Here is a 122,748-nt window from a genome sequence, read left to right as displayed (position 1 = left end):
ATTACAATACATTGATATAATGGAATATTACTGAAGCGCAAAATACTGACGTAGAAGGATCTCCAAGACATATTGATCAGTGTAAAAATCAAGTTGCAACCCGGGTGCGGTGGTGCTCCCCTGTAGTTCAAGGCAAGAGGATGGCATCCTTGAGGCCAGCCTCAGCAATTCAATGAGGCCCTCAGCAACTTAGTGAGACCCTGTCTCAAAAAGTGCTGGGGATGTAGGGCAGTATGGTAAAGTGGCCCTGGGTTAAATCTCCAGTAGCCCCCTGCCAAAACAAATCAAGTTACAAACAGGTGTGGTGGTGTGTGCCTGCAGTTCCAGCTACTCAGGAGACTTGAGGTAGGAGGATTGCAGGTTTGAGATCAGCATGGGCAATTTAGGGAGAACCTGTCTCAAAAAATAAAAAGGATTGGGGGTGTAAGTCAGCAATAGAGCACCCCTGGGCTCAATCCCCAGTGTCAAATATAAAATAAGAATAAAGATGGAAAGCTTCATAGACTATTATGAAGGCACCTAGATTTCACATCATGTCTTGATTTGAATAAATAAGTCTATTTGACCCTTGTATGGGATTTTTAAATTCCTGCCCCAAAGAAGACAGATTTTCTTTGACATACACACCCAGCCTAACTTGGCTTCTTTTTATTCTTTCGTAGTGCTTATTGGCATCAGATCAACATTAGCACCAGATCGATATTAGATTTGCCATTTTATCAAGAGGCTCCCAAGTTTCGATTCTGAGGCAAAGCTGCTTAACTTCCCATAAGAACATTGGCCTGCTAAACGATCGATCGACCCTACCCCAGCTTATGGCACAACTCCTAAGTAGCTTACTTTTTTTTTTTAGTTTTCGTGAACACAACATCTTTATTTTATTTTTATGTGGTGCTGAGGATCGAACCCAGCGGCCCGTGCATGCCAGGCGAGCATGCTACTGCTTGAGCCACACCCCCAGCCCAGCAGCTTACTTTTTAATTTCTTTTTTTTTTTTTAGTTGGAGGTGGACACAATATTTCATTTTTATGTGTGGCTGAGGATCAAACCCCGTGCCTGAGTGCTGGGCGAGCACTCTACCTCTGAGCCATAACTCCAGCCTCTTATTTATATGAAATTCTTGCCTGGCTGAGGCCTTCCAGGAAACTGAGGCAGTGCAAAGATCCCCTTTCAAAACCATGATTCATGGGGCTGGGGTATAGCTCGGCTGGTAGAGTGCTTGCCTCGCATGCAAAAGGCCCTGGGTTCAATCTCCAGCACCTCTAAAACTAAACAAAATCAAACCCTGATTCTTGTGACCAAGTCAGAAAATTTTCAGACATGTTCCTCAGAAAGGGGACACTCTCAAAGGAGAGAATGGGTCCTGTCAGAGAGGAAAGGGACAATATGTCTCTCCTGTCCTCCAGCTTTATTGGTGGAGTCCAAGGAAGCTTCCAGAAAGAACTGCCCAGGCATCCTTTTGACTTTTTTTTTTTTTTTGGTAGATGGACACAATGCCTTTATTTTATTTATTTATTTTTATGTGGTGCTGAGGATTGAACCCAGGGCCTGGTGTGTGTGAGGCAAGCGCTCTGCCACGCCCCATCCCAGCCCCTCCTTTTGACTTTAATGGACCTCATAGGAACTGCAAGGACCCGCTCCAGGAGAGGAGGGTGGAGTGCTCACAGAGTTGGAATTTTTAAGGAATTTGAGTCCTGTTTTCCTCAATGTCCTGCCCCTTTAATCAGCTTATTACCCTGGAGTAGCCCTCCACAAGCTTTCTCTGTGGTGGTCCTGATATTTTGGTGGTTAGGGTGATTGAGGGTTCTGATGTTTCTGGGATGAGGTAGGGTCAGGGCCAGCTGGTGGGGTGCTGCACGACCTGGAAACAATGTTGTCTTACGGGAATGTAATTATGGTCAGGAGAGGTTGTCACATAAGGAGCCCCCTCTTCCCGGTGCTTATTTGTCAGGTACATCTCCCTGAGGTTTCAGTTGCCCTGTGTGGTCTTTTCCCTGCTAGCCCATTCCTGGCCGACTAGCTGCCTAACAGGGGAGAGTGAAAAGCTATACCCTCACCGTCTTTCCAGAATTGTCTCCACTGTTGGAAACTTGGAAGATATACTGTACTGTGCAACCAGTTGCGTTATCAACTCATCGCTGTCCTGTCACACTCTGCTTCAACTGCCAGACTCTTAATGCACTCATCATTTCATTCTGTAACCAAAAGCTTGGTCCCTGTCCCCAGTGTCAATCAATGCCAATTTAATGAGGACATGGTTTTGAGAAAAAGAAGATTTGTTCCTTTGCTAGCAAAGGAGAAACACAGGAGACTCCTGTCCCAAAGTCTGTGACTCTCCAGATCAGGAGGGACAGCGTGTTTTAAAGGAAATTCAAGGGTTACTTTCCAGGTGTGCTCTGGTAGGGGGCCCAGGGCATGCCCTGACCTCAGCGTGTTAGGATTCACTTGTTAATTTGGGAGTTGTTTACTTCCAAGATCCTCAGCAGTCACCTGCTTTCCGTAGTGGGTGTGTTCAAGGGCAATTAACTAGGGAAGAAAAGATAACACCTTCTAGCCAATTTTGTTAGGGAGGGGGAGAGGGGAGAAGAGAGGAAAAAAATTTAAAAAATAATAAAAAAAGCCTGGGGCTGGGGTTGCGACTCTACAGTGGAGCGCTCACCTAGCAAGTGTGAGGCCTTGGATTCGATCTGCAGCACCACAAATAAATAACATAAAGTTACTGTGTTTATCTACAACTAAAAAAAAAAAGATTTCTTAAAGTACTTAAAAAAAAAAAGTCTTAGGGCAATGAGAGCTACATTCAGAAGGTTGTCACTGTTACCACTGTTGAGGAGTCCTTGCTTCCCCTATGTTGAAGTATAACACCAGAGAAGCATGCAGAGGCAAGGCCGAGGCAAGGTCAGAGTGGAAAGTAGAAGTTTATTAAAGGACAGCAGGAAAGACTTCTCCCGGAGGAAGAGGGGACCCAAGAAGTGGAATCCGTGGAAGTTCGGTTGTCTCCCCATTTTATAGTTCCTTCAGTGATGGAATGTAGGTGGGAAGGAAGTATGGGGCACAGGTGGGCCAAAGAAGTAATCTGAGCAGGAAGGACTTTTGGGTTAGCATCTTCAAGTTTGCTGGGAGCTGTTTCATTAACACTTCTTTATGATGGGCTCTGGGCCTTGGGGACATTAACATTCCATGAGTTGTCCTTCCTTTCCGGACTTCATTAACATTCCAAGAGTTGTTCAGCTTTTCCTGGAATTCATTCTCAACATGGCCTCCATTTTCGATTTTACTCGATATTAGACCCGATTTACCTAACTACACTGACTACCTAACTTTAAATCTGGCTTCATTACCACTGTTACATTTCCCCACAGTCAATTTCTACCTTCCATTTCTATGGAAAAGTGGGCAATAGGGCTGGGGTTGTGGCTCAGAGGTGGAGCGCTCGCCCCATGCATGAGGCACTGGGTTCCCTCCTCAGCATCACATAAAAATAAAATGGGAATATTGCATCCACCTATAACTAAAAAATAAAAAGTGGGCAACAACATCTGCAGGTTATTTCCTGCTGAGAAGTTGAAGTTGGGGGGAGTAGCCCAAAGTCCTTGTTTTCTGTCAGGTGGGGCATGGAGAGTTAAGAGTATTAGGCATCACAGCAGTCCAAAGGTCCATGGTGGCAATTGGCAGGTGACTGCACAAGGTATCCATAGGGCAAGGTTTATGCTAGAACAACAATAAACAAGATAGCAAAAGCATTACTTTTTTGGTACACAATTACTATGAAAACAATTAGTATTTCAGCCAGTCTCTGGAATGCAAGACAAGCTTGTGTCTCTAGAGTCTTTTGTGATAATTAACTATTGGCCATTCTTATAAGAACCCTTCCTTTACAGCCTCCAGTTTTACTTACTTTTGTTAGGGCTGACACAAGTGTACATCTTAATTAAAAAAAAAAAAAAAAAAAAAGCATCGTTTTAAGTGTCCATATAGGACTGTGCTCAGGCTATTATACTCTCCTGCCAGGTGTTTAAGACCAAGCTGGTAAGAACTGACCTTGTTCTTATCTATTCTTAAGAGCCAGCTGAGATTCCTCTGAGATCACTCTTGGGGACCTGTGTGAAGCCTCCTGGCTCCTTTGGGTTTCATTTATCAGTGGTGTCATGTGCCAGGATGGGTCAAGTCAGGGTCTTGATGACCACATACGTGGCTTTGTTGTGGAGGACAGACAGGCAGGCCACTGAAGATAGCAAGAGACAGGGGCTGGAGATATGGCTCACTTGGTGGAGTGTCTGCATTGCATCTACCAAAGCTATGGGTTCAATTCCCAGCACCACTGAAAAAAGAAGATAGTAGGAAAGATTTTTATTTGGTTGCAGTCAGGTTCAGAGGGCACAGCTTCCTTTCATTGTAATCAATTAATCCCCTGAACCCTTTGTTCAGGTAGTTTCAGAACTTTATACCCAGCATGTAAGGGGAGGGGCTCAGAAGTTCACACAAAAGCAGCTTTTCCTTTCACTGTTCTGGCAAGTTAACCCTTCAAGGACTGCTCCTGAGAAGGGGAGAGCTTCTTCCCCCACCTTCTTCCCTCCTCCTGCCAGCTATTACCATGGAGTCAATTAATAACTTGTCTTATCTTAGAAATGTAGACATCTCTGAGAAGCCCAGCTCAAGGCCAGAGGCCTTGTTTGAAAAAAAAAAAAGACAATTCCTTTATACATTTTGCATTTGCAAACACACTTCTGCAAACTACTATACTGGATAAATATTTGTGAAAAACTAGTAAAGGGGCGTTCAGCACCTGGAGTGATCTCCTTTAGGCCTGTGGCCAAGTAAAATACAGCAACAGGAAAATAGGAAGTTTAACTACATTGAACTCTTTTGTAGAGACTCTTTTACTTATAGTCCTAAAAATCAATCATGGTGAAGATTTCTGGAGAAGCTTAATTAAGATCTTCTGTGAAGGAGGGGCTGCCACTACAGTTTCTCCAGGAAACTTCAGGCATTTCACTCTCCAGTGACCCTCCTCTTTGCAGAATGTGTATCACCAGTTGACTTTCTGTCCTCTCCATCTCCCTGACTGGCAGATCAGGTGACTCACCAGAGCATAGGAGCCCTCAGAGGGGTCCCATCCTTCTCTGTGTGCTGGCTGACGTTAGAGGGCAAAGGCCAAATATTGGCTGCTTTTTCCTTGACCCTTTTACTTCTTTGACTTTGGTCTCCCAGTTTTAACACTCAGCAAGCTAGTTTCACCAGTCTTAAAGAGGGAGTAACAGGTTACAACTTTAATTTTATAGTTATCCCTTTTATTTAATCTGGTTAATATTAGGGCTGGAAATCACCATTATATACTATTTGTCCTGTAGGTGATGGTTTATGCTCTCAAATTAACCAGAGAGTTTTGTTTTTAGAAGCAGAACCTTTGTAAAACACTAACAGGCAATAGTTATAAGTCTAAAAGGAATATATGAAGTGAAATGAACAGAGCAAAAACATTTAGCTTATATAATAGTTACGAATCAAGAAAAATGATTTTTATAATCTTGAACCTTTACTTACACATTATATCCCGTTTGAGATCACAGTAATCTTTAAAATAAAAATAATCTTTTGAACACAACTTATTTTGCTTTAAAAAGTTTTCTTTTGGAGTTGCAGATGGACAGAACGCCTTTATTTTATTTATTTTCATTTTCATGTGGTGCTGAGGATCAAACCCAGTGCCTCATGCATGGTAGGAAAGCGCTCTACCACTGAGCTACAACCCCAGCCCCTTGAACCCAACTTTAATTGAGCTGAAGTTTAGCCTATTTTGGAGCCATTCTAACATGGGGTAAGGTGGGAGGCAGAGCCTTATCTCAGAAATGGCAGGGCTTTTCACAAATAACATAATACATCTTTACATCTGAAATATGAATAAAAAAAATTGTTTAGAGAGCTTTTAACCTTTTTTGTGTGGGAAAATGGTAAAATGTTTTTATGTTTTATAATATTTAGCTTTAAACAGATCAGGCTCTCATTATCTTTTAAAAATACATTTAAATTTCTACCCCAGTGTAAAAAGTACCAAAATTTTACATACATCTCATTGATAATAGGTCCTGTTACAGAACATTAAATGACATAAATAAATCTCCAATTAAATTTGTTTTTTCTGGGCTGGGGATGTGGCTCAAGCGGTAGCGCGCTCGCCTGGCATGCGTGAGGCCCAGGTTCGATCCTCAGCACCACATACAAACAAAGATGTTGTGTCCGCCGAAAACTAAAAAACAAATATTAAAAATTCTCTCTAAATTTGTTTTTTCTTTAAGTTTAAAATTACCATTTCAGACAACTTTAGTTTGGAGAACATTAGTTTGGTAAAGTACTTTTTCAAGATTTGTATTTTAAAACTTGTACACTAGAAGAACATGAGTATACTTAATATGCAAAGAACTAATAGTTAGCATCACTATTACACAGATGTCCTTATATTAATTAGGTTTAATTTTTCACAGTAAAATTTAGAATCTGTTGATTATTATAGGCTTGCAGAGTTTAACGGTACTAGCAAAAATCAAAGGATAGACTTAAATCTCTTATACATTTAGGGAACTGTGTTAATGATCAGAACTAGACTTAAAGTAGACAGATATAAGTCAGTTTCTCAAATGGCAGTGTGGCCCTTTTATGCCAGATGCAAAATATAAAAGACAGCACTTATTGTTTAAACCTATATGAACTTTCATTTTATAAATTTTACAGAACATTGAGATAAGATTCAGACAAACATATTTAGTTTCAGATATATACATATCTCTAGACACATATATTTAGGTTATTTATGAAAAATCAAGCCTGGTTAAAATTGTAAGTTGGCTGTTTCCCTAACAACAATAACAACAAAAATCCTAAAAGTAATGGACACTAAACTTTAATATCTTATAGCTCTGAAGCTTTGCACCAATTGTTACTCATCCGTGTGAAGTTTTTTAAAATGGGAAGAATAGGCAGAGTAAGATATCTGGAAAGGCTGACTCAATTCACATTTTAAACAACTGTTCAGAAGAGAATGAATCCCCAGAATTCCCATTAATGTTTCTTAAGCAGTTATTCCCCCCACCCAGGGGGCAAGTTATTTCCTCCTAAAATAAAATCTTGGTTAAGATAACATTGATCATTTTCTTTTCTTTTTTTTTTTATACTTTTTTTAAGAGAGAGAGAGAGAGAGAGAGAATTTTGACATTTATTTTTTAGTTTTCGGCAGACACAACATATTTGTTTTTGTATGTGGTGCTGAGGACCGAACCCGGGCCGCACGCCGGGCCACACGCATGCCAGGCGAGTGCGCTACCGCTTGAGCCATATCCCCAGCCCAACATTGATCATTTTCTTAGAGTCCCTTTGGCCTAAGGCCTTATTCTCTTCTAGGAGACCTCCAGCAGAACAGGTTCTGTTTTGTTTTCCAGGAAGGCACTTGCAAATAAATTTGTTACTTTCTGGGAGAGCATGTTATTTGTACATTTAATTTACATAACAAATTTTATCCCAGGAGAGCTATCAGACAGTCTAGCATATTAAAAACAACTGTGCCTTAAATCTTTTTCCCTTCCAGTTTGCACTCATGGGGTTGGAACACAGGTTATTGTTGTTTGACTAGTCTGCCTATCATAATCATCACAATGCCATCAACTTTAAGTAAATTTCCCACTGTCAATTGTACCCAGAGATTCTCTTTTTAATATGTATGTATCTAGGGCCTTCATTTCCCTAGGGCAGGAAAACGAAGGTCCTAGATACATACATATATGAATACCTTCATTCTGTCCGATGAAGATCACATCAAGCATTACAAAGATTGTTAGGGACCCCTCTCTGTAGAAATCAGTGAAGCCAAGATATAGGTGCTTGAATTCATGGAGACTCAGGGAGGCCCTTGTATTTTAGCTTTGTGGACAACGGGAAGGGCTGCACTCGGAAGTTTCCTCTGGCCAAATAGGGCATCCTGTTAGATCTTGTCCCCAGGTTATAATTTTATTTAATAGTACTGGAACCTATTGCCCCATTTCTTGTGACTAGCAGCTTTTATTTTTTACCCCCCAGTAAGATAGGCAAATTAATCATCCTGATTAACACGATGTGATGGGCCATACATGAGTGTAATGCGCCCCAGATAAGGTTTTTTCAAATGTAAAGGCGACCCTGTGAGGCTAGCATTCTGGTCCACTCCTTTGTCTCCAGAGTCGGGGTGGGGGTGGGTGGAAATGGGGACTTCAGGACTAAAAGCATACAGCCAAAGAGACAGTCAGGGGCCAAGGCAATAGCTCAGCTTTAGTGAGTGGCCTTCTCCAATCTTCTAGGCTTTGCAGTTGCTCTGTCCTTGGAATTGCAGTCATATCTCCCTGAAATGCCTCCACAGGAGGCTGTGGAAACTCCTCTCCATTCCCATTTGCCTCATTAGGTCGGCCTTGCCCTTGTCACTGTGTCTAAAGTAGACCTCAAATTTGTAAGTGTTCATTTAACATTGATACAGTACTTTCTTTTCTTTCTCTCTCTCTCTTTTTTTTTTTTTTTTTGGTCACGGGGACTGAGCTCAGGGGCACTCTACCACTGAGACATATCCCCAGCCCTATTTTGTATTTTAGTTACAGACAGGGTCTTGTAAGTTCTTGTAAGTGACAGCACCATCTTAAGGAAAAAGTTTTGCTTTCTCACCCAAGAACCTTTCTGAGAAAGGACCATACCAACCCCATCCTTAACTGCCCACATTAGGACCTGCCCTGCTCTAATCCCTGAGCCTGCCCCATAAGAGTTGAGGAACTTAAGCCTGGATTGTCTATCTCCATCTATGGAGAGATGGCCTTTATTTGTTAGCTCTGACAAATAAACTTTCCTGTGCATCTCTGCTGGTCTCCGTTTTTCATTTTTCACTTGCCCGTCTTCTGGTTCCTCGCTTTTCTTTGAGTCTTACTGAGTTGCTTAGTAACTTGGTGTTGCTGAGGCTGGCTCTGAACTGGTGATCCTCCTGCCTCAGCCTCCCAAGCTGCTGGGATTACAGACATGCACCACCACCAAGCCTGATACAGCACTTTCCATGTGCCAGGTAAGCTTCAAAGTTCTTTTAAAAATATTAATTCATGGGGCTGGGGTGGTGGCTCAGTGGTAGAGCACCTGCCTAGCATGTGTGAGGCACTGGGTTCGATTCTCAGCACCACATATAAGTAAATTAAAAATAAGGGTCCATTGGCAACTAAAAAATAAAAAATATTAAAAAAAATTCACCTCAGCAATTTAGCGAGGCCCTAAGCAACTTAATGAGACCCTATCTCTAAATAAAATACAAAAAAGGCCTGGGGATGTGGCTCAGTGGTTAAGTGCCCCTAAGTTCAAAACCCCCGCCCCCTCCAAATAATTAAATTCTCATATAGCCCTACAAGGAAAGTACTATAATTTCCCCATTTTACAGATAAGGATACTGAGACAATGAGATAAAGTAACATGCTGAATGTCACACAGCTAGTAAGTACACAGGGAAGCAAAGGCCTTGCACTTTGCCATTATATTAAAATGCTTTTTCTTTTAACCAAGTGCAGCTAAGACTCACCATTGATTTCACAACTCACTGTCATTACTGCCACCTCTCATTTAAGAGTCTTGAAACTTTCTCTATTTTGCTTACCAGTGTACCCTTCAGCACTCTTACTTTGCCAGACACCAAGAAGGCTCTTAATACACAGTTGATGAAAGAGATTCACACCTAACAAAACAATCTGAAAGCCCCAGGAAACTGGAGACCTTGCCTGGTTCAGAGCTTCGCAAATGGTAATAACTAGCACTTCTAGGTGATTTACTTTATTCTTCAGTGACAAAGATGACAAGAGATCACACGGTTGTTTGGTTTTATATTTCCTTATTCTTTCATTGATTTAAAAATACTTAACATTTAGGAGTCTCAAGTTAAAATACATAATAAGATGCAAATTGCAGAAGAGTAGGAAAGGTAGTGATATCTTTGCTGAGTTACCTTTGCTGATTACCAATGCTGAGTTCTGTTTTCCCAGTCGCACTTGACTTGGTCCAGGAGATGCCTTGGGATGGCCAAAAGCTGAGAAGCAAATGTACAAAGAAGAATGGCCAAAGGTGGAGTGATCCGGGCAGGAAGGAGCAGCCCACAGGCATTCTTTAACAACTTTTACAATTCCCTTCAGGGAGGAACAATTCCTGCAACAGGTTACCTTAGCCACAGGTTGGAGCAGGAGAAAGTTATCTTGGTAAAGGTAGAGGAAGGACTCTGCAGGCATTAACATTTCAATGCCCCAGAGGCAGCCTTCAACTTCCCAGACCCAAACCATCCTCTGTCTGATTACCTATCTATATTGACTGCCTATCTTTAACCTTGCTTCAATGGAGTCCCATAATGCAAACAATATTTAGTAAGTAGTAAATCTGGAGTAAGCAACAGTGAATTGCTTTTTCTGTTGAAGAGGATAAAGGATGATAAGGGATAAGCTTTTTATTTCTATATTGCTTTTATTAATTTATTTTCCGTGCTGGAGATTGAACCTAGGCTTCAAGCATGCTAGGGTAGCACTTCCCCTGAACTACATCCCAGTCTTTCTAAAATTTTGAGACAGGTTCTTGCTACGTCGCCCAGGCTGGTCTGGAACTTTGGATCCTCCTGCCAAAGCCTCAGAGTCGCTGGGATTACAGACATGCACCAGGGCGTTCAGCTAAAAGCGTTTATCGGGTTGAAGGCTGATAATCTTCTGGTAACTTCCCAAAGAATGAACTATGTTCTGTCTTAATTTCTTTTCTTTGGTGGTGTGGGGGGGAATACCGGGATACTGGGGACTGAACTCAGGGCACTCAACCACTGAGTCACATCCCCTGTTTTGTATTTTATTTAGAGACAGAGGCTCACTGAGTTGCTTAGCGCCTCGCGGTTGCTGAGGCTGGCTCTGAACTCGCGATCCTCCTGCCTCAGCCTCCCAAATTGCTGGGATTACAGACGTGCGCCACCGGGCCGGGCCTGTCTTCATCTCGTCGCTGAGGTTCCTAAAATATCGACAGCAGTGAGCACTGGAAGCTTTTCTCCAGCGCAATTCACAACATGCCAGGTCAAGCACCCGGACCCAGGAATTTCGGGCTGGCGCACATGCGCCCGACGCCCGGCCTGACTCCTACCACAGCCCGCGGTAACAAGCCCAGCAAGTCCAAGCGCCGGGACTGCGAGTTCGGCTTTGCCTGGAGGCGGAAGTGAGGGCGGGGCTTGCTTGGGACCCGCCCCGGAAGTGGGTGGAACGTCGCACACCCGAGTCGGGTCGCGGCCGAGGCCGGTCCTGGCTTTGTAGCTCGCTCAAGATGGCGGCGCAGCCACCCAGCGGGATCCGCCTCAGCGCGGTGAGCAGCCGCGAGGGGTGGAGCGGGCCGTGTCCCAGGAGGGCGGGCAGGCGGGCAAGCGAGGGGGGGCCGGCAGTGGGCGGTGGCGACTCGAGGGCCCGGCGCGGCGGCCGGGGCCGCGGCGGGGCCGGGGAAGGGGTCGCCATCTCGCTTTGCGCGGAGCGGCTCGGAGGCGGGCTGGGCTGCGTTCCTGGCCTCCGCGCGGGCTTTCGTTTTGCCCTCGCGGCCCCTCCTCTTATCCAGTCTCCGCCGCCTAGCAGCTGTCGTCGGAGGGCGAGGCCCCTTCTCAGTGGCGGGCGGCGGGGCGGGAACGCAGTCCGCAGCAGGGACACCGGGCCCCGGCGGGCCGCGGGACTCCGCGGGCAGAACCGGGGCCAGCCTTGGGCCCTTTGCGGGTCCTGCGCCTCCCTGGCACCGAGGCCCCGGCTCTGGGTCACCGGGCTCTCCTCTTGCCCTTCGGACGCTCTGTTTCGGGTCCCTGGGAGCTCTTGGAAATCCTTCTAGCATTTCTAGTGTCTGGAACCTTAGGGAGTGGTCCCACGGACTTAGAATGTCACGATCTGAAAATGTGGGTGTGGCTTCCTCACCTGATTATCCAGGAAAAGTTTATTTGACCCTATTGGCATTCTTAGGCAAAAATGTATCTGCTGGCACTGAAGTGCTGCGTGTTTGACACTTGTTTCATTCATTTAGCCTGACACGGACCAACACCTGGTAGAGTTCCAATTTAACATTTCCCCAATCCTGTGTGTTAAAAATCTGGTTTCATTCCCTTGATTATTTGTGAAGTTGATAATTTTTTTCGCATTATTCTTGTTTTGAACTCCCTGTTTAAATCGTTTGCCCATTTTTCTAAATTCCTTTTTCTTGGGTTTGAGTGCGGGATCTTTATTGATTTATGAGAGTTGTTTACACATTCCGGAAAAAGGTCCTTTGGTTACATAACTGGCTTATTGAAAGAGGTAGTCTTTAGTAGTTGGGAGTATAGAGAGCAGCTTTATTCTTATTACTGCCTTTAAATTTTATTAATTTCTTCCTCTCATCTGTGTGCATCTGGGCACTCTAACGTTTTCCTTGGCTTCAGATATGAGTCTGATCGTGTCCATTTTAAAATACCTATTCAGAGCTGTGGGGGGTGTGAGGCCCTAGATTCAGTCACTAGCACCAGAAATACTAAATAAAAATGAAATTTCTAATTTTAGCTTGGTGTGGTGGCGCAGGCCTGTAATCCCAGCAATTCTGGAGGCTGAGACAGGAGGATCACAAATTTGAGGCCAGCCACAGCAATTTAGTGAGGTCCTCAGCAATTTTAGGAGACCCTGTATCAAAAGATGACTTTTTTAAATTTTTGCAGAACATGACCAGTTTGAGTCATTTTCAGTCAAGCCCAGAAACCTGTAGTGGACAATAGGAGTGACTTGGTTTTTTAACTGGTTCTGCAATTTGGTTGTTTTATCTTCCTGGCTCCTTGCACTTGCTGTCTCTGCCTCTTTAAGATTGAGGTGGGAAGCCTGATGTGGCACTGGCCACATCGGCTATTCTGGAAATTGAAGCAGGAGGATTGTACATTTGAGGCCAGTTTGGGCAATTTATCAAGATTCTGTTTCAAAATAGAAGGATTGGGGATGTAACCCAAGTGGTAAAATGCCCCAGAGTTCAAGTGCCAGTTATACCCCAACCCCCAAATATTTAAGTGAGAAATCAAACAAAATCAAGGGTCAGAACTGTCTAAATTGTGCTTTGGCTAGCATGCTTGAGGCCTTGGGTTCCATGCTCATTACTGCAACACAAAACAAAAGAGTCTGCAAGAAGGCAGTTTTGGGCTGGAGTTGTGGCTCAATGGTAGAGCACTTGCCTAGCATGTGTGAGGCACTGGGTTCAATTCTCAGCACTGCATATAAATAAATAAAATGAATGTACATCAACAACTTAAAAAAAAAAAAAAAGAAAGCAGTTTTGTAAGCTGGCTGGCTCCATGCAGCAGCTGTCATTGTGCTAGGTCTTTCTTTTGTGGGTAATATGATCTGTTTGGAACCTAATTGACAAGAGATTTCCCATCTGCAGCTTCTGGACAGTATCTCTACCAGTCTCTGCTTTTGCTTCAGGATAGGAGTTGGCAAGCTTGTGGGCCAAATCGGCCTAGCACCTGTTTTTGTACAGCATGTGAGATCAGGACAATTTACACAGAAACCATAGATTTTGGACTGGGGTTGTGGCTCAGCAGTGGAGCACTTGCCTGACATGTGTGAGGCACTGGGTCCAGTTCTCAGCGCCATGTATAAATAAATAAAGGTCTATCAACAACTAAAAAAAAAATTTAAAAAAATTTTTAATAAAAACCATAGAATTCAAGTGTCAAAGGGAACCTCCTTAGTATGTACAAATTTTAATCAGGAAAAGATCTCTCTCTTTCTCTCTCTGCTGTGCTGGAGATGGGTGGAATGCAGGGCCCTGGATACCATGGGCAAATGCTGTTAACACTAAGCTACATCCACAGCCCACTATATATTAATTTAAAAAATTAATATTTTTTAAATTATTTAGGAAGTCCGAGATCCCAGGATGGGATGAAAGTGACAAGACTGTTTGTGCTTTTTTTTTTTTCTCTCTCTCTCCTTTTTTAAGTAAATGCTTATACCATTTCTTTGTTGTTGATTCCCCACACCCTTCAGAAATCCTCTCTGGGTTTAGCCCTACACAAGCACTCTTCACTGCCTCCTCTTCTCCCAATGCATATGTCACTTTGGGGGGTTGTGATTATTAATATGGTCTGTTCTTACTTTTAACTTTATGCTCATGTGCCAGTGTACTATAATTGCATTTTCTTTTCTATATGGCTTTTTATTTTCCCTGAAGTTAATAATTAACTTACATTTTGTTTGCTTTATTTCTTTGTGCTGATCACTCAGTAATCCAGATTTTCAGAGGAACTGGGAAATCTTTTCCAAATGTGTTCAGATACACCCAATATTTTATCAGTTTGTTACTGGAGTCTGGCCAGAGGCCCAGCTATAGGGACCCCAACAAAGCAGGTGGGGCAAATGGAAAAAGTAATTGCGAAACAGGAAACGGACTTAATTTCCTTCCATAGGGAAGGAAAGGGGTGCCAAATCTCCTTAGCTTTGGTTTCAGAGGTTCTGAGATGAGCTTTAGGTTTAAGTAGAGGAGGAATTGGGGCAGACAAGAGTTATGCATAATTAAGTAGATTTGGTCAAAATGTGATCTGATTGATCCTTATCTCAGTTTTGGTCACACAATTTATCTTTGTAAAGGAAATTGCCCTTGTTCAGGGGATAATCTCTATTTGCTTTGTAGGATTTTTATCTGTCAGACCTGTGATCCTGGAGAGGGGTCATTTGGTTCCTATAAGATGATTGCTTCTGCTTATGGGGCAGTCATTCGGTGATCTGCCTGCAAGGCTCCCAAGTACTAGACATTTCTAGGCATTCTGTAGGGGATCTGGAACAGGGTGTTGTAAAAGCTGGCAGATGAATGTTCCTGCAAGCATTGCAGATACCTTAGTTATTCCCATCTTGGCAGCCTTGGTCTTGAAACAGGATGAGACTGGTTAGGTAAATTTAGTGCTAATAAACTTTGAATTACCAGTTTGGGGATCTACTTCTTAAGTGATTACGTGTGTAGGTGCAGAGTTGAGTGGGAATCTGTCTCCCCAAAATTTAAGATAATAAAGGAGACAGATAAAAATTGAAGTCAGAGGGCTGGGGATATAGCTCAGTTGGTAAAGTGCTTCCCTCACAAGTACAGAGTTCTGGGTTCAATCCCCAGTACCACACATACACACAAAAAAATGCAGTCAGAGATGCCAAATTTTATTCTGCTTTTAATTACCAATTGTGAAGGTAACTGCAGGCCCAAGTGAAGAGTCTGTTTTTTTGTTTTTTTTTTTGAAAGAGGTGAGAGAGAGAGAGAGAGAGACAGAGAGAATTTTTAATATTTATTTTTTAGTTTTTGGCGGACACAACAACTTTGTTTGTATGTGGTGCTGAGGATCGAACCCGGGCCGCATGCATGCCAGGCAAACGCGCTACCGCTTGAGCCACATCCCCAGCCTGAAGAGTCTATTTTTTTAAAAAACATTTTATTAGTTATTAATGGATCTTTATTTATTTATTTGTTTATATGTGGTGCTGAGAATCGAACCCAGTGTCTCATGCGTGCGAGGCAAGCGCTCTAACACTGAGCTTCAACCCCAGGCCCAAGAGTCTGCTTTTTAGGCAAAGGCGCCCTCTTTAAGTTCCTGTTACAAGTTGAGAGTCATTGTTGTTTGAGGACTTCCCTTTAATGTTTTTCTCCAAATTCCTTCTCCTTTTTCTGTCTCTCCATCCCAGATATTTTTCTTTTGGGATTTACTGTTTGCAAACATTATAGTTTAGTGACTGACAACACAGGCTCTGGAGCCTGCCCTCCTGGGTTCAGATTCTGATTGATAGGTAACTGGATGTCACCTTTAGTGTGGCTTAGGGCCACACTAAATTGCTGAGGATGGACTTGAACTTGCAGTCCTCCTCTTCAGCCTCCTGAGTTGCTGGGATTACAGGCATATACCACTGTGCCTGGCCTATTGCCGGATATATTAACTGTAACGTTTTAGAGATTTTCTTTTGCATACTGCATTGTCTTTATTTTTTGTTTCTTTTCCTGTGTATTTTTGTTTTCTAATTTTATGCATTTTCAGATGTGTGGAGATAATTAGCTTTCAGTTTACATTTTCAAATGAGATACTAAAAGCTGACTAGATGTTCCTGTGTGTGTAGGGCTAGTCCTACTGATGGGCTTCACTGTTGGGTTAATCAAGTAGGAAAGAGCCATTTTATTGAGATCACTGCACATAAGTATGTGGTAGACCCTAAAGAATGGGAAAGTCTGTTTAAAACAACCAAAAGCATTGAATTTTTTTAAAAAATGAGAACAACAACAAAAGGAGATGCTATCAGTAGTAATAGTTTTATAAGATGTTAATCATATTGGGTAAGATGGTAAAAGAAGGTAAATGGGATCTGTCTTATTTCTTACAATGTATGTGAATTTACAGTTATTTTCAAATAAAAATAGCTATCTAGAGAGCTAGGTAGAATTATAAAAGAACCAAATAGAACTTTTAGAAGTCAGTTTTTAGAGAGGAGTTCCACACCTAGTCATCTGCCATGACATGTAGAATCCTGGCTGCTAGCTATTCTGGTAGTTTGGCATGAGAGAGGGAGGTAGGAGTATCAAGTTGTTGCCTTTGCTCACATGTTTTTGAAACAATCAGGGACCTCCCCCCAAAACAGGAATCCTTAGGATTAAGACTTCTCAGGATGACCAAGCTAGCTCTCAGTCTTATGGGGTTAACAGCCGTACCAGAAAATTAGGAGTTAAAAAGTACACCAGTCTTCAAAGCTATGGGAGTATGATATCATGCCAGGAGATGGATGGCAGGCAAGAAGTTAGCTCAGCCTTCTGGGGTTTTGTGGTCAGCAGAAATGCCAAGAGCCAGACAAAGCAAAATCACCAAGACAAGGCCACTGGGACAGGACAATAGTTTGCAATGTTCTAAAAAATAACATTAGAGACTTTCCCACACGATAAGGGGCAAATTCCAGATTGTGAGGGGCAAATCCATGTGTGTAATAGTCACAGAAGTAACCCACAGTTATCTTTATCCTGTCAGCATAGTAAATGGGATCTGTAGAAGTACTTATAATGCAGAGCTTGCTGCCTACCTGTTCTTCCAGCTACTCGGGAGGCTGAGGCAGGAGGATTGAAAGTTTAAAACCAGTCTGGACAATTTAGATTTTGTCTCAAAATTTTAAAAGGGGGGTGGGGGGGACTTGCCTTGCACATGTGAGACCCTGGGTTTGATCCCCAGTCCTGAAAAAAAGAGGTAAAGAGGCCGGGCACAGTGGCCCATGCCTGTAATCCCAGGTGCTTGGGAAGCAGAGGCAGGAGGATCCTGAGTTCAAAGCCAGCCTCAGCAATTTAGCGAGGCGCTTAGCAACTTGGTGAGACTCTGCCTCTAAATAAAATACAAAATAGGGCTGGGTTGTGGCTCAGTGTTCAAGTGCCCCTGAGTTCAATCCCTAGTAACGTCCCCCTCCCCCCAGCAATAAAAAAAAGATCCTGATGGCTTGCATGTCCTTCCCCATACTTTGCCTAATGTGATTTTCATCTGGCTGTTCATCTCTTTTGTGTGTGTGTTATCCTTTACAATGAACCAATAAACATAATTAATTCTTTCTTTGAGTTTTGTTAGCTATTTTAACAAATTATCTAATACGTAGGGATTGTGTGAACCCCCAACCTGTGAAGTATAGGAGATCTGAACTTAAAATTGGCATCTGAAGTGGGGTCTGTCTTGTGTCTGCATTAACTCCAGGTATTTAGTGTTGGAATTAAGAGTTGGAGAATTTTTATGCTGGTGTGGGAAAAATCCACACATTTTTTTTTTTTATCAGAACTGTTATGAGAGTATAGAAAAACGTTTCCCCCTAAAACCTCACATTTTGTTTGTTCATTAATCCATTAATGGGCATTTGGGTTGTTTCTCCCATTTGGCTTTTGTGAATAATGCTCTTTGAATTTGGACATACAGATATCTCTTTCAGTTCCTTTGGGTCTAAACCTAGAAGTAGAATTACTAGACTATATGGTGATTCCCTTTTAAAAACAAACAAACAAACTTACTTATTTATTTTTGAGATGGAGTCTTATTATGTTGCCCAGGCTGAAACAGTCCTTGCTCAGCCTCAGGCAGTCACAGACACAGGTGCCACCACACCTGGTTTATATTTAAATTTTTGAGGAGCCACCATTCTGTTTTTTCATAGCAGCTGCACCATACATTCCTAGCAACTGTTAACCTAAATAATAACATAGAGAATAGCTCTTCAAAATGAAGAGTTAATTGGGAAAAGCAAGCTGTTGGCAATGCAGAATATGGTGGCAGAGTAAGTATGGACATAGGAAACACGTGCTGTTAGGCAGATATTTGTGAGGACCCTTCCTATATGGCCTTCCTGGGTTCTATTTTTTTAGGGTTTGACACAAGTTGACTCTATTTTGGTAGTGACAACTTTCACACAACAGAAAAAAAAATCGCAGTTTCTGTATATCCTTGACAACACTTGTTATTTTCTGTTTTTTTTGTTTTTGTTTTTGTTTTCTAAATAGTAGCCAATCTAATGAGTGAGATAGCATCTAAGTGTGGTTTTGATTTGTATTTTCCTAATTGTTAATGATGTTGAACATCTTTTCATGTGTTTTGTTTCGTGGCCATTTATATACCTTGGAGTCCTTTGCTCATATTGTTAAATTGTAGGATATATATATATATATTCTGGATATTAATCCCTTGTCAGATATTTGATTTGCAGATATTTTTCCCATTCTGTAAATTGTCTTTTCACTATATGTGTCTTTTGATGCATAATTTAAATTTATGACATAGTTATATTTGAGAAATCATTCTCAAATCCAGAGTCATGAAGCTTTTCTCCTGTGCTTTCTCCTAAATTTTTTTAATAGTTTTAGCTCTTTGATTCATTTGGATCTAATTTTTGTATGCGTTAAGATAATGTGCATATTCATTTTTCCCAGGATCTTATGTCAAAGACTGGCCTTTTTCCCCATTAAATGATCTTGGCACCATATACATGAAGGTTTATATGTATGTGGACTCTTCACTGTCTTGATCTTAGTCCACTAGTTTTTCATTGTCACAGGAATCTAGAGTTTACCACCATCAGTTTCTCCAGAGAACAGACCTTCATTCTTGTATAGGATTACCTAAGGCAATTTCAAGGCTACTCAGGGTGAGGAAGGATCTGGTATATCTTTTTTTCTTTTTTGATATTGGGGATTGAACTCAGGCACTCAATCATTGAGCCACATTCCCAGCCCTATTTTGTATATATATTTTTAAGAGACAGGGTCTCACTGAATTGCTTAGTGCCTCACAGTTGCTGAGGCTGGCTTTGAACTCACAATTCTCCTGTCTCAGGGTCTAGCTGAGTTGTTAAGTGCCTCCCCAGCTGCTGGGATTACAGGCATCTGTGCCCCCTCCCCTGGCTCTGAATACCTTTTTTAACTCTAGACCTCACTTCTTATGAATATATGAAATGGAGCAAAAATAGAAAGACTGATCTCATGGTGGATATGGTGGTTGAACTAGTCTTTGTCTCCTTGTTTGGTATCCAGAAGTTTTATACCCCAAGGCCATGCCTCAGGGTAAAATTTAGAATGGGTGAAGGTGGTTTCATTCTTATATAAATGGTAGAATTGGTACTGAAAGATCTAAGCACTGGCATGTTCTCATGTAGATTAATTTGAGAAAAAGCTTCTTGTACATGATGTAATTCTGGAAATTGATTTTCTTTAGAAATTTATGGTATTGTTCTTAAGAAAGTCTTAATTATATATATTCCATATTTTATAAACATATGCCGTAGAAAGTCCGAAATGCATATTTTCTAATTTGAAGAGCAGTCTTTACAGGATATGATTTCTCAAATGTGTAGTATTTCACCCAATGAATGGTACTGAGGACTATCTGAAAGCAATTGTGGACAAAGGAAAAATTGACTTTTTTCTGACACCTGGTGGCAGCAACTGAGCATTGTAAATGTCCTTGGCTTGCTTTAGATTTAATCTAGTTTGGGGAACTCTTAACACTTACCATAGAGCTCCCTATTCTTTTTGTTTTTCTTCTTTAAATATGAACACAAAAAAGATTGTATGGAAATTCTCTGCATAGTAAAATTTTCAACCCTCAGCCTTTTATTATTTATTTATTTAAAAAAATTTAAAATATTTATTCTTAAGTTTTAGGTAGACACAATATCTTTATTTTACATTTATGTGGTGCTGAGGCTCAAACCCAGTGTCTCGTGCATGCTAGGTGAGCACTGTACCACTGAGCCACAACCCTAGCCCCTCAATCTTTTATTTTTTAAAGAAAGATTTAAAAAATTTTTTTGTTGTTGTAGATGGACACAATACCTTTACTTAATTTATTTATTTTATGTGGTGCTGCGGATCAAATCCTGTGCCTCATACATGCGAGGCAAGCTCTCTGCCACTGAACCACAATCCCAGCCCCTTAACCCTCAACCTTTTAAAACCATATGTACATTTTTATACATTTGCTGTCTACATCATTCAGGAAATTAAGAGAGTTCCCTATAGTATGAGGTTAATCGACATATTCTTTAATAAAATAGTACCTTGAAGGGGTTGGGAGTTGTGAATAAAATCAGACTTAAAAGCCTTGGAATAAGAATGGTCTGTTGCATTGGAACTAATATTTGATATTGTTTGAAGGATTTCTAGATGCATACTCTGCCAATGTCACACAATTGTAATGAACTTAAGAGTTATAAACCAAGTCAAAGGGTCCAGTAGTGACTGTTCAAGAGACCATCAGAAAAACCTGTCATGAAGCAAGTTCATTAGATCCAGTACACTAAGGAGACCCTCTCTCACACAATTGTGTTTCAGAGTAGGAAGATTAGGATGTTTGTAGGATTTTAGGACCTTGGCTGAGTCATTTTAAGGTAGGTCTTGCAAGGCAGGTAGCTGTTGGGGATTGGGCCATTGTGGATGGATACAAGAAGGCAAGGGTTTTGAAACAAGTCTTGATATGTAAGTTGTTTAGTTGGTTTCCAAGAATCTTCTGTGTTGTATTTCCCAGATATATCCTGGAGTTAAGTCATTTTTGTTCAGCCTCAGTTTGTTTAACACTAGGACAAATAAATTATATTGGAATTTGTTCTCTTTTAAAAGTAAGATCTAAATTAATTTACATGAATCATTGGTTTGTTTCAGCTTTGTCCGAAGTTTTTACATACAAATTCTACTAGTCATACTTGGCCTTTCAGTGCAGTTGCTGAATTAATAGGTATGTAAATTGACATTTCATATATTATCTGTTGCTTGCACTTAACAGTTTTAAAACTTTATTGAATAATAATATACGAGTGTACTTCAAAAATTTTTATCTTTAATAATATTAGTAGTAAGGCTTACCTAGCATAACAATTATGCAAAAGGGAGTCAAAATCACTGTTTAACTTTCCTTATAATATTACCCAAGTATTTCATAACATTTAGGATTCAATTTGCTGTTTGTACAGTGTTTATATTGAAAACATTTTTATTCTGATTATCAAAGTTAAAAATGAGAATTATGCTTCTCAATATATACTGAGTATATAATAGAATGTATATAATATATAGAATGGATTCGTTTTTCTGGTGTTACAAAGATTAATATGTTAGATTTGCGATAATAAATTCTTGCTTCATCCAAAAGATGGGATGAGCAGGGTCAAGGATTTTTATATATGTATGTATGTATGTACGTATGTATGTTTTGCTGTATGGGGCTTGAACCAAGAACCTTGTACATGCCAAGCAAGCACTCTACCCCAAAGCTGCATTCTTGGCCCTCTGTTTTTGTTTTGAGAAAAGGTCTCACTAAATTGTTGAGACTGGCCTCGAACCTGCAGTCCTTCTGCCTCAGCCTTCCTAGTCACTGGATTATAGACGTGAACTACCACATCCAGCTAGGATTTTATTTTAATAGTGTTGTAATGAACATTAAAAGAGGCAGGGTTGCAGTTAGATTTGCATTATGGGGTCATGATTCATGCAGACAAATATTTTTTAGGATTTTAGTATATGTTTTAAAAATATAGTAAAAGGACACTTTATTCTTAGGTATAATTAAATTCCTTATCAAGGAAGGGTCCATGTGCAAGGAAAAGAAGGACTTTTCGAACAAGCACTTTTCTTTGTTAGGTTTTTCCAAGTATTCCAACTAACACATGTATTTGGGTGATCCCTCCCGCCCCCCCAGTCTTGGGGTGGGTTTGCTTTAACATTGTAGTTCTTATTTTTATGGCATCCTGCTTCCCATGACTTTCATGGCACTGTTTGGGGTATACTCCATTTTAAGGTGTTTTTTTTTTTTTTTTTTTTTAGAGAGAGAGAGAGAGAATTTTAATATTTATTTTTTAGTTTTCGACGGGCACAACATTTTTGTTTGTATGTGGTGCTCAGGATCGAACCTGGACCGCACGCATGCTAGGCGAGTGCACTACCGCTTGAGCCACATCCCCAGCCCAGCATTTTAAGTTTTTAATAAAATAGTATCTTGAAGGGGTTGGGAGTAAAAAGATTTTTAATTCTAGGCTGCTTTGTAGGCAGATAATTGAAAATATCTATAATACCTATAATAAGGTCTTCAAAATATATTTTGATTGGATAAGGAATATTCAGATGAATCACCAGTTGATTTACTTTCTGGTACCATTAAAAAATCTTGGGTTGGGGCTGTGGCTCAGAGGTAGCGTGCTTGCCTACTATACATGAGGCACTGGGTTCCTTCCCCAGCACCACATAAAAATAAAATAAAGATGTTGTGTCCACCTATAATTAAAAAATAAATATTAAAAAAAATCTTTTGTTTTTAAATGTATTCCTTTATACTTACATGGTCTAAGAGAAATGAGTTGAGCTAAACAAGGATGTTAAATATACAATAATAGAAATAAAAGCCAAAGAAACTTTTGTTAAACTGACAAGGGCTATGACTGTAGCTTATATATATATGTATATATGTAGCTTAACAGAAAATGAAATTGACGTTTCATTTATTTAATAAATGTTATGTACCTTCCATGTCAATTCATAGTGCTAGTTGACACTCAATTCTCAGTTTCCCTTATGATAGCCAGGCTGATCCTTCTCTTAATCATCTCTGGGTTCAGTGATGTTTTACACTAATTTAGTGTGACAGGTACCAGTCTTTGCTGTATACTTAATATGAAGAGCTGTAGAAAGGATTAATTCTGCAGTAGACAATGAATACAGTTTCCTGTTTCCAAACCTTATGAATTCCTAAAAATTGTAGCTTTTAAAGTAGTCCTAAATGTGGTAATCTGTTGCTTGTTAAAGGATTGTTCTAATTGTTCTTTAAAATGCAAACTCAATATTTCTCAAATCCTTTTGTGTCCCAGATAATGCTTATGATCCTGATGTGAATGCTAAACAGATATGGATTGACAAAACAGTGATAAATGACTGTATATGCTTGACATTCACTGATAATGGGAACGGTATGACATCAGATAAATTACACAAAATGCTAAGGTATGTAAAAATGTGCCACACATCTGAAGATCAAGGCTTTAAGTAGTTAAAAAATTCCATGTGTCATACTTTGTATCCTGTTTTGGTTTTTTTAAACATGAAATTTCATACACTCAGTGTGAGTGATTACCTCTGACCATATTTCTATTAAAACTTACCATGGGGGGCTAACTTTAAATAGATTTAGAGATTGAGAAAGCATAAAGTAGTCCTAAGGTCTTGGGCTATAGTATCAGAGAATAGGATGCCAGTGTGAATCAAATGTGTCTGAAATGGAAACAGGCTGTAGTATAGATACAGGGTAGAAGAAAAATTTAGAAGCATAGGCCTTTTGTTATCCCTTAAACATTATGCTGCCAAAAGGTTTAGTTGATCCCATCATTAATCATATCACAGTAGGCTTGCTGAGAACAAGAGAATCATGAACACTTAGAGGAAGAGGTTCATGGGGTAAAATCTCAAGTCCCAGGACCCCAGATTATAACTTGGCCAACTAATTGACAGGATGTGCCGGCAGCGAGCTCCTATATTAGTACCTGTAATTCTTACACCCCTGTGATATAGATTTGGTTTCCTTTGCTTCAGAGATGGGAAGATACATCAAGATAGATTAAAAGTAATTTGCCCAAGATGATATAGTCAGGAAGGGTGAGGCCAGCATTTGGACCCAGGCTTTTTTAACTTGGTATTATACTTGCTGAATTTGAAAAAATTGAAGATTATGAGTGTTTATTTTTTAAATCTTTTCTTTTTCTTTTAGCTTTGGCTTCAGTGACAAAGTCACCATGAATGGTCATGTCCCGGTTGGATTGTATGGGAATGGCTTCAAGTCAGGTTCTATGCGTTTGGGTAAAGATGCAATAGTTTTTACCAAAAATGGAGAAACCATGAGTGTGGGCTTCCTGTCTCAGACCTACTTGGAAGTCATAAAAGCAGAACATGTTGTTGTTCCAATAGTGGCATTCAACAAACACCATATCCTTTTGATTTTGAAATAGAAGCTGTGGCAAAACTGAAAAAAATATTGGGAAGCATTCTACCCTTTTGCCTTTCTCCAGATTCTTGTTTTTTAATCACACCTATTCCAGTTTTTGTCTGTGTCAGCTGCCTTTAACCCTACACCTGAAGCTCAGGGTTTGTTCTCTTTATTGGAATTGTGCTATGGAAATCCTGAATGTTAAGGTAGTTACATTTAACGTTAAATTATTTTCAAGGGCTGGGGGGATAGCTTAGTGGTTATTGTGAACCTAGCATGAGTGAGACCCTGGGTTTGATCCCTAGCACCATAAAGAGAAATAAACAACTTTTTCCATAGCTCTCCTTTTTATTTTAGGTTTATTATGGATTAGTAAAGACTTCTGTGGTATGACTTGAAAATTTTGCTAATGATTATGAAAAGCAAGATAACTTTAGGAAAATTTTCTGACACATTGAAATATTGGAAGGCATTAAATTATATTAATAATAATATTAATAAACTTGATTTTTATCCTTTCTGATATTCATTTGAAATCAAACTGTCATTTTAAAACTTTGAAAATACTTGAGAAAATATTTTTCTGCTATTTATTAAAGTTAGTTCACATACTATATTTGTGAAAAGCATGTTGGTGATCTGAGTCTTTAACCAAGGACATACGTCAGATGATTAATTTAGCAGAATCAAAAGCAAGCCTTGCTGCGATTCTGGAACATTCTCTGTTTTCTACGGAACAGAAATTACTGGCAGAACTTGATGCTATTATGGGTAAGAAGGGGACAAGGATCATCATTTGGAATCTTAGAAGGTAAATGTAGACCCCAGCTAGTTGGTGACCATTGGGAAGTAAAGTACATGTTTAGGGTTGGTTTCATTAAGTACATTCATTGTTACACAAAGAAGAAATACATGGAAAGGTAATTTTGTATAGTTAATGATTTATCTTTCTCAGGATATTTTATTGAAGTCACTTTGGCTTCAATTTGAAATACTAGAAAAGAATTCCTGTTTATGCCACTCAATCTCCATTAGCACTCTATTTTCAATCATTCTGCCTCTCTTCTCAAAAAAAAAAAAAAAAAAAAAAAGGAAGAAGAAGAAGAAGAAGACAAAAGTCCCAGGAACAAGTTCAGCTTATAGAAATCTTCCATTTTTGTCTATTAAAGCTAAGCATGATCTAGCATTGTGAGCAAAGGAATATAGATGAGATTTTTTTGTGTGTGTTGCTAAATTTTATGATTCTTTATCCATTCAAGGATAAAAATATTTGTAAATAGAAGCTTTAAAATTTAAGAACAATTTGTTTCATTGAGATATCTAAAGATATACTGAACCATAGGAATAAAACACAAATAGCAGTAAGTCTAAAGAACTTTAAAACTGCTCTGAGCCAGGCATGGTGGTGCACATCTGCACTACCAGTGACTTGGGAGGCTGAGGCAGTAGGATCACAGGTTCGGGCTAGCCTAAGCAAACTCAGCAAGACCCTGTCTCAAAATAAAAAAAAGGATGAGGGGTGTAGCTCAGTGGTAGAGCACCCCTGGGTTCAGTCCCCAGTACTGAAGGGAAAAAAACGTGTGCTTTTTGATGGTGTGGGGGGGATCATAAATAATAAAATTTCTGCTTTTCTAACTTATTGAATTTCCTTTTTCTTTTTTTTTCTTCTTGCTTTTACTTCCTTGTCCTTCCTCCTGGATTTTTTTTTCTTTTTTCAGTTAAGCTTTTTATTTTGAGATCATTGTAGATTTTCACGTGCAATTCTAAGAAATAATAGAGTTCATATACCCAGTTTTCCTATTGGTAACATCTCACAGTAGTGCTGTTGATCGTGGCAGGATATTGTCATTGATGCAGTCTAAGTAGAGGACACTTTCATCATCTATAATTTTTTTTCATTTCACATAGTGTTAAATAAATGAAATCATACAATGTGAAACCTTTTGGTTTTTTTCACTAACGTAATTCTCTTATCGTTTTACATTGCCACCAGCAATGTGTGAGTGGTAGAGTTTCCCTAATCTTTGGAATTCCTTTTCTTTTATACTTGTCCCTCTCATGAAGTCTACTGGGTGTGAGTTTATTTTTGTTTTTTTCCTAAGGATAGTATTTGATGCTTATCTTGTCTGAAGTTAAATTTTGCTGCTTTCTGAAAATTACTTTTACAGCTACAAAAATGCGACAGAGTTTGATTTTGAAAAGGATAAATATGACATCAGAATTCCTGAGGATTTAGATGAGGCATCGGGGAAGAAAGGGTACAAGAAGCAAGAAAGAATGGACCAAATTGCCCCTGAAAGTGACTATTCCTTGAGGGTATGTATGCAGCTCTCTTCATGGAAATGAGAAAGTCATGGAGTAAAGGAATTATTACCAGACTTACAGTACCCACTATTTTTCTAAAGGTTGGCAGTGATGTCTATAGGAAAGCATTGCAGAAAGAACTGATATATAAGTTTTCATTGGTCCACTGGTTGTTTCATTTGCTTAGAAAATCTTGTAATTGCAAAATCATCAGATCTAACAGTGCTTAATAGTTTTTACTATGTGCTTAGATTCTTTGAATTGACGTTGTTGGAATCAGCATATTTTATGATGGCTGTACTGATTTTATAATTTTTTTTTCGTGGTGCTGGGGATTGAACCCAGGGCCTTGTGCATGCTAGGCAAGCACTCTCTACCTACTGAGCTATATCCCCAGGCTTGTACTGATTATTTTATCATAAAACACCAAAATGTTTTAAACCATTTTTTTTAAATATTATTTTTTTTGTTGTAGTTGGACACAATACCTTTATTTTATTTATTTATTTTTATGTGGTGCTGAGGATCGAACCCAGGGCCTCGCATGTGCAAGACAAGTGCTCTACCACTGAGCCACAACCCCAACCCCTAAACCAATTTTTATAATACTCTAGAATACTCATTATACCTTAATTATCATCCTGAAGAGAGTATATATTAATATAGTTTTATGATAAATATCTCTTGAGATTTGACCTTAGAACTGGCTTTGATTTTTTTTGTTTTGTTTTGTTGCTGGGGATAAAATCCAGCACATGCAAGGCAAGCATCAGCCCACAAATGGGTATGTTTCTAGACTGAAGAAATGAAAATCTCAATTTAACAGTGTTGATATAAGAATATTAAATTTCTTAGTATAAGACATGATAATAATGTTTTTGGTACATTTTTATGTGCTAATTTTTTTTTTTTTAAAAGAGAGGGAGAGAAAGAGAGAATTTTAATATTTTATTTTTTAGTTTTTGGGGAACACAACATCTTTGTGGTGCTGAGGATCGAACCCGGGCTGCACGCATGCCAGGCGAGCGCGCTACCGCTTGAGCCACATCCCCAGCCCATGTGCTAAAATTTTATGTGTTAAAATTATGTAGTAACTAGAAGCTGAGAATCTGTTCGACATTTACATGTTTTACCATGTGGTTTCATAATTATAATTCTATCAATTACTGTAGTCTGAAATGTATTATTCCTGTTGCTGTGGGATGCCATAGCTGTGTAGAAAATCTTTCTCAAATATGAGCCAGATCCAGAGGCAGCCAGGGGATTTGATTTGAATACACTAGAAGTACAGTATTTTAAGATATTAATCGTGTGTGTGTGTGTGTGTGTGTGTGTGTGTATTGGGGATTGAACCCAGGGTCTTGTGTAAGAGGCAAGCATTCTACCAACTGAGCTATTAATGAATTTTTATAAATGACAAACACCACTTCTTTTAAACTTGGGAATTAGGGAAAAAAAGAAATGGTCAGTTAGGTTTGTATTGAAGCTTTCATCTTTTCTTTGTGAGTTACTCATGTATTTCCATCTGAGGTTTCTGTTAGAAGTTTCAGAAGATCATGTTGTAGGGGCTGGGGTTGTGGCTCAGTGGTAGAGTGCTTGCCTAGCATGCGCTAGGCACATGGGTTTGATCCTCAGCACCACATAAATGTAAAATAAAGATATTGTGTCTACCTAAAACTTAAGAATAAAAAAAATATAGATCATGTTGTAACATGTTTTAGGTCTGAAGTTTGGTCATATTTATTAAGTATCTCAATATTTATATATTAAGAACTGAAAACATACTTTGACCATAGCTCAGTTTTGAAAAAGCGCCGTATTTCTCTGTTCTGCTTACACATTGGTGCATTATTTAGAATTTTTTACTTGTCAAGCCTATATAATTTTCTCTGAATTATATTAGATCCTGCTCATTATTTTATTTTTGAATTTTAGGTCATTAGATTGTTATCTCTGTATCATTTTTTCTGACCACAGTTTAGTGAAAATAATCAAATTAGAATAACTGTACTGCTTTGAAATCTATGTTATTGCTGTTACTATTTTTTGACTCTGGGGACTTAATTCAGGGGCCTTGTATATGCTGATAAATACATGGTTTACCATTGAGTTATATACCTCCAGCTCTACAATATGTATTATTTTACTGAAATGGTGGTATTTCTGTTCTTAAAGCAAGGCGATAACTTTCTGTTTAAAGCTACATCAAAGTAATGTTGAATAAACCTGTAGATAATTATTTGGAAAGGACCAATATTGTTATGTTTCTTTTCAGGCTTACTGCAGTATATTATATTTAAAGCCAAGAATGCAGATAATCTTACGTGGACAGAAAGTGAAGACACAGCTAGTTTCGAAGAGTCTTGCCTATATTGAACGTGATGTTTATCGACCTAAATTTTTAGTATCCTTTATTGTTTGACGCTGTATAGGCATGTCAATCAAGCATGCACTCCTTTGCCCCTTTTTCCTTTTTTTTTTTCTTCCTCGATAGGGATTCTAATTCTCTTCAACTTTTCCCTTCTTTATGCACTTCAGAGTTCATTAAAATGAAACAGAGTGATTTGAGGAGAGTGAGGTATGTTTTTTTCCTTCTCAGAATTTTCCTTAACATTTTAAGACTAAAACAGTGAGAATTACTTTTGGATTCAACTGCAGAAATAAAGATCATTATGGCATAATGATGTATCACAGAAATAGACTCATCAAAGCTTATGAAAAAGTTGGATGTCAGCTAAGGGTAAGCTTTATATTTTAAAAGAATGGTCTATTTTTTTTTTTTTTTAAGTTTTTAGTTTTTTGGTGGATACAATATCTTTATTTTACCTTATGTGGTGCTGAGGATCGAACCCAGTGCCTCATGAATGCTAGACAAGTGCTCTACCACTGAGCCACAACCCCAGCCCCGAATGGTCTATTTTTAATAAAAATTAGAATAATGTTATTGGGATAAAGGCAAAATTATTTTATAGTGGTTTTGCTCATGATTTTTAGATGACAGTCTCTTAAAAATAATATTAGTATTACATTTTGATTTTGTATTAATTTCTCATTTGATCGTGAACAGTCCTGAAAGGGGAGTTAGGATATTTATTTTGCTCCTACTTTATAGATAAGAAAATTGGCGCTAATAAATAGGATATGCAGTTTGCCCAAGATCTAACAGTGAGTGTGGATCTCAGCCATAGATACCCTTCTTTTGCCTGCATTTGATATGGGATCAGTGATTTTTTTCTTACTGGAATGATACTGGTTAGATTTTATTAATGTTGACTGAAGTAGCCTGAAAAATAGTATCTGATAGGCTATTTGCTTTTTAGGAGATAATTCCTAAATATATTGGGACTGTCCTCTTAAAAAATTTCCTTTGTTGTAGAATTCACGTTAAGATGATGAGCATAGTTCACTATGTCTGTCTGTCCTGTACATATTTACATAGGCATTTTTTAGGGTGTGTGCATTTTCTACGAATTCAATAATTTGAGGTTTGTAGAAACTCAATAATGCAAATAATTCTAAAAATCAACTTTGTTAAAAAAATATTTGGGGGGTGGGGTACTGGGGATTGAACTCAGGGGCACTTGGCCATTGAGCCACATCCCCCCAGCCCGATTTTGTATTTTATTTAGAGACAGAGTCTCACTGGGTTGCTTAGTGCCTTGCTTTTGCTGATGCTGCCTTGCAAGCTGCTGGGATTACAGGCATGCACCTCCGCACCCAGGGAAAAAAGTTTTTCAGGCTAGTGTATATTTTGCCGGGGTGGTGCTGCACCCCTGTAATCCCAGCAACTCAAGAGGCTGAGACGGGAGGATCACAAGTTTTAGGCCAGCCTAAGCAAATTAGTGAGAGTCTGCCTTACACACAGTTCTCTGTTTTTTGTTTTCTGTTCATCTTTATTCTAAATTCTTTGTAGAATGTTGTAAGCTCTACACAGTATAGTCATGTGGATTTATCTTGAATGCTATTTGAATAGGTTGGAACTCTGCTTCACCTATTTTCAAGGCATGAGCCCAGAATAGTAGCATTTTTGCAGAAGTATGTGAACTTTGTTGGGCTTTTCTTTGTAATTGTTAATTTCATTTGAAAATTAATGCAAAAATCTGGCAATTGTGATATGAGATATAAATGACATTTACTTAAAATGCTAATTTTCATTTGCAATTAAAATACTAGTTGCTAGGAATATTCTATAATATGCTATTTAAGTTAATAAATTTCATTGGTAGTTAGAAATGCATTTTTGATAATATGCCTTATTTCTCTAGTGCTTTGGGATTCAAAAAAAATAATCTATCTGCTATAGAATATAAATTCTTTTTCTTTTGTCATTTATGAATTTTATTTCATAGGATACAGGGCCCATTTTGCAAACACAGTTAAATTTGCATCATGGAGGCTGGGGATATAGCTCAAGTTGGTACAGTGCTTGCCTGGCATGTACAAGGCCCTGGGTTCAGTCCCCAACACCACAAAAATAAATTTTTTTTGCATCACGTACAGTTTCTAGTTTCTAGTTCAGCGTTCAGTTTTACCTTGTAAAATTAGGCTTTTAGAACAAACATTTAATGTTTGTCTTCACCAGATGGTGGAGTGGGCCAAAATGCAGATGCTCAGACTTACCATGCTAGGTGTTCAGCAGAAAATTATGATGAGCCACAGAGCATGCCCTCAGCTCAGTTTGGTGAGAGTACTGTGGAATATCCTTAGACCATCAAAAAGTCTTTCTGAAGACTGATGATGAGATGTCTCCATTGACTTCACTGCCTTATAAAGTCTGGGAAGGGCTCTCCAGGCACAGCAAGCTTCTGCAAAGGAAGGGGAAGAAGTTTCTGAGAGTGTAACATCATGAAGAACAACTTGTGTGGCTGAACCATATTGTAATTGGGGAACAAAGTAATTGGAAAGACAGGAAGATGAAGCTGGAAAGAAGGATGACAAGAACTACAAATGAAAGGGGTCTTGTTATGACCGTGGTTTACTGGTAGTCTGAAATGAAGAACCATTGAAGTTTTTTGTTGTTGTTTGGATTTTTTGTGACACTAGGGATTGAACCCAGGGTTTTATACATGTTAGGCAAGTTCTCTACCACAGAACCCTTTCTCCAAACCCCCTTCCCTCACCACTTTTTAAAAAAAATTATTTTTGAGAAAGGGTCTCGCTAAGTTGCCTAGGCTGACCTTTGAAGTTGTGATCTTCCTGCTTTAATTCTCAAAGCTAGGATTACAGGCATGCAATACCTTGCCTGTCTCCACTATTGACTGTACTAGGGCTCAAATCCAGGGACTCATGCATGCTAGGCAAATCACTGAGCCACATCCTTAGACCCCACTGATGGCTCTGAACAGAGCAGAATTGTGATTAGATTTACATGGTTTAATTAATAACTTTACAAAAATTTTTATTTTATAAGTTACATATTTTTCCATTTCCATTTGTAAGTAGACTCAGAAATATGCTATAATTGTGAACAAAATATACTTGTTAATAGCATGTAAATAATCAGAATTCAACAGTTAATATGAATTGATTAATTTTAGCTAGTACAGTTTCAAAAAATAACTGATGCGCTGGGTGTGGTGGTGTACGCCTGTAATCCCAGCAGCTCGGGAGGCTGAGGCAGGAGGATTATGAGTTCAAAGCCAGCCTCAGCAAAAGCAAGGCATTAAGCAACTCAGACCCTGTCTCTAAAGAAAATACAAAATAGGGATGGAGATGTGGCTCAGTAGTTGAGTGCCCCTGAGTTCAGTCCCTGGTTACACCCCCATCTGCCCCAAATAACTGGTGCAAGTGACCTAGGTTTTTATTTCATCATATTGGCAACTGGTTACATTTTTATTTTTGTTTTTGTTTGACATGGGTTTCTCTGTTATCCTCCTGTCTCAGTCTCCCAAATGCTGGGACCGAGGACTTCACAGACTATATATGCCAGAATTTTTGCTAGGCATTGCAGATACTGAGATGAGATTCTTCTTCTTCTTCTTCTTCTTTTCTTCTTCTTCTTCTTCTTCCTCTTCCTCTTCCTCTTCCTCTTCCTCTTCCTCTTCTCCTCCTTCTTCTTCTCCTCCTCCTTCTTCTCCTCCTCCTCCTCCTCCTCCCCCTCCTCCTCCTCCCCCTCCCCCCTCCTCCTCCCCCTCCTCCCCCCCCTTTTTTTTTAATGAGTTACCTCTTATTTCTCCTGTCTTAAGAAATTGCATCCTGGGCTGGGGATGTGGTTCAGGCGGTAGCACGCTCGCCTGGCATGCATGCGGCCTGGGTTCGATCCTCAGCACCACGTACAAACAAAGATGTTGTGCCCGCCGAAAACTAAAAAAATAAATAAATAAATATTAAAGATTCTCTCTCTCTCTCTCTCTCTCTCTCTAAAAAAAAAAAAAAAGAAATTGCATCCTGGTTGTGGTAGTTCTTTTTTCCTTGTATAAATTTGGAGATGATAATACTTGTATAAACGTATAGTTGGAATGCTTTTAGAGAAAAGCTTTAATACATTTAGTAATTAACTCCCAGAAAAAATAAAATAAAAATGAAAATATTCAGTCTAAATTTCATGAGACTCATGTGAGTATAGATTAATGATTTTTTTAAAAACAAATTTTGAATCTTTAAGAGTACTTTGAGCACAATGTGTTATGCTTAAAATGCTGATTTTATTTTATTATTTTCAGGCAAACAACATGGGTGTTGGAGTAGTTGGAATTATAGAATGTAATTTCCTTAAGCCAACTCATAATAAGCAAGATTTTGACTATACTAATGAATACAGGTATGTTACATATTTAAATTATTGACTGAGATTTTTGGAAATGGATTACTAAGAAATCCGGGATTTTCTTTATTTTTTATGAATCACAGAAGTAGATCTCATCAGTAAAGATAGTAGAATACACTTGGAATGGATTAGAATTTATAGGATGGAAGAAAATAGCTAAATGCCTTTTCTGGGTAAGCACCTCACCCACCCATTTACTTGAAAGTTCTATAATGTAGTATTAATTTTGTAAAATGAAATGTAAAAATATCCATGTTATGGCAAGAAATTTAGATGAGGAGAAAGTTTTGAAAATATTTACAAAATAAGTGAGGGGCTGGGGATATAGCTCAGTTGGTAAGAGTATTTGCCTAGCATGCGTAAGGCCCTGGATTCAATCCCCAGAACCACCCCCCCAAAAAACCAAAAATCAAAAATTAACACCACCACCACAGTCAAAATAAGAAGTCAATAATTTTAAGTAGGTAGCAAGAAGGCCTGGTCATTCCTGATCTCTGCAAGGTACCTGGTGTTGCTGGAGTGGGCTGTTAGTGGGAGAAGCATGGCCTGAAGCCACAGCTCTAGCTCCTCTGTGAGTACAGTGCTCCACCCAAACAACAGCAGAGTACAGAACATGGATGGGATTTGGAGCTGAAAAACAATAAACAAATAATGTTATAATCAAAAAGTCAAATGATTGTTGTTTAGTAAGATTAACAGAATCTATAAGTATCTGGCAAGACTAAGGGAAAAAAATAAGAACATATGAATCATCAGTATGGGAAGTGAAAAGGAAGACACTGTAGGTCCTATAGGCATAAAAACATTGAAAGGATAGCTTGAACAAGTTTTCACTATTTTTATGGACATACTCCTTTGAAATTGAATCATTGCTTAGAAAACTTCCCATATATTAAATTCAAACATTTAAGGAAGAAGTAGTATCAGTCATATACAAACTCTTCTAAAGATATCCTGAGGTCACATAATCTGGACAATAAGCTCAAGACATTATAAGAAAGGAAATGTATATCAATCTCTCATCTTAATTAAAATTAGTCAATTATAATTAGTTATAAAATCTGAAAATAATAGCATACAATCCAGTGATATGTAAAAAAGATACCACTAAAACCAAGTGAGCTGTATCTGAAGATAGTATGTGTATTATTTTTTAATATTTATTTTTTGGTTGTAGGTGGACACAATATCTTTATTTTACATTTATTGGTGCTGAGGATTGAACCCAGTGCTCGTGCATGCTAGGAGAGCATTCTACCACTGAGCCACAACCCCAGCCCAGCATGTGCAGTTTTAATATTCAAGAATCAGTATAATTCATCATCTTGATTTTTTTTTTTTTTTTCGTACTGGGGATTGAATTTAGGGGTACTCGACCTCTGAGCCACATCCCCAGCCCTATTTTTTATTTTATTTAGAGACAGGGTCTCACTGAGTTGCTTAGTACCTCGGTAAGTTGAGGCTTTGAACTTATGATCCTCCTGCTTCAACCTCCCCAGCTGCTGGGATTACAGATGTGCACCCAGCAGCAAGCATTATTTCTAATGGTGAATTGTTATTGACGGCTTTCTTCTAAAAAATGGGAATGGGATGAGGATATCAGCTCTTCACCATTGTTTTTGAAATAGTAGTTAGTTCAAGGTAGGAAGAATAAATGAAAACTAAAACTGAAAGGATTGAAAAGGTAGAAGTAAATTCATTATCTAGTGTTGATTGTATCAAGTATATAAAAATTTCAAAACATGCAAAAACCTCTGACTTGCAAACTGTAAAATAATGTAGAAAGAAATTTAAGAAGTAAATAAGTATGTATACCAGAGTTAAAAATTGGAGGGCTGAAGGGCTGGAGTTGTGAAGCTCAGTGATAGAGCAATCGCCTAGCATGTGTGAGGCACTAGGTTCAATCCCCAGAACCACATAAAAATAAATAACTGAAGGTATTGTGATCATCTACAACTAAAAAATAATAATAATTAAAAAAAAGAATTGGAGGGCTGAAAATTACAAAATAAGTTTTTCTCTAAAATGATTAAATGAATTAAACCATTTAATTTTCCAGCTTTTTTTTTTTTTAATCTTGCCATATATGTGATGGTGTTGATATTAAAAGTCTTATTATAAATTCTTTGTGAGAATTTGGGAGGATTAAAGCTACCTAAGACAGTCATTTCAAGAACAGTAAAGCAGGGAGACTTACACGTGCTTAAATGCTACTAGATATTAATTTATTAAAGTTGTAGTAAGTAAGGAAGTCTGGTGTTAGTGATAGGATAGATAGTTTAGGGACTTATATTTTCTATGCATCTTGTGACCTGATTTATCTCAAAGATTACATCATTGTGTAATGGAAAAATGATCATCTTTCTAAAAACTGCTGGGTCACTTGGCTTCCATATGGACAAAAGGAACCTTAACTCAAATGAAAGTCAATTCTAGATGATTTTTTTCAACCTGAATGAGAAAAACAAAAATGTTATGTGGGTTTTTGGTTTTGTTTGGGTTTTGATGTTTTTTGGGGGGTGTAGGAGTAAGTGATGCTATGGATGGAACCCAGGGTCTCAATCATGCTAGATACATGCTTATATCTTATTTCATTTTAAAATGCAAATCTCAAGGCATGTTTTCAAATCAGAACCCCAAAAGTGTTGCTCCTCTTGGGCAAAATGAAACACTTGTTTAAAATGAAAAAGACATAACTAATGTTGGCAAAATATAGAGCAGTTAGAACTCTGTTAAATCACCGGTCCCACGTAGAAGGTGGCATACATCTGTAATCCCAGCAAATTCAAGGCCAATATGGCCAAAATAGGTCCTGTCTTACAATTAAAAGGACTGGGATATTGCTTAGTGGTAGGGCACCTCTGGGTTTAATACACAGCACTACCCAAAAAAAAAAAAAAAAAAAATCGTATCTGTGGAAATGGTTAATTGTTGTAATTTTAATTTTATTTTTTAATATTTATTTTTTAGTTTATTTTTGTAGTTGGACACAATACCTTTATTTTATTTATTTTTATGTGGTGCTGAGGAGCAAACCCAGGGCCTCGTACATGCTAGGTGAGTGCTCTGCCGCTGAACCACAACCCCAGGGCTCTACTGCTGAGCCACAATGCCCCCACCTTAATTGTTTTTGAAAGCTCTTAGACTATTAAGTGAGTATCCGTGCACACCTTATGACCTTGCAAAAATGAGTAATGTCTCACAGGCTGGGGAATACAGGGAATGAGAAAAAGATGAGAGTGAGTCAAGGGATATGAGGAGAGGAGCAGGTTTGGGAGGGGTGATACATTCTCATTTAGACTTAGAATGTGATGCCATGGTGAGTTGGGTAGGTTACGAGGTGGTTTCTACCTAATGTTAACCTGCCAGAGTGTAAAATATGAAATCCTGATTTTTAAAAACTTTTAAAAAATTCAAAATGTTGTAATATTTGTATCTTAAGTTCTTTGTATGTGGTTTCTCTTACAGTAGTTGTTTAATGAATAATTAATTATTTAGTTGTGGCCTTTGTCTTGGTTTCATGAATTTATTAATGTCTTATTGTGGGAAAAGTGAAAGTCTTCACTGTAAAGTATAAGATCTTTTGAAGATGGGCTGGGATTGTAGCTCACTGGTAGAGCACTTGTCTAGTATGTGTGAGGCCCTGGGTTTGATCCCCAGTACCACATAAAATAAGTAAACAAGATAAAGCATGTGTCCATCTACAACTAAAAAAAAGATCTTTTGAAGTATTAATATTTTTTTTGCTGGTAGTGATGAGTACTTTTCATAAATCAAAAGTTTTGCCAGGTACCATGGCGCATGCCTGTAATCACAGCAGCTTGGGAGGCTAGGGCAGGAGGATCCTGAGTTCAAATCTGCCCTTAGCAACTGTGAGGTGTTAAGCAACTCAATGAGACTCTGTCTCTAAATAAAATACAAAATAGGGTTAGGGATGTGGCTTAGTGGTGCAGTGTCCTTGAGTTCAATTCCTGGTATCAAAAAAAGAAAAGAGGGGCTGGAGTTGTAGCTCAGTGGTGGAGTGCTTGCCCCTCGTGCATGAGGCCCTGGGCTTGATCCTTAGCACCACATAAATAAATAAATGAATAAATAACCAAAAATAAGATATTTTAAAAAAAAGTTTTGAGTTCTAATTTGAATTGAATTTGGTTGGGATTGAAATGAAGGGAGCCTCTGGTAGTCTCCCAGTAATTACTTTACAATATACCTCTGAACGGAGGGCCTAGTGCACTAGTATTTTGTTTGTTTGCTTATTATTTTTTATAATGAATGGGGACCCAGCCCAGAATCTCACACTTACTAGGCAAATGTTCTGCTATGGATTGTACTCTGGGCTCTTCAACTGTTTTATGTATTATTTTCAAGATGATCCTCTCTCTTTCCTAGGAACTTACAAAAAGTTCTTATAGGAACTTGGCATTACTTTGAATGTTCTTTATTAATCATATATTCTGGACCTCTTCTCTTTTCACGGTGGCCATGTAATGATTTTTAGTTCATTTACATTTTCTCTTGTATTTGAAAAAATTAAATATTTATTATGCTTTTTCTTGATTTTATAATTTTGCTTTTTAAAGACTTACAATAACAGCACTAGGAGAAAAGTTGAATGATTACTGGAATGAAATGAAAGTGAAGAAAAATTCAGAATATCCTTTAAATTTGCCAGTTGAAGATATACAGTAAGTACATTTAAAAAGTACCAACTCACTCTATTGTCAAGATGTGGTATTGGAGAATAAAGTGATTGTACTGTTTCACAAACTCTTTTTAAAAATTTTTTTAGTTGTATATGGACTCAACGCCTTTATTTTATTTTTTTTATGTGGTGCTAAGATCGAACCTCATGCCAGTATTCACCCATCTATATGATACATGCTTATATCTTATTTCATTTTAAAATGCAAATCTCAACACATTAAATTGATTTCATAATCATAACAAGTTACATTTTATAGTTTGAAAAAACAGTGGTCTAGTGCAAACATGAGCATGAATCTAAAACAAGTACAGATTCTGGTTCTGCTTATGTATAAAGTATTAACAGTATGATGATATCTATATGTATCAATAAGGAAGATATCCCAGATGTAATGAAAAATAATAAAGATGCAGCTCAGTATATAAATTCCCTCCCCACTTTTTTGTTTTTTGAGCATACATATACACATCTCTATTTTCATAAACATGGAAAATTTTTGCCATGATTCAAAAAATTAACAGAGGTCATCTCCTGAAAGAAAAGCTTTTTACTTCGTAAACTTCTGGAATATTTTGAAGTTTTGTTTACCAATATAAATGAGGGTTTTTTTTTTTGTGGTTCTGGGATCGAACCCAGGACCTTGTGCATGCAAGGCAAGCACTCTACCAACTGAGCTATATCCCCAGCCCCTATAAAATGAATTTTTATCCTTTGGTTTTGGTGCTAGGGATTTACTCTAGGATCTTGTGTATGCCAAACACAATGCCTGTTTTTTAAAAACTAGATTAAAAATGTTATTGACATTATGGTGATGTCTTAATATGTAAAATGGGTCTGCATAACTTATTTATAGAACTTGTAATTTTCAATGAGAAAAATATAAAGGCAAGGGGCTGGAGATGTGGCTCAAGTGGTAGTGCGCTCGCCTGGCATGCATGCGGCCCGGGTTCGATCCTCAGCACCACATACAAACAAAGATATTGTGTCCGCCGAAAACCAAAAAATAAATATTAAAAAATTCTCTCTCTCTCTTAAAAAAAAAAAAAAAGATAAAAAAATAAAGGCAGTCTATGAACTTCCATAAAAAGAAAAGTACAATATTATATGTCAAATTTTTTTACATTTTGACAAATTCAGAAACATAATTATATAAGAAAGCAAAAGAACACACAACAAAAAATTGGTTAAATTATAGAAATGTAGTTTCTTTGTTTTTTATACTTGGGAGTTTTACTGTGCTAATAAATAAACTATAGATAGATTCAATACTGTAGATGTTAACTTTTTTTTTTTTTAATTCAGTGGAACTTTATTTTGCTTTATTTGTATGTAATGCTGAAACTCAAACCTAGGGCCTCACACATGCTAGGCAAGGGCTCTACCACAGAGCTACAACCTCAGTCCTAGATGCTAACTTAATGTAAATTTCACAAGGCATTTGTAATTTTTTAAGTTGTTATTATCATCAAACAAATTTAATAGTATGTTATTAAACAAGATAGTGAAATTGTTTTGTTCAAATTGACCTATGACCTTTATTTAACTTTTTGGAGATAGCCAATATCGTTATTTTTTTAAAATATGTATAATAATAATAGCTATGTCACAGATTTTTCAGGAAAAGAGTTCAGTGACTAGACATTTTATGCTAGAAATAATATAAAAATCAAATGAAGTCCTTAAGGGTCTATATTTCTTTCCTTTTTTATGTTCTTTAAATTCTAAAAGTTTTTTTAGTAGTAGATGGACAGAATGCCTTTTTATTATTTATATGTGGTGCTGAGGATTGAACCAAGGCCTCACACATGCTAGGCAAGTTGTCTACCACTGAGCCACAATCCCAGCCCAGGGGTCTGTATTCCTACAGTGTTGGTTTTATTTTGTTACAGGAAACGTCCTGATCAAATGTGGGTTCAGTGTGATTCCTGTCTGAAGTGGCGAAAATTACCAGATGGGATAGATCAACTTCCAGAAAAATGGTATTGCTCCAATAACCCTGACCCACAGTTCAGGTACCATATAGTTGGTAGTACCCTTTTTGAAAAGGCAGAAAGTGCTTTTTAATATGTATGAATAGGCACTGGTGACATGTTACTCCTATTTGATTTTTGCCTAGAAACTGTGAAGTTCCAGAAGAACCTGAAGATGAAGATTTGGTACATCCCACTTATGAAAAAACCTACAAAAAGAAGTAAGTGCTGTATTCATGTCTGGTGAGAATATGATGCTTAAATCATAAGTAGCAATGTTTGGCAGCATTAATTGATGTTTCCCCCAAGGCAAAGCTAGTATAACTAAAAAAGATGATATGGAATGCATAATATCAAGCACTTTTTTTCCTTACGTTTGTGCTGTGAACATCTTTTCTTCATCACTTGGTGATATTGCTATCCTATTTATAAGTTATATAAAGTATTTTGATCATTTTGAACTGTACATGAACTGTAAGTGAACACATTACCCTTAGGAACTAACAGTCTTAACAGAGAAGGTGATGTGTGTGTATTACAAATTAGAAGTTTGCAACTGTTGTGAAAGGTACATTGTAATATTATAAGGAAGCTCTTAAGGAGAGTCTTCTAGCTGGGGTTGCAGAGCTGGTGGTTAGAAATAGGTCATGAAACTTCATGAAGAAGGTCATTTTTATAATAGGCTTTGCAGGATGGGTAAGAGCCTAATTAGAGTAAATATGTGAGTGGTAATAATGCAAAATGGAAGTGGAGCAAATAAGATGGGAAAACTTAAGGCTAATGTACTACTGTACACAGAAGCTGACTTCACTAAAAATCTTTCTGGTGTACTATTCTTTAGTTAAATTTAGTAGCCGTATTAGAACTAAAGAAACCAGTTAGAAGCCTATGTGATATTCTAGTTTAAAGATTTGCAGTTCAGTCTGTAGGGATACGAAGTTTTGTTTAAAAGTTAATTAAAAATATAAAAAGTATTCCCTTATCTAAGGGTTTGCCACTCATTATAATGAAATTAAAGCAAAGTTTAGTGTACATATCTGAGTAATTGGTATTGAAGGAGCAGGTATAACATTAGGAAATGGGATGGAGGTGTAATAATAAGGTAAATTTAAATGTTCATTTTTCATCTTTTCTTTTAAAGCAACAAAGAAAAATTCAGGATCAGACAACCAGAAGTGATACCACGGGTAATTAAGCTTCCCATTTCATAGCTGTGGATTAATTTTGTTAGTACATAGCTTTAATCAATAATTGCCTTTTTTTTTTTAATTTTAACTTTTTTAGTTTCAGGTGGACACAATGTCTTTATTTTACTTTATGTGGTGCTGAAGATTGAACTCAGTGCCTCACGCATGCTAGGCGAGTGTTCTACCACTGAGCCACAACCCCAGCCCCAATAATTGCCTTTTATTTTTTTATTTTATTTTTTTTTTAATTAATTTTTATTGTAGGTTGTTCAAAACATTACATAGTTCTTGATATATCATAATTCACACTTTGATTCAAGTGGGATATGAACTCCCATTTTTACCCCATATACAGATTGCAGAATCACATCAGTTGCACATTGATTTACATATTGCCATTCTGGAGTCTGTTGTATTCTGCTGCCTTTCCCATCCTCCACTATCCCCCCTCCCCCCTCCCCTCCCCTCTTCTCTCTCTACCCCCTCTACTGTAATTCATTTCTCCCCCTTATATTTTCCCTCCTTTCCCCTCACTTCCTCTTGTATGTAATTTTGTATACCCCTGAGGGTCTCCTTCCATTTACATGCAATTTCCCTTCTCTCTCCCTTTCCCTCCCACCTCTCATCCCTGTTTAATGTTAATCTTCTTCTCATGCTCTTCTTCCCTACTCTGTTCTTAGTAACTCTCCTTATATCAAAGAAGACATTTGGCATTTGTTTTTAAGGGATTGGCTAGCTTCACTTAGCATAATCTGCTCTAATGCCATCCATTTCCCTCCAAATTCTATGATTTTGTCATTTCTTAATGCAGAGTAATACTCCATTGTGTATAAATGCCACATTTTTTTTATCCATTCGTCTATTGAAGGGCATCTAGGTTGGTTCCACAGTCTTGCTATTGTGAATTGTGCTGCTATGAACATGGATGTAGCAGTGTCCCTATAGTGTGCTCTTTTTAGGTCTTTAGGGAATAGACCGAGTAGTGGAATAGCTGGATCAAATGGTGGTTCCATTCCGAGCTTTCCAAGAAATCTCCATACTGCTTTCCAAATTGGCCGCACCAATTTGCAGTCCCACCAGCAATGTACAAGAGTACCATTTTCTCCACATCCTCGCCAGCACTTGTTGCTGTTTGACTTCCTAATGGCTGCCAATCTTACTGGAGTGAGATGGTATCTTAGGGTGGTTTTGATTTGCATTTCTCTGACTGCTAGAGATGGTGAGCATTTTTTCATATACTTGTTGATTGATTGTATGTCCTCCTCTGAGAAATTTCTGTTCAGGTCCTTGGCCCATTTGTTGATTGGGTTATTCGTTATCTCATTGTCTAATTTTTTTAGTTCTTTGTATATTCTGGATATTAGGGCTCTGTCTGAAGTGTGAGGAGTAAAGATTTGTTCCCAGGACGTAGGCTCCCTATTCACCTCTCTTATTGTTTCTTTTGCTGAGAAAAAACTTTTTAGTTTTAGTAAGTCCCATTTGTTGATTCTAGTTATTAACTGTTGTGCTATGGGTGTCCTATTGAGGAATTTGGAGCCCGACCCCACAGTATGTAGATCATAGCCAACTTTTTCTTCTATCAGACGCCATGTCTCTGATTTGATATCAAGTTCCTTGATCCACTTTGAGTTAACTTTTGTGCATGGCGAGAGAAAGGGATTCAGTTTCATTTTGTTGCATATGGATTTCCAGTTTTCCCAACACCATTTGTTGAAGATGCTATCCTTCTTCCATTTCATGCTTTTAGCCCCTTTATCAAATATAAGATAGTTGTAGTTTTGTGGATTGGTTTCTGTGTCCTCTATTCTGTACCATTGGTCCACCTGCCTGTTTTGGTACCAGTACCATGCTGTTTTTGTTACTATTGCTCTGTAGTATAGTTTGAAGTCTGGTATAGCTATACCGCCTGATTCACATTTCCTGCTTAGAATTGTTTTTGCTATTCTGGGTCTTTTATTTTTCCATATGAATTTCATGATTGCTTTCTCTATTTCTACAAGAAATGCCATTGGGATTTTGATTGGCATTGCATTAAACCTATAGAGAACTTTTGGTAATATCGCCATTTTGATGATGTTACTTCTACCTATCCATGAACAGGGTATATTTTTCCATCTTCTAAGATCTTCTTCTATTTCTCTCTTTAGAGAGAAGAATGGGTTTATTTTGGTTTATGTATATGTTCCATTCCTTTCTCAAAAAATATATTCTTAGCATCTCTCAGTAAGTTCTATACTATAATGTCACCACGTTACTAAATCTTTTTTTGGCTTTGTGGGCCACGTGGATGTTTTTATTTTGTTTGTTTGTGTGTTTTTTTGTTTTTTAATCTGGTGTTGGGAATTGAAGCTGGGGCCTTGTGTATGTGAGGCAAGCACTCTACCAACTAAGCTATATCCCGAGTCGCACATAGATTGTGTTTGTTTTTTTTTTTAAGATGTCAATGGACCTTTGTTTTTATTTATTTGTATGCAATGCTGGGAATTGAACCCAGTACCTCAAACATGCTAGGCAAGTACTCTACCACTGAGTCACAACCCCAGCCCCCCCACAGAGTTTTTATTGCATATTTTTTCTTGTGTTTACATCCTTTAAAAATGTAAAACCATTTTTAGCCCATTTCTAGGCTGGATTTGGCTTATTGGTATATTTTTACTCCCTGGTTAGCATATATTTAGGATAGTTCTCAATATCCCATGAGATAATAGGAAAAGAGAAGCTTGTATCTTGGGTTTCAGGTACATAACATTTAGGTAGTTCTTTTAAAGATCTGTTTTTGTCCTCCAACAGATTAATGCTGAACTGTTTCGGACAACCCCTGTTTCAAGTCAGAGTTTTTCTCCTGTGAGGGAAAGTATTTCAAGGGGACATCATTCAGAAGTGACAAATTCCTATCCAACAAGACCTATAAATAATCATCGAGTTTCACCCCAGTCTGAACCTGAGAACAACAGGTTTGTTGTGTTTTTCTATTTGTGGAATATTGAATTGAGCCTTTATGTGACATTTCTATGGCAATAATGCAATTCTAGGCAATTACAATTTATATGAATATAAAATATCTTAAGGACAAATTACTTTGCTTTTATTATCGAAATTTTCCTCCATCCTCAAGGTTGCCGAACATACTGCCCAAATAGCAAACCAGTATAGATAGCCCTCCAAGTGGGGAAAAAGTAATCCATTGGTGATAAATTGACAGGAAACTACATAAAGAAAATGAGGACTGGTGTTGTGGCTCAGTGGTAGAGCACTCACCTTGCACGTGTGAAGCACTGGGTTTGATCCTTAGTACCACATAAACATAAATTAATTAAATAGAGGTATTGTGTCCGTCTACAACTTAAAAAAAAAAAAAAAAAAATGAAGCAGGTTTTAGGCCCAGCATGGTAGTTCATGTCTGTAATCACAACTGCTTGGGAGGCTGAGGCAGGAGGATCGCAAGTTCAAAGCCAGCCTCAGCAAAAGCAAGGAGCTAAACAACTCTGTGAGACCCAGTCTCTAAATAAAATAAAAAAGGGCTGGGGATGTGGCTTAGTGGTTGAGTGCCCCTGAGTCCAATCTCTGGTACCAAAAAAGAAAAGAAAAAAGAAACAGATATTAGGAAGGAAAAATAAAAGTATGTAAGTATGTATTTAACCTCAAATATATTAGTAAGTACACAAAATATAAATGGGAAATGAGGCAAGTTTTAATTCAGGGAAACTGTTCTATTTGAAATGATAGGGAATACTAGTTTGCTTTATGGTTTATCTTTGGTCACTGAATGCTGATAAAAACTGTGATGCACAAATGAAAATGGAAGTGCTATTCCCTTTAATACAAAGACAAGATCTGGGGTAGGGACCTTATGTTTTGGGTATGTATTCCTTGGAATGCTTCAAAGAGCTCAGATGAAGAGATCTTTTACAGTATACAGATCTAGTGCTTGAAGGAGATCTCAATAGTCAATTATTTCCTGATCTGTAAAAGGAGAAAATAATGACTTCATTGATTTAATGATCAATTCTGTAAATCTGTTTTTTTTTTTTTTTTTAAATGAGCATGGGCTTTTTTTTTTTTTTTTAATTTGTTGAGCATGGGCATTTATTAAAAGTTTAAGATAATGCTGGGCACAGTGGCACTCCTCAGGAGGCTGAGGCTGGAGGATCACAAGTTTGAAGCCAGCCTCAGTAGTGAGACCCTGTCTTAAAATAAAAACATTAAGGGGCTGGGGTTGTGGCTCAGTGTACAGTGCTCACCAAGCACGTGAGGGGTGTTGGGTTTGATTCTCAGCACCACATAAAAATAAAATAAAGGTATTGTGTCCAACTACAACTAAAACAAAATATTTAAAAACATAAAAATGTTAAAATGGCTGGGAATGTAGCTCAATGGTAGAACATCCCTGGGTTCAATCCCATACTACCCCCAAAATAATAGTAATAATTATTATTATTATTATTTTTTTTTTAAATATTTATTTATTAGTTCTCGGCAGACACAACATCTTTGTTTGTACGTGATGCTGAGGATCGAACCCGGGCCGCACGCATGCCAGGCGAGCGCGCTACCACTTGAGCCACATCCCCAGCCCTAATTTTTATTATTTTTAAAAAAATTTATAATAGTGCATTTGTTAGAATCATTACTTAATGGTTATCCATTTTGTTTGTAATTTATAATCTTACATTTTATATATAATTTTTTTCCAGTCTAAAACGGAGGCTTTCTACTCGTTCCTCAATTTTGAATGTGAAGAATCGGAGATTAAGTAATCAAACATTTGAAAATTCAGCTCATAAAGATGACAATGATGATGATGAAGATGTGATCATCTTAGAAGAAAACAGTACTCCCAAACCTGCAGTAGATCATGATGTGGAAGTTAAACTAGAACAGAGTCACATTGAACAAAGTAGTGTTCAAGTTGAGCTTGTGGGCAGTGGTAAACCTTGTGGGCAGGCTAACTCAACATCATCCAGGTGTGATCAGGGTACTACTGCAGCCACCCAGACGGAAGCACCAAGTTTAGTTATTAAAAAGGAAGAAATTATTGAAGATGAGATAGATGTAAGAAATGATATAGCAATACTGCCCTCCTGCGTAGATGCTGAAGGAAAGATACAGGAAGCCCAGGAAACCTTTGCTAAGGCTGCAGATGATGTTGGCTGTCAGTTACAGGAGCTGAGAAATGAACTACTTTTAGTCACTCAAGAAAAAGATAATTATAAGAGACAGTGTCATACATTTACAGACCAAATCAAAGTGTTGCAACAAAGAATACTAGAAATGAACGACAAATATGTGAAGAAGGAAACTTGTCATCAATCTACTGAAACTGATATATTTTTACTTGAGAGTATTAATGGCAAATCTGAAAGTCCAGACCATGTGGTATCTCAGTATCGGCAAGCTTTGGAAGAAATAGAAAGGCTGAAAAAACAGTGTAGTGCTTTGCAACATGTAAAGGCTGAATGCAGCCAGTGTTCTAATAGTGAGAGTAAAAGTGAGATGGATGAAATGGCTGTGCAGCTTGACAGTGTATTTAGACAACTGGACAAATGCAGTATTGAGAGGGACCAGTACAAAAATGAGGTGAGTTGTATCATTTCACATAATCTTGAAAGTCCAGGGCTATTTAAAACTTAAGGAACTGCTAGATTGGAAAACTTTCATTTCATAAATAAATAAGTGTTTGTTACTCTCCTGGTTCTTAACAAGGGGGTTGGGCCTATTGGGGGCATGTAGTTGATGTAGGTGTATTTGGTTCTTACAACATTTGAGGAGATTGCTGGAAAAGAGTGGATGTATCTAGATAAAGGTAAGTTCTGTAGTGCACAGGGTATAGCTGTGAGATAGATTATTATCTTGTTCAGAATATGGATACCATCCCTTTTAGATATTTAATTCCTCAATATAGTCAGAACTTTGCATCCATTATTAGTATGCCTTTCAATAACCATAATGAGTTAGATGTTGATATCCATATCTTATAGACGAACTCTCTGAGGATTAGGTTTGTTCTCAAATGGCACAATATCTCGAAGTTACCAAAAACAGACTTCTTTATTGTTCCTTTGCTTCTCATTATGCAGTTGTGTTCTCAGATGGCTCTTCAGGACCAGCCATCATATCTGCTTTCCAAGCTGCAAGAAAGAGAAGGGGTATAGTTTCTTGCAGTTGCTTGTAGTCCATCTTGCAGAACTTAAGTCACCTGGTTAGTGGGTGCCTGTCAGGGAAATGGAATCGGTCTAAGGGGTCTTTTACTGAAGAAAGAGAAACAGTAGTTACCAGGAAATAATTGGTAGGTAGCTTCCACTTCAAATCCAAGAAGCTCCTTTTTAATCTATTTTATGTACATTATATTTTGTAATGTTTAAGAGAGTTTCCTTGCTCCTTCCTGGAAATATTGCTGACATAACTGTTCACTCAGACATTCTTCATGATATGTTAGGTCAGGATCTAGATGACAAAATATATAACAGTCAATACAAGCTTATTATAAGTTGGTATTAAGTGTGTAAGAAATGAAAACCACAGTGACAGCAAAATTTAGGCACAAGTGTCTTTCAAAGTTTCAATTTTTAGGTACCATTCATGTAGTTATTAACGTTTTGTTTTCTTTTACTATAAAAAGATGTAGAAATAAAGCTATACAAATGAAACTTTGTGTAAAATTATTGGGTGTATTTAACATTTTTTGATAACTGGTAATATTTATCATGCCAGTTCTCTATTTCTTACTTTAAATTTGCACTTTAACATTTTTAAATTTTAGTTATAAAGTTAATTTATATTTTTGTCAGGTTGAATTATTGGAAATGGAAAAATCACAGATTCGTTCTCGGTGTGAAGAACTCAAAACTGAAATTGAACAGTTAAAATCTGCAAGTCCTCAGAGAGGAACAGATGTTTCAACTTCAAGTAACATTGAGGAGTCTGTAAATTATGCAGATGGGGAAAGGTAATATTAAATGAGGTATTTTGCTGGGGCTGCAGTTAGAGTAGAATGCTTTTTTTTTCTATTAACACACATTAAATATTGTTCTATAAAAAGAAGTCATTGATGTCTGCTGTCATCCCAGTGTTCTATACAGATTCAAAAGAGGTAACATCATTATCCCTTCAAGTTTCAGTTAAGGTTCTGTTTAAGTGAAAGAACCTAGAAGGAACAAAAAATGGTTTGAGACAGGTAATCCCAGTGGCTTGGGGACTGAGGCAGGAAGATCACAAGTTCAGAGTCACCCTCAGCAACTTAGCAAGGCTCTAAGCAAATTAGCGAGACCCTGCCTCAAAATAAAAAAGAAATATATATATATATACACACACACACACCACACTTTCTAAAACCATTCATCTGTTGATGGGCATCTGGGTTGATTCCATAATTTTAGATTCTTATGAGCTGTGCTGCTATGAACATTGATGTGGCTGTGTTGCCTAGTATGCTGATTTTAGTTTTTTTTTTTTTTTAAAGAAAATACTCAGGAGTAGGATAGGTGGGACATATGGTAGTTCCATGCCTAGTTTTTTGAGGAATTTCCAACTGCTTTCCATTTTATGTACATTATTTTTTTGTGATGTTTCAGAGAGTGGTTGTACTAGTCTACAGTCCTCTAACAATGTATTAGTGTTCCTTTCTCCCCACAACCTGTCCAGCATTTACTGTTGTTTGTTTTTTTTGTTTGTTTTTTGTACCAGGGATTGACTCCAGGAGCGCTCAACCACCGAGCCATGTCTCCTGTGCTTTTATATATATATATGTTTAATTTTTTTTTTTAAGTTATAGATGGACACAAAACCTTTATTTATTTATTTTTATGTGGTGCTGAGGATCCAACCCGGTGCTTCACACATGCCAGATGAGTGCGTTACCACTGAGCCACAACCCCAGTCCTTCTTATTTATATTTTATCTAGAGTCGGGGTCTTGCTAAGTTACTGAGGCTGGGTTTGAATTTGAGATCCTCTTGCTTCAGCCTCACCAGTCACTGGGATTACAGGTGTGTGTCATCATGCTTGGCTTGTTGTTTACATTCTTATTTTTTTTGGCGTGGGGGCGGTACCGAGGATTGAACTCAGGAGCACCCAAGCACTGACTCCCATCCCCAGCCCTATTTTGTATTTCATTATTTTATTTAGAGACAGGGTCTCACTGAATTGCTTAGTACCTTGCCATTGCTGAGGCTGGCTTTGAACTCCTGTCTCAGCCTCATGAGCTGCTGGGATACAGACATGCACCACTGAGCCTGGCCTGTTTATATTCTTGATCATTGCCATTCTGACTGGAGTACTGGAGTGAGATAGAATCTTAATGAGGTTTTAATTTGCATTTCCCTGACTGATAGAGATATTAAACATTATATCATATATTTATTGGCCTTTTGTGTTTCTTCTATTAAGAAGTTTCTGTTTAGGTCTTTTGCCCATTTATTGATTGGGTGATTTTTTTTTTTTTTTGGTGTTAAATATTTTTAGTTCTTTGTATATTTGGATATTAATCCCCTATTGGAGGAGTAGCTGGCCAAGATCATCTCCATTCTGTGTGCTCTCTTCATGCTCTTAATCATTTCCTTAAGCTGTCTAGCATATCACTATTTTCCAGGTGATATTGATACTTAAATTAGATATTTTGCTAGTCCATATTTTCTTCAGTCTGCAATTTAAAAGTATAAATAGGGACCAGACCAAACAAGTAATTTTAGAAACGCTGTGCTTTGACCTGGGCTAGCATTTGATGGGTAAGGAGATTAAAATCTAATGGATAAAATGAATTATTAAATCTAGTTCTTTAAGTGAAGTTTTGCTTTTCTTTTGTTTAACTCTGTTTCATTTTGCAAAGAGTTGATTCTAACGTTTTCACTTTAAAATTCTGTGTGTGGGGTAATCCATACTGATATTCATCTAATGAGTCTCCTATTTGTATTTGCAGCCTCAAACTTCGATCTCTTCGAGTTAATGTAGGACAACTGCTGGCCATGATTGTACCTGATCTTGATCTTCAGCAAGTGAATTATGATGTTGATGTAGTTGATGAGATTTTAGGGCAAGTTGTTGAGCAAATGAGTGAAATCAGTAGTACTTAAAGTATGTCTCATGAATTAATAAAATACTTGCCTAGTCCTTTTTGTTGTATGGCTTTCAAAATATAAACAGTTTTGTTCTTTAGTTTTGATAGGTAACAGACTGAAGAACCATTATCTTTACTGTATTCTATGCATTCAAATGTGGTCACAGATATTGTGGGCACATTTCCATCTTTTTTTAATGCCTGTGAATTGTTGGTATTGAGCAGCTGAATGGCTAACTTATGACTGTTTTGAATGTATATATTTGAATGTAAATATTAGGCCCATACATATTTTTTTATTGTTCCTAAAATACATAAGTGATTTTCACCAAGAGCTTTTCAGGTTGCCCCTAAGCTTTGTGCAATTTTTTCTGGTTGCCAAAAGAGTATTTTTCTTGGAATTGAGGGCTGTACCATGATATAAATGAAAATGCTACTACCTTTGATTTTCTTATAAAGGAGTTTAAATAATTTTTAAATAATGTAAGAGCACTCCTGATTACAGTCTGGTTATAAGGGAATGAGCATTAGTGTTTCTTTTCTATAAATTCCTATCTCTTGACACACATTATTCATGAAAATATTGTAAGCAAAAACTAACTCCATTTTGCAAGGGTTTTTCTTGTGCTGAGATTGCCAATCATGATCAAACACAAAGTGTTTTTATAGAACAAAGAAACAATCGTTAGTAAGTATTGAAAATATTAAATAACCACCAAGTTTACTTTTGAAGCCCATTTTTAGCTGTTTAGTCAGCATGGAGTGGGCACAATAATTATTTAATATTTCTTTTTGTGAAATTTCCTGTACAGCCTTTTGTAGGATTATTGCAGATTAATATGAGTTGAGAAAGACAATCTTTCTCGGCAATACTGCAAACCTTTTATTATATTACAGACCTAAGTGTTTTATATCCTGGAGTTAAGGAACAAACTGCCCTAGGATTATAGTATTACATGCCATAATATATGCTTTATTGTTTTATGTTTTGTGCAATCTTAAAGAAATAGCTTTTTATTAAGTATATATCTCTATGTGTATATAATTAAAAATCATATTTTCAACAACTAAAATAGGCATTATTTTTTCCAAAGTTTTATCATCGCTATTTATTTTTACTTTTATTTCTGAAAATTCAATACATATTCATTTTGTATGTATGCTTAATTATATGTCTGTCATACAGTATTGAATTTCTATTGTATATTACCTTCTGGAAAGAGCAAATAAATGAAGATTGTTTTTATTTGCTTGATAAAGTAATTGAAAGTGTATTTTTGGTATGAAACTGGTTTTGTCTCAATTGTAACTGCCCACATTTTTAAAATACATTGTAATAAAATATATGATGTCTGCCTCTTCAGATATCCTTTTTAAAAGATTCAATGTTAACTTCAAATTATTTTAAAACTAAAAATGTATCCTTTAGATTATCAGGTTGAGCTCATTCTACTAAATTAATTGTTAGACTAAGAGAGGCTGAGTTTGTTAGAGAGAATGTGTGTGTTTGTTGTATTCAAGAGGAAAACTTTTTCTTGTTTAAAAAAAAAAAAAAAAGCATTTCATCTGTACAAAACTTGCCTAAATGATGACACCTGTCTAAATCACACAAGTTTGTGAATATTTGTAGATGTAATAGGGTTTTTTTTGAATTTGCCATTTTTTCCTTCTTGCTGTTCAGCTTTTATATTTTTTAATTATCTATCTTAATTAATCTGAAAAAGTAATTGTGGAATTAGTAAGAGAAACTTGCAAAATTTTATTTTTTATTTTTATTTTTGGCAGTACTGAATGTTAAGCCCAGAGATACTCTACCCCTGAACTACACCCTAGTTCTTTTTGAGACAGTCTATATTGCCCAGGCTGGGCTTGAATTACAATCCTCCTACTTCAGGCTGGGATTACAGGACTGTGCCACTTCCATCTGGCTCTAAATTGGTTCTTTAGAAGTACTTCTATATTTTTCACTCCTTTAAGAAATATTGCCAAGATATGAGGCTGAAAATGTAACTAACAACAAACTTAAGACATCAAGGGCTTTTGCAAGACTTATCAGTTTTCCTTGTTGTTGAGTTTGTAGAAATCTAGTGTTGGGGGCTGGGAATGTGGCTCAAGCGGTAGCGAGCTCATGTCTGGCATGCGTGCAGCCCGGGTTCGATCCTCAGCACCACATACAAACAAAGATGTTGTGTCCGCCGAAAAACTAAAAAATAAATATTAAAAAATTCTCTCTCTCTCTTTAAAAAAAAAAAAAAAAAAAAACTAGTGTTGGAGGGAAGTCTTACTTACCAAAGTATGAGGAAGCCAAAAAAATCAGTCTAGACCTGCTTTGGTCAACTGAGTCTACAGAGTAGTGAATGCTGAGGGATGGCACAGACTCAGCGCAATGAACTTGTCCTGTGTCCTTCCTTTGGGCCTCAAATCCTAATGTGGGGGGTGGTCCTGCTGGTCATATTGCCTGTAATCTCAGATGCTTGGGTCTTACACTTGGGTCATACTGGTCATTGAGGAATCATTTAAGTGATTTCTTTTTTTTTTTTTTTTTTTAGTACTATACTGAGAATTGAATCCAGGGGTGTTTTACCACGGAGCTACATCCCCATCTTCCCCTTCCCCCTATTTTAAATTTTACATTTTGAGACAGAGTCTCACTAAGTTACTGAGGCTGGATTTGAACTTGGTGATGGATTATAAGTATGCGTTACCACACTTAGTGAGTCTGCACCCCATTCCTTTTTTTTGGTGGGGGGTACCAGGAATTGAATTCGGGCATTACTGAGCCACAAATTCCCAGCTCTATTTTGTATTTTATTTAGAGACAGGGTCCCAATGAGCTGATAAAGTGCCTCACTTTTGCTGAGGTTGGCTTTGAACTCAAGATCCTCCTGCCTCAGCCTCCTGAACTGCTGGGATTATAGGCGTGTGCCACCATATCTGCTTGCGCTCTATTAAGTCAGTTTTGGGGGATGGACCCAGATAAGTATTTTTGGATTTTTTTTTTTGTATCAGGTATTAAACCCAAGGGTGCTTAACTTATGAACCACATCCTCAGCCCTCCCACCCCCCTCCTTTTTTTTTGCTTTTATTACTGGAGATTTAATCCAGGGACATTTAACCACTGAGCCATATCTCCACTCTTTGTATTTGAGACAGGATCTCAATAAGTTGCTGAGGCTGGCCTTGAGCTTGTGATCCTCATGCTTTAGCTTCCTGAGCCACTGGGATTACAGGTGTGCACCACTGACTCCAACCCCATAATAGTATTTTTATGTATTTTTAGTTGTAGATGCACACAACACCTCTATTCATTCATTTATTTATTTTTATTTGGTGTTGAGGATCAAACCCAGTGCCTCATAGGTGTTAGGCAAGCGCTCTGCCCCTGAGCCACAACCCCAGCCCCCATAACAGTATTTTTTTAAGGCCTTCCCACCCCCAGTGTGCCATCAGAGCTGAGACTTATTGTTCTGTCTTCTGTTCATGAATATTTAAATACTGAACTCAAGTTGTTTATGAAACAAACTGGATCAGCATGGCCATTTTCTCCTTGGGACAGTCAGGAGGAAGTGTAAATGGAACATTGCTTAATACCTCTTGACAGGTAACCCTCATCGAGTTTTGTATGTTCTTTCAGAAAATATTGACTACCTACACAGATACATTAATATAATATATATAATATATAATATATGTATAAGATTTATTTTTAATGTGGTGCTGAGGATTGAACCTGTGCTTCACATGTGCTAGGCAAGTGCTCTGCCACTGAGCTACAACCCCAGTCCCTATTTATCTATTTTAATGGTATTAGGGATTGAACACAGGAGTTCTCTACCACTGAGCTACAGACTTTAATTTTTTAAAAAATATTTATTTTTTAGTTGTAGCTGGACACAGTACCTTTATTTATTTATATGTGATGCTGAGGATCGAACCCAGGGCCTTGCCTGTGCTAGGTGAGTGCTCTACCACTGAGCCACAACCCCAGCCCTTAATTTTATTTTATTTTGAGAGGATCTCACTAAGTTGCCCTGGGGTTGGTCTGGAACTTGCCATCCTCTGCCTCAGCTTCTCAAGAAGCTGGGATTATAGAAGTGTGCCACCATAGCCGGTTAGCTAGCTTTCAAAAAATGCCAGGAAAAGTCTCCTCAGATGAACCTGTGCATTTCTTTTATCAAGCAAAAGCAAAGCATCCCATGACATTTGTTTCCTGATCTAATAGGAAGCCCAGGGGTGGGCTAAGTCTCCTTTGGAAACTTACCCCACCTAAAAAGGCTTTCTGTATTTGTCTTTGTCTACTGATTGGTGTACAACTTCAAAATGTAAGTTATTGCTCTTTTTTTAATATTTATTTTTTGGTTGTTGAACACAATATCTCGATTTTATTTATTTATGTGATGCTGAGGATCAAATCCAGGGTCTCTCACATGTGAGGCCAGCGTTATACCCCTGAGCCACAACCCTAGTCCTTAATTGTGGCTCTTTTGTTTGTACTTGTGTGTATCATTAGTGATTGAACCCAGGATACTCTACCACTGAGCTATTTCCTCAGTACTTTTTGTTTGTTGGGTAGCAGCAATTGAACCGAGGGGCACTTAACCATTGAGCCACCGCTCCTGCCCTTCTAAAAATTTTAAATTTAGAGACAGGGTCTCTGTGAATTGCTTAGGGGCTTGCTAAATTGCTAAGCTGACTTTTGAATTGCAGCCTCCGCATCCGCGTGCACCACTGTGCCGGGCCTCACTTTACCTTTTAATTGTAATTGTGTACATTGCTCCTGGAAGACACAGTCTCTATTTTATATTGTTATTTGAAACTCCAGTGACTAGGCTGGCCTCTTTTCAGAGTGATAACTCTCAACTACTCATGAACACATTTTGACGTTTTGGGCAGGTCTCAAGAACTGTTTACCCACCTGACCTATCTTTTATGAGACTGTAAATACCCCAAGGGTAAGTTAGAGCTTTGCTCACTACTGAGGATCCAGTGCCAGCATAGGGGCCAGCATATAGCAGATGCTTAGTACCTGTTTGCTGCAAGAATGAACCAAGGGGCTGGGCGCGGTAGCACATGCCTGTAATCTCAGGTGCTCGGGAGGCTGAAGCAGGAGGATCGCATGTTCAAAGCAGGCTCAGCAAAAGCAAAGAGCTAAGCAACTCAGTGACACCCTGTCTAAATAAAAACAAAATAGAGCTGGGGATGGGGCTCCGTGGTCGAGTGCCCCTGAGTTCAATTCCTGGTAGCTCCTCCAAAAAAAAAAGCGAACCAAGGGAATAAGTGATCGTAGTAAAGAATTTATAGTCTCATCCATTCTTTCGTCCCAGCGAGTCTGCAGGAGGAACCCTCCTTCGTACCCAAGGGATGGCGGTGGACCAGACAGGGCGCGCACCCCGGAGCCACGCCCACCACAAGGTGAGCCGCCTGGAGCCCCGCCCCCAGGGAGGCGGAGCCTGCGGTGCGCGGGAAGTGGCGCGCGCAACGGCGGGAGCTTGTGGCGCCGCGGACAGGCAGCTTCCCTGCAGGTAGGCTTCCTGGGGTTGACCCCGAGTCCCTGCAGGTTTTCCGGTCTCGCCGCGCCGGGGTGAGAGGGCCTCGCTGAGGACTGGTGGGTAGGCGGGCAGACTGCTGGGGCCGGGGTGGCTCCCGAGCGGCGCTTGTGCGGGCAGCCGGCCCCGCCCAGCGCAGCCTCCTCCCGCCAGGCCCGGGCGGGCTCCCGCTGCCCTGCGCCCGAGCCTGAGGTGGGGTCTTGTGGACCCCGCTGCCGTCCCTCGCCCGTGAGGCCCTGCCCGCGAGCTCCCTCCCCCGCCTTCCGCGGCGCCCTTTCCGAGACGGCGCCCTCCCGGAGGCGGCCCCACAGTGGACCCTTCCCTCGCCTCCGGCCTGCGCCCAGCGGGGCTCCTGCGGCGGCCGCAGCCCCCGGTCGCCCTGCCCGGGCGTTCCGCCGTGCCTTTCCGGCTTTGCCGGAGAGTCCTGCGCTGTGGGAAGCCGAGCTGAGGCGGCGCTGGAGGTGGAGCGCGCAGGTGGGAAGTCGGGGTAGGGGCGTCCTTTCCCCGGGCGGCGCGCACTTAGGCGGGTAGCGGGATTCCTGCCCAACACTGGTACTTAATTCAGTTGATCCAGCTTCCCTCTGCCTTCGGAAAAAGGACCGCGCATCAGGACTCGGGAGGATGAAAGTCATCACGTGTGAAATAGCCTGGCACAACAAGGAGCCTGTGTACAGCCTGGACTTCCAGCATGCCACGTCTGGCCGGGTCCACAGACTGGCGTCTGCGGGGGTGGACACCGCTGTCCGGGTAAAGGGGGCAGAGACCGGAAGGCCCAGGGAAGCCCCACTTGGAGCCACAGTTTTCATTCTTTTATTTAAAATTTATGGCATCCTCCTCAGTTTGCTCTGTCAGCCCAGAATGCTAAATTCTTAGAACCTGAAATGAGCAATGAAAGTAAGACAGAGTAGTGTTTGTAATTTTTTTTTTTTTTTTAATCTAACTTGGAATGAAACCCAGGGCCTCCTGCATGCTAGGCAAGCACTATATCACTGAGTTACCTTCTCAGCCCTTTTATTTTGTGGCAGGGTCTGCTAAGTTCCCCAGGCTGATGAGAAACTTGCAACTCTCCTGCCTCAACCTCTTGAGTAGTCAGGTACAGGTGTGCACTACCATCACCAAGGATAGTAGCTTTCTTATTTGAGTAATAGTGTCTACATTATTCCAACTGATGCCCATTAAGTTAGAATCCTGGTCTGGGTTCCTTTGGAGTAACAATTTGCTCTACAAAGCTGTGGGAGGAAGGACCACAGGTATGGAACTGTTCATGGTCTGATAGGAGAGATTCCTTCATTTTGTGTTTCAAAAGGAAAATTTAATTTTCTTGCTGAAAATAAGCATAGAAATGTTTTAGTACAAGCAAGGTAGTGAATGCTCATTCTTTGTTTTTTTTTTTAAGTGAATGTTTTGGTATCAACAGATCTGGAAGGTAGAAAAAGGACCAGATGGAAAAGCCATTGTGGAATTTTTATCCAATCTTGTTCGTCATACCAAAGCTGTCAATGTGGTGCGTTTTTCTCCAACTGGGGAAATTTTAGCATCAGGAGGAGATGGTGAGTATTGTACTTCAAAAATCCATACCTACTTGTCTCATGTCAGTTAGTGACATTTGAGCTAAATATCCTTTTGATTTCAGGTATCACTGATCTTCTCAATCTGTCTTTTAGATAGTTCAGTAAAATACTGTTTGGGCAAGTGTGTCAGAGTGAGGAGATGGAGGATAACAATATTAAACTTAGAAGACCTGCTTGAAAACAGTTCTTTTCCACTTGCTTCCTTGAAGATGGTTGGAATCAGGCAGGAAGGGTGCTTGTCTTTTGTCAGTGTTGCAACAGTTCTGGCTCTGTTTGGTTGTTTAATATCTGTGGTGCTTAGAGTGGGTTCCATAGCTCTGTGTAATTAATTGGTTCCAGGAATTACTTTAATGAATAGCCTTCTAACTTGTCATTGTTTGGTAAGAGCAGATGGATTCAGATTTTCTGTCTGCTTAAAACTATACAGAAAAGTAAACCTTTTACCATACTTCTCAATAGTCTAGAAAATGTATAAGATAAAGCAAATGTGTGTTTTTATTTGGAACAAGAGGAAAGGGAAATAGTTGAGTTCAGTGCTATGAGGCTCAGAGTGTGTCATATGTATGTGGTTTGTGTGTGTGTGTGTGTTTATAGGAAAAGGTAGAGGGTGGAAGACCACTAGGAGGCCAAAGGCTGTCTCCTCTGAAGTTGCACAGGACAGCTCTGGTTTTGCAAAGCCTCTTGGCCTTGAAGACCCAGAAACCTGCTATTCTTCAGTATATGTAGAATATCCATCTGTCAGAGCCAATCATCTCAGCCAAACTCCCAGACTAATGCATGCAACCAGGGTTCTAGTCAAGTTTGAGTGGGACACATATGTTCATACATTGACAAAATCCATTTACTTTGCTCCTATGAACATTTTTAAACAGGAAGCTAAATCACTGTCAGAAGATTATGTAGGAAGTGTAGAGTCAAAATGTCAGGAGTCATCAGGCACAAGACATAGCTAGGTAGCATCAGGCTAAGATGACTGGTATATCCATAATGAATTAATTGTTGACATTTATATGGAGCATTCAATGCACCACGAATCATGTTGTAAATGCTTTATGCATATTGACCCACTTAGCCCTCACAATAGCCCAATCAGGTAGGTATATTATTATTATTATCCTCATTTTATATGTATACATATTTTTAAAATTATATATTTAAGTTGTTGATAGACCTTTAATTATTTATATATGGTACTGAGAATTGAACCCAGTGCCTCACACATGCTGAACAAGTGCACTACCATTGAGCCACAGGCCCCCCACCCCTTCATTTTATATTGAGGAAACTGAGTCATCAAGATATTCAGTGACTTGCTGAAAGTTACAGAGGAACAATTTGTAAACTTTTGCATTGGTGGGTCTTTGCCGCCCCCCCCTTTTTTTTCCTATTCAGCTATATGTAGCTTATGCCTTAATTTGTTAAGGCAATGACATTTTGCTGACTATGGGGATCCTTCTTTAAGGTGACTTTGTATAGCTCTGGTCTGAGGTTGAGTTTTTTGTAATGTTAGTTTAGAAGGCAAGCCTATTCTTCCTGTCCAGATTCTTAACAAAAGTAAATCATCATGGCCACAGTGTCCATTGAACAGGAAAAATGTTGTTTAATGCCCTAAAAATCCAGAAATGGAGGAGTATGCAGTGAAGCATGGCTTATCTGAAATTGAATCTCTCCACAGATGCTGTCATTCTGTTGTGGAAGGTGAATGATAACAAGGAGCCAGAACAGATTGCTTTTCAGGATGAGGATGAGGCTCAGCTGAATAAGGAGAACTGGACTGTTGTAAAAACCCTGAGGTGACCTAAGAAGGGACTGTGGGAGTGATTTATCTTTATCACCTGACACATTAAATGGAACATGCCTTTTGAACATGCCTTTATATCTAACTTAAAACTTACTTATATGAGATAGTCATAAGACAATAAAAGATAAAAACATGATTAAATAGGATTTTCTTTTATAAAGTTTTCCTTAGTAGGAAGTAATCAACATCAAATATACAAATATCTTTGAAAGCAGTTGTTTATAGCCAGTGCTAATATAATTCTTGTGGAAATTTCTAGAATCTCATTCTAATGCATGGTTGCAGAGTTTGTGTTTATAATTTTAGCAACCTTTTCCTTTTTGGGATAATGACTTTTTTTTCCCTCTCTGTCCTGTTTGGGTTCTAGGGGCCACTTAGAAGATGTTTATGATATTTGCTGGGCAACTGATGGGAATTTAATGGCTTCTGCCTCTGTGGATAACACAGCCATCATATGGGATGTTAATAAAGGTAAGAGAGATTTTTTATTAGTGGGGGATGGAATATTCTCTAAGTATTTAAAAAAGTCTAGCCTGCTTTATCTTTAAAAGCCATAAGAAAAGTTTCTTAAGTGAACTAAAATTGGTGGTTGTACTAACAGAAGACGGATTAGTCCCATATGCCATGGGTCCAACTCAGTTTTTAGGGCTCCATTCAGAGTGTAGGAGGCTTTGCAGTGGTGTTGTGAATTACTGGTGACTGTGAGAGGCCAATCTCATGTGCTTAGGAGGCAGACATGAGGAGAACAGGCACTAAGCAGAGGACTTGGTCATTTATAATTAATGTGGCATTGCATCTTGGTTGGTGTAGGTGCGATCAGGTTTCCATTTTAGGAAATCAAGGAAAGCTGAGGACATTCCATTGCCTGTACGGCATTTGTTCTCTGTTCTGGGAGACAGGAACTATGTGAGAAGTTGCAGTGGTGTATAAGAAGCAGTGAGTTCCAAAGCCAATAGTAGCTAATTCCCAGTCATCTTTATCCCCTGCAGTCCTTTATTCAGACCTTTTGTTCTCACCCAGACTCTTCCTGTATTCTTGTCTAATGTGCAGGCAACTCACTGTCTCACAACCCAAGTGCCTGGCTAGGGAGTCCAGGAGTGGAGTTGGCATTGGCCGTTACTATGTACTATATCAGTTCAGTTTTCATCTATTCTAAAAATCTCTGTTCTATCCAGCCATTTGGGCCATCCTCTTTCCAGCCTATGTCTGTCATCTTCTCACTAATCAATACCCAGTATTCTGGCATGATGAAGGACCAGTGTCACTGTCTTTTTTTTTTTTAGTTGTAGATGAACACAATATCTTTGTTTATTTATTTATTTTTATATGGTGCTGAGGATCAAACCCAGGGCCTCACACGTGCAAGACAGGCACTCTACCACTGAGCTACTGCCCCAGCTCCAGTGTTACTGTCTTCTGTCCTCTTCATATCTGGCCATTGTTTTCAATGATTTGAGTTCTGTGAGGCCAGTGCATCTAGTACCCCCTCAAGCTAGTTGTAATGACCTTGAACATTGTGAGTATGCTGGCCACTACTGTAGTTGCTGGCAACAGTGGGTCTGAAATGGCTACATGGTAGTGGTGGGGGGGTGTGGACAAATACACAGATTGGTATAATGTCAAAATAGGTGCTAGGAAAGGCTGTTTGGGAGAGCTGCCGTGAGCTTTGGGCCCTTGTACAAACAGGTCTGACTGAAGTGAGAGAGCAAACTGTGTACATTATTTAGAAAAAGAGTGCTTCACCTGTGGGAACTGTAAGAACAGGCCCTGTGGCAGGAGTCGCCTGCCCTATCCAATGAACAGGATGGAGTAAATGTGAGGGAGGATGGGACTTGACAATACTTGCTGATGGACTGGCTATAATTCTAAGCTTTTGGCAGCCAGGTGGATATTGGTGCCATTTCCTGAGATTAGGAACTCTGTGGGGAGAAATAGTTTTGGCAGAGCGGCTGAAGTCAAGGATACATCTTAGACCCTTGTTGCTTAACTGTTCTGCCAATGTCAACCAAGTGTCCTCTCTTTCACTAAAACCTCATCTCCTTCAGGTTTTTGAATGTGTTTACCCTCAGCTTTGTCTTCCAGTGTGCACAAATCCTAAGTCCTCTGCTTACTGTTTTTTAGCTCCTCTGGCCTGTTATTTCCCCTGCCTTGTTCCCCAACAGAATCATATACCTGCGCGTCAGTCCCTCTGACCGTCTTTCCATCTCCATGTCCACCTTCACAGACCCCAGCCTGGGCTGAGTGCAGTTGCTTCCAAGCCTGCATTCCTTTTGCTTGTCAGGGTCAGACCCATTTGCCTTCTCCCACTAGCTATTTCAGACCTTCAGAGGTCTTCTGCATCCCTCTTCTCAACCCCAGCACCTCAATCCCAGCAGATTTCCAGAAAAGAATTTCAGAGAGAGAAAGAGAAGTGCCATCAAGTAGAGCAGAAGGGCAGGGAGTTAGACTGAAACATGTATGTTGCATGTTGTGTGTGTATGTCACTGGCAGCTTGAAGATTGATAGTTTTGGTGGGTGTTGGGGAGAGACTGCAAAATGAAGTGCTGGGAAAGCGACTTGCATACCACTTTTGAGAGGCTTTTCTTGCTTGCTTTATTCCTTTTTTAAGAACGATTAAGGCTTTTGAATGATGATTTAAAGTGTCAATACTTCTTCACTCCTATTATGAGTGAAGTATAACGGTCTGGCAAACCTGTAAGTTTGGGGCTAGTCACATTTTCTGAAGGGCAGATAGGAGCCTCATTTTGTTTAGAAGTTAGCAAAACGAGTATGAAGTTAAATTAGTAGGATTTCAGGCTGATGTTTGTTGCAGAAGAATCTAGGCCTGCAGACGAATTAGCATCCTTGTAGGCTTGCATCCTACACAATAGGTTTGTATGTGTGAGTTGGTGGAAGCCTTTTGTGTGAGCATCAAATCAGTCTGATTGAGATTGATGACAAGAGATGAGGGGAATGGGTAGGGCATTGTAAAATGACACAGGGAACCTCATCAATTAGTTGGTTGCAGTCTGCCATGGTTAAGGATTTGGTAGCAGATGAATGTCATCAGAAAATACTTAAAATGTAAGAATTGAACAAATAAAAAATTGGCTGATGAAAAAAATGGTTAAGGCTCCGTAACTCCTTTTTATCCAGGAAATCTCTTTTTGCTGCTGGCTTTATTTTCCGAGTATTTTCCTCAAAAGTCTCTTTACCATCCCTATTAACATTGCTCCAGTTCAGGCCCTTAGCTGATCTCCTAACTAGTGACCATTTTTGCCAACTCTCCTGAGCCTCAGTTTCATCTTTAAAACGTGCTCACTTCCCAATTGAGTGTTCTTGGCTCATGCCTGTGCCTTTTCCTCACCCACAGGGAATCTGGATTATATCTGTCTTCCTCACGATTTGGCTCTCACCTTACCCATTAATAGTTCTCAGTTACTTGTCACTACACCATCTATGCTGAGCTCAGCTGTTGTAGAATACCCTTCCTGTTCCCTTTCATTCCCCTACATCCTGCTGGATGTGAAGACATCGGGTCTTCTCTGATGCTTACTCCTGCTTCTCCTCTGATCTGTGTTGTGTTGTACCCATCTGAAGCTGCCCTGGCTTTCCATTATTCTATGAGCTTGAGTGTGGGGGTTGTGTGGAGTCGGCTCTGGGTCCTCAGCCGTCACAGGTTTGGAACAGAGGCTGTTTCTTGCTGTCTGCTGAATGATGCAGTGGAATAAAGGGAATAATATTTATGTCATAGTTTATATAATTTGTTCCCAAGGAGGTTTTGGTAATGCTGTTGCTTTTTTTGTAGGACAAAAGATTTCAATTTTTAATGAACATAAAAGCTATGTACAAGGAGTAACCTGGGATCCTTTGGGTCAATATGTTGCTACTCTAAGCTGTGACAGGTATGTTAGTATTTGGCAAGTTGTCTTTGTATTGCTTGGTATTTTCTGCAGAAAGTTTTTTTTTTTTTTTTAATTTTTTTCTGTAGTCATAGATGGATAGAATGCCTTTCTTTTATTTGTTTATTTTTATGTGGTGCTGAGCATCAAACTCAGTGCCTCACGCAAGCCAGGCAAGCATTCTGCCGCTAAATCACAGCCTTACAGAGGTATTTTTATTACAACCAAGATCAATAATAGTCTAGCTCTGATTTTTTTTGTTCTTTTTTTCATACTCTTATAATAAGTGGAAACTGATTAGGGCAGGTACGTTACACAGATTTAGCACTTGGTAAATCTTTATTGAAGGGGTGAATTAATGTAGGAAGAACTATTACATTTGATTTCACAGGAGAATTAAAAAGTCTTTTATGAGTGGGGTGCAGTGGTGCAGGCCTGTAATCCAAGCGGTTAGAGAGCCTGAGGCAAGAGGATCTCAAGTTCAAAGCCAGCCTCAGCAACAGAGAAGTGCTGAGCAACTCAGTGAGATCCTGTCTCTAAATAAAATACAAAAAAAGTGTTGGAGATGTGGCTCGGTGGTTGAGCGCTCTTTGAGTTCAGTCCCCAGTACCCCCCCCCAAAAAAAAGTCTTTCATGAATGTGACTTAAACAAAAAAAGCTAGTTGGAGTATTTATTTAGCTCGCTCACTCGCTCGCGCTCTCTCTCTCTTTTTTGTGGTGATGGAGATTGGATTTGGGGTCTCATGCATGTTATGTCAGTGCTCTATCACTGAGCCATATCCCTAACTCCTATATTTGACTTTTTTTTTTTTTAATTTGTATTTTTTGTAGATGGACACAATACCTTTATTTTATTTACCTATTTTTATGTATTGCTGAGGATCGAACCCAGTGTCTCATATGTGTGAGGCAAGTGCTCCACCACTGAGCCACAACCCCAGCCCCTATGTTTTACTTTTTGATGATAGTTACTAGTATAGTGATTTTAATGACTCCATTTAAATTTTTAATGACTGCATTTAAATTTAATAGAAATTAAATATTTTGTGCTTCTTGAAAAGAAGTCTTATTGTTGTATTTATTGGTACTATTGCATTTAATTATGTTCTTGGAACAAAGGGTTAAAAAAAGATCTGGGGTTCCAGATGTTTGTCTATTTATTTATTTATTTATTTGTTTGTTTTTAAGAGAGAGAGAACTTTTTTTTTTAATGTTTTTCTTTTTTTTTTTTTTAAGAGAGAGGGAGAGAGAGAGAGAGAGAATTTTAATATTTATTTTTTAGTTATCGGCGGACACAACATCTTTGTTTGTATGTGGTGCTGAGGATCAAACCCGGGCCGCACGCATGCCAGGCGAGCGCGCTACCGCTTGAGCCACATCCCCAGCCCCCCAGATGTATTATTTAACCCATTAAGTTCCAAGTTTTTAATTCTGAATATTTTAATAAAATTGATATAAGCGCATTTAAATAGATTAGAAATCATAACCTATAGCTTATATATTATGTAGATTATTATTTAGTAATATTATAATTAATACAATTAGATTCTTATTATAATTATCTGTAGTATATTTAAGCTTTAATATCTGGGAACATAGAACCAAGTAGTTTAAATATTCGTCCAACTACTTTTAACTAAAAAATTGAATTTAATATAACCCTGGCCTAAAAGCAACATGTAGGAGTTAGTGTTTATTTTTCATAGACTCTCCTATTGTATTCTGGATGCCACTTATTTTATGATATTTGTGTTTTGTTCAGGCGATCAGGAGTAACCAGTTTGATTGGTTAGTAAGAATAATATGAGTTAACAACCAGATTTTCTTCTGGAGTTCCCTTAATGTTCTAAATCTCCAAGAGTGAGACTCTTTTAACACAAAACAAACTTCATTATAGTCATGCAAATTGCCACTGGGACAAATGTCTAAGACCTGAAACACAAGACTGGGCCTGAAGTGTGTCTCACTTGAGAAGTTGAAACATGCACTGAAAATAAAATTGTGACATTTTTACCACTGCCGTTTCCTTTAAGTGGTTTATATTTGCCTCTGTCATAATTCTTCAATTAAGTGTAAATGTCAGTGGTACTGGTCTGCAGACTCAGAATACTTGGGGCAGTCATAGATTGGTAATAGATTGCTTCTGTATGAATCATAATTCATTTGCTAGAAGAGGAAAATCTATTCTTTCTTCAGGGTATTGAGGGTGTACAGCACACAGAAGAAGCGTGTGGCTTTTAATGTTTCAAAGATGCTGTCTGGAATTGGGGCCGAAGGAGAGGTATGAAATATCATGACATCCTTTCAGAAGTCTGTTAATTGAGACTTAGGAAGTTAGGAGGTCTTCCCTTGTAGCTAAATCACTGGCCTTGGGACTGGACACCTGAACTAACTATACCATAAGAGTTCCTCTTGGAATGGAAGGGGACTGGTCTGTATGGAGATGGGGACATCTGGGGACAGGAGAGAGCCAGTGGTGGATGATCGTGGTTCGCAACCTAGCAAATCACCTGGGAGGCATTAAAAGTGAGTGTTCCCTTGGCTTAAGGTAGCAGGGTCTCCATGATTCTCAGGTCTAGCTAGAGGGAAGATTCTTGTATTAGGCAGCAGAAGGCAAGTTGGGTGTGGTAGTGCATGCCTATAATTCCTGAGGCTGAGGCAGGAGGATTGCAAATTCAAAACCAGTCTAAACTTCTTGGACTTGATCTCAAAATTTAAAGCATCCCTGGGTTCAATTCTCAGTGCCAAAAAAAGAAAAAAGTTGGTTATGATGGTGCACACCTGTAATCTCAGGAATTTGGGAGGCTGAGGTAGGAGGATTGTAAATTTGAGGCCAGTCTCAGCAACTTGGTGAGGCACTAAGCAACTTAGCAAGGCACTAAGCAACTTAGCAAGGCCCTCTCTCAAAAATTAAAAGGGCTGGAGATGTGGTTCTGTGGTAAAGCACCCCTGAGTTCAGTTTCCAGTACCAAAAAAAAAAGGCAGGTGGGTTGAACGTTGCCTCAGCAGTAGCAGATAGTATACCATCTTGCAGGTCAGTGGAGAGCTCTGACAGAGCCAGCATAGAACACAGGGCTGGTAGTTAGGAGTAGGAAGGATCTGAAAGAACAACAAGTAGGACTCTGTTCCTAAGCAGTCATGACTTTCGAGGCAGACACTTAGGTGAGGGGGAGCAAGTCAGTTCTTGGAGCAGCAAGGGGACTTGGTGCAAACCCAGCCCGAGGGCCAGGGGAAGGCCCTGAGGGTGTAAACTGACTTTCACTGAGAGATCATGTCTATAAAGGAAGGATAGTAATGCCTGCTTCCTTCAGGTGTTGAGAATGGAATGCTAACAGTTTATAAGGTATTAATAAATGGTGGCAGAGGCTGTCCCAAACAGATGTCAAAGAAATGTTGTAAAAACCTGGTAAAGAGCAAAGGACTCCTGGTTGTCTTCCTGCTTCTCTCTAGTCTCACTCTCCAGACAAACCACCGTAGTGGGGTGGGGTGTATACAGAGTTTTAAAAAATTATTATACAAACACACATACACATATGGAGACACAGATGCACATATATAACTTTCCTTAACAGAAAGATATTCAGTTCTCATGATTATTTGATTTGTAATATGTTTTAACTTTATTTATTATTACATCGTTAATAAATGGTAAAGATTTAGTGTGTAAATCTTTATTTAAAGATTTAGAGTAATGTTTAAACTTTGTATGCTACAGGCGAGAAGTTACCGGATGTTCCATGATGACAGTATGAAGTCCTTCTTTCGTAGACTCAGTTTTACTCCTGATGGATCTTTGCTCCTCGCCCCAGGTGTGTTGACAGCTTTTGATCTAAGGGTGTGATGACAGAACAGGGGTGTCTGTGCTGCCCTTTTGTAATGCTTCTTTTCAACTCAGTGAAGTCTGGTCAGAGCATTGGTCCCCAACTTGTCTGCACATTGAAACCTCCAAGGGAGCTTCAAAAAGATAGTGCTGTGTCCCACTCTAAAGATCGGAGTTTATTGGTATGGGGTGTATTACCTGGCTTTTGGAATTTTAAAAACATTTTCAAGTGATTTTGATATTCAGGTAAGTTTGGGAATGATGAAACTAGAGTGATAAACAGTTTATTTTAGATAAATTTTTCAGTAAAAAAAATTACCAATAAAACCTTTTACTGAGTGATTTTTTTTTTTTTTTTAATTAGACATGTATGTAGAAGTCACAGTTCTAAAGCCAAAAATAAAGTGCCTACTATTTTTATTATTCTCAAGAATGAAGCCACCTTCATTGGAGAGGGACAAGTTTGTTGAACTAACCTGTGGGAATTCAGTTGTCAAATCTGAAAAGTCAGCAAAATCAGCAAGGAACATAGATTTATTGGCTACAGGAAGGCAGAAGGTTAAGCCCAACGTGATCAGGCAGAGCAGTGTTGTGGCTAGATTGTCCACAGAGATGTCAGCTAATTTATATGGCTTGACGAACATTCTTAGCATGAAGATGACAGTATTGCCCAGGTCAGGTTTGCCACCAAGAGTCCCAGTCAGGCTGGGCATGAGTCATACATGCATATATGGGTGAGGCTTTAAGAAACTTTGAGAGCATTTTGGGGACACTTTGATGCAAGAAGATTCAGGACCAAGAAGTAGTAGTTGCTAATGTTGTTTACTAAAGTTACTCACAAAAATATTTTTATTCAAATTTATTTACTAAACTTAATAAAAAATCCTTTATTAAATGACAACTCCTGAAATATCTTTAGTTAAGATAAGGTACCAGATCGGAGTTTGCTATCACCATTATTGTTTTTTGTGGGGTTAATAAATATAGGAAAACAGGAAAATGAAATTACCCAGATTGGAAGAGATAAACAACTTTTTACGCCTTTGATAGGATTGTATTTATAGAAAAATCCAAGAGATTTAAGAGATAATATAAGCATTACAAAAAAAGAATTCGATAAGGTGACCAGTATTGGGTAAATACATAAAAATCTGTATCTTCTATACTGCAGTAAGTCTAAGAAATGGAAAGAGGAAAAGTATCCCAGTAGGAGCTGCAGGTGTAGCCTGGTGGTGGAGTGCATGCTTAGCATGAATGAGGCCCTGGGTTCAATCCCAGCACTGAGGAAGAATCCATTTATATTAGTGAAAAATCAAATAAAATACATGAAAGTGAATTTAATTAAAAAAAGCACAGAATGTTTATGAAAAATTCTAGATTCGATTATTGAAGATTGTAAAACAAGTTCTTTTTTTAAAAAATATATATTTTTATTAGTTGTTGACAGACCTTTATTTTATTTATTTATATGTGATGCTGAGAATCAAACCCAGTGCCTCACACATGCTAGGCAAGCACACTACCACTGAGCCACAACCAGCCCCATAAAACAAGTTCTGTATAAATGGAAATATATTGTGTTCTGAAAATTATCACCAGTTTAATTTTCAATTTAAGTCTTATTAGAGGGTTTTTTTGTTCTGTTTTGTTTTGTAGTGCTGGGGATTGAACCCAGGGGTACTTCACCACTGAGCCACATCCTCCAGCCCTTTTTCTTTTTTGTTTTAGCAAGGCCTTGTTAAGTTTCCCAGGCCGGCCTTGAACTTGGCATCTTCCTACGGCAGCCTCCTGAGTAGCGGGGATTATGGTTGGATGCCACTGAATCTACAGGGTTTTTTTTTCTTTTTCTTTTCTTTTTGTGGTGCTGAGGATTGAACCCAGAGCCTTGTGCGTACAAGGCAAGCATTCTACTAAGCAAGCTATATCCCCAGCTCCCTGTTTTTTTTTTTAATTTATTTTTAGTTGTAGTTGGATACAATACTTCTTAAAAATTCTTTTATGTGGTGATGAGGATTGAACCCAGGGTCTTGCACTTGCTAGGTGAGCGCTCTACTGCTGAGCCACAACCCTAGCCCCTATTTTATTTTTTTTTAAATCTCAGTTTTCTTTAGTAGAACAAATGCTGACAAGTATCCGAGGAAATATGAAAAAAAAAAAGGAAAAAGAGTTGAGTGTTTGCCTCATCAGATACCAAAAAACACTCTGACACTACTGTTGTCAAATCAATATGGTATTGGTATAGGACTACACTAAAAAACTAGTGAACTAGACTGAGAAACGAGAAATAGGGATATAAGGGAATTTAACATATGATCATAGGTGGAATTTTAGTGGGGAAAATAGGTTATCCAATGAATGGTACTGAAAAACTGTATGAAAGAAGATAAAAAATTAATTCTAAGCCAGGCACTGTGGTGTACACCTGTAATCCCAAGGTTCTGGGAGGCTGAGGTAGGAGGATCATAAGTTCCAAGTTCCAGGCCATCCTCAGCAACTTTGCAAGACTGTGTCTCAAAAAATAAAATGGGGCTGTAGCTCAGTGGTAAAGCAATACCCCAATACCAAAAAAAGAAGAAAAAAAAAAAAAACAATTTTCAGGTAAATATAATACTTAACTATAAATACAAAAATATAGAACTCCTAAAGAAACAACAGGTCTGTTTGCATTTTAATATAAAACTTTGATAATGGCAAAAGATGCAGCAAGTTGAACTAGTGGATGGATGGTGGAACTGGAAAATAATATTTGTGTTTGTGGTATAAGAAAGAAAGGGCTGCTATATATTGTATTCAACAATCCTAAATACACAGAGGAAGAAAATCTCAGAAGAAAAATGGCAGTTTGTAGCAGAGCAAAGCTACACATTGAGTGGACCACAGGAAAAGATTCTAAAACTCAGTAGGGAAGTACAGATTGAAGTATCATAACAACTAGATGTCTCTTTATTTCCATCAGACTGGAAAAATAATATTAACTGTTGCATGCAGAATGTGGGTATTGTTGCTGGGAGAGTGGATCACCATTTTGGAAAGCAGTCTGGTAACATTTAAATGTATGTGCCATCCAGTCCATCTGTCCACATCTGAGAGCCAGTTCCTTAAGAAGTGAATGCAACCTGGAATCTAACCTGAGAGTCATGGAGGCCTCCCAGGGTTTGGCATAAGCCAAGACCTTGAGCCCAGAGACCTTGCCCATTATCTGGGTTGGGAAGATCTCACCAGAGGAGAAAACATTTTAGTAATGTGCTGAAAAATGAATAAACATTTGCCAGATGGCTAATAGTTTGGGGCATGGTGATATGGGGATAAGCATTTTAATTTAAATGTGGTAGTAAAAGATACACAACAAAATTTACCACCTTAATCATTAAAAAAAAAAAAAAGTGAATACATAGTATGTAAGTTGTGTTTCAAAGATATGTATTGCAAGCATTGTAGTGGTTAAAAAAAAACACACACAAAGCAATACTCATTAACAGAGGAGGTAGTTTTATACCAGTAAATAGTATGCAGCTACTAAGAAAAAAATGCATTAGGGCTAGGGATGCAGCTCTTAGTAGAGCATTCACCTAGTGTAAGTCAGGCCCTGGGTTCAATTCCCAGTTGCCAAAAATAAGTAGATACAAATTGACCTTCATGAGTAGTTGGCGGGAAAAGCAAAATAAGGAAAAGTGTAAATAATATCTCATTTCTTAAGATTCTAAAAAGAATCTATCATATGGGTATACATGTGGTTGAGTTACAGCTGTCTGCATTGATATATGAAAATAGAAGAAATATAAAAGTGACATATGGTTTATTAAAATGGATTACTTGGAGGTAGAAAGATGGACAAGATGGGTAGAGGGTTAGCAAAGCAAGAAATAGTAAATAGATTGCTGGTACTGCTGACTGCTCTTTCTGATAGATATGAAATGGTCATATATAAAATGATATGTGTATGTGTCAAGAGATACGAACATGGAGTAGGGAGGAGTTTATAAGAGCACTTTTATGTCACAGCCTCTCCCTGGCAGGCTTTGCCCTGGCTTTCAGTACATCTAGAGTGAGGACAAGCTATCAGATAGAACTGTTCCCCAGAGCAGTCAGGCTCTGCTTGAGCCTGCACTGGCTGGCTCTCCTCGAATAGTCAAGTCTGGATCAGGCAGATGGGGAAAAGCCCGGGTCTCAGTCTCTGGGTGACAACCAAGGACTAAATCCAGGGACAGAGAGTCGGCTCCTAGGCGGATCCTGGGCAGCTGGATCTAGTTTCAGGCTTCATCAGCTCGATTTGCCTGGATTCTCAAAAATGTTTTATATAGCAAGGGTTCCCTACTTTATGTTCCAGTTCCCAGGGAGCTGCCAGACCCTCAGGTGAAGATGCAGATAGGTAGAACTGGAGTAAAGAGCAAGAACAGATAGTAATGGAATATTTGTACTTGTCTTCAATAATAAAATAACATTGACCAGAGAATATCATTATGGGGGAAAACTGACAAATCAGAATTGAAGGCTCTTAAACTTTTGCTGGAGAACAGTCTAACCTAACACTGACTCACCTCTCTTTCCCTTCTGTTCCATAGCTGGATGTGTGGAATCCGGTGAAAACGTAATGAATACAACTTATGTTTTCTCCAGGAAAAATCTCAAAAGGTATACAATAGAGGGAATATTTGAGGTGCTTGCCCTCTCTTTGTGCTTTTGCTGAGCAGCAGTGTCTATTTCTAAACTATGTTTAAATTTTTAGGCCTATTGCCCATCTTCCGTGTCCTAGCAAAGCCACGCTCGCTGTTCGCTGCTGCCCTGTCTACTTTGAATTGAGGCCGTTGATGGAAACAGGTACCCTAAGGGCCACAGTGCTGTGCTGTGTTCTTTCTGAGGCAGGTCACTGGTCGGGTGGGGATTGCATGTGTTTTGGGAAAAGGTGTGTATGTGGGTTTGATTCACTCATTTTTTTTTTTAATTGATACTTAAAAATCGTACCTATTTATGTTAATGTGCAATATGATGTTTTGATACATGTATGTATTATGTAAAGTTCAAATCAGGACATATCTGTCTCAAACATTTATCATTTCTTTATTTTGTACCAGGCATTAAACCCAGGAGTGCTTAACCTCTGAGCCATATCACCAGCCCTTTCATATATTTTATTTAGAGACAGGGTCTTACTGAGTTGCTAAATGCCTCACTAAATTTCTGAGGCTGGCTTTGAATTTATAGTCCTCGTGCCTCAGCCTCCTGAGCCACTGGGATTACAGGCATACACCACTGCTCTGCCCAGCTATCATTTCTTTGTTGTGAAAACATTCAAAATTCTTTCTTGTAGGCTTTCTGAAATATACAGGATAGTTGTGTCATCTATATTCATCATCCACAGCAGAATTTCTATCTCCTGTTCTGTAACTTAGTACCTATTGACCAACCTTTCCTAATTCCTCCCTCTCCCTCTTTTCTCCCTCATATCTGGTAATTGCTATTCTATTCTCACCTTTTATGAGATCATCATTTAAGTTACCCTTAATAGCTGGAGCAAGGACTGATGTTATCAACATGTATGTCAGCTTTTTTTTTCCCATTGTCCAGAATACATTTTCTTGCTTACCACAACTTTAGAGAATATAAGTGCTAGTTTTGTGTTTCTGCTGATTGAATGTCATTCATTATTGATTTTCTAGGCAGTAAAATTATGTGTAAATTATGTTTTTGTTTTTAACTCCCTCCCCCAGCTGCTTTTAAGATTTTTCTTTTTATCAATGATTTTAGGCAATATAAATATGATGTGCCTAGATGTAGTTTTATTCATATTTCTTGTGCTTGGGGGTTCATTGAATTTCTTAAGTCAATCAGTTTATAGTTTTTATCAAATTAGGGTGTTCTTGCAAGTGATTGTTGTCCTATTCATCAGGGACTTTGATGATGTATTAAGCTGATTGAAGTTATCCCATGGCTTATTGATGACCGTTTCCTTTTTCAGGTTTTTTTCCGTCTCTGTGCTTTGATTTAGAAGTTTTGACAGCTGTGTTTTGAGCTCATTAATTTTTTCTTCTGTATGATCTACCTGTGGTCCTGTCCAGTGTATTTTTCATTTGTGACATGCAGTTTTCATCTCTTGAAGTTTAGTTTCAGTTTGAGTCTTTCTTGTATATTCTTGTCTCTTCTTTTTTTGTGTGTGGAGGGTACCGGGGGTTGAACTCAGGGGCATGTAACCACTGAGCCACATCCCCAGCCCTATTTTGTATTTTATTTAGAGACAGCACCTCCCTGAGTTGCTTAGTGCCTCACTCTTTGCTGAGGCTGGCTTTGAACTCTTGATCCTCCTACCTCAGGCTCCCAAAGCTCTGGGATTACAGGTGTGCGCTGCTGTGCTTGGCAACCCATGTCTTTTAAAGAGAGAGTGAGAGAGAGGATTTTAATATCGGCGGATACAACATCTTTGTTTGTATGTGGTGCTGAGGATCGAACCCGGGCCGCATGCATGCCAGGCGAGCGCGCTACCGCTTAAGCCACATCCTCAGCCCCAACCCATGTCTTTTAATATGTTACTTCTTTTCTCTTGCTTCTTGAGCTTATAGAGTACAGTTACAATAACTTTTGATGTTTTTGTACATAAGGTTGTTTTTTTATTTCCTCCTAATTGTGGGTAATATTTTCCAGGCTCCTCACATGCTTTGAACTTATGTAAGCATGGTGAAATTTACCTTAGTGGATGTGCTGGATAGTTTCATTCCTATAAGTTTTCTTGAGGTTTACTCTGGGATGTAGGGAAGTTACTTAAAAACATTTTGATTCTTTTGGGTCTTGGTTTTAAGCTTTGTTAGATGCCGTCACAGTAGCATTTGGTCTTGGGCCAATTTTCCCTACTCTTGAGGCAAATCATTCCGAATAATCTATGCCCTGTGAAATATGAAGCTTCTCACTGAGTTGGTTTTTTGTCACTATGACCAAAATTCCTGACGTAAACAACTTAAAGGAGGAAAGGTTTATTTTGGTTGTGGTTTCAGTTGGTTAGCTCCAAGGCAAAAACATGTTATAAAGGTGTGGCAGAAGAAAGCTGCTTATGGTAGCCAGGAAGCTGAAGAGGGCATTGAAGGGGCCAGAAACAATATAAACCCTTCTAAGGGCTGCCCTCAGTGACTTTTACTTCTTCCAACTAGGTTCCCACCTCCCAGTAGTTCATTCAGCTAATGGATTAATCTGTCATATCCATCAAATGGATTAATCCACTCATGAAGTCAGAGCCCTCAAAATTCAATCATCATCTAAAAGCCCTACCTCAGAAACTTGCTGCATTTGGAGACCTTGCTTTCAAAACATGAGCTTATGGGGGACATTCCAGATCCAAGTTGTAGCATTCATGCTGGCTGGATTCCTGGCCTGCTGTGAACTTCAGGGATTGCTCTTTCTGATAGATCTTGCTCAGCCTCAGGTACTGTCCTCACAGGTATGCACTGCTCAGTACTCAGGTGATGACTCAAAGCTCTCTGCAACTCTTTCTGTAGCTTTTGTGTCCCTGCCTGTGAACACTGGCTGCCTTGGCCTTTTCCAGCTGCCTGCTCTGTCTTCTCGACTAGGGGTCTTCGAGGCTTGATCTAGGTTCTCGCTACCCTTTTGGCACCTGGAAGCACACCAGGCAGTAATTTGAGGCAATTGTAGGACTTAACTCACTTGCTGCATCTCACAGAGATCATTCTTTGTTGCCTGATGGCTAGTGTCTTGAAAACTTGCTTTATATATTTTACCTGGTATTTTAGTGGTTTTCAAGTGAAGGGTTGGTCTCTGTTATTCCTGTTATTCTGCTGGAAGTAGAAGCTGTTTTTGACTTTTTAACTCTTAATGTAAATGAATATAGCCAGATTGACAGAGCATTATCCATCACCTAGTGGAATGTTTCTAAATATACCTTGTGTTTTCTTATCAGAACGTGACCACTCAGAATGACTTTCCTTTTCTTGTCTTTTTTTGGACCTCGGTGCCCATGGTGTACTGTCCTTACTATTGTGTTCCTTTGTACATTTCTTTTATTCATATAAAGAATTCTTTGTAAAGAACAGCAAACTGGTTTTTAGTAAAGCTCTCATTTACATTTCCCTGAGACAGGGCTTTTTGAGGGAATTGGTTATTTCCTTTGGGAACTTGGTTTTGTCCTCTGTTCTGCCCATCTCCCCTGCAGATCAGGGATCACACGAGCCAGCCATGGAACTGTTGAGCCTGCCCTACCGCGTGGTGTTTGCAGTGGCTTCTGAGGATTCCGTGTTGCTCTATGACACCCAGCAGCCTTTCCCCTTCGGCTACGTGTCTAACATACATTACCACACCCTGAGTGATATTTCGTGGTGAGTGCTTGCCAATGAGCAAAGGAGGAGATAGAGTCCTGAGACCTGGGTGCACCTTGGGCTAAGAGATATGTCAATACTAAAAATGGCCCTTTTGGCCCCATTTGCCAGTCACATTAAAAGGAAAGCTGTTCTGGTTTGCTGCGAAGCTTGCTTCCTAGTTTAACAGCCGTAGGTTTGATGTCATTCAGGTTGCCCTATGGGACTAGTGGAGCTCTCATAAACTGCAGGGAGGCCCCAGGGACTTCCTCATCATTTGGGATCTTGTTGGGTTCTCTGAAGGAAACTCACTGACAAGCTGTTGGGAGTGGTGTCGCTTGGCGCTCTGCTCTCCCTTAGCCACTTTTTGGTCCCTAATTTTTTTTTTTTTTTTTTTTGTGGTGCTGGGGATTGAATCCAGGGCCTTGTGCATGCGAGGCAAGCACTCTACCAACTGAACTAGATCCCCAGTCCTTGGTCCCTGATTTGACCTCTGCTGCCTGCCTGGACCTGCATGTGCTTTAGCTGGGTCCTGGCCACCCACCATCTATTTCTTACTCTTTATTGCTCTTTTTTATTTCTCTGTTCTTTTAATTTTTTTTTTTTTTATCTTGAGAAAGGAAAAGATCATCTATCTCATTGTTATTTATATGAAAGTTAATGATAGTGCAGATGAGTTGTGGTGACTTAGTCAAGATAGGATTGGGGAGGGAAGCTACATGCTGTGTTTATCAGCTTTCTGTTGCTGTGAGATACCTGATAAAAACAACTTAAGGAGGAAAGATTTATTTGGTCTCAGAGGCTTCAGTTCCTGGTCAGCCTTTGGCCAAAGGTGAGGCAGAACAACAGGGTGGAGGTATGTACAGAGCAAAGCCTCTCACCTCCTGGCATCCAGGAAGCAGAAAGGGAGAGTGTACCAGGGACCAGGGACAGGATATACCCTTCCTAGGTATGCCCGGTGACTCCCCTCTTCCAAGCAGGCCCCACCTTCTAAAGGTTCCACTACCTCCCAGTAGTGCCACCCACTGGGATCTGGGTCTTTTTTCTTTTCTTTTCTTTTCTTTTTAGTTGTAGTTGGACACAATATCTTTATTTTGTTTGTTTATTTTTATGTGGTGCTGAGGATCGAACCTAGGACCTCACATGTGCTAGGCAAGCATTCTACCACTGAGCCACAACCCAACCCATTATTTATTTATTTTTGAAACAGGTTCTTGTCCTGATGCCCAGGCTGGACTCTTAGCACCTGAGCTCAAGTGGTCCTCCTGCATCAGGCTTCTGAGTAGTATGTAGTCATAGGCTGCTGCACCCAGTTCATCAGACTTTATTTTCTGATTAGTCATGAGAGTGTTAAATATGGGTTGTAGATGTCACTAAAGTCTTTAACTTTTTTCTCTGCTTTGGGAACAAAGGTCCAGCGATGGGGCTTTCCTGGCCATTTCTTCCACAGATGGTTATTGCTCATTTGTGACATTTGAGAAAGATGAACTTGGCATTCCGTTGAAAGAGAAGCCTGTTTTGAGCATGAGAACTCTTGATAAAGCAAAGAAAACTAAAAGTCAGATGCACCAAGGATCTTCACCAGGACCCAGGTTGGGAGAGGGGACCCCCAGCAGCAGAATCCATGACTCCAGCAGTCCCTCTACAAGTCCCTCGTCATCTGGACAGCCTCCAGCCCCAGCAGCCCTCAAGGACACTCCTTCAGTAACTCCTGGCATCAAAAACTCCTTGCCAGGGCCTTCAGAGGAGAAGACCCTACAGCCCAGTAGTCAAAACACGAAAGCGCACCCATCCCGGAGGGTCACTCTGAACACATTACAAGCCTGGAGCAAGACCACCCCCCGGTAAGCACATTTGAGAAAACAAGAAGTTGACATTATAAAGTGAACACTCCCCGTCTGTTCAAGGTAGAAGTCTGCAGTGAGTCCTTCCCACTGTTATGAGAGGTTGCTTGACATTAAATCTGAGGGCGTCATGTTCTGGCTCGCAGGCCTCTGCCAGTTCCTTCATTCCTAGCTGCTGTGTAGACACCCGGACTGAGATTTGGTCACAGCCTGCCATCCAGGACCATAACCACTTGTTGTGGTTAGTCTGTGTTCCCAGCACACTTGCCTTTGCAGCCTCTGTGTCAGCCTCTTTTGGGTTCATTGTATTGTTTATTGTTGTCCCCTTGGTAACACCAAAGTCCTCCTGAAAGACCCATCTGAGTGTGTCTTTATTGTTTAAGGACTTTGTGGCCCTTCAGCCCTTTACTCTGTCACCACCCATCACATTCAATAGCAGATGTTTGATTTAGGCCTCGGTTTCCTCTGTTAGATTATGAGCCTGGAAATATGTCCTCATTTTGTACCTGTGCTCTTTTTCCTAAGATGGTACCAGGTGCTTCATGACAGGTGGGAAATAAAAGGGGGTGCTGTGTTAGCTTTCTGTCACTGAGATAAATGTCTGAGACAAGTCAGCCTAGAAGGAGGAATGAATGTCTTTCTTTGGCTCATGGTTTCAGAGGTTTTAGTCCATAGTCACTTGGTCCTGTTGCTCTGGGCCTGTGGTAGCCCAGTGCATTGTGGCAGGAACAGTGGTGGAGTAGCCTACTCACTCATGGAGTCTGGGAAGCAAGGGTAGGGAGGAAAAGGCCAGGGAACCCAAATCCCCTTCAAGAGCATGTCTGCCAGGATCTTGCTTCCACCGGTACCACTTCACAATGGCTCTTCCTCCCAGTAGTGCCATAGTCTTGGGAGTGTTGCCTTTGGCAACACTCAGTCAAGCTATAGCCAAGTGCCTTCTTTTTTTTGAGATACTGGGAATTGAACCTGTAACCTTGCACATGTTAAGCCAGAACTGAGCTATACTCCAGCCCTTTTTATTGTATTTTCTGATAGGTTCTTGCTAAGTTGCCTAGACTGACCTTGAACTTGATATCCTCCTGCCTCAGTCCCCTAAGTAACTGGACTTACAGTGCACCTTTACCCATTTTATTTGGTTCTTTTCTTTTCTTTCTTTTTTTAATTTTTTTTAGTTGTCAATGGACCTTTATTTTTTTTATTGATATGCAGTGCTGAGAATCGACACACATGCTAGGCAAGCGCTCTGCCTCTGAGTCCCAGCCCCTTATTTTGTTCTTTTTTTTTTTTTTTTTTTTTTTTAATTGGTACTGGGGATTGATCCCAGGAGCACTTAACCCTTTTTAAAAAATTTTGATACACAGGATCTTGCTAAATTGCTTAAGGCCTCATTAAGTTGCTGAGGCTAATCTCGAATTTATAATCCCCCTGCCTCAGTCTGCCAGTTGCTGGGGATTACAGGCATGCACTACCATGCCTGGCTGTTTTGTTTTATTCTTGATTAGCACATAATAACTGTATGTTAATGTGGGGTACACAGCAATATTTTTTTTAAAAATATTTTTAGTTGTAGATGGGCACAATACATTTATTTGTTTTTCTTTATTTGGTGCTGAGGAGGAAACCCGGGCCGCACACATGCTAGGTGAGTGCTCTACCACTTAGGCACAACCCCAGCTCCATACACAGCAGTATTTTGTGTATGGGGTACACAAAATACGAGCACATGTATACCTCATGTCCTAATCAGATCAACTTAAACACTTACCATTTGCATGGTGAGAACATTCAGGATCCTGTGTTAAGTGCACACCACTTGTTTTAACCACATCACCCTGCTGTGCAGTAGAATCCATTCCTCCTGTCTAGCTGACCTTGGACCCATTGGCCAGCCTTTCCCCATCCCTCCTCCTCTTGCCACCCTGCCCTCGAGTTTCTGGTGGCCACTTTCCTAGTCTTGACTTCTATGAGATCAGCTTTTTTAGATTCTAGATGGTGCAACTAAGTTGTTCTTGTCTTCTGTTCCTGGTTTCCCACCATAATGTCCTCCAGGTTTATCATGTTGTTGCAAATGCCCAGATACCCTCTTTTCTGTGGCAGAGTAGTGCTCTTGTTTATAAGGAATGTTTTTCTGAGCTACCTGGTCACCAGGAACAAAGGGCTCCCTGTGATGCTATGGCTATTTCTCCCCCTTCTTACCAGTCAGCTGACTTCATCCACGTTGCTGCCCCTGCCACATAGCTGCTTTGCATGTCCTTCTGATGCCAAGCAGTGCTGGCCTTTGGTTTTCCTTTCTTTTTACCTCTGATGCCCAGTTATCCCCTGTGACTCTGCACTTCCTCTCTACTAATCCCTCTACCTCCTCATGTTCCAGATGGACTAGGTGGAGAGGGAGATGGCAGGGCAGGAAGGGGAGGTGAGGCACAGTACGAGCACTCTCTGCCCCCATTCTCTGCTGTGCTCTTATGTCTTTATTGGCTTAGTCACGGTGTGGTTCAGGTGTAGTGCTCAGCTCTTTCTAAATCTCTCATTTCTACAGAATAGCAGTATGGGGTTTTTTTTTGTTGTTTTTTTTTTTTTTTTTTTTTCTCTTCTGTGTGTTTTTAGATAGTGGAAGGCATTCTTTGAAATATTTTTGGTATTAAATTGCTTTCCTTTCCTATTTTCTTCTAAACTATTTACCAAGTTTCTTGCATTTGTAATTAAAAAGAGAAAAATAGTGATTGAAAAATTAAGGCTCTGGATTTTAAAAAAAAGGATTGTCTATATTTGGTGCTTTCCATATGTAGAAATTTTGACAACCTTATGTATGCAATATTCAGTAAGGTGCTCACTGGACCATTGTTAATTAACAGAACTCAGCTTTTGTTTAAAGCTTTTAGATAACTGGTTATGGTTTGAGTTGATCATTATAAGTGTGATAGTTAAACTTAGTAGGTGGATGTAATCCTTTCTAAATAACTGGGCACTATATGATCGTCTGAACTTTTTTTTGGAACTAGGGATTGAACCTAGGGGACACTTAACTACTGAGCCACATCCCTACCCTTTTTTATTTTTTTTTATTTTTGAGACAGTGCCTTGCTAAATTGCTAAGGCTGACTTTGAACTTGTAGTCCTTCTGCCTCAGCCTCCAAGTCACTGGGATTACAGGCGTTGGACCACTGTGCCTGGCTCAGGTGAACTTTGGTAGTTTTGATATTTAATATCATACATAAATAAGTTTTGTAATACTAATGAGCCATTCTTTCCTTTTATTTTTTTAATCAAGGAGAATAAATTTAACACCCTTAAAGACAGATACACCACCAAATTCTGTACCAACCAGTATAATTTCTACCTCTTCCACAGAAGAAATTCAGTTAGGTAAGTGATGTTGTTAATGGTTTAATGCTTCTCTTTTGTTCTTTTGAAAATTAGCACCACCCAATTTTATATCACTTCTAAGAGAGCAAGGATGCATCCTGATGCAACTGTCTTCTAAGAATCCCTGCCTGGATGTTTATCTTAGAATAGGCAATCCCTGTGATCTGTCTTGGGTTCAGGAAGAGTGGTCTAGATTGGGTTTCTTGACCTGATGACTTCATGATTGGGCAGCATAATTTTGTTCTATTGTGGGGTATTATCAGCATCCCCAGATTGTACCCCTGCTCTGTGACATTCTGAAATGTCACCAAACATTGCCCACTTCCCTTGACAGACAGTTGCCCCTGATGGAGAACCATGGTATAAGTCCCATCTTAGCAACACAGGCTCTTGCTGGCAGTTCCATTCCTCATCTTGGCTCTGTGTTTTGTTATGTCAATTTTAAGCCTACAGAAGTCCTCATTCACTTGCCCATTTTGTGTTTATTGATATTTCAGAGATGCCTGGAGACCCTCAAGGCAGTCCTCCAGAGCTCAAGCAGCCCAGACTTGACGAGGACCGAGAAAGCCCCCAAAGCCTGAACCCTTGCTAGGACCTTAACTGCTGCCCGTAGGCCTGCTGGGCAGTGCCTGGGCATGTAGCAAGGCAGCGAGGAGGGAGACGCCCAGGCCAGTGGCATCGGAGCCAAATAGACATTCAGAAGTTAATTTCTGTAACAGAAAAAGCACATGTACTGATTTTTCTCCAGAAATATGCATACTTTTGTATTTGGTACCCATCTTTACCATGGGAATGTGTCTTTTGTAATAGACTAAATCCTCTTTTTGGTGAGTTTCTGAAACTGGAGTATTCAACATTATCTGAGGTGAAAATCAGTAAATCCTTCCTTGAAACTGTCAGGAAAGTACAGCTGTGCTGTGGGGGACTTGCAACACAGGAGCAGAGAGAAGAGAAAGTGATTTGAGGAGGTTTATACTGTTGATTTTTAGAATGTTAGAAGTGATTATTAGATTTAGCTTCTAATTAGTTGATTATTCAAACTTTAGAAGTTATGTTTTTTCCCCTGATTTTAAAGGTAATAATGCTCATTCTGGAAAGTTAGTAAACTACAGTGAAGAAAAAAAATAAATGAATAAATGGGGGCTGGAGGTGAGACTCCCTCATTATCTCATTATTACAAGAAACTCTTGTTGATTTCTAAGCATATTTTAAAGACAGCTGAGATTTTACTTCAGATACAATTTGTATCTGAATAGGTTTACTTTTTAGGTTGGCTTTTTAAAGCAAAAAAAAAAAAAAAAAAAAAAAAACCAACAGTTTATGTCTCTTGCTTTCCCTGGAACCCAGGAAAATCATATGTTCTCTTTTTCTATTAGGAATAAATGTGAGAGTTGGCACTGGGTGTAGGAGGGGCTGTTGTTGTCTGAGGGCGGCCATCTTGGGAGTTTGGAGCCTCTCAGCTCAGGAGGTACTTCCTGGGTGATGTGATTGAGAGGTGGTTAGTTACCTGATGGCACATGGGCTGGGCTCACTTTAGAAGCTCATGCAGCTACTGTGCTGACAAGAGTTACATGATGCCTGCTGCTTTCACACATGGCCTGGACAAGCCATGCAGATAAGGGTGGTGAGCCCAGGGCTTCCTTCCCAGGCTGGAACAGACCACAGAGTGAAGGATGGAGTGGGCTGAGGAGAGGAAGAACATTCTTCTTAGCTTTGTCTGTAACAGCAAAGAAAATGGGAAGAAGCATCAGTTTGTTGCTTAATCCACATCTGGGTAAACCAGAAGGAGTTTGCCATTCTTTAGATAAGAAGGTGTAAAGTCAGGATGACTCATGGCATGGAGAACTGACAGGTGAATGTGTATGCCCTTGTTATAATGCAGGTGTGGGTTACATCAAGAAGGAAAAGGTTTAACTTGTCATGTACTGTCCCTTTTGACCAGTGGTTCTAAGTTGTAGCTATGCACTGAGGTCACACCAAGAACTGACATCACCCCTAGGCCTGGGGCCCCTGCCAGAGAAACAGGTACAAACCACACGTGTAGCTGGTGGTTGTTGATCATTTTGATCACATGTTCCTGATTTCAGTGAGCAGCCTGTCTCCCAGCCACACTCAAGGCAGGGACAGTGTCAGGTTTTAAAAATCTGTCTCTTGTACAACTAAAATGGGAGGACTAAGGGGGAGGCAGGGACACAACTTCAGCCCAGACTACTAACTGCCTGTTCATCAGCTGTCACTCTTGAATATAAATGATAAAATTGGCAATAAATGACAGGTGATGTCACTTCATTGTGGTCTAAAACCCAGCCCGTCTCTGTCTGCATAATTCGTTGGGGTCTGTCTGCATAATTCATTGGGGATGCCTTTTGCACAGGAGCCCACCTGCAGGCCAGGTGCTGTTCTCTTACAAACAGTCCGCCACTCTGGGTGGGGTTCATTTGGGGTTTTTATTGTTTCCAGATGTCTCCAGTAAGTCTGCTGTTGAATATTAGTCCCTGCTGCTAGGTGGCTGGAAGGGAATGAGGCCCAGGAAACTGCCTGGGAGAACAAGTGTGACAAGGGCAGGGTCTGCCTCTGGCTGGGTGTTCAGGAGGGATGCTGATGGGTGGCCTGGATAGCACTGAGGGGAGAGGCAGTAGAGGCAGAGCCTCCATTGCACCAGGGTGATAACCAGGCTGACCAGCCTTAGGAGGTGCCCACAGGCAAGGCTCCCCGGCAGTCCTGATGCCACAGTGGGTAGCAGCCAGTCAGGTCTTATTTGGTCCTCCTTTGCTCAGTTTTGCCCCTGTTGTCTTTGCTGAAAGCACTCACCACTTTGCTAGTGCCCTGACCCTTCTAACCAAAAATAGTTGTCAGTGTCCATTTTAAGCAACTTTGTGGCCCTGAGGCCTTAGCTCTGGGGATATCCTGGGTGCTAGAAGATGGACTGGTCTACTCCTGTTCCCACTTTGGAGTCTTGTGTACTCCCACAGGGTCCTTTACAGTTCTGAAAGCCTGTATTTTACCTTCTTGGTAGAGGAGGGGAATAGGATCAAAGGCAGGAGAGCCATCCATGCTGAAATGAGAAATTGAGCAAAAACAGCAAACAGAGCCAGGGACATGGTGGCGTAGGCCTGCAATCCCAACAACACAGGAGGCTGAGCTAGGAGGATTGCAAGTTCAAAGCCAGCTTCAGCAACTTAGTGAGAGTGCACAAATGAATGAGTGGCCAAAATCACAGGCTTCCCCTATGTATCCGAGCTCCAGACACTGTTCACACACCCCTTCTCATGGCCACTGGAGGTCACTGTTCCCACTATGAATCTACTCCTAGGCTGGAAGGCACTGTCACTTCAGGCCCACTGCCCCTCGATGAGGGCGGGAGCAAGTAGGGCTAGATACCTATACTAGCTTCGGCCCATGGTGACCAGACCTGGAGTAGAGCACTGCTCAGCAGCTGGGGTGAGAGAATACATGACTGCTCATTGCTTTTTTGTTCATTCAAGAAATGTTTATCAAGTACTTTCTAGGCTCTGGAGGACATATCAGAGGACAGCAGAAATTCATCTCTACCCTCATGAAACTGATGTGATTGGGGGACCAACAATAACATAAGTAGGTTTGCATTAGGAGATGACCATGGGAAAACAGGGTGAGGGGTCTCAGAAGAGCTGGTTACAGCCTGGCGTAAGACTCAGGAAGGGTGAAGAAGGAGGTGGTCAGATCAATCAGGTGTCCTGGGTTCATCCAGGAGTGGGACGTCTTTGTCCTCTCAGGTACCCAGTACACTTAGCCCTGTGATAAGGAGGGTGGTCTGACTGGGGACCCCTCGCAGGGGCAGAGTGAGGAAGGCACCTGCAGTTAGGCCATTAGAGGTTGTTCCAGTTTTTGGAATCTAGGCAGCACATGACATGAATTTTAGACCTTAAGCTACAAGCTGGCACACAGGGACTGGTGAGGGACGATGGTGGCAGGGATCTTAGGCCAGTGGTCAAGTGTTTGTGGACTTCTCCCCAAAATGTGGCAGTTGAGTGTGGGAGCCAAGGCAGTGGAAGGAGCATGGGACTTTGGAGCTAGAGGGGTGAAGTTATTTCTGTATCAGTCACTAAGTTGCTGTGTGACTGCATGTTTTAGTTCACCTGCCCAGGCCATAGTTTCCTCATCTATAAAATGGAAATGCAGCATTTTCCTTGTATGTTTAAAGGATTAAGAGAGGCAGGTACCTCCTCCTCAAGCTGAGTTCTATTTTCTCAGTGATTTCTCGGAGGTTAACCACTATATTAGGATTCCCCAGAGGACAGAACTGACAGGATATGAGTGTGTAGGGAGATTTTGGTATAAGGAATTTGCTCATGTGATTATGGAGGCAGGTGAGTCCAGTATCCCCACTGTGTACTGGTATTCTAGGCACCCAGCAGGGCTGATGGTGGTTCAGAGGAGCCTGAGGATTCTCTGCAGGAGTCTATCTTGCTTGGGACTCAGGAGGGGCAGTCTTTGTTCTTTTCAGGCCTCCAGCTCACTAGGGGAGGCCTATTGCTTTATGGAAGGCAGTCTGTTTAGTCAAAGTTCTCTGATTTAAATGTGAATCTCACCCCAAAATACTTGCCAAGTTGATACACAAAGTTAACCACTAACTCAGGCCAACCCTGGGAGCTGAGATGCATGCACGTGGCTTGATGAGCTGACCAACAGTCTAGACTCTGAGCAGCAGTTGGTCTGGATCCCAAAGCCGTGGCTAATCTGGCCTCCCAGACATTTAGAGATAACTCCTCTCCATCCAGATTGCCTCATCTACAAAATGAGAATACATGATACTCTGAGAACCTCCAAAAGAGCAGTTTAGGAATATTAAAACAGCATTAAAGATCAAAGCGGTCTCTTTCCTATAGCAGAAACAACCAAAAGTGCTTGTGAGTTAACTTGTAACAGGTCTTAAGCAATCACAGTGATTTTAAAGTTGCAGATTGAGCCCTTGTGCCTGGCTTGAACATGGATTCTGCCATTTGCTGCATGACCAAGGATGATGTTGCTTAACTTTCTGAGCTTTGCTTTTCTTGTCTAAAATGTAACAGAAAGACCCTCATTATGGACTTACATGGAAGAGTAGGGAACCTGGTGCAGGTGACCCCTGAATGAGCTTCTGACCTATCAGCCATTCTTGCCCGCTTTCTGACCTCCTTTGCCACTAAACATGACCCCCTCCTTTATGGGAGCACATGCTGTAGGTGTTTGGATTAAAAACCAATGCTTTTGGGCCCCATCTCACATTGCTCCTCCTAGATGACCTTTGCTTTGCCAGAAGCTGTAAAATTAACTCCACAAAAGTCCTACTGGGTAAATGCATTCTTTGCCACTGAGAGATATCAACAGTACTCATTAAATGGGGAGATCCCAGCTATGGGGCCATGTTGGGGCATGACAGGATTCACACTGTTCATGGCAAGGAAGCACCTGCCTTTGGCAGGCAGCCAGGGTCCTGGAGCATCCTGAGGGATGGGAGATGAGCAGTCATGATGCTTGCAGGAGGCCGGCTCTGGGGATGCCCACTAGAGAAGGCCAAACCAGAACAGCCTCTAGAGCAGCCAACCTTAGGCAGGAGGTGGGAGCCTGTGACAGCTGCAAGAACTTGAAATGACAATTTGTTCACTTCTTCAGGTTGACAGAGCTCCAGTTATAGCATCTCTGGTGATAGCTCAATGCTGAGTGAGGCTCTCATACCCACAGTTGCAAAGGGTGTGTGTGTGTGTGTGTGTTTAATATTTTTTAGTTTTAGATGGACACAGTATCTTTTTTTTACATTTATGTGGTGCTGAGAATGGAACCCAGAGCCTCCTGCATGCTAGACAAGTGCTCTACTGCTTAGCCACAATCCCAGCCCCAAAAGGGTGTTTTAAATATCCAATGCTTAGGAAGTAACACAAAACATCATCTACCATGCTGGTGTGAAACGAAGTATGGGAGCCTCTGTCTTTTAATTTCCTAGAGCTGCCATAATGGATTTTTTTTTCTTTTTTCTTTTTTTTTTTGGAGCACTGGGGACTGACCCAGGGCTTTGCACATACATGCTCTACCACTGAGCTACATCCTAGTCCATGTAATTAATCTCAAGTGGCTTAACAAAAGCTCACTCTCTGGATTCTATAGGTGTCAGCAGGGCTGTGCTCCTCTAGAGGCTCTAGGGGAAGACTCTTCTTGCCTCTTCCCACTTCTGGTGGCTCCTAGTCTTCCTTAGCCTGTGGCTACATTGCTCCAGCCTCTGCTTCTGTCTCCAGATGATTTTTGCCCTCTTGTCTTCTCCCTTCTCTTAAAAGGACACTTGCCTTTAGTTTCAGGGTCCACTTTAATTCAGGCAATCTATTCTCAAGGTCCTTAACTAATTATGCATACCAAGACCCTATTTCCAATTAAGGCGACTCTCAGGTGAGTGGAAATTTGGAAGGCCAGAAGACAGACCTGTGGGAAAGATTGTCTGGAAAGTAGGAGCCAGTGTCACATGGCTAAACCCAAACCAGGAAAAAAGTACTTAATTGCTACAATGCAACAAGTCCTCTGAGCTGTCCCCAGCTGGCTGGACAAGGCCCTCCAAGTTCCCGGTGCCTTGGCTAGTGCTGGCTGGAAGAGACGGTGATAGCCCTCAGAGAGGCTGGTGAAGTCAGCTAATTGCCACCTGTACTAGCTTGCTGGAACCTCAGCAGGTCCTGGGGGCGTGAGGAAACTGAAGCAGAGAGCGCTTAAGAAGCATGTTCAGTTTCCTAAAGTTATAGCTAGAACCTAGCTGGGAGTCCCTGGCTCTGAAGCCTGCTCCTACATACTGTACTACCAGAATGCATCATCATACAGGGAATGAGACCACATAGCCATCCTGAACCTGGGTGTACCTGCATGAAGGAAAACCCCCAGGACATCAAGGGAAGCCAGTCCAAATCCTTGCCACATCCATCCTGTTTTCCCTTCAGTAGTCAAAGAGAGAGGTGGGACTGGGTCGCCTAACCCCCAGGGGGCGCTCGAGACACAGCCTGTGAGAAGATCCTAATGAAGACCAGAAGCTAAGTGGGTATAAGCTGGGTGTCTGGAGAAAAGGCTCTCCCCCTTGACTGGCTCAAGCCCTTGCAGCTGGTGGTCCCAAAGGACAGTGTTGGAGAATGGGCATAGGGTAAAGGGAGGTGAGCCTATTTTTAAAAGTGGCCAACTTGAGAGGGCACATTTAAACTGAGACTTGACTGTGAGGAGAGATGAAGGTGGGCATTTCAGGCAGGAGAAACAACCGGAAACCCTGGGGTGGGAAGGCCTGGCCTGCCTGGGGAATGGACAGGCATACACCTGTGTGCCTAGAGCTGGGGAGCCTGGGGAGCCAGCAGGCAGGTGATGTGTGATAAGGATGGAAGAGGGTGGGGACTGGGAAGGAAGCCTGGCTGTAATCATAGTGCAAAGGAAGTCCACATCTTTGTTTTAGAAGGACCTCTCTGGAGCCTGTGAGGACAATGGCTACCCTGGTCAGGAGGCTACCCTTATGGTCCAGGCAGGGATGGGCACATTTGAGGGGCATTTTTGATGATCAGGACAACAGAGTGTGGTTATTTTGCTAGTGATGTGAACTTCTAGAGCTCTTATTAGGCGAGCCTTAGAGTTTGAGGTTCAGGGCCAGAGCAGCCAAGCCAATGGGACCAAGCATGTCTTCCCAGTTTCCCTGAAGAAGGGATGCGGGAAGGTGCAAAGGTTCTCTGCCACCAACAAATCCTTTTTCTAATGCAGGAGTACTGTTCCATCTCTGTTGCTTTGTCTCACTTATCCTCTCTTGAATCCTTCCAGTGACCAGGAGCTCACCACCAGTTGGGAAGCCAGCTCCATTTCCACTCAGCCCTCAGCAAGCAGTTCCTCTCTGTAGGGAGTCAAATCCTGGCTCTCCCTGTGTGCTCTGAGCCACACCACAGGCTGCTCCCTCCTCTCAGTATTTAAGATAATGTCACTTTCCGTTTGGGACTTTCTTTTCCAGGATGCACACCCCTCAGGAAGAGGGGGACCTCCAAACACACAATCTGCCAAACCACGGCACTTCCCCAGTGGAAGAAACCACTTCAGTGGCAAAGAACACAACAGCTCCATGGAGCAGCCTGGCCTCAGCAACAGAACAGGGTCTGTCTGGTTTCAGCTCTGGCCCCTGAGTCACTGGCTATTTTTTCTTCTCAGGCCAGAGCTGTGGATTAATCGGGGGCTCCTGTTTCCTGGCTGATGAACAGATGGAAGAAATACAACCCTGCCATCCAGAGACCTGTGTAAGACACAGGGTCTGCTGGGCATGGACCCAAGCTCTGCTGGGTGGGGCCAGAAACCACCTCTGGTTCTCCCGAGTCCCAGGCATGGCAGAGCCCTGGCCTCACCCTCTGCCTGGCTTCTGGTGCTCTTCTGCTCAGAAGCGGAGCTGTGCAGTCAGAGTCCTGTGTTCCAGAGTAACATGGGGCATTCATTCTGTGTGCTTAGCTGAATGGAAGGATTGGAAGTGGAGCAGGGTCATGGTGCCCCACCAGCCTTTGGATGGGAAGGCAGTTTCTCTGAGTGTGTTCTCAGTCTTATTTCAGGGCTCAGGTCTTAGTGCTGTGGAATGGTTCAGTGGAGATTCTTGGGTGACCTGTGCAGAATCCAGAGTGTTCCATGGAGGACTTCAGCTATAGCTGGTAGTACAACAAGAGGAGACTGAGCTTGCCAACTCCCTGCCTGGCTTTGTCAGAGAAGTACTCTGGCTGCCATTGGCAGAAAGGGAGTAGTCTCAGGGCTCTGAGCACTGAACTGTCACTGAACAAGTGATGCCTGAGATGTCCCATGCCTCTGTGTGGCTTAGCTTTCTGGGGAGAGATCAGGGTAAGAATAGCCTTTCCTTCCTTGTGTTCCATGAGGGTGAAGTGACATGGTACTCAGCTGTCTTAGTTGGCTTGCTTTCCTACTAGGACAGGGTACCATAGCCTGGGTGGTTGATTGATTGATTTCTTACTATTCTGGAGGCTGGGAACTCCAAGGGGGAGTATCCTCCCCTGGTGAGGGCCTGCTTGCTGCATCATGCCATGGCACAGGGCATCATGTGGTGAGAAAGTGCACAAGAGAAAGATGAGAGCAGAAGGAGCCTGAGCTCCCCAGAGTTTACTGCGGACTCCTTTCCTGACCCTCCATGTGGAACACCTCTTAAAGGTCCCCTCCCAACACCATCATGATGGAGAGGACATTTCAGCCTGAGATTGGGAGGGAACATTCCAACCGAGCACCACCTGTCTCTGCAGTAAGTGCTCCTTACTGCTCCAAGCTAATCAGCACTTTGTTTTACTTCTAAAATTGAAAACATTGATAGGAAATCCAGGCATCATCTTGGTATCTCTCTCTCTCTCTCTCTTTTTTTTTAAAGAGAGAGAGAGAATTTTTTAATATTTATTTTTTAGTTTTCGGTGGACACAACATCTTTATTTTATTTTTTATGTGGTGCTGAGGATCGAACCAGCGCCCCGTGCATGCCAGGTGAGCACGCTACCACTTGAGCCACATCCCCAGCCCTTCTTGGTATCTCTTTGAGCTGGCTGTTAACCTGTGGAGGGTGGAAGTCCTAGAGGCATCCTTAGGTGTCCCTGCCCTAGCTTGGGACTCCACAGGTCACCAGCCACAGTCTCCAGGGATGCCTTCAAGCCTTCCCCTCCCAGCCCCCTGCTGATGGATGCCATCCCCAAGGGTGTTTCTAGAGCATAAGGCACTCCCCTCCCAGCAGGGCGTCACCACCAGCACCAGCCTGTAAATTTGGGCAGGGACTGGACCTCGTTCTTTATTGTGGTAACATGTATATGACAAAATCTGGCCATCTTAAACCATTTTAAGTATATAAACAATGCCATTCATGATACGATGTTGTGGCACTGCCACTGTCCATCTCCAGATCTTCATCCTCATCCCCGATAGAAGCTCTGTGTCCATGAAGCTGTGGTTCCCTTCTGTCATGGGCATCCTCTCTCTCTGGGTCTCGATGAGTTTGCCTGTTCTAGATACTTCCTTTAAGTGGAATCATATGTTATCAGTCCTTTATCTGCCTTGTTTCCCTCAACATGGAGGCTTGTATTGGCACCGTTTCTCTGGACAAGTAACTGCCCTGTGTGGCTACACCACACTCTGTGTACTCATTCATGTTGATGGGCACTGGGTGGTATCCACTGGGGCTATTGTGAACAGTGTTGTACAAGTGTCTGTTTGAGTTCCTGTTTTCAGTTCTTAAGGGTGTCTGCCTAGGAGTGGGATTGCTGTGACAGTTGGCTTAGGGGTTGAATTATGTACACCCCCCCCCCAAAAAAAAAAAGATACATTGAGACCCCAGCCAGTACTTTAATCTGTAACATTATTTAGAAATAGGGTCTGTATAGAAGGACTCAGAGGGTGGACCCTAATGCAGTGTAACTAGTATCTTTATAGAAAAGTGAAACCTGGACAGAGACAGTAGGCATAGAGGAAGGACAGGGTGAGCGCAAGGAGTTGGCCGTCTACAATCAGGGAATATTTGTGTTCCCAGAAGCTGGCAGAGAGGCCCAAACTGACCCTTCCCCCATAGAAGGACCCAGGCTGCCAACACCTTGATTGGGACTTTCAGCCTCCAGAGCTGTGAGATAAGGAGCCACCAGTTTGTGGTAGTTAGTTGTGGCAGACCTGAGAAGCCAGTACGTGCTGTGATTCTGTGTTGAGCCAAGCTGTTGTCCTCAGTGGCTGCACCACTTTCCATCCCTCCAGCAGCGTCCGGGAACTCCAGCCTCTCAGCTGACTTGTAAACACTTCTGCTCTTTCTTTTTTCAAACCACGATGGTTTGCACAGTGGTACCTCACTGGGATCTTGGTTTGCATTTCCCTAAGGAGGATCTTTTCACGTGCACATTGCAACTTCTGGCGTGCTCGTTAAATACATTTGGATTTATGAGTGAATGGGAATTTCTGCTCTGGAACTTCCCACCTGCGTTTGCTGTGTACACCAGTACCTTGGGGACGTCACAGAAGCCCCATTCAGTGGCTTCTCAGTGAGCTTAGAATTCCTTGTGCAGCCTTTGTGGTTGGCTCCCACAGTCCCTTCCACCTCATTTCTTACCATTTGCTTCTTGCTCACATTCAGAGTGGCCATCAATGTATTATCCAAACCAGGATGTCTTTGAGAGAGATGCTGGGACAACAGGATCTCCTGGGGGACTGTCCTGGGCACACCAGCGTAAAGGTCACCCTGCTCCATTTCGTCAGCCACACTGGCCTCTTGTGTGCCCTGGGATGCCAACTCTGTCCCCACATGGGTCTTTGCACAGGCTGGTGCCCACACCTGGGTCCCTTTTCTCTTGCTTTCCTTCTGACGAGCTCTTCCTGGCCTTCCGGTCTCAGCTCAGTATCTCCCTCTCCACCAAGGATCTTCCAGTCACTCTCTCCACTACTACGGGATCATTTTCTTCACAGCATTGATCACAACTTGCACTTATAAATTCATTTCCTTGCATGATTACTCTAGACTGTGTTTATTTTTTTATTTGAAAAGAAATAGAACCAACCTGTTGCACGATGCCCTGCAAAATCCAGACAGTGAATGACTAGCTGCTGGATGAATGAGTTAGCCGTTAAGAAAAGCTCTGTGGTGCGACTGTGAAATGACAGGTGGGAAATAATAAAAACCTGGTGGAAGGCGTGCTTCTGCGAAGAGTGGACTCAGTGCGTCGTCACACCTCGCACCAAGTGCGTGTTTCTCAAACTGCCCTTTCGGAGTTTTGTCGGAATTGTTGTGAACCCAGCTGTTTCCTTCTAAAGCTGTTATGAAGGGGTGTTTATACTTCCTTACTATAGCCACATACTGGTGCACCTACCCGTTCACCTTGGCTCCGCACCCGCCCACTGCATTCCTGCATGCCCATTACCCACCATCCACCATTCCAGGAACAGGCACTCACTTTTGGCCCTGCCATCTGCCCACCCACCCTTGAACTACCACCAGCCTATCCAGGAAGCCACCATCCACCCACCAACCATCCTTCTCCTATGCGTGCATCTGCTGCTTGGTGTGGACCTGGGCCCCTGTGGAACTGAACAGTGAACAGTGTTGTGGGATCCGCAGTTTGCTCGGGGCAGTTCCCATTTGAGATGTCCTAAAATGAAGGTCGCATGTGTTCAAAATGTGGCTCTGAGTGAGTCCACCAGATCCTGCTGATGTAGGGATGCAAGAAGACCCAGGCACAGGGGTGGGCGTGGCTATTCAGAGATCAGGTGCTTCAAATATCTGACCCAGAGATCTGTGCTTCAAATATCCTCCGCCAAGGGGAGAGCCAGCAGATGTCTGAAAGGGTGCTTGAAGCTGCCCACCCAACTTGCTTCTCTTCTTGCCACCAGAGGATGAAATAGGAAGGATTTGGAGCGTGAGAGCTGGCCAGGACTTCCCAGCTGCTCTGGCCAGTGCCTCGTTTACAGAGGAGGAGACCTGAGCCTGGCCTGCTGACCTGAGCATACTACTGTTGCCAGCATCCAGCCCAAGACTCAGGGACCAACATGGGGGATGTGAACTGCTGCCTTGTGAGCCTTCCCGTTCTGGTACCACTCCACTCTTTCAGACCAGAGAGAGTGCCATGCCTCCTTGCCATTTGGCTGGGAGTAGGCAGGGTTGTGGCCTTTAGTCTGTAAGGCAGGGATATGGACATCTTGGGAGTGAGTCTGTCAGTGCCTGCCAACCCTCCATGGTGCCCACACAACCCATCAGAGCCCATGGCATGTGAGTGCTGTCTGTTGTTTCAGCTTCCACTGGCTTCCATCTTATCCCTGGGTATCCCCTTCTGGAACAGTCCATGCTTAAATAGGTCCGGAGCTCTGGTCCAGGGAAAAGAGGTTTCCAAGAGTAAGACAGATGGTTTAAGGGCTACTAACAGAAAGTAGCCCTGGGTCAGATAGTTGAAGCACCTGAGCTCACTAGCACCTTCCAGGGTGTCTTGTAGAGACTTGTGCTTGCAGAGAGCTGGGGCTGTGCATGCTGTTCCTCTTCTTGCCTGAAAGACTCACTCTTTCCCAGTTCAAAAGTGCACCTCAAAAGAGAGATTACTTTATTGACTCCCTGGCAAGAGCATTTCCTGCCCCAGACCCCTTCTATGTCTCCCATATCCTGCTATGGATTTGGCCTTTCACAGGATTATTTATTTAGTCCATTTAAAAAAATTGTACCTTTGGAGATAAAAAGAGGGGCAAAGAAAGGAAATAACAGTGGAAATACAAAAAACCAAAAGTCAGCACTAAAAGTCAATAAAATGGCTATTCGAAAGGTTTCTCCTTTTGTTTTCCTTGTAATGGATTGAGAAGCCCTCTTGGCAGTGCTAATGCTCAGTGGGAAAAGTGTTGTTCCAAGTGGGCCCTGTTTGCAACCATCTGCGGAAGTCTGCTGCTCTCCCAGGTACCTGGAGTTTCTGGTCCAGCCGTCACTGAGGGTCCCCTCTCTTTGTCTGCCCTTGGTGCTTCACTCTCCAGCCTGGGGGCAGAGGCAGAATCAATTGTTGGATGGTGAGACTGATGAATTTTCTTTTTTCCTTTTAAAATTCACTCTTCGGGGGACTGGGGAATATAGCGCAGTTGGTAGAGTGCTTGCCTTGCGTGCACAAGGCCCTGGGTTCAATCCCTAGTACAAAAAAATAAAAATAAAAAATAAATAAATAAATTCGCTCTCCCAGGTTAAGGGAACAAGAGGTTCCCCGCAGCTTGCTGAACTCAGGGAGCTTTTAGAAGTCTGCAGGTAAATTCTAATTTAGGAGGAGCTGGAAAGTAGAGCGGAAACTGTAACGTAAGGACAGCTAGTGTGGATCTCTTGACAAATGGTAAATGATCAGGTAAATGTCAAATTGTGCCTCAAAAAAAGGTGCCCTGTAACAGAGCAGGGAGGAAGAGCATGAGAAGAAGATCACCATTAAACAGGGACGAGAGGTGGGAGGGAAAGGGAGAGAGAAGGGAAATTGCATGGAAATGGAAGGAGACCCTCATTGTTATATAAAATTACATATAAGAGGAAGTGAGGGGAAAGGGAAAAAAAAAACAAGGGAGAGAAATGAATTACAGTAGATGGGGTAGAGAGAAGATGAGAGGGGAGGGGAGGGGAGGGAGGATAGTAGGGGATAGGAAAGGCAGCAGAATACAACAGACACTAGTATGGCAGTATGTAAAAACATGGATGTGTAACCGATGTGATTCTGCAATCTGTATATGGGGTAAAAATGAGAGTTCATAACCTACTTGAATAAAATGTATGAAATATGATATGTCAAGAGCTTTGTAATGTTTTGAACAACTAATAAAAAAAAGTTACATAAAAATGGTGCCCTGCTACATATATAAAGGTGCATTCCAAAGAGTTGAAGGATTTAAACATAAAAATAGGACTAGGAGTGTAGCTCAGTAGTACAGCACTTGACCAGCATGTGTGAGGCCCAGGATTTGATCCCCAGCACCATAAAAAAAGCAAATGAAAACCAAACTTAACAAACCACTTCATATGTGTTGCCTCATAGTCACAAGGTGATCACACACTTCCAGCATCAAAAATGTGTTTCAGGCATTTTTTAAAAGCTGCCAAATAAATTTCTGGAAGCCTTCACAAGTCCATTAGCCAAAATCTACTTGTCAGAAAGACTAAAGAAATATAAATGCCTTTATCTGCCTCCAAACATGGATGGCTACCCTGAAACAAAATTGAAGGTGTGGCAGAAAGAATGAGAACGAACAACAGGTACATGATTATTAGCGTCTGCTATACTTTGGAGCTAGAATGTCCCCACAGGCCCATGTCTTAAAGGCCTAGTTCCCAGGGTGGTGCTATGGTGAGGTGGCCGTTTTGATGAAGGGCTCGCTGAGAGGTATTAGCTCACTGGGCGTGTACACTCAAAGAAGATTGTGTGACCCAACCTCCTCCTCCTTCCTATCCCTCTGTCTTTTTTTGAGGTGAGCAGTTCTGCTGCACCATGCACCCCCTGCTCTGACATGCTGCTTGGCTGCACGCCCAAAAGCAATGGGGCCAACACACTATGGACGGAAATGTTTGAAACTGAGCCAGAACAAACCTCTCTTTGTAAATCACCTCAGGTGTTTTGTTATAGTAATGGAAAGGTAACTGAGCCATTCTTTTAAGAAGTGAGGGGAAGAGGGAAATGAGGAACACCTGGGTTCTAGGCCCAAGAGCCTGGGAAGAGGCAACATCTGCCGAGTTTGGGGAGACTTTGGGGTGAGGGATCCAAACTTCTCTTTAAGCTCTGTTCAGTTGGAGTAGAGCAATCAAGGAGGCAGTGGAATAGCAGAACCAGAGCTCCAGCAGCATGTGAATGAGAATTCAAATTTATGGGCTGGTTGAAACCACCAGGCAGAGAAGAGAAGAAAGTCCAGAACAGAGGCCTGGGTCTGAAGGGGAGAAGATGGGAGACTGCACCAAGCATGCAGTGTCTCTGGGCTGGAAGCTCTCCAAGATGAAGGAGGTTGGTGCATGGCATGCCTGGAGAGGCCAGAAAACCAACCATTGGCCAAGGATGGGCCACTAGTGAGCCTGGTAATGGCTTCCAAAGGCTGTCTAGTGGACTTCACATGCTGTTTAACCCCAGCCTTAATAGTAGATGACACGCCACATTTCTTTCTCTCTCTCTTTTTTTTTTTTTAACGTGAAGACGATGCTGCCGTAAATACCTTGTGCCTACTATTTTGCCGACATGCCAAAGCATTTTGGACAAGGCCTAGGAACTGTGGCATTGGAAGGTGCACAGATGTTAAGTTGTGATCCTGTTGTCACCAAACACCTACTAAACTGTGACAGGGATTTACAGTCCCACCAGCAGCACAGGTGAGGTCAGTTAAATAGAAAGTTAAGTCTTTGGTAATCTGGTAGTTGAAAAATATTATTGTTTTCCTTTGAATTCCTTGAATTCCTCCTGTCCCTGTTGTCTGTTTACCCATTTTCTTTTCAGTTGTTCTTTTCTCTTGTTGATTCATCAGCACTCTGTATATATGAGTTATATTTGTTTTCCTAGTATATGGACTATTTGGGGGGTTTGTACTTTCTCCCCCCCCAACTTTAAAGTCTGTATTTAGTACAAAACTGAATTTCTTGTTTTTTTCCCTTTCTGCTTAGAAAGGCCTACATTGCCACCCCCGTTATAAAAATATTCACTCCTTTTCTTCTAGGTTTTACAGTTTCTTTATAAGAGCCAATCACTGATGTATGTGGAATTCTTTAGGTGCAGGAGTGAGGCTGAAACCCAAGCTTCATTTTCCAAATGGTTAGCCAGCTGTTTCAACACCATTTCTTGAGCAATTTATTCCTCTAGTTAATTCAAGATGCCACCTCCATTATTTGCTACATTTCCCTATATTGGGGAGTCTGTTTTTATAGTCACTTGTTCCATGAACCATCTGTGAATTCCCCAATGCCGTGGCAGTGCCGCTGTTTGAATCACTGCAGGTTTCTGTGCCTTTCTGCCGGCCACTGGGGAGGATCCATCTACCCCGGCTCGGGTGCAGGGATGTATTGAATGAGGAGCCCGGGGAGGGGGTCAATGCTAGCACTGCCCAGGACGGTTTCTTTTTCCCTCTTTGGACCTTACTCTCACCTGGGCCAAAGTTGCCAGGCCTGTCTCTCCCAGGTTTGTCTCAGGCTTCTCTGACTCCTGCACAAGCCCAGTTGCCTCTCACTGGCCCTGATGGGGCCTCAGGCACAGCCTGGTCAATGTGGTGGTGGGGTCACTGCACCTAGGGTTCTTGGGCTGGGAGAGGGGAGGATAAGGTTCCACAGAGGAAATGTGGGAATGCCACCAGAACAGAGGGGCAAGTCAGGGTGAGCGGGGCTGGTGGCCAGAACACAAGCTGTCTTCTGCACACGAGCCACAAGCCGGCTTAAGACCCAGAGTGCCACATGTCACCTCATGTTTCTCTTCATTTCCTGAAATTCCCTGACTAAAATGTTGATTCTTTTTTTTTCTCTAAATATTTATTTTTTAGTTGTAGTTGGACACAATACCTTTATTTATTTTTATGTGGTGCTGAGGATCGAACCCAGGACCTTGCATGTGCTAGACGAGTGCTCTACCGCCAAGCCACAACCCCAGCCCCTAATATGTTGATTCTTATGTTTGAATTTCAAAAATAATATTTTTAAGCTCTCCCCATCCCCCCAAAATAGGTTAAAGCTTTTATTAGATTGCACTGGACTTTAGGTCTCTCTGGGGAGAAGGGGCACTCAGCACCCTGAGTTGTCCTAGGTGAGCCCAGGGGTGCTTCTCTTCTCTCCGGCTTTACTGGTTCCTCTCAGGAGCGCTGAAGAGTCTTCATGAAGGTCCTGTGTATTCCTCAAGCTTATTCCTTGGGCGATTGATCGATTGATTGTGGTGCTCGTGGTTGAACCCAGCGCCTGGTGGATGGTAGGCAAGCACTCCAGCACTGAGTCACACCCCCAGACCCTTCCTTGGGCTTTAAAAAATTTAATAGGCTGTGTTTATTAGAGCAGTTTTAGGTTTACGGAATATTTGAGCAAAAAGTAGAGAGTTCCCGTAACTCCTCGCCTGTCCCCTCCTGCCCAGTTTTCCTGTCATTGACCTCTTGCGTTGATGTGGTGCATTGGTTACAATCAAATCAACGTCAGCACGTTAGTCATTAGTGCCTAGTTTACACTAGGGTTCATTCTGTGTTGTACATCCTAGGGGCTTTGACATGTATGATGGCAGGGAGCCACTGCTGCAGGGTCGGGTGGAAGAGTCGGAATTGTTTCTCAGCCCCCCAAATCCCCGACTCCATTTGTTTGTCCTTCCTTCCACTGATCTGCTGACCCACGGACCCACTGGTCTTGTGGCTATCTCCGTATTTTTCCCTTTTCTAGTGTATCACGTGGTTGGAATCGGACAGTATGTGGCCTTTTCAGATTGTCCTCTTTCACTTAGCAGTTTGCATTTATATGTCCTTCCTTCTTTTTGTGGCTTGACAGGTCATTTCTTTTTATCACTGAATAATATTCCATCTGTGCATTCGAATGGGATTTAAAATGTATTTTTTGGGATTTTAAAATGTATTTTGAGTTGATATAAAATACATTTTCAGCAATGATTTTTAAGTTGCCGTGTGCTACTTGTTCACTGTTGTCTCGTAGCTCCGGACTCACACTTCTATATCTGGGATGCCAAGGCTGCCTCTCCAAGCCACCTTGCTCTTTGGGAAGCTGGCTGTGCGTTAGGCTCCACCCATACCACTCAGGTGACCGCCACACTCCCTGAGCCTCCTGGTGCCTCCAGTGCCAGGGGTCCCAGCTCCAGCCAGACACACCTTCCCCTCAGGTGTGGCCCAGCTCCACAGACCTGGCGCTAAGCTTCCCACCTCTTGCTCTGCTTCCCCGTCCTTCAGGTGACAACTGCTTCCCGCCTGAGTGGCCCTCTATGAATTTCCCTTTGTGCGCTAACAAGTGTCCACAAACAGAGTGGCTTCAAACAGCACCGCGTTACTCTCTCACCATGGTGGAGGCTGGAAGTCCAACCCTGTGTCGCAGGACTGAGATCAAGGAGTGGCAGCCCTCCGCTCCCCCTGGCTGCGGGGAGGATCTGCTTCTTTGGGTCTCCCAGCTGCTGTCCTTGGTTCCTGGACCCTGCTGCACCTTCATGGCCAGCCGCACAGCGGAGGCCTTCTCAGCTGCTCCCTCTCTAGTTCCGCTGCTCCCGTCTCCTTCCTCCACTTGGGACCCTTGGGGTGACATGGGTGGACTTGGGTAACCCAGAAGACCTCCTTGCCTTTTGAGGCCTTAGGATCCACTGATCATTTCCTTCACTCCACCTGCCACCTCAGTTCCCTGACTGAACCCTCATGTTCTTTAGGGGCTCTGGGCACTACTGGTGGGCATCCTTGAGGGTCTTTCTTTTGCCCGTCACAGTCCCCTTTCCTCACCTGTACTCTGTTTCATGAATGCCCTGTATTAACTATTCTGCATCGTGACTAACGCAGTTTACCTAACTGGATCCCATCCGAGCCTGATACGGTAGTCATTGCTTGTTACATGAAAGCTTTTTTGTTTATTTTTTAACCGTGGATTTAACTAAGGGCACTTTACCACTGAGCTACAGCTCTAACCCTTTTTATTTTTTTATTTTGTGACATGGTCTTGCTCAGTTGCTGAGGGCCTCAATAAGTTGCTGAGGCTGGCCTTGAATTCATGATCCTCCTGCCTCAGCCTTCCAAGTCTCTGGGAATGGCAGGTGTGCACCATAGCATCTGGCAATATGAAAGCTTTTTAAGCACCTGTCTGTCTACCTTACCTACCTATGGTCTCTCCTATCTATCTATCTTGTCTGTCTGCTTATCTATCTATTCTTTAATCAGTCATTTTTATTGAACTAGATTTTTCTGGGCATGCAGTCATAGCATGAGAAAATAAATATAATTTCCCCTCTTGATTTCAACCACTTATTTTCCTTATCTTGTTCATTTTATAGTCCGACTCTTCCAGGATATTGCTCAACAACAGAGTAGACATGATCTTGATTGATTTTATTTTTTTAATTTTTATTTATTTTTTTCAGGAACTGGTATTTATTATCAAAGTCATATTCGATGTCAACAAGATGCCACAACTATATAAAAAATTGTGCACATTGCGACTCAATGCAAACAGTCAAATGGAACCCCAGTCAATAAAAAAAGTAATTCAAATTACCCCAAAAAGCAACTGAATTTTTTAAACATCAAATCACTGTCATTAGTCCCTAGCCAACAAATTAAATTTGTTAAATTAGCCAACAAACTAAAATGGTTAACAAGAAGAAATACAAATTCAGGTCTGGAATTGAGGTTTAAAAAAGGCAACTGCTTAAGCATTTCTATTCAAACATCTATCTCTCAGCCACTCAGCTTCATGCCATTCATCATCTGGCAGGCTCTCTCAGCCACCTCTGGCAACTCAAACTTAACCACAGGGCACCTCTTGGACTTCCCATTCTCCATCTTGATGTCGGTGTACAGCAGTGGCCACATTCGTTGAATTTGTCCTTTAGCATCTTCCATGTAAAATCAAATGGGAGTTTTCTCACAAATATCTGGCAGGCCTTTCTGGCCACCCCAGGAGCATGGCTTGCAAAGCTTCCTCCAAAGTTGCCACATTCATCTCAATGGCACAATCGAAGCTGGCACCACCACCACCACCCATGGCAAGGCCCATGCGCTCAATGCCAGCGCCCAGGACTGGGCCCATCGCTGGGCCCATGGGCTCCAGGCTGTTGGCCCATTCTCTCCAGGCCCATGTGCTCTAGATTATTGGCTTCCATGAGCTCCAGGCCCATACGCTCCAGGTTGTTGGTGCCATTGCTCCAGGCCGGTGGCCATGCGATCCATCACGGGGCCCATGAGCTCAAGTCACCCCCCCCATACCTGTGGGCACCTTGCGCTCCATGCTCAGGCCCATGCACTCAATTGTGTGGCCCGCACGGTGGATGGGCACGGCCATGCGCTCCAGGCCGAAACCCATGCCGGCACCCATGCACTCGACGCCAGAGCCAATGTGCTCCATGATCTGGCCCATACGCTTGATGCCGTAATCCATGTGCTCAACGGAGCCCATGCGGTCCATTACCAGGCCCATGTGCTCGATTTCGGAGCCCACTCGATCCATGCCATGACCCAGGCCTGTGCCCATGTGCTCCATGCCAGCACCCCCAATGTGGTCAATGCCAGGGCCTATCCTTTTGATCCCAGGGACATTGCCTCCATCTTCACCATTTATTCGGCCCATGTTCATCCCAGATCCAAATCGCCCCATGTTTCCCATACCACCACCAAAGGGTCCCTCCATGCCTCCCATTTTATTTATCCAAATCCTATGCCTTCCATTCCCATTCCTGAAGGCCCTGTTTCCCATTCCAATGCCTTTGTTCAGGTGATTGGCATCAACAGGCTGCCCTCCTGGTCCTAATCCCATGCCAGTACCATCAAGTCCATGGGGAAGTTGCTGTGGACGTTCAGGAGGGGAAAAGTCTCCCTTTGGTAAGGCCCTCTTATCTCATCCATTTTGACTGCATTGGTCTATCAAATAGCAGTTGGGGGGTTGGGGTTGTAGCTCAGTGGTAGAGCGCTTGCCTAGCTCTTGTGAGGCCCTGGGTTCGATCCTCAGCTCCACATAAAAGTAAATAAATAAAATAAAGGTTAAAAAAAAGCTTTAAAAAAATAGCAGTTGGCTGTTAAACATAGATATAGCTTGCACAGCTTCGGTGGACTGTTCAAACGTCACTGTGCCTATTGCACGACTTTTCCATCTTTATCCTCCAGAATGTCTGCTCGAACCACCACACCCAGCCATACTAAAAACTTCCTTCAGTTTCTTCCAGCCAACTTTATAATCCAGATTTGCTACAAATACTGTGCTTCCAAGTCTTCCACCTGTAATGGGTGGATCATCTCATTTGGGATGTTAGGATTATTTAGGATATTGGGTGGGACATTAGTCATTCCTGGGCCACCTGGTCCCACACCACCTTTCACATGGCTCCCCTGCCGTGTTCAGCCTCAGGATCTTCTTTGACTTTCAGTGGCCTTACACTCAGACTGTGCTTGTTTAGAACTTCAGCAGCTTTTTTCGTACTCTCTTCCATCTTGAATTCAACAATGGCACATCCCCTTGACTTTCCTTCAGCGTCCATTAAGAGCTCCACCTATGTTACCTCACCAACTTTTTCTTTAACCAGGTCTTTAAGTGACTGCCTTTTCACATCAAAAGGCAGGATTGTGAGGAAGGCTCTGTATCTTTCAGTTGGATTTGCATATGGCTCAAAGGGATTGCCTCCTCTTTTTAGGTTTGTCTCCCTTCCCCTTTCATTCTGAGTAGGTCCTTCTCCTTCACCCTTCCTGCCCGGAGCCCCGCTGCCCCTGGGCACACTGGGCCACCACTCTCCTACTGCATTTTGGGCTCTGTCGCTGCCACCTCTGCTGCCACTTCGATCCCTGCCGCCATTTTCTCCGTCTGGGCTTTGTGTTTGATTGGTTTTAATGTGTGTGTAAGTGTCCACACATGTCCATACAGTATGTTATCATTTTAAAGAAATTTCACCACATTGTATTCTACTTAAAAGCATCTTTCCAGTTTTTAAAACATTTTTATTTATTTATTTTTATTTTTGGTAGTATTGGAGATTGAAACCAGGGCCTTGCACATGCTAGGCAAGCCCTCCACCACTGAGCCACATTCCTGAGACAAGGTCTTGCTCAGTTGCTGAGGCTATCCTCAAACTTTTGATGCTCCTGCCTCAGGCTCCCAAGCTGCTGGGTTGCAGATGTGTGCTACTGCATCTGATAGCACCTGCCTTCTGAAAGTTGAAAAACTTGCCATCCAATCAGCTTGGGAATAGTCACTGTCACCTTTTCCAGTGTTTACCAAGACCTGCTAGTTTTTTTTGTCTCTTCCTTGGCAGTTTTAGTAACTAAGAGAGACTTTCTTACAAGATCCTTAACTAGCAGAGTTGCCTAAGCATTGTCTTGCGATTATTTCGGTGCTTAATCCTAGTTTTATGTATTTGTGTTCCCCCATTCCCTTACCTTTAGAAAAAGGATCAAGCTTGTTTGTGGCCGGTTTTTCAATAAGAAAATAAATCCTGAATTCATTATCAGTTCTTGCTGTGTTTCCCCCTTCTGTCTTCTTTAAGTTCTGTACTAATTTTTCCAAGTTTCCCCCAAAATGCTTGATTAGTTTTTGCATTCCACCAAGTGTTCGAGGATGTGATGATTATTTTGCCCTCAGCTCTGCCCCTCTCCCGTGGGGTTCTGACACGTAATATCCTCATTATTGTAATTTCCTAGAGGGGTTGAAGTCGTCCTTGGATTTCCTCTTTAAAATAAGGAAAAACAAGATTTTTTTTACATTTCCAATAGGTTGACTATTAATGTTTTTGCTTCGACTTTATTAATTTTAGTTTTATTACAGGTTGAGAATGTGGCTTGTATTTCACTTCTAAGAATTCACTGAGGTTTTCCTCCCAATCCCACATATCGTAAAACTGTAAGTCTTTTGCTGCTTTTAAAAAGACAGTGCACTGTATTTTCTCTCTCTTTTCAGGGCATAGGATTAGATATACATGTAGGTGCTCAGTCTTGGTTAGCCTGTTGTTCAGACCATCTTGCTTGATGATTAGGTCTGAAGGAATTGAGTTTATATATCTTGCTATTAATGTGTTTCTGTCATTTATTCTGGTTCCTGAGAAATAGTGTTTTCCTGTGAATGATAAAGTTTATCAGAACAAGTGACTCTTGTATATAACCTGAGGGGTTTTCCTTGAAGCCAGCTTCCTTGGAGATGAATATCACTTACTTTGTTTTCTTTGGATTTAGGTACCATCATTTTGCCTCTAATTTTGCTTTAATTTGACTTTCAGCTTTTCTAAATTTTTTTTACTGTTTTTTTTTCAGCTTTTCTAACTTGCTTTTAATAAATAAGTATGTATTTAGATTTTGGTTTTTTTTTCAATACACTATGCACATTTTTGGCTTTTATTAAGTTTGTCTGACTGTATTACTGGACTGCCTTTATCAGGAAGGGAAGCGGGTGAGTCTGTCTTTTTAATACTTTCTTGCTGTATCTTTGGTTTCCCCCTTTTCTAATGTTGACTTCTTTTCCCTTGAGTCAGGGTGACCTGCAGCCCCCGGCCTTGGACTAGTAATTACTCTGCAACTTTCAGTAGTGTGCTGAGTGTGTCTCTCACGGTCTACCAATTTCGAGGGCATAACTAGCCCTCTCTGTTTTCTCATATAAAAGATGAGAAAATTAGTCCAAGGAGAACCTGTTCCCCTCTCCCTCAATTGTCTTTGCTTCTCCTGGAGTTTTGTCCTACTCTATGTCATTACCAATTAAAAACAATTAAATGCTCCTCTCTTTCCCAGGAATTATATTGATCATAGCCTTAGAATTTAATTTCTGCATTATTTAGGTGTCACTATTATGTAACAAGTTCAATGTTCAATGATGATTATTCACTGTATGACTTCCTCACTTCTGAGTTATTTATTTTAATTTCAAAAGATTCCATCTTCAAGTAGATTTTTCTAATTATATTGCAGCTGCACATATATAAATGTGGAGTTTGGAAGTTTATGTAGACACACACACACACAGAGCCACACCCCTGTGAAACCATCATACTATAAAGATAACAAACATTTCCACCCAAGGAAGAGCAATTCTCAATATGGGGGACAGACAGACCAAATAACTAAGGTACAGCTAGTTTGTAGCCCTAAAAAATATGGTGGAGAAAATTGAATAGGAAAAAAGTTAAACTGTATAATAAAAATGGAACTTCTGGAAATAAAGGAAGGCATACACTTGTTCATCAAAGGAGTTCTTTATTATTCAGGACAAAAATGAGGAACTATAAACTCTGAGTAAAACTATTGCAAGACAAGGTTAAAAGGAATATGGTTGAAATTGATTGTCTGCTAGGGAAACACTAGTCTGACTTCAGAGTTCTTAGCCATTTTAAAAGGAAGAAGAAAATGGGACAATGTCTGTTGAGGGCTTTGATTGAGGGGTGCTATCTCATCCAGCTTTCTATACCCAGCCAAGTTATTACTCATGTGACAAGTCAACAGAAAGACATTATCGTATAGCCAGGAATTAGTGACCTCCATCCTTCATTTGGTCTTCTCTAAGGATACTGACTACAACTAACATCAGGCAGAAGGTGAAAGACCAAGTTTTCCCCCAGATTTGCAATATACATGCTCCCTTCCAACACTTCCATCCAGCAGGGTTAAAAGGTAACGGATCTCACAATAGGCAAGAAAAATGAACACAGGCATAACACATGAGAAGTGACAAAGTGAAATCATTCCTGTTTGCATTGTCTAGAGCTCTATACAAATGGAGCGGCACAGTGTTACCTGGGGTGGGGGAGAAAAGAGGGGTAGGTGGCAAAGGAGCCTGGCTCACTTTCAGAGGTGATGGAGACGTGGGGTGTCTGTTGGAATCTCTCTTCCTAGTGTGTCAGCTTTCTGTCACTGTAACTCGTCCCTGAGCTGATCAACCTAGAAACAGAGAAGGTTCATTTTGGCTCCTGGACTCCCAGTCTGGGGTCTGTTGGCCCAAGGTTCTTGGGCCCGTGGAGGCAGAAGCACATGGCAGGACAGATCCACTCATTTCATGGCGGGGGAGCAAAAAGGAGAAAGGGTTTGGGGTACCATTGTGTCCTCTTAGGGCAGGCCCCCCATGACCTAAAGACCCCCCAGTAGTCCCCCAGTTCTTAAGTACCGCCCCCACCCCCAGCACTAAGCTGAGGACTAACTGTAACTGTGGGCCTCTGAGGGACGTTCTAGAGTCAGCCATAGCACCTGCGTTCCTGAGCACTGTTTGAACCCCCCCTTAGCATTCGTTGTGGAAGGTGGGATGTGAATAGCGTGATTCTCTGTTTAGAGCATCAGTGGCTTGAACGGTTGCTTTAAGGTTCAGGGGAGGACAGGCCACTCTGGCCCTGTGGTCCCTCTGATTTTGTCAACTCCCTGGGAAAGCAGGTCGACCTCTTCTTGTTCTATCCACAGGGCTGACCCTTAGATTTCAGCTGGTTCTTGTGCAGTCTCTTTGGTGGGAAGTGGAGTTGGGGGGATGCCTTGCAGCGGGCACCAGGTGTCCATGGTTGAGCAGCAGGTGAATCTTCAGGTCGCCTAGGTAGAGGAGGAGGCCTCTCTGAGGAGCTGACATTTGAGCAGAAACCAAGTGAAGGAAGAAAGAACCATCTGATGCTCTAGGGAAAAGCTTAGCAGGTGGCGGGAACTGCAGAGAGGAGCCCCGAGCTGGGAGGGGTGCTGGGTGTGGGCGGCCTTTTCTTGGAGCCTTGTTGGTCCCAGTGGGAGGGCTGTTCTGAGGGAGCCCAGGCATGCCTGACTCTTTCCTAGGAGCTGTTTTGGGGTGGAGAGAGAGCCTTCAGAATTTCCTTCTCTCTCTTCTTTTTTCCTTTTCTTTGGCACTAGAGATTGAACCCACTGAGCCAATCCCCAGTCCTTTTTTTTTTTTAAATTTTGAGACAAGGTCTTATTAAGTCGCTTAGGGCCTCACTTAGTTGCCGAGGCTAGCTTCAAACTTGCGATGCTCCTGCCTCAGCTTCCTGAGTCGCTGGGATTCCAGGTGTGCACCACCATGGGTGGCTTCCTTCTCTTTCGTCCATGCCACTTGCTGTGCCCATAAGCTGACGCACTTGTGCTTGCTCCTGGTTGGTGCTTTCTCACCTGCCTCTGGCCAATGGTCTTGAAGGTTGTAATAAGGGGTTGGGCCCTGTCATAATTTCAGGCTAAATGGAGATTTCTTTTTCATAAACTCAGTTATCAATCACTGTTTCCCGGGTCCTGGCTTCTGAGTCTACGTGTGTCCCACGCTGTGCCAACCCAGTCACAGAGCTCAGAGTCTCCTCAGTTTCCCAGCAAACACTCCCCGTTGCCCACAGGTGTTGGTGGTTTTGCATCTTAACTGAAGGGTTTGGAGGGAGGCAGAGCAGGGGGTGTCTCTTGTCCTCCACTTTAGAAGTTTGGTGCTCAGGACCCCTGGGGGTGCCATCGCTTCTCTTCCTCCGTGAGTGGTCAGAGAGGAACAGTAGGGGTGTCCGGGTCCCCCTGCTGAGTCCCTCTGTTGCCTCCTCTGTCCTAGCTGCAGCCTCAGGCTGTGAGCTCCTTTTCTCCTCCTTGGTTACAGCCTTAGAAGACTCTTTAGTGTTACATTTAAAAAAATTAAGATGAAATTCACATAACACAGAGTTAGCCACTTTTAAACTGTGGTAAAATAAAATCAACCACATTAAAGCACACGGTTCAGTAGCATTTAATACATTTAATACATTCACAGTGTTCCACAACCACCACATCAATATAGTTCCAAAATATTTTGATCACCCCAAAAGAACCCCCCTGCTTATTAAGGATTCACTCCTCATTTCTCTCCCCCTGGGCCCTGGCAACCACCAATCTGATCAGGTGGATACAGCAGGGCACCAGGAGGTATATAACGAAGACCGGTACATGCTACAACATGGATGAATCTTAAAAACAGCATGCAATTTCACATGCACGACGTCATTCAATATGTGACCTTTTGTGTCTGGTTTCTATAACTTGGCACAATTTTTCCTTGGAGGTTCATCCACACGGTAGAAGTACCTGAATGTTTTATGTAGCTTGGGTTCCGTTGTCCTGAGACATCACATTTTGTTTCTCCATTTCTCTGTAGACGGACATACGGGCTGTTCCCACCTCTTGGCTGTTGTGATAACGCTGCTGTGGGTTCATCTACAGTGCATTCATATTCGAGTGCCTGCTCTCAGTCCTCTTGGATATATCCCCAGGAGTAGAACTGTGGGGTCATTATTGCGTTTGAATTAGGACTGTCTTCCTCGACACAGGTTGATAGAATCACCTCCTGTGGCTCCTAAGGTTCTTGTCGTCATTTCACGCTTGTCCAGTTCTCCTGCCTGGCCCGCTGGGTGTGCTCCATGGATCCCGCTGCCCGTGGACTGAAGGTGCACGCCTTGAGCGGCGCTGAGTTCTGTTTGACCTTGGCCCTCGCACACTGCTCTGGTTTTGTGGTTTGGTCTTTGGGGAGTGAATGAAGTCAGCAGCTGAAATGGAAAGAGGAAATAAGACCGGAAGATTGCTCCTCACGGTGGAGGGGCGGAGGCTGGGTGAACCTGTCATTCTTTCACTGCCATTGGAACTGGAACCAGCAGAGTAAGTTACGGCTGAGAACAGTGACCGACAGCAGCCTGGGCAGCAGGGAGGGAAGGTGAGTGGCCGTGAGTCTATGCAGAAGGGTCTGAGCTGAGTGTCCACTGCTGACCTAACCTTGAGCTTAAGCAGAGCAGTGCCCACTGGGTCTGGATGGACAGGGTGGCTAAGGAACTGGCTGCTCCTGGGGCTCCCAAGTCTCCTCCTTGTCCCACTGCCCTCCCTGCTGTGCTGTAATCTCCCCCAGACCCCAGTGACCCCCTGCGCTTTGAGTTAATTCCACTTGCTCTCCAAATGCAGCTTCTGGACTGAGGCCTCCCACGGGTGCCCTTCGGCTGTGCAGCTGCCAGGTGGTGTAAGACCTGTTACCTTGACCCCTGACAACCTTGGCACCTGACCCTGTTTCCCCTGTTGCGTCCTTTCCCCTCCACCCTCAGGCACTTGAACTTGCTGAGGCAGCACACGTTTGTTCCACAGCGCGGTCAAAGTGGACCTGTCTTCCCTGCTCGCCCCCAGGTACAATGCAGACCTAGAGTTTACTTGTCATTTACCCTGACCCTGCAGGTGCAGCAGAGGACGACCTGGGTGAAATCTCTCTGATGAAGGAGTCAGAAGAAAGTATGTCCAAGTCAGTAACAGTCACGTGCTCTGAGAAGTACTGGGAAGGGAGCGGAGAAGAGGCACCATATGATCTCGTGTTCTTCCCTTTCTGGATGTTTTTAATTTTTTCTTTTTTCTTTTGTACCAGGGATTGAACTCAGGGGCAGTGCTGCTTAACATTGAGACATGACCCCAGCCCTTTTTAACATTTTATTTAGAGGCAGGGTCTCACCGAGTTGCTTAGCACTTTTCTTCTGCCTCAGCCTCCCAAGCCACTGGAATTACAGGCATGTGCTACTGCACATGAATAAAGTCAGCAGCTGAAATGGAAAGAAGATGGGGTGTGTGTGTGTGCGAGCGTGCGCTACCAGGGATTAAACCAGGGTCTCACACATGCTGGGTGTGAGACCCTGAGCTACAACCCCAGCACTTTTTATTTTTATTTTGAGACAGGGTCTCTCTAAGTCACCGAGGCTGGCCTCCAGTTTGTGATTCTCCTGCTTCAGAGGCAGGGCTTTGGGCATGCGCCACCATGCCTGGCCTGATATCGGGAAACTTCTTGAGGATGTGTGTTCCTGATTAGAATCAGTTCCTGATTCTATCTGACCATTGTTAGGCCCTTTAAATCTGTAAATTCACGTCTCCTTTCAGTCCCGGGAAGTTTCATTTCATAGTTTTTAGAGATGCTTTCTGCTCATGTGTTTCTGTTTCCTCCTCCAAGGATCTCTTATCTATCAGAGGTTTGGCCTCCTCCTGTGGAGCTCTGGGTCTTTGTCTTTTCGTCCATGGCCCCCTTTTATTTGTATTCAATCTCTGTTACGCTCTGAAACATTTTCTCTATATTCCAATCCTCTTTATTTTAAAAAAAATATGTTTTATTTAAAACTTTAGAATATTTTATTTAAAATCTTATATTTAAGAGCTTTCTAATCTTTTTTTATAGCATCCTATTCTTTTTTTTTTTTTTTAGCTTTTTTGGTTGTAGATAGACACAGTACCTTTATTTAGTTTTATGTGGTGCCGAGGATCAAACCCTCTGCCCCACAGATGCTAAGCAAGCGCTGTACCCCTGAGCCCCAGCCCCAGCCCCTAGCATCCTATTCTATGGATGAAATAGCAGTGACTGTCTCTGGGATCTGTGAATGGACATCTGACTTCTCTTCCCTGCGGTTTCCTCTGGTGTCAGTTTTCTTCTTCTCTTTGTTGGTTTTTTGTGGCTGATGATTTCCTGAGGGGTGAAGGGGTGAAGTGGGGCCAGGGCTTTGTGGATGTCAGCGGGGCTCCTCCAGGGGATACCCCCCTCCAATGCCAAGCACCAGGTTTGTGGTGAGGTGCCAGGGCCTGTGTTCCAGGTGTTTGCTTTATTGCTCTAGAAGGATCTTCCGTGGGTGGGTGGGGGCCATGAAAAGAGGACTCCTGGCACTGGGTTCTCAGTTCCACTCCCTCCCTCCACCTATTTTCGTGATCCCTCTCTTAGAATGTGCCAGGGTCCTAGTACTCCATGCTCACACTCCCTGCTGTGCTTCCCCCCACCCCAGTTTTAAAAAAAGATAATGGTGGTCTCTTTTTCTCTCTCTTCTTTCTATTTGCAGTACTGGAGATTGAACCCAAGGGAACTCTAGTCCTTTTAATTTTTTTTAGGTGGTGCTGGGGATTGAACCCAGGGCCTTGTGCACGTGAGGCAAGCACTCTCCCAACTGAGCTGTATCCCCAACCCCTTTTGTTTTTTTATTTTGAGACAGGATCTGGCTAAGTTGCTGAGGCTAGCCTCAAACTTATTATGTTCTTGGCTCAATCTCCTGAGTCACAGGAACACAGGTATGTGCCACGACACCCAGCCCACAACCCTGATTTAAAAATTATGTTTTACTAGGCATGGTGATGCACAGACGTAATTACAGCTATTCTGGAGCCTGAGGCAGGAAGATGGCAAGTTCAAGACCAGCCTGAGCAACATAGCAAGACCCTGTCTCAAAATAAAAATAAAAAGGGCTAGGGTGTAGTCAGTGGTAGGGTGCTTGCCTAGCATGCATGAGGCTGTGGGTTCGATCTCTAGTATTGAAAAAAAGAATTTCATGAGCTTTCTTTTCAAGAATTAAAAAATAAACCAGGTGCAGTGGCAGATGTTTATAATCCCAGCACTCAGGAGACTGTGGCAGGAGAATCACAAATTTGAGGTTGACCTCAGCAACTTAGTGAGACCCTGTCTCAAATGAACAATAAAAAAGAAAGTATCTTAGTAAAGCACCCCAGGTTCAATTCCCAGTACAAAATGAAAAGTTTAAAAGCAGACAGACAAAAACTTGATAATTGTTCTCCCATCTCCTTTGTTGTTGGAATAGGCATTCAAACATATGAACTTAGTGTATTGAAAGGAAAACTCTGAATTTAAAGATTGCTTTGGCTGTCTTATGAGAAGGAAGTGAAAGGGTAAACTGTTCAGAATTGTTAGGACTCCTTTAGAATAACCTTCTTTCAATACATCCTTCCATCATTTAAAAATCAGAGTTAATACTGTGTATTTTTCTATCCTTTACTTTTAACTGATTATGTCTTTATTTTTCAGTAGATTTCTATTGTGTAGGATAGAGTTGGGTCTTGTTTTTTGTTTTTCATTCATTTGACAATCTCTGCCTTTTAATTGGTGTATTTAGAGCTTTAACATTTAATGTGATTATTGATATGGTTAGGTTTAAATCAAAAGAACATTTCTTTTTTAAAAAAAATTATTTTAAGTTGTAGATGGACACAATACATTTGTTTTATTTATTTTTATGTGGTACTGAGGATTGAACCCAGTGCCCCACGTGTCCTGGGCAAGTGCTGTACCACTGAGCCCTAACCCCAGCCCAGAATATAATACTTCTAATTTATGCATTGTGGCGGCTAATTTTAACTGATAACTTGATTGGATTAGCCTAGAGAACTGATAAGACATTATTTTTAGGTGTGTCTGTGAGGGGTTTTCTGAGAAGATTGGCATGTGAGCCTGAGTGAACTAAATGGGAAGACCTGCCATCAGCTTGGACAGGTATTACTCAATCAGCTGGAGATCAGGACAGAACAGCTGGGATACATAATTATTTTCCTGCCCCTGGACATCAGAACTCAGATTCTGCGGCATCTGGGCTCCAAGCCTCATTTCTGGATCTTTGAACTTGCATGGAGCCATGCTACTGTCATATCAGGGTCTCTTGCTTGCAGACAGCCTGTCATGGTGAGACAGGGGCAGAGGACAGGTGGTCAGTGCAGACAGTGAATGATCCCTGGGAGAGATGAGGACTGATTGGTAATTATCAAAGAAAAGGAAATGGGTTGCTAACACCTCCAGAATGATCCTCCAACATGGAGTTGCTAATGATTACCCACCTGGCTGCTCTTTTCCTGCCCTTTGGCAAGTGGGGAGGGAGAGGAAACCTGGATCTTTAAAAAGGCAAGACACAGCCACCTCCTTCTCTCCCTCACAACTTGCTTTCTGTGCTTGCCTCAGGGTTTCTTGGGTGTTTAATCTTCAAAACTGGAGAAAGGAGAATCCCTGATTTCCAAGACTGGAATCCATGGGACTCCTCAGCCTCCATGATTATGTGAGGCAATTCCCCTAAGGCATCCCTTATATCTTCATTCATATATATATATATATATATATATATTTTTTTTTTTTTTTTTTTTCTGTCTCAGAAGAACCCTGAACAATGTAGCATGTAGCACCTACCAACAGAACTTCAAAATACATGAAGTAAAACTTACAGAACTGGGGCTTGGGTTGCAGCTCAGTGATAGAGCGCTTGCCTAGCATGCGTGAGGCACTGGTTTGGATCCCCAGCACCACGTTAAAAAAAAAAAAAAAAAAAACTAAACTAAATAAACAAAATAAAGATATCGTGTCCATCTACAAATAAAAATGTTTAAAAAAACCTTACAGAACTGCAAGAGAAATAGTTCCTCAATTTGTAGTCAGACATTTCTCTCTGTAGTTGATAGAAAAATAGAAAAGCAGATGGACACCAAAGAACTGAACAACACAAGACAGAGAAGAATGGCGAAGGAGCAGCCTGGGGAGATGGGGAGGACTTGGGAACCCTAGGGCATAGTAGCCTTTGACCTAGGAGGTAGCCATCAGGAAGTAAAGATGGTAGTGACACAGAAGGAGGATTTAGAGAGAAGATGGAGAAAGCCTATTTTCTTTAAATAGGAATGGAAGGGCTTTGCATTCATTAAAAGAATTTTATGCACTGAAGACCAGATGGCTTGGATGTTTTGGAGCACCTAGGATCACACTCCAGAGCTTCTCCCCAGGACCCTGATTTGACCATAACCCTGACCATGTTCTGGGCTGGTGGGGGAATGTCCGTCTCCGCTGTCTACTGCTGACCTTCTGGTGAAACGAGGTGCAGCTTCCACTTAGGAAAAGGGATGGGCCTTCCACATATTCCTCCATTTTGGCTTCCATCAAGACCTTCCCCTTGTCCAGCAGTGGAAGGGCCTATGGTGACAGGAGGCCTCGTTTGACGTACAGTATGGTCCTGGGAAGTTCTGTGCCAGTGGATTTTCAAGTTGAACTAAGTCATAGGTAAAACCTGTCAGAGGAGTGGCATGTCTGCTTCTGTAAAGCACAGGGCCACACGTCCAGCCATCAATCCCTGGTGAGCAACTACCATGTGCAATGTCACGGGAATAAAAAAGTGACCAGGACGGCCAAGTTCACAGTCTATTGGGGAAAATGGAGAGTCCTAGTTTTAAGTGTCCACCTGGATAGATGACCACAGAATGAACACACCTGTGTAACTGCTTCCCAGGTCGAGAGGGGGACCCTTGCCACACTCTGCTCCCTTCCAATCACTAAAGGAATTACACTAAGTTGCAACCCACCACACCCCCCGCCGCCCCCAAGCAGGTTGTAGTTGGCCCACCTCCATGTCGGCATTTGACATGGTCAGTCTTTAAAGATCCTCCTGGTGTGGAGTGGTGTCTTATTCTGGCTTTAATCAGATTTGATGCATGATGGGCAGGTACGTATAGGAGAGGGCCAGGAAGTGGAGCTCCCTCCAGCACCCGGCCTCCCCATTCTCCCACCCTCTCCAGTGTCCTGGACCCTCGCTGCCTCCAACTCATGATGGGCAGGGCAGTGGGGGGCTCCTCCCCAAGGCAGGCATGGCTCCCACAGACACCTGTCGAAGCCACTAGACCCAAACTCTCCCGTGTTTTCCTGGCTGTTACCCCCGACCTTCTTGCTGCTTATTGTTTTGGTTGGGAAACCTAGGGAAATTCTTTATTTTGGAAAAATGCCTGGGATGACTGAAAACATCCCAGACCCCCCCAGAGCTGGAGGGAGCTGATGCTCCAGGGGGGGGCTGGTGGGCAGCCTGGCAGCAGGGAGGGCTCTGCCTGTCAATCATTTACCAGCAGCAGCAGGGGAGGGGCTGAGCTTTTGAAGAGAAAGCCCCTCAGATCATGCTGGGCGCCTGGGGTGAGGCCACCGAGTGGGAGGTGAGAGCAGAGCGAGGAAGAGGCTGGTCACTGGCCTCCCAGAGGCTGGGCCCTCCCTGATTTATGGGGTGACCTCTCCTGGCCTTTTGCAGGCAGGAAATGGGCTGTTTACTAATGCCTTCCCCTCCACACACCTGCGGAAGCCAGTTGGTAGTATTTTAAAATAATTTACTTGAACCAGGTTTCTCTGCTTTCCTTTGGATGGTTGCCCAGTAGTTGACTTTGTGCTTTTTGATTAAGAAAATGGCTTAAAATATACAGGGCCCGAGACTACTTCCCTTCGCCTCTCTGTCTCTGTGTCTGTCTGTCTCTCTCACACATACCACTGTGTCTCTTCTTGGGCAAGAAAGGGGTGGGGCTGCTAAAGGAGATGTGGAGCAGCTTTCTAAAAACTTTTCAGTCTTAATTAAGTCTCTTTAACGTTCTCAGCCCCGTCTTGCCCCTGGTTTCTCTGCTTTCTTCCTCCTCGTCCCACAGTGACTCTGGTCACAGAGCGTCACCGGCTCTCGGTTGCCTGGAGTCTGCTTCCTGCAGGAGTGAGCCATTTTGGCCTCACTGGGCTTAAGGGCCCCCCGGGGGCTCTCCCGGCTCCCCCCTGACTCCAGTCTTGTAGACAGTGGCACCTGACCTGAAGCCGTGAGTGGCACCTGGTTTCAGGGTCCAGATCCTGGCTCTCTTCTGTCTATACCTCATGGGGTGGGCTGTCGTATGATTTTTGAGTATGTTATAGTTTTCAAAATGTCTCCATTTAGGATGACATGAAAGTAGGATCCTGTGGGAGATTTCAGAGGCCTTTGATTTCAAAAGGCGAAACCCAGGGCTAAGGCCAAAGCCATTACGGTGGCAGCCCTGTCTCAAGAGTGGCTTCCCAGGGACGAATGGGAAAAGTTATTTTCCTCCAAGTTCCACGTGGCAGAAGAGTCTAAGGCCTAGTCGTAGGTGAATGTGAGACTGTCGGGAGGCCCTGGGCTGACATCCCTGAGGTGGAAGAGGGGTTCCCCCCTCCCAAGACTAGGGCCTCTGGTAGCACTGGGCCCCTGAGACCTGATGCAGGAGGAGGGAGCCGGAAAACATGGCTGACTTCAGGCCTCTCTGGATCACAGCCAACTTTGAATTGATTTAGAGAAACAAAGAAATAGCATTTCTTAATCCCTGAGGATTGCGGGGTAATTCATACCTGTAATGATGTTTTCCTGGAAAACAGCTGAGTTGATTCGTGTTTCCTTTTCATTGTAAGGTTTGGAGTTGTGTGTCCTGCCCCCACAGGCAGACAGCGTCCTTGTCAGGACCGTCTGGGTCACGCCCCCAGCCCTGAAGATTTGGCAGAAGCAGGCATCTCCTGGATGGATGGGGCTATAAGGTGGCAAATCACAGGCTCAGAGGACCCAGGCGCTTGTCCTGGGAGTGAGGGAAGATGGGAGAGCGAGAAGGAGGCGGAGGACTGCATTCTCACACCCTGTCACCTGGGGAAGGAACCAAGGTCTCATGTGGGTCAGCTTCCGATTTAGCTGACAGGCGGTAGAACAGAAGCCTCTCTGTCACTTCTGGTGTCACCCCTTCCTGTTTCACACCCGGACCTCGGGGTCTGAAACGGCTTTCCTCCAGTCCAGGTAGGTCCCACTCGCTAAAGCCAGGTGGCCCAAGCTCCCAGTGCTGATGGGGGAGGTGTGTGACCATGCACAGCGCTCTGGCCATGTGACTTAGGTCACAGCCGGAAAGGACATCAATGCTCTCGGAACAGTCAGGCCCCCGACTGTCCCAGTAGGTCTCTGTGGTAGAAGGAGCAGTCAACCTGCTCTCTTGCAGCTGGGACCGGTCCCCAGAGAAGAAGCCAGAGGAGTCTTCCGGGGCCCTGGGGGTGGCAGAGCTCCTAAGCTTCTTGCCGACACCCAGAGAGTGGAGCCAGGTGAGCTTCGCTTTGTTTTCCCTCCTCATTCCACGTTCTTACCGTGGCTCCTCCTGCTCATGGTAGAAGACCGTGTCGTCCCTACTTTGTGATTATGGCAACTCTTTCCTCTGAGGGCGCCCCTGCCCTCCTGCCCTGCCTCGGAGTTTAAGTGGGGATAGATATGGTGACTGGGTTTGTGGGTGTCGCTCAAGCATCTTGTGGCTGAGTTTGAGCCACTGCCCTCTGATTTTCCCATCATGCACGGTGGTGGCCCCTGCTGGGTGTCCGGCCAGCAGAGCTGGTCGTTGGCCCAGCCGGCAGCCCTTGAAACCCCAAGGCCCCCAGGCTCCGGCTGCGACCCCTAGCACCTTAGAGACAGAGCCACATCTGGAAACAAAAGCTGCTGCTGTCCATTTCATAAACAACCTTGTCCCAAGCAAGCACCAGGCCAAACTCCGAGCCTCTCTTTATTTAGCTCTTATTAAATCACCACATAAATATGTATGATAAATACAAAAAGCAGCAAGGGTTTAAAAAAGTCTTTGGTATACCGAGTTTTCTCCTCTTATTTCTCCCCCTTCCCTGTGTTCCAAGCACATCCCTTAGATACAGAATAACCCAGAAGTGAACTTTGGGCTGGACCCTGCATCCATCAGCTGTCACTCAGGCCCAGCAGCCCTGACGGTGGCCCTCAGGGATGGACGGCCCTGGGGGACTCACACGTAGTCGTTCAGCCTGTACCCGCTGTGGGATGCGGAGGTCACTGAGGGGGCCCGGTTGTCTTTGTAGGCGTCTGGTGGCCGGTAGGCGGGTGCGGGTGCAGCAGTGGTGGCCCTGGGCTGGGCCTGGTAGGGCCTGTAGGGTGCCTCCTCCTGGCAGGACAGGCAGAGCAGTGTGCCTCCGATGAGTGACAGGGACGAGGAGATGAAGCCCAGGTACAGGGCCTGCCCGATCTCGAACTTCATGCCGCTGGGCAGCAGCGGGTTGTAGAAGTTTTGCACCACGTCGTTGGTGGTCCAGGAGACGGCCACCATGCAGAGGAGGCCGGCCAGGAGGAAGAGCGACCCTCCGAGCACCGCGAAGGTGGTCTTGGCGGGCGTGCCCTTGGCGCAGCGGGTGCACTTCATGCCCACCACAGCACAAGCGCAGGCCATGCCGGACAGCAGGCAGGAGATGACCATGAGCGCCCGGGCCGCCTGCAGGTCACGAGGCAGTGCCAGCAGCGACCGGTAGATCTGGCACTGGTAGATGCCCGTGCTGTGCCACACGCACTCCATCCAGAGCCCCTTCAGGTAGGACACGGCCGTCAGGATGTTGGTGCCCACGTGCGCCGTCCTCCGCCAGTGCGGCAGGATGGTGGTGATGAGCGTGCCCACCATGCCCAGGAAGCTCAGCAGGAAGCCCAGGAGCTGCACGGCTGTGCTGGCCATGGCTGCGGTGCCTGCCTAGCCCTGCCAGGCAGCACCCTGGTGCCCTGGGATCACGCTGCTCCTCAGGCACCTGCAGGCATCCTAATAAAGCCGAGGGAGGCGGGAGGAGGGAGAGAAAGGAAACAGGTTAAATATTATCTCAATGCATTTATTTCTGTCACTGAGACTGGGTTTTCCATAGGCAGTTGGTGTAGCAATTAACATTCTGAAAAATAGTTTCTGACAATTCCCTGGAAAGCCAGAGCTGGGGAGGATGACAGCAGGTCTGGGCAGCCCCCTCAGGGGACCTCAGGGAAGGGCACTCCAGAGCCCCCTTTTCTGATTTCCTTTTGGACCTGCATGGGAGCACCATGTATGGGAAGTTCTACCATGTCTCTACCCTCAAGCACTGCTGCTGCACCTGAGTCTCATTTTGTCCTCTGTGGTCGGTAGTGGCAGTTGTTAAACCAGCAGATGTTATTCACACCAGCCTGGACTTGTATGCTGGTTATGATTAGAAAACAGTCTTGGGCTGCCACAGGATGCAGGGTTTTCTGCAGGGGATGACTTTCCTGTCCACTCAGACAGGGAGAGGCTCAGCCCTCCAGGATGGTCAGGTGCTGCCTTCGGGATTCCAGGACCAATGTGATGTGGGGACGGTGGACTGCTGCCAAGGGGCTGGGCCACCAAGGTCACCAGCTCATCAGGTGCCGCAGCCAGGGACAGGCCAGTGTTCCCTTCCTCCGGCACAGGCCTCCAGGTCACCCCAGCCTGCCGCCCCAGTGAAGACCTTCAGAGGGAAGTTGTCACAAAACCAAGGCTTCTAGCTGGCCTTCAGAGAGGGAATGTGGAACGCTCCAGAGGCTAACATTAAAACATAGACCTCAAAGTTTCAAGATCCAGGACACCCTGTGGTGACAAGAGCCCTGCAGCTGGGTAGTGCCTGGAGTGTCAGGGACACCTGGAGAGACTGGGAGGAAGGAGGGAGGGAGGGAGGAGGAGAGGGAGGAAGTGGGGAGGGAGGGAGGAGGAGAGGGAGGAAGTGGGGAGGGAGGGAGGAGGAGAGGGAGGAAGTGGGGAGGGAGGGAGGAGGAGAGGGAGGAAGTGGGGAGGGAGGGAGGAGGAGAGGGAGGAAGTGGGGAGGGAGGGAGGAGGAGAGGGAGGAAGTGGGGAGGGAGGGAGGAGGAGAGGGAGGAAGTGGGGAGGGAGGGAGGAGGAGAGGGAGGAAGTGGGGAGGGAGGGAGGGGGAGAGGGAGGAAGTGGGGAGGGAGGGAGGGGGAGAGGGAGGAAGTGGGGAGGGAGGGAGGGGGAGAGGGAGGAAGTGGGGAGGGAGGGAGGGGGAGAGGGAGGAAGTGGGGAGGGAGGGAGGGTGCAGGGAGGGAAGGAGGCGTGAGGAGGGTTCCCCACTTTGTCCCCAGCTGGCCTTTCTTAGGTCCTGCATGAAGTTCTGTCATCCCTCCACTTAGCAAATAGACACACCCTGTCCAGGGGCTGGGGACACCATTCCAGTCCCGGCTGTCCTGTGGTCACTACTGTGGAGGAAGTAGGGCCCAAGCAATGCCCAAGGGGCCATCCTGGTCAGAGCTGCTGCTGGCGGTCTACCCCACACCCGGAGCGCAGCTACACCACCAACCGCCAGCTCATCGGCTGGAGGCCCTGGGAGTGAGACGCTGAGCCCTCCTCAGTCAGACTTTCCAGAACAAGGGGGGCTGCCCAGCAGACCAGCCTTCAAGGCTGTGGAGCTAACGTAAGGCCCTTGGAGACAGAACCGGCAGTCGGGCAGCCTTGGGAGACTCTGGGGTCAGCGGAGATTCGGAGAGGCCGGAGCCAGATGCGAGGATCAAACCCACTGAGACAGGACAGATACCAGGGACTGTCCCAGAGGAGAAGGGGCAGATGCCAGGTGAAGAGGGGCCAACCACGTGCAGAGTCCTCCCTGAGGTAACCTGGGTTACCTTTACTCCATCAGCGCAGCAAAGTCACCCCCAGGGCTGGAGACGAGGACGGTAGATGCGTCACAGGTACAGGGACACAATGAAGAGCACAGGCGCAACACAAAACCCACCCCTGATGACACGGGTGGTCCCTGCCCGTCCTGTGAAGCTCATAAAAGCTGCATCCCTTGTCTCTTTGTAAGTCAGCCTGGGTGTCCTTGGTGTTGGAAGAACTGGACACAGGCAGTGCCATTTTGAAACATCCTCCATCTTAGACAAGATCACCCCAAGGTCGCTCTGACTCAGCCGGCCTCAAACCCCTGACAACACCCCATCATCCTGCCAACTTGAAATAACCCCACTGGTTCCACCTAGAACAGTGACCACCCCAAAGAATGGAGGTGATGACCATAAGGCCCCTTCCCTGACCTGACAACCCCCTAGCAATGGCCTAACTGCAAGAATTCCCTCTTCCCCTTGCCCCTACAACTACCCCAGACTGGGAGTGGGAGCCGGTCCAGTCTCCGCCCGGTCCACCTCTGCAGCTTTGGCCAGAGTAAACCTGGGCTGCTGCTGAGCTTCCTCTCCCCTCCTCATTTCCTTCATTTGGTTCTTTCCTTACACTTGGGGCTTGAGCATAGAATAAAGTCTTGTTCCTGTTCCGGTGTGTTTTGTCTGACCCCTCGGATGGAGAGCACAGGCACCTGGTGGGTAACAGGGACGCGGCTGGCACGTGCCTGGTAGTCCCCACATCTCCTGAGGCGCCATGCTGCCAACCCTCTTGCACTGAGGCAGCTGGGGAGGAGCATCCCATGGCCGACCTGGCTGGTCCTTGGTTTCCTTCCTCCTTTAAACACTACCTTCCTCAATTATGTAGGCCCCAAGTCAGCGGCTGAGGAGTGGACGCCGGGGCGCTGAATCTCCTCCCCAGATTGTCCCAGAACAGTGACCTTGGTCCTTTGGCAGTGGTCTGTGTGGCCAGGGTGACCCACCATCCCATTTTGCTGGGGATGGAGAGGTCGCCCAGGTGGGGGATTTCCTAAGCAAACAGGCCAGTCCCCCGCTCCTCCAGGGAGCCCAGGGGCTGCAGATGTCTCCAAAAGGACCCTGAGATCTCTCCCAGGCCTGCCCAGAGCCACTTTCAGGCTGATGGCCCCACAGGCTGCCCTGGGTCCAGGACATTCTGTGGCCTCTCACTTGTCAAGGTCAGTTACCAAGTATACTGATCCTAAAGAATGTGGCATGAAAGCTAGGCCTGTCTGACCCCATTAGGCTGGGCAAGTGGAGCCCAAGTTCAAGGGAGGTCTACATATTTATGGAAAGAGGTGAGGGCTAATTTTAGAAACCATGAGGTTGCTATTTTTAACCTGTGCTATAAGGATTTGTTAATTTAAGAAGTGAGTGTTAATGAACCCCAACTCCCATCTCCTCTCCCTCCCCAGCAGCAGCTGCTGCAGGCGTCAGGTAATAATTCAACTGCCCGGCAACTGCCTTCACTTTGGGTTGTGCAATGAAAAAACTTCAATAGAGTGCATCTCCATGGAAACCGCAGAAAACTCTTCCCTGACACCCCAGACCCCAAGACCCTGCACCCCTTGGGGCTCTGTGTACAGGGAGGAGCTAGCCCACTCTGGCCTACAGGAGCTGCTGCTCTAGGGCTGAACCAGCAGGTCCAGGGGTGTGTTTGGCTTTGCCTGCGGCTACCCTCTTCCCACTGACGTGTGTGGCTAGAGAGATAAGTCCCAAGCAAAAAGCTTCCAAGGTCAAGTTCCCAAAAGACCTTGAAAGGCTGGCCGGGTGGGGCTGAATCTAACAAGACCAGTATCCTGTGGCTCAGCGATGGGGAGCAGGCGTTGGTGCAGGGTTTCTCAGCGGTGCTTCTTGGAATGCTGCCTTTGCAGTTCGTCTCACATGAAGGACATAAAAGTCAATTACGTTTGAGAAAAGTTGGACCCTGGTAAGACTTTTCATGGTCATAACATGCAAAAACACGAAGCTTTCCTGGGCGTGCTCAAACAAAGTATTTTCTAAATTTATTTGACTAAAGACACCCTCTCATCCCCTAATCTGAAGAACAACTTGAAGTAAAATCACTGCGGCAAAATCCCTTAGACTTAGGGCTGGGGTTGTGGCTCAGAGGTGGAGCCTCCGCTTGCCTAGCATGCGTGAGGCACTGGGTTCCATCCTCAGCACCGCAGAGTAGAATAAAGTCATTGTGTTCACCTATAACTAAAAAATAATTTAAAAAAAAATCCCTTAGACTTAGAACCTTTATGGAGCCAGGGAGGCTGAGGCAGGAGGATCACAAGTTCAAAGCCAGCCTCAGCAACTTAGAGAGGTTCTAGGCAATTCATCAAGATCCTTTCTCTAAATAAGAGAAATAATAATAATAATAATAATAATAATAATAATAACGTGGTTCAGTGGTTGAGTGTCTCTGGGTTCAATCCCTGGTACCAAAAAAAAAAAAAAAAAAGTTTCTTGGAGGCAGTGGTGAGACAGAATTGACTTAAAAAAAAAAGAGAGAGAATTTGATTTTCAGGAGGACGAGTGAGCGTCAACAGAAGGCCCAGGAGGACGCTCTAACTTGACTTGTCCTCCCTCCAGGGTCAGAAAACCCAGCTGTAAAGTGTTGTGAAAATCTGTGAAGGACAGCTGTGAGAAACCCCAGAGCTACCGTCGGCCCCTTAAACTGGATCTGGTTTTATGAGCACCGGCTCTGAGGGATGAAGGTTTTTTTCCATATAAATTTTTATGTTGTCTCCCTCCTCTGTAGTCTGTGAGCTACATTTATTTTTAAAGGAAAGAATTAAAGAAAAAAAAAGGCACCCTCCGTGCAGAGCTGGGGGTGGGGGGGATCCCACACTTTGTTCACCTGCCAGGCGCCTGGACCCCAGCTGTGCAAACCCTGCAGCTTCATCTCCAAGTTAAGCGTCATTTCTACAGCAGTGGCCAGCGGGGACAGCCAGGCCAAGACAAAGGGACAGATGTGCTATGGGACAGTTCTGCTTTTTGTCTGTCCAGTGTCCCCAGGCACATCGTCCTGTCTTCTGAAGACCTTCCTCCTGCTCCGTGGGGCATCCGCTCAGCCTCTTTGGCCAGCCACACTTCTTAGAGGGTTGCAGATCATGGGCCCTGGAGGGTGTTTGA

The 122,748-nt window shown here is 42.3% G+C and overlaps 3 protein-coding genes, 1 long non-coding RNA gene, 1 other non-coding gene and 1 pseudogene across 5 annotated transcripts; 3 read left to right on the top strand and 3 right to left on the bottom strand.

Moving 5' to 3' along the window:
• Positions 1–2,901: 2,901 nt before the first annotated feature.
• LOC143408498 (uncharacterized) lies at positions 2,902–11,203 on the bottom strand. Its single transcript, XR_013092492.1, has 2 exons — positions 9,989–11,203; positions 2,902–3,711 (listed from the first exon to the last, which is right to left on the bottom strand). It is a non-coding gene; the product is annotated as an uncharacterized LOC143408498 (long non-coding RNA).
• Positions 11,204–11,296: 93 nt separating this feature from the next.
• On the top strand, positions 11,297–51,849 carry Morc3 (MORC family CW-type zinc finger 3). The gene is made up of 17 exons (XM_076867333.1): positions 11,297–11,364; positions 21,187–21,259; positions 23,382–23,514; positions 24,275–24,489; positions 25,154–25,301; positions 26,659–26,806; positions 29,070–29,198; positions 29,415–29,534; positions 33,457–33,554; positions 38,138–38,242; positions 40,152–40,274; positions 40,379–40,453; positions 41,374–41,419; positions 44,210–44,373; positions 46,114–46,996; positions 48,208–48,365; positions 50,333–51,849. The coding sequence occupies exons 1-17, from the start codon at positions 11,326–11,328 to the stop codon at positions 50,484–50,486; spliced, it is 2,811 nt and encodes a 936-aa protein (XP_076723448.1). The 5' UTR covers positions 11,297–11,325; the 3' UTR covers positions 50,487–51,849.
• A 4,769-nt stretch (positions 51,850–56,618) lies between these two features.
• On the top strand, positions 56,619–81,320 carry Chaf1b (chromatin assembly factor 1 subunit B). The gene is made up of 13 exons (XM_076868389.1): positions 56,619–56,763; positions 57,434–57,566; positions 59,263–59,380; positions 59,756–59,859; positions 63,176–63,272; positions 65,466–65,550; positions 66,985–67,078; positions 71,652–71,721; positions 71,816–71,907; positions 75,242–75,404; positions 76,796–77,227; positions 80,496–80,590; positions 81,088–81,320. The coding sequence occupies exons 1-13, from the start codon at positions 56,638–56,640 to the stop codon at positions 81,180–81,182; spliced, it is 1,704 nt and encodes a 567-aa protein (XP_076724504.1). The 5' UTR covers positions 56,619–56,637; the 3' UTR covers positions 81,183–81,320.
• On the top strand, positions 62,009–62,080 carry LOC143409040 (small nucleolar RNA SNORD101). Its single transcript, XR_013092554.1, has one exon. It is a non-coding gene; the product is annotated as a small nucleolar RNA SNORD101 (small nucleolar RNA).
• Positions 81,321–88,190: 6,870 nt separating the features above from the next.
• Positions 88,191–102,205, bottom strand: LOC143408749 (heterogeneous nuclear ribonucleoprotein M pseudogene; annotated as a pseudogene).
• A 14,766-nt stretch (positions 102,206–116,971) lies between these two features.
• On the bottom strand, positions 116,972–117,685 carry Cldn14 (claudin 14). Its single transcript, XM_076868632.2, has one exon. It carries the CDS (start codon positions 117,683–117,685, stop codon positions 116,972–116,974), a length of 714 nt encoding a protein of 237 aa, XP_076724747.1.
• Between the last annotated feature and the right edge of the window lie 5,063 nt (positions 117,686–122,748).

Source organism: Callospermophilus lateralis, chromosome 10 (assembly GCF_048772815.1).
Source record: "Callospermophilus lateralis isolate mCalLat2 chromosome 10, mCalLat2.hap1, whole genome shotgun sequence".
In the NCBI taxonomy this organism is placed as follows: Eukaryota; Metazoa; Chordata; class Mammalia; order Rodentia; family Sciuridae; genus Callospermophilus; species Callospermophilus lateralis.
Note: the sequence above shows the minus strand (reverse complement) of the source record. Positions and strands in the feature narration are given on the sequence as shown.

Coding starts and splice junctions, on each gene's coding strand:
- Morc3 (XM_076867333.1), top strand. CDS start 11,326: ATGGCGGCGCAGCCACCCAGCGGGATCCGCCTCAGCGCG. Junction 38,243..40,151: donor TTGCCAGTTGAAGATATACA/GTAAGTACATTT, acceptor ATTTTGTTACAG/GAAACGTCCTGATCAAATGT. Junction 44,374..46,113: donor TCTGAACCTGAGAACAACAG/GTTTGTTGTGTT, acceptor ATTTTTTTCCAG/TCTAAAACGGAGGCTTTCTA.
- Cldn14 (XM_076868632.2), bottom strand. CDS start 117,685: ATGGCCAGCACAGCCGTGCAGCTCCTGGGCTTCCTGCTGAGCTTCCTG.
- Chaf1b (XM_076868389.1), top strand. CDS start 56,638: ATGAAAGTCATCACGTGTGAAATAGCCTGGCACAACAAGGAGCCTGTG. Junction 71,722..71,815: donor TCCAGGAAAAATCTCAAAAG/GTATACAATAGA, acceptor TTAAATTTTTAG/GCCTATTGCCCATCTTCCGT. Junction 77,228..80,495: donor TGGAGCAAGACCACCCCCCG/GTAAGCACATTT, acceptor TTTTTAATCAAG/GAGAATAAATTTAACACCCT.